Consider the following 144,179-nt stretch of genomic DNA (forward strand, 5'->3'; position numbering starts at 1 on the left):
TAGAAGAGTATATTCCCTCCAAACGGCCAAAATTATGATTAATGGAGATATGACTGAAAATCTGGATATACAAAAGGGTGTGAGACAGGGTTGCCCTTTATCCCCACTATTGTTCATAATTTCATTGGAAATATTACTAAATGAAGTCAGGAAAGATGCCGAAATAAAAGGTTTGAGAACACGGAAAGAAGAGTACAAATTGCAAGCCTTTGCTGACGACGTGGTATTCATAATGGAGCAACCGGAAATAACAGGAACCAAACTTCTAGCGAAGATAGAGGAATATGGAAGAGTCGCAGGGCTTAAAATTAACAAACAAAAAACCAAAATATTAACAAAGAATTTGACAAAAGTACAAGAGACAATACTAGAAGACAAATTAGGAATACAAATTGTAAAGAGAATAAAATATCTAGGAATCTGGTTTACTGCTAAAGCAATAACAATTAGAGAAGACAATTATAATAAATTAATGAAACAAATTAGAAAAGACCTGGAAATGTGGAACAAATTACAACTGTCATTCCTAGGGAAAATTGCATCCATAAAAATGAATATACTGCCTAGATTACTCTACCTCTTTCAAGTAACCCCAATCTGGCCAGGAAAGAACTTTTTTAAGGACCTTAATAAAATAATAACAAAATTTATTTGGAATGGGAAAAGGGCCAGAATCAAAATAAAATGTATGCAAGACATTCGGGAAAAAGGAGGTTTAGGCCTACCGGACTGGGAGTTATACTATAAAGCAGTGTCGCTGAACTGGATAAGGGACTGGATAGACCTTAAGAATAAAAGAATGCTATCACTAGAGGGCTTTGAATTACAACGCGGATGGCACGCCTTTCTGTGGGAGGGAAAGGACAAGCATCACAGATACTTTCAGCAACACATTATCAGAGAATCATTGTACAAATCATGGCAAGAGATTAGGAAACATTATACTAAGATCCCACGATGGCTATCGACAATGGAAGCACTAATATATCCCAACGCCATGGATATAGAGAAAATGAGGACTTACAAAGAATTATTGAACAGTGAAGGAGAATTACAAACAAGACAAGAATTACAAAATCAGGGTATAGACATTGATTGGTGGCCATACATGCAAATAGAATCAAGATATAAAATTGATCGGGCACAATTCGGATTCCAAAATGAACCAAATGAATTGGATAAAATATTACAAAGTACAGATGAGAAAATGATTACTAAAATTTATAAGTACCTATTAAAATACAAATTAGAAGAGGAGGTTGTTAAAGAGAATATGATAATATGGGCCAAAAATATAGGATATACTATTGAATTGGATAAGTGGGAGAATCTGTGGAAGATAAATTACAAGATGACATTGTCTATACCCTACAAGGAAAACCTTTACAAAATGTTCTACCGATGGCACCTCCCCCCGGCGCGCCTAGCCAAGATGTTCCCAAATACATCTCCGATTTGTTGGAAATGTAAATCACAGAAAGGGACATATTATCATCTCTGGTGGCTATGCCGAAGGGCAAAACAATACTGGCAACAAATTAAAACAATGATTGAAGAAATCACGAAACAAAAACTGGAAATGAGGCTGGAAACCTTTTTATTGGGAATAATCACAACACAATATACCAAAGAAATAAAATATTTGATCATCCATATCCTCACAGCAGCACGTATACTCTTTGCCCAACATTGGAAATCTGAACAGTTACCCACAGAAGACAAAATAATAGCTAAAATCACAGAATGCGCAGAATTGGATAAGCTCACAAAAGAAATACAAGAGAAAGATGATACTGATTACTATTTAGTATGGCAAAGATGGTACAGCTGGCTGGAGGCAAAAATAGGAATATAAAGACGATTTTCAAGTATTCAATAGAAATGCATAGAAGTAAATAAGGAGTCAATTATATATGTACATATACAACTAAGTAAATAGGCGACTGTAAATATTGATACAGATAGAAATATGGAAAATAACCCACCATTGTAATATCTTCTAAGAGTCAGTCATTGGACTGAATTGATGTGTGTTTGTTTTGTATGTTACTTCAATGTATTTATGTTGGTTTTGTTGTTTTCTTTTTATTATTAATAAAAATTAAAAAAAAAAAACAAACCCATGTTAGAGCTGAGGAAGAGGAAGAGGGGGGCTTGCTGCACAAAAGCCCCAAAGGCCATGCAAAGTTGCAAACCTTGGGTGAGCTTGCAAAACAAACTCAATGAACCCCGCAAGGAGGAGGAGAAAGTCGCGGTCGCCTTGCCTTCCCTCTTGCTGCTCTGAGCCCTGCCCAGCCTCAAAGCTGGCGGAGGAGAAGAGGAGGAGGAGGGCTGCTTGGTGTGATGCCTGCATTCTCCCCCCCCCTTGCATGGGCAGCATCTCGGCCTTGTAGCTGCCGTGGTCTGCCCCGCGCAAGCCACGGGCGTTGCATTGGGGCACTGGAGGTGAGCGGAGCTGCGGAGCAGTTTTGCAGAGGAGGTAGAATAGCGCAGCGGTGGCTGTCCACACCCTTTTTCTTGCCAGACAGACAGGAGAAAGGGGGGCAGAGGAGGGAGGGAGTGGGCGGCTGGGTCTTCCTGGCCTTTGCTGGGTGCTCCCCCCCCACTCCTCCCAATTGCTTCCGAAAGATGCGAGAGGCGTTTTGGGCTAAGGTAGCAGCCGCTGTGTCTCCCCAAGGTCGTGGGTGTTAGGGTTAGCTGGACACTGATCTCGGAAGGCAAGCAGGCATGGGGGATCACTGGGAATGCAGCGTGGAAGGCAGGCAAGCATGGCAGGGCTGCGGGGAAGTAAGTAAGCTGCTAGCTCCTTCCCCGCAGAACTGTCATGCTTGCCGGCCTTCCACATGGCCTTCCGCTTGCCTGCCTTCGCAAGCTGGTCACTGGGACACCGGGAAGGTAGCGTGGAAGGCAGGCAAGCATGGCAGGGCTGCGGGGAAGGGAGTAAGTTGTTGTTCTGTCCCCGTCTCACACACGCACACAAACAGACAGCCGGGGGTTAAATAAACTGGCAGACAACCAATTCTTCCGATAAGAAGCTTGGCAGCAACCCAGTAGCTGCTTGCCAAGAACTTTACTCATAAACAAAATACACACAGTCAAGAATTGTCCAGTTCGTAAAATAAATCCAAGGCCGATAATGTTGTTTCCGAAGATGCAATGTGACTCGATAGTAGTTAGTTTTGTCCGTCACAGAGTCTGAATGGCCACCTCACCCCCTTTTATACCCTGTGGGGTGTGGTCCAGTGACTCAGTTTAATCTCTGGCACACCTTTTCTTCTGTTGCGTGCGCTTATCTCTGCGACGCTGCCGAGGATCCAGCCAAGACTCCAAGAGCCTTGGTACTACAGTGGTTTAAAGCACCCTGTTATTAACACAGCTGCCTGCAATTTACTGCTGGTTCGAATCTCTCCAAGGCTCAAGGTTGACTCAGCCTTCCATCCTTTCTAAGGTAGGTTAAATGAGGACCCAGTTTGTGGGGGCAATAAGCTGACTTTGTATAAATATACAAAAGTATGAAGGCTATTGCTTAACGCACTGTAAGCCGCCCTGAGTCTCCGGAGAAGGGCGGCATATAAATCAAATTTAAAAAAAAAAAAAAAAAGACTCATTTCCCTCATCACTGTCCACCTGTGGCTGCGTGGATGGCCCTATCTCTTGCCCTTCGGCGGACACCGAAGGCATTGCCAGAGAGGAGGGTCCTGGAGAGGGAGGCCTTGCCAACTCCTCTCCTTCACTCTCAGAGTCCTCTCCTGCCGATGACACAGGCTCAGGTAACGGAGCCACAACAGCTGCTAGCTCCTTCCCTGCAGCCCTGCCATGCTTGCCTGCCTTCCATGTGGCCTTCCACTTGCCTGCCTTCGCAAGCTGGCCACCGGAATGTGTGGAAGGCAGGGAAGCATGGCAGGACTGCGGGCCGCGGACTGGCTCGGGGGCGTGGCCAGCCAGCGATTGCTACTGGTTCAGTGAACCAGCCCCAATCTCCACTACCGGTTCTCTCGAACCGGTCCAAACCGGTAGCATTTCACCCCTGGTAGTAGCTAAAGTAAGTTTTCTGTTCCTTTCCCATAGATCCTGCCAATTATTTAAGTCAATGCTATAGCCAAAATTATTGCTCCATTTTAACATGGTTTCTTTCACTTGTTCTTCAAACATAGCCTGCTCCAGTAGACATTGATATATTTTTCTAATCATCTTTTCCTCTGAACCTAATAAAATTCGGTCAAATTCGGTTGATTCTGTGTTTATGCCCCGTTCTTTTTTGTCGTTCGTAAATTTTGATTAAACTTGGAGATATGCCCACCATTCAAATTCTATTCCTTCCTCAAACAAATTTTTCCTAGATTTCAATTCTCCTCTTTCATTTAATATATCCTTATATGTGATTACTCTTCCTAATTTAATAAAATTTGGATGTGTGAACATCTCCAAAGTCGATAGCCAATTCGGGATTTCCATACAGTTACGTTGCTTAGTTTTAACCCAGACATCTAGTAGTGCTCGTCTGATAAAGTGCTTCTGGAAGTACTGGTGAGTCTTATATTTCTCTTCCCAGAGGATAGCATGCCACCCTATCTGCATGTCATGGCCTTCCAGCATTAACAGCCTCCTATTTTTTAGAAGTATCCAATCTCTCACCCATATCAGTGTTGCTGCTTGATAGTATTTTTCCCAGTCTGGAAGGCCAAATCCCCCTCTTTCCTTAGCGTCCTGTAAAAGTTTTAATTCAATTCTCGGTTTTCTACTTTGCCAAATGAATTTCAATATAATTTTATTTAAATTTCTGAAAAATTCCTTTCCTAATCTGATTGGTATACATTGAAATAAAAAGAGTATTTTAGGTAATACATTCATCTTTATTGTTGCAATTCTCCCCATAAAGGAGAGTTGCAATTTTTTCCACCTATCTAGGTCCACTTTGATTTGGTCAAATAATTTGTCATAGTTATCCCCTTTAAGTGTAACACATCTTGCCGTCATCTGAATTCCTAGATATCTCACTTTTTTTGTTGTTTGAATATTTATTCTCCTGGCCAATTTATTTTCTTGTGTCTTGGTCATATTTTTGACTAACATTTTAATTTTCTCCTTGTTTATCCTCAGGCCTGCTACATCACCATATTCACCCAGTACCTCCATTAGCCTTGCACCAGACTGTAAAGGCTCTTCTATAATAAAAACCAAGTCGTCTGCAAATGCCTGTACTTTAAAAGTTTCTTTCTTAATTTTTAAACTCTTAATTTGTTCATCTTCCCGAATTATTCTAGCCAAAACTTCTAGGGATAATACAAATAATAGAGAAACCCCCTCAGAAGAAGTAGTAGTAGCTAAGATATTAACTTGTGCTGAAATGGACAGGTTGATGTTGGAACTCAAAGGTAAGAGCGAAACAGAATACTACGAAATCTGGAATAAATTATACTATTGGTTGGAGAGGAGGAAGATTGCTGGGATAAAGGATTACTGATGAGTTGAAAGTTTAGAAATCTATACGTTAGTTTCGTGAAATAGATAGGAATGAAATTGTTATGGATGTAAGTTCTATAGACGTAAGAATTTTCATGTTTGAATTGTGAAACAAGGTATATATTTGTAGGAATTGTATTAGTTGTAAGGTAAAATGTGATGGAAATGTCTAAACTGGAAATGTCAAACCATGTCCAATGTTTTAAATTGTATTATTAATAAAAAACTTTTTTTAAAAAAAATTGATATAAAATAAAATGCTTATTATAAATTAATAAAAATAAAAATTAAATTTTATTAATAAAATTAATAAATATTAATACATTTGTGGTTTTTTTGAGTCTTGCAACAGGTTCCCAAAAACTGATATGCACTTTTTCATCTTTCTCCAGACCATGAAAAATCATTGCAAACAGCCTAGCCCGGATGTCGGCAACCCACGGCCCCAGAGCCACATGCAGCTCTTTGACCCCTCTCCTGCAGCTCCCTGCAGACCTGGTCGTGAGACTTGCTCTCCACCCCGAGAAGGTGCAAGCCTCTCTGCAGAGCCACGCAGCTGAAGCACCCCTAGCATTTTCTCCGGACTGCCCACGACCGGCTGCTTTTTGCAATTCTGCATCCTTTGTGGGCAGCTCAGAGCCAGCTGCAGTCCCCTTTGTGTCGGCTCAGGAAGGAGGGGAATGGGGAAGAGCAGCAGCCACCGTCACCGGATGCAGGGAGGGAAGAGCTCCGGCTCTCCTGTGCTGCGCAGCACAGCCAGCTACTCACCTCACTGCGCAGTGGCGGCAGCGGGAAGAGGAGTTGCCATCCCCACCGCCGTGGTCCCAGCCCAGGAGGGTATTCTGCTTGTGCATGCGCAAGAAACAAGAGAGAGAGGATGGGGAGAGAGGGAGAGAGAAATGAGAGAGCTGGAGGGAGAGAATGAGAGAGGGAAAAGAGAGGGAAACAAATGAGGGAGAGAAGGGGGAAAGAAAGGAAGAGAAAGAAATGAATGAAAGAAAAGAAAAAGAAAGAAAGAAAGAAAGAAAGAAAGAAAGAAAGAAAGAAAGCTCTCAGACCTATGAAGAAAGCAATGGCAAGCTAGATCTCTTGCCAAGAAAACTGTAGCTTGCCAGAAGGCACAAATTGGAAGCAAATCTGATTTTTTTAAAAGGAAATAACAGAGATGGCAAAAAATGCATCTGAAAATAAGATTATTTATAATTTTGGATAATGTATTATATTGTCAAACTCAAAAAAAAATCAATATATATATGCTATTGCTGTTAGTACAATCTTGTCAGGTTCTATCAACTTAGAGTTCACTTTGAAAAGATTACAGAAAAGCAATTTTCCACAATTAATAACTATATTTTGGATTTGCTATCGTATTCAATGAGAAAGAAAGAAAAAGAAAGAGGGGAGGGGAAGGGAAGGGAAGGGAAGGGAAGGGAAGGGAAGGGAAGGGAAGGGAAGGAAAGGAAAGGAAAGGAAGAAAGAAAGGAGGGAGAGGAAAAAGAGAGAAAAGCAGAAAAGGGAGGGAGAGAGAGAGGGAGAGGGAGAGAGAGAGACACCCATTTCCCACAGAAAACACCGAGAGCCATGAAACCTGGGTAGGCGTGGCTGGGGGTGTCATGTGACTGGGTGGGAGTGACGTTGAGTTGGCCACGCCCACCCAGGTTTTGTGGTTCCCAGTGTTTTATTCCCCATTGAGAAGACCACCTTCACGGGAAGAACACAGGAAGCGTCGCGGTAAGACAGTCAGGGAATTAGCGGGCTCTGATGAGCTCCACGAAAACCCGGACTGACAAAACTGCTGTCGAGCAGTCTTTGGACCAGAACCATCCTGTAGGGACGGGGAAGAAGGAGAGGCACCTCAGAGACCGAGAGGAACAGGCAAGTTCCTAGAAGGTCAGAGGATTTTCTCTCTGAATCGGCAGCGGGGGCAGCAGCCATTGCGGCTGTCATGAAGCTGGGGCAACCGGGCCAAGCAACGAGCAGGAGCGGTGAAAGGAACAGAGTTTTGAAGCTGGATGAGTGACAGCCAACCCAGATGAAGTAACAGCACTAAAAAGCTTTCAAATTTGGAAAACCCCCAGCGAGAAATTGGCAGCTAAAGGGCACAGGGGGAAGAAATAGGAGGTCAGAAGCAGAATTTAAAGGGATAAAAACCCGAAAAAAAAGATTGGCTTTTGGAAGGAAATTATTTGGAGAACATCAAAGATTAGAAGAAATAACCCTAAATATGGAAAAAGGATTGGAAAATATAAGCAGATCCTTTTTTCCTCTTTCTTGAAGATTAAGATAAACAAAAGAGAACTGAAATAAGCCCCTGTAACAGAAGTGTTTTTATAAATTGAACAAATATAAAGAAACAAAGAGAGAAAAGAAAGTATTGCTTAATTGGGACTGGACTAGACTGAGTGGATATTTTTAAAGTGAAAGATAAGAAAAGAAACTAGTAAAATTGATAATTGAAACAAAATGGATACCATGTTAAATTGCCTATAAGAATTGTGGATTGTAGACTTGACTTCCGGTGGCTCCGCGGACGACGAGGACGGTCTCCATAGACCGCCAGCCACCCGATCTGTAAAAACCGCCCTGACAGCGCTAAACAGCTGTCCGGCGGTTTGAAAAAACTCTCCTTTGGGCAAAGAAGGAGAGGAGAGTCGGAGGGGGTGGGTAGAGCTCCCCGAAAGTCACTGGATTAATTCCAGGGACTCGGAGGGTGAGAGCTCCCCAGTTCACCCCTCCCATTGCTCCGGATCGCTGGTGCCTCTGTTAATCAGAGCAAGACATCTGCGTCCAATTCTGCTGGCAAACAGTGAGTTTTAATGATTTCTAACAAGGCAGACAGAGCGGAAGCAAGAGTGCAAGCTTTCTAAAAGAAACAGAACTTAACTCCGTGAATACATTGTTGCAAACGGAGCTCTCTTGAGCTGGAGGCTGGAGAGGAAGCCTTTGTTATGGGCGGAAGGGAAAGTGAAAGTTAAAGGGAAACTGCTTGTTAAGAGCCCTCTGTCTGAAGAGTAAACTGCTGGGGATTGAGTATAGCTTGAAGAGAGGATTGTTTATTTTGGAAAAACTTTGAAATATACTTTGTAAGACTGTTTATAAGATTCTGTGGCTGTAAAAGGAAAAAACTCTTTTTAAAATAAAATGGCTGCTAAACAACTAAAGCCACCAACTTCTAAAGGGGGAGGAGGTTCCCCTGTAGTGACTCAAAAACAACAACTTCCGGCTGATACACAGTCACAAGACCTTAAAGAATTTATAATGGGTGCCCTGAACAATCAGACAGAAATGATGAAAGAATTTTCAGAGGAGCTAAAGAAACTTACAAGTGTGGTGGAGGAAAAACATGATGAAATAAGAGATGACATTGTTTATGCAGTTTCAGGACTGGCTACTCATATGTTAAAGATTGAGGAGAGAGTACGGGAAATTGATGATGCTAACTTGGAGCTTGCAACTAAAGTAGGAGAGGTTATGATACAAACAGAGAAAGTGGATGACGAAATGGTTATGTTACAATACAGATCAATGGAATTTGCCCTGAGGCTGAGAGGTTTGAAAGAAAAGAGTGGTGAAAATTTAAAAGATGTTTGCTCCAATGCTTTAGCAGAGCTGATCTCAGAAAGGCCAGAAGATGTGGCAATTCAAATGGACAAAATTTACAGGGTCAATTCCTGGCTGGCAAAACAAAAGCAGCTACCAAGAGATGTGGTGATTTATTTTACAACAAGGAGAGTTAGAAATGACATTTTGCAAGCTTCTTACAGAAACAAGACTAAAGTGGAGGGACAAGAGCTGGTGGTCCTGAAAGAGCTTCCTCCTAAAATGTTAAGAGACAGAAAGCAGTTTGGTTTTTTGGTGAATGAACTAAGAAACCAGCAGCTCCAGTACAGATGGGATGTCCCATTTGGGATAATAGTGACATACGCTGGGCAAAGACATCGTTTAAACACAGTTGGAAAGGCAAAAGATTTTTATGCCAATGTTTTAAAGGCTGGAAGGCCACCCTCACCAGGGGGTGCTAGAAAGCAATTGGAAATTACACAACAAGAGAAAGATGGAGGGCAACCACAAACTTATGCTCAAGCACTAGCTGGAGGAACCAATCTGGAAGAAGATCCACTATTGAGTGGGGATCCACCACCAACCCTTGAGTCATTAACGATGATACAGCTGCCAAAAGATCAATGATTGACAAGAGCTACTTACAAACAACATCTGGCACAACAGCCTCAAGATTCAACCCAACAAGCCCAAAAAACACAAGCAGTGGGAGGAGCTAGGCTGAAGTCTAAAATGGCGGAGGAGGTTCAGCTGATGCTCTCAAAGCTTGGAGCGCCCAGAGATGGCAAATAAATTTTTATCTTGGAATGTTAACGGTTTAAATTCTCCACAAAAAAGAGAGAAAATATTTCACTATTTGAAGCAATTTCAGAACGATGTCATTTGTTTGCAAGAAACGCATATTAAATCCTCAGATTAAAAGTACTTGATAAATTCGAAATTAGGTACACATTTTGTGGCATCAGCACCAGAAAAGAAAAATGGCCTAGTTATATACGTTAAAAGAGGCTTACTGGCCAATTTAATTGAGGCTGACACTCAAGGTAGATATATTGCAATCGAATTAACAACACAGAATGGGAAGCTGCTTGTAATTGGAGTATACGCACCTAATCAACAACAAGATAAATTTTACAAACTTTTACATACCAAAATATTACAATGGGATTATAGATCTTTACTTCTAATGGGTGATTGGAATGGGGTATTAAATACCCAGAAAGATAAAAAAAGTCTTTCCAAGATTTCCATGCGTGCTAAGTTGCCTAAATCTTTTTTTGATATCTTGGAGGATATGGAGCTCAGAGACATTTGGAGAGAAAGGAACGTATTGGAGAGTGATTTTACTTTTTTTTCAGATAGGCATCAATCTTTTTCTAGGATTGATTTTATATTATCTACAAATGATCTTTTTTCTAGGGTGAAGAGTACGAAGATATGTCCAAGAACTTTAACTGATCACAGCCCGGTTTGGGTGGAACTAGAGCAGGAAAGAGGGGAAAGGAGGTCTTGGAGGTTAAATGAGAATTTATTTAGATATGAAGATAACTTGTGTGAGCTTAAAAAACAAATGAAAGAATTTTTTATTAACAATATGAATAAAGGAACTTCGATGGAGATGGTATGGGATGCGTGTAAGGCATATATGAGAGAAACATTAATTTTTTTGAATAATAAATATAGATTAAAACAACAAAACAGACGGAAAGAGATAGAGGAGGAAATTAAAAAGAAAGAACAATTGCTTATAATTAACCCGGGAGATAAAAAGGCAAAAGATATGATTAATATTTTAAGAGAGCAATTTGATATGTTAATGGCTGGGCAAGTAGCAACCAGACATAATACATTTTGTAATGCTAATAAACCTGGGAGATGGTTGGCTTACACGATGAGGAAAAAACAGAAATCACGTGTTATAGACAAGATAGAATTTAGAGGTAAAGAGATTTATCAACAGAATTTAATAAAAAAGGCTTTTTTGGAGTTTTATACAAAGTTATATGCTAAAGATGCAATTCAAGATGTTGATATTGATAGATATTTAAAGATGGAGATTCCTGAATTAACGCTGGAACAGAGAGAGAGATTGAATCAGCCAATAACTTCCGAGGAAATTGTTGGGGCAATTAAACAATTAAAAATAGGTAAGGCTCTGGGAACAGATGGACTAACAGCTGTTTATTATAAACATTTACAATCTGAAATGTTAGAACCACTCAAAATTTTATTTAATAAAATACAAGTAGGAGGAGGAGTACCACCTTCTTGGAAAACAGCCTTTGTCTCACTAATTCCAAAGGAGGACCAAAATTCCATTAAACCTGAGAATTTCAGGCCAATTTCACTTCTGAATACTGATTATAAGATTTTTGCTAAAATATTAGCTAATAGATTAATGCCAGTTATGCAACAAATAATTCACAATGATCAATCAGGGTTTATAAAAGGGAGACAAATGAGATATAATGTTAGACAAATTGTAAACTTACTGGAATATTTGGAAAAAAATAATCAAGTCCCTGCAGCGTTTATATTTTTGGATGCAGAGAAGGCATTTGATCGTTTGAACTGGCAATTTTTGTTCAAAATAATAAAGAAAATGCACTTTGGGGAATATTTTACACAATCAATTAGAGCGATATACCAGCAGCAAACAGCACAAATTATAGTTAATGGAGGTTTAACAGAGGCTTTTAAAATTGAGAAAGGAACAAGGCAGGGGTGTCCTCTGTCCCCACTATTATTTATTTTGACTTTGGAGGTACTATTGAACAAGATACGTGATTCAGAAAAATTGAAGGGTATTGTAATTAGACAACAAGATTATAGATTAAAAGCATTTGCAGATGACTTGGTTATTACTTTATCCCAACCTATAGAGTCGGCTCCATATATATTGGATATAATTGATCAATACGGGAAAGTATCAGGATTTAAAGTTAATTCACATAAGACAAAGATGATAGTTAAAAATATGACTATACTTGAAAGAGATAAACTAGCAAGATTAACAGATTTTGAAATAGTTAAAAAGGTTAAATATCTAGGGGTATACATAGCAGCTTCAAATACAAAATTATACAAAAACAATTATGAGGTACTTTGGCAGAAGGTACAGAAGGATATGGAAAATTGGAAAAAATTACAGTTGTCTTTATTGGGAAGAATTGCAGCAATTAAAATGAATGTTTTACCTAGATTTTTATTTTTGTTCCAAATGATACCTGTGCTTAAGAAAGATGAAAATCTGAGAGAATGGCAGAAAGGTGTTAATACGTTTATTTGGGCTGGGAAAAAACCCAGAATAAAAATGAAAATTATACAAGATACACGTGAAAGAGGGGGTCTTAAAATGCCTAATTTAAGATTATATTATGAAGCAGCGGTTTTATCACAAATTAGTGATTGGTTTAATTTAACTGAGGGGAGAATTTTGAATTTAGAAGGTTATGATTTGTTATATGGATGGCATGCCTATTTGTTATATGACAAAAAAGTGGATAAAGTATTTAAGGTTCATATATTAAGAAATGCTTTGTTAAGGGTTTGGAAAAAATATCAATATAAGTTAAATTATAAGATACCTTTATGGGCAAATCCTAGACATGCAATAGAAAATATAAGTATAGAACAAAAACAGGAGGTGATTACCTATAAAGAGCTTCTTATTATGGAAAGGGGGGTAATGTATTTGAAATCTTTAGATATACTGAGAGAAGAAGGTATAATTTATACATGGTTTCAGTACGGTCAACTTCAAGCTAGATGGAAGGAAGATCAAAAAACTGGCTTTGTGCAAAATGAGGAGAATTTGGTAAAACAAATTAGAGATCAAAAACAAATGCATATTAAAAGGTTGTATAATGTTTTATTGGAAATAGATTCTGAGACGGAATTGGTTAAAGACTGTATGATTAAATGGGCACAACATTTTCAAGAGCCAGTAATGATGGAGACTTGGGAAAAGATTTGGATTAGAAATGTGAAATTTACACAAGCACAAAATCTAAGAGAAAATTTTTATAAAATGTTTTATAGATGACATTTAGATCCTAAAAAATTATCATGTATGTATTCTAATGTGCAAGCTAAATGTTGGAGATGTGACTGTGATGATGCAACTTATTATCATATATGGTGGACTTGTAGAAAAATCAAAGCATTTTGGATAAAGATTTGGTGGGTGATGCAGAATATTCTTAAAAAGAGACTGAAATTTACTCCACAGTTGTTCTTACTGGGTATAACTACGGACTGTACAGTTGCAGAGACTAAATTGATTTTGAACTTGATAACAGCAGCAAGATTGTTGGTAGCACAACACTGGAAGAAGGACTTTTTGCCTACTATTGATGACTGGATATTGAAAGTAACTAATTTAGCTGAAATGGCTAAAATTTCAGCATATCTGAAGGATCACACACAAGAAAGGTACATACAGGACTGGAGAAGATGGATTGATTATATACAAAATAAGTATCAGACCAAAAAATATCAAATAGCTTATGAATGATTTCTTTTATTTGTATAAGCGTTATATAAGTGATATTAGAAGTATTATGTTTAAGAAATAGGATTTTATATATGGGGGGTTAAGAAATTTTTTTTAGGGGTGTTAGTTTAATGATTGGTTATGCAACTTAGTTTATTGTTAAAGGTCAATAGAAATACCTTGTGTTCTGCTCTGGGAAGTCGGGGAGGGGGAGGGGGGTTGGGAGGGGGGGTTGTGGGGAAATTGTGCTTGTTTTAAAACTTTTTCAATAAAAAAAAAAAAAGAATTGTGGATTGTAGACTTCCGGTATGATGTCACATCAATAAGGAACGGGGTAAGGAACTCTCCTAGATACCCGTTCCCTTTTTAGCGTCTGGCGGCTTAATTTGGCCATTGCCGCTCATGTTTAGATCAGCAAAAGAAGAGGGGATCGCAGGGCATCCGTGGGGTGGTGTAGATCCCTAAGGAAACCCTGAAATTCCCTCGAGGTGCTGACGCTGAAAGAAGGCATCCAACATGGAGCCCCTAAGTTGTGGGTCTACCACTATCTGAAGTCTACTATCATCATACTAAAACTAATAAGGGGCTGGTGGCTGATATTGAAGATCGGACATTACTGTATTACTTCTATCTATATTGGAATGGACATTTGACTTTCTAAGCCAGTGATCAGGGAAGTGGCAGGAAGGAGGAGGCTGGAGACAAATGCAATAAATCAGCCGAGGATCGCCAAGGACTGCAGGCTCGGACGAGATTGCTGCTGGAGTGAGACAGTCTGAAGGCGAGCGTGGAGTTGTTGTTGGATTTATTGGATTTTTTACCTGTTACTCATCTATTTGAATCGTGAGCGGTGGAAGAGGAGTGTGGTGACTCAGCTATATGATTCAAGCCTCCATTGGAGCAATCGGGAGGGAAAAGGAAAGCGGAAGTTTAGAGACTGAGCATTTCTAGTGGAGTTGTAATATATAAAAGACTTGGACACCATCTTGTGGCTGATACCGGAATTGCATTGTGACCTCTTTTTCTTTTTTTTTGAGACCCTTCCCCTTCCAACCAATTCTTTCTTTTCCCTAGCACTAAAGATCGAAGCTGAATAAATTCCAGGATTATTAGCTATAAATTATTTAAATTGGTTTTTTGATAAACTGCCTAATTAATATTAAATCAAAGCTTCTAGATCCATTAAGTGTTCTATCTGTTTATCCTGTTGAACCCTTATAATTGAGATATCTATGAATTTGTATTTGTGAATGTTTATTAATTGATTGACAAATAGAACTAAAATAGCCAGTTCAGAGTACTGCAAATAAGTAAAGTTAAGCAATATACAGGATAAAGAGAATAAGACTAGGGCAAAGATATACACTGTATGCTAGAGTGGATTAACCTCTTCTGTCCAACAAAGATGGCTACAACTACAATTACTACCAAGAAGAAGACATTTACAGTACCATCAATCTCATCCCCAGTTACGACCTCTCCAATGGCACACAAACCAGCGGAAGATATGACATCAATGGCATTAACAGGCAAAACCTCAAGCACAACTGGAATACCCTCAAACCTTCATGATATTCTCAAAACACTACAAGATACAATGATGACAATGGTAAAAAACCAAGAAACAACGTCTCAAGGAATAGAGGAATTGAAATCAGATGTAACAGTGGTGAGGGATGAATTACGGCAAATGAATGTTAAAATGGAAGAGATGAATGTGACAATGGTCTCACATGGGCAGAGGATTGTGGAAATGGAGGCTAAAGTGGGGAAAGTGGAGGAGAAGGTGATGCGACTGGAAACAAGACAATCTAGGGAAAATAGGAAGTTGGAGGACGAATTAATATTTATGGAGATGGATAGGGCAGCCTTCTTCATACGGTTTCAGAATATCCCGGAGGACAAAGATGAGGACTTGGATCAAATCATGACGGATATGGTGGCAGAGATTACAGGGAAGGATAGAGAAGAAGTATACCGATACATAGATGAAACTTTTCGAGTATATACTAGTTATGCTAGATGTCATAACCTACCAAAAGAAGTTCATGTACGCTGCACCAAGAAGACATTATGTGATGAGGTACTACAAAAAGCGAGAGACCAAAAAATAACCTATAAAGGACGAGAAATAATTATATTACGTCAACTACCAAAACGGGTAAGAGAAATAAGGAAAAATTATGAATTTCTCATGAAAAGGCTTCAGAAGATGGGGATTCGATATAGATGGCTATTACCAGATGGGCTGATTATAAGCTGGCAAGACAAGCGGATACGTATAGAAGACCTAAGAGACATGCAGGAATTTTTTGACGTGCACTTTAAAGCTGATAAGCAAGAGAGCGAGGAAGAGGTGGAAAGCGAAAGTCAAGAAGAGCTACTGGAAATGGAAGCGATAAAGGAACAGAAGGCCTTAAGAGAACAAGGAGAAGACCAAATCAGTGGGGGCTCGGGATCCCAGATGGTGACGAGACAGAAAAAGTAACGGATTGAAAGAACTAAATAAATAAATTGGCAGGAGACAGACTTCGATTAATATCAATCAATATCAATGGATTAAACCTACCGAACAAAAGGAAGAAAATACAAATGAAGTTACAGCGGGGGAGATACCAAATAGGATTGCAGGAAGTACATATTAAGAAAGGTTACCAGAATTTGCTCCTATGTCCCAAATTAGGTGATCTATTTGTGTCCTTGGCTGACCAAAAAAAAAGAGGAGTAGCGATATATATACAGAAACATTCGGAACCTAAAAAAATCTTTGCTGACGAAGAGGGAAGATTCTTGTTGGTGGAAATTAAAATATGCCAAAGGAAGGTTTTATTAGGAAATATATATGCTCCCAATTGTAACCAGAAAAAATTTTATAACAAGATTTATAACAAACTAAAGGAATTGGAGTATGAACATGTTTGCTTAATGGGTGACTTTAATGCAGTTATGGATGCTACTAAAGATTATGCCAGGGGGGCGGATATGGGGAACAGGAAAGGGGTAAGGAAGACACTGCCGTTGATATGTAATGAAATCTGGGATGAACTAGGATTGGAAGATATTTGGAGAGTTGCACATCCAGGTGAGGCCCAATTTACGTATTTCTCCCCTAGACATAGGACATGGTCCAGGATAGATATGATCTGGGTTACTCCAGAAATATTAAGATTGGCTGTAGAAGTAGAAATTGGACCAAACGAATGGGCGGATCACAATCCGGTGATAGTAAATTGGAAAGAAAGAAAGTATAGAGGAAGGTGGACAATGAGGACAGATTTGGCAAGGGAGGAGGAATTTGTTACGGGATTGAAAAAAGAATTAAAGCTTTTCTACAAGGAAAATAGATGAGAGGATACCTCGCTGCAAAAAGTATGGGATACTATGAAAGCGGTTATAAGAGGATATTCGATAAAAATTTCAGCACATAAATGGAAATTAGAGAGAGAAAAAAGGGGCAAAATTCTAGAAGAATTAGAAAAGGAAGAGAAGGCATTACAAGTAGACCCAAGAAATGGGAAGATAAAAGAGAGAAAAGAGTTTCTTAAACATAAACTATCATTATTAGACCAAGAGGAATTGGCAAACAAACTTAAATGGGGGAGGCAACATTTTTTTGAACACGCTAATAAAGCAGGTAAATGGCTCTCGTATAGGTTAAGAAAAGAAATAGAAGCAAAGAGAATTGATGCCTTACAAGATGGAGAGGGAACTCTTGTGGGGAATGTGGACGGGCAAAAGAGGGTGATTATAAATTTCTTTGAGGAATTATATCAAAAAGAGGGAATACAGGAGACGCAAGTAAGGGCATACCTTGAAAACTTGAAATTAGCTAAAGTCCCACAAGATATGAAGGATATTCTTAATTCAGAGATTAGGGAAGGAGAAATCGAAACTGCTATTAAGAAGCAGAAATGTGGTAAATCACCGGGACCGGATGGACTACCAGCCGAATTATATAAAGAGATATATGATATATTATTGCCAAACATGAAAGATTTATTTAATGAGGTATTAACTAAAGGTATAGTCCCCAGGTCATGGATGGAAGCCTATATTACGTTGCTTCCCAAACCTGATTCTGATCGAACACAGATTAAAAATTATAGACCTATCTCCCTCCTTAAATCGGACTACAAAATATTCACATCAATATTAGCGGAAAGGTTGAAGATTTTTTTAAATGAATACATCCATCAAGATCAAAATGGCTTTTTGCCATATAGATACTTACGAGACAATGTTAGAACCATCATGGATACATTGGAATATTATGAAACAGATACAGACAAAGAAATGGTTCTAATGTTCCCCAACGTGCAAAAGGCGTTTGATAGGGTTAATTGGGACTTTATTTTATTACAAATTGAGGAGATGGATTTCGGATTTAGTTTTACGCAAGCGATCAGGGCACTTTATACGGCGCAATATGCAAAAGTATTAATTGAAGGTGAAACAACAGAGGAGATACAAATACGTAGGGGAACTAGGCAGGGATGCCTGCTATCCCCGCTGTTATTTATTTTGACTCTGGAACCTTTACTAAATCAAATCAGACAAAAGAAATAAATAAAAGGACTTAATGTCAGGAAGGAGGAGTTTAAAATACAAGCGTTTGCAGATGATCTCGTTTTTATATTGGAGGAGCCAATGACTTTGGGGCCAAATTTGTTGAGAAGTATTGAGGAATTCGGCACAGTAGCGGGTCTACAAATTAACAGGGACAAAACCAAATTACTTGTTAAAAATCTTAAGGGGACACGGAAATTGGAGATAAAGAATGTGATGGGAATACAAATAGCTAAAAAGGTAAAATATTTGGGCATATGGCTGACCCCAAAATGCTCCTCAATAAAAAAGAACAACTATGATAAACTCATCATGCAAATGGAACAGGATTTAGATCAGTGGAGGAAAGTACAGCTATCCCTGCTAGGAAGAGTGGCAGTGATAAAGGCACACGTGCTACCAAAATGGATATATCTTTTCCAAACGGCTCCGGCAAGATTAGAGAAAAGCTTTTTTTTAGAAAAATGGATCAGATAATCGGAAAATTCATATGGCAAGGGAAAAAGCCACGTATTAAAAGGAAAATGATGCAGGAGCATAAAACAAGGGGAGGCTTGGGGCACCCCAACTGGGAGTGGTATTATCAAGCCTCTTGCCTGGATTGGATAGTAAAAGATTGGATAATATTGAAGAGGAAGCGTATATTAAAAATTGAAGGGTATAATTTACAGCAGGGGTGGCATTATGTCACGAGTGTTTCCAGGATTGCTGTGGCTATCTGCCTACTCACAAACAGTATGGTTTTAATCAAGCCATCTACTGTTGCCAATTACCTGCAAGCCTTCCCCGCCCTAGTTAATTGCAGGTTAACTCCCTATATAAGCAAGGACCTTTTGCTTGCTACTCGGGCCTAGTCTTCTAGGCCTAAATGCACAGCTCCTGCAGGAAGCTTGGTGCAACGCCGCAGATGGGAGAAGAATGCAGATAAGGATTCCAGACGCCGCTACAGAGAGACTCCCACGGATGCTTGCCTTTTGCTGTTTTGTAGCACGCAAGCTATCATCGGGACTGCTGTTGCTGGACCTTCTTCCTCCCACAAGCTTCAAGCAATGTTTGCTGTTTGAATTGTTTTTACTTCAGGTGACTTTCAGCTGTGAAGCTCGTGCTGCTCCCATTATGATGGCCTTGATGATGTATCGACGCCGAAGCTGCTTACCTTCATGCTAGCTTTATTCTTTTGTGAACTGTTTCGGTATTGTGGAGAGGGATCTAGGGAGATAGCCTTGCTTCACATACCCAGATAAGACTTTGTTTTTAATGTGTTTTCTTAAAGACGTAGTGCTTTTTAAATGTTTTAAAGTAAATTATATTTTTACACAAGACGCCTCTGTCAGAATCATTTCAGTCTCAGTGTGTTTACTCATGAGCTGGTTCACGGTCCGGGGTACCTCTCAACCCCATTTCGTCACACATTATTTTCTTTGGCCAACCAAAGCAGGACAGCATAAATACGAATCACCATGTAAGGGGATGTCTGATTAAGGTATGGAATAAGATCAAAGGAATGATGTATAGTAAGGTTCCATATTGGTTTGTGACCCTTGAAGCGACTACATATCCACCTCTATACAACTTGAATAAACTTGTGATGTACAAGGAATTGTTGGATGGTGGGGGTAACCTTAGATCTAAAGCGGACCTACAAATACGGGGAATCAATTTGGACTGGTGGGCATACGCACAAATCCAAGCAAGATATCAAAAAGATAAAGCCAATGGGGGGATTTTTACTTCACCACAAGAGTTCGATAAGGCCCTCCTGGAAGGTGATAAAAAATGTATCACCAAGGTATATAACCTCCTCCTGTCCCGATCTGTAGCTGATGAAATAGTTAAAGACTCGATGATAGCCTGGGGGAGGAACTTCAGATATTCATTAGATTTGGAAAAATGGCAACAAATATGGAACAGAAATGCAAAAATGATGATGGCAGTGTCCTTCAAATAAAATATATTTAAAATGTTATATAGATGGCATATACCACCAGCAAGAATTGCAAAGATGTTCCCTGGAACTTCAGCAGAATGTTGGAAATGTGGGTCAGCAAGGGATACATTTTACCACCAATGGTGGACATGTCTACAAGCCCAAAACTATTGGAGCAAGATAAAAGATTGGCTCATGGAGATTACAGGAGTCAGCTTTCAATTGAGATCAGAGGTCTACTTATTAGGAATAAACCCTGGGGGCATAAGGAAAATAGACTGGTACCTTTTCATACATATTACCACTGCGGCTAGAATTGCATATGCGCAACTTTGGAAAGGGAAAGAAGTACCATCGGATCAGATGATTATTAACAAAATTTTGTGGTGTGCAGAATGTGATAGATTAACATATATTCTTAAAGATAGACAAGAATCAACTTTCAATCAAAGCTGGGATAAATGGTACCAATGGATAGAAGTAAAAATGTCATGAGATAGATGTTAGGAAAGCATGTGGCATAGATATGTAAATAGCAAACTAAATATAAATAAGGTAATATTAGATATAAGAAGATATAAGATTAACAAGTGCAAGATGCAATATGATAAACCTAATTGAATCTGTAGTATGATGATATGTAATATTTAGAAACTGTATATATATGGGGGTTGAATCAACCTCAGTTGTATGTATGTGATTTTGTCTTGTTATAGTCTGTTTTCTGTTTTCTGTTTTTTGTTTTTAATTTATAATAAAAAATATTTTTTAAAATAGGATTGTGGATTGTAGAGAGACATCTTCAGGAGGAAAAGAATGGTGCAACTTGAAACTTTTGTTTTGGAAAATTCTGAACTTTGTCTGAGATAATAGTGGTGAGAACTTTGGGGGAGGATTTTTCTGTTTCCAAATGGCTTGACTTTGGAGGAAGAAAGAAAAGGAAAAGAGATTCATAATGAGACTTTTAAAATTGGAATAAGACTAATTTGGAAAGAGTAAAATGGAGCAAAAAATCAGAGAGATGATTATAATGATGTATTCAACTTTGAAAACGGAAATAAGGGAAATGAAGACATAGCTGCATGGAAAATCGAAATCTGAGGACTTAATAACTGAGATAGAACACGTTCAACCTGACAAGCAATTAAAGACAGAGATACAAGATGCGGAGATTGAAACCAAAGAAGAAGATAAAGACAATGAGATTAATTATGTAAAATTAATTGAACATGAGGACAGTAACAATAAAAAGGAGATTTTTGGAGAGTATATTGAAATTAACAATGGGAAAAATAAAGAGGACGGGAAGAGACAAAGCTGGATAGAGAGATGGAATAGAAAAAACACAAAAAGCTTAGATGATTACACTGGGATTAACAGTGGAATGACAAGAGAGAAAAAGGTTGGAAAATACTAGGAAATATAGGGCAAAATAGAAGAGTCCAGGACTTTGATTTACAAAATGATTATAAGGAGGGTAACAATGCTAAAACAAGAGAAAGAGAAAAGAGAGGGGAAACAATGGGACAGATAGGGCAAAGTAGGGGAACTCAAGAAGTTAGAACACAAAAGAAAAAAAGGGGAAAGAAAAGGGTAAAAATTTAAAAAAAAAGGGAAGAGAGAAAGAAAGATAGAAATGAGAGAAGAATATGTTACAGATACTTAGAATTGAATTATGGATTGAAGCTAAAATATTTGAAAATTAGATTATGTAAAAAGAAAAGATATTAATGGCTATAATGAATTAATTTTTATTAAGATGTTGGATGGTACTATTTGAGAAATTGATGGGTATAATAATTGGGATATTGTTTAAATACCTATAACAATTGTAAAAATTTGAATATTCTCAACAATGCATTTATCTAAGCAAAAAAGAAAAGAAAATTGAAACGATATAGGATTATGATTTAATTAAATAAGACTTATTTAATTGGCTTTTATATAAATGGTATTGTTAAATAGAGAATTTAGGGAAATAATTGGGAATTGTATTATGTTGTATTATTTGAATTAAGAACTTTGTTTAATTGTTAAATTGGTATATTTTTAAGATCAGAGATAAGATTTAAATTTGATGAAGTAATAATTAAATAAATAATTAATGAATAGTATATGAAGTAATAATAAAATGTAGGGAAGTTTTAGAAATTGAAATAAGATTCAGAAATATAAATATGTTTGAACTGTATTGTTAATAGTGAGAATTTAGGGTAAGAATTGTGAAATGTATTATGAGGTATTATTTGAATTAAGATTTAAGGTGTATTAATAGAAGGGTAATTGTTTTAATTATGTTAATATGAGTAAGCTTACTATAAAATGGTAATAGTTGAGATATGTGAGTCAAGATTAAGAAATAAATGTTATGGCAAAAATAGAATATATAAAATTGTGTTAAAGATGGAACAAAAAGCTGAACAAATTTATGACCGGATCAATGCTCTGTTCCGAAAAGATGTATTGTATGTTTGTCTCTGTGTTTAAAAATTTTTTTAAAAAAATTGCAAAAAAAAAAAAAAAAGAGAGAAGACCACGTTCACAATGGGAGCTGTAGGATAGGGTTTAGTTCCCGTCATCCTTTGCTGCACACGTTCACGTCTGCCATTTGCTGGCGCATAGCCCTATGGACGTTGCGGTCCTTCCTCTTAATGCTATTTATCACAAAAGACGAGGAAGAAACTACATCTACCCGTCATGCATCACTCCTTCCCCAGCCAAGCTTGGAGCTGTGTGATCTATCCCGGAACTGATAGCCTCTCCCCTTTTGTCTTGAGGGGGAAGGACTACAATTCCCGGCGTGCCTCGGGCCTCCTTCCTTTGATGATTACCCCCCTCGGCCCTTAGGAAGGGGATTCTCCTCAAGATGGCGGCTTCTGCTTTAAGGGGTTCGGGGGTGGAGCCTGTACCCCCACCGGCTCCCTAGATTTTCTGGCCCAGCTGCAGAGGGGGACCGAGCCAGGGCTGGGCAAGGCCTTGTTAGCCCTCAGGACCCAGCACATCAAGGAGACGGGAGGCATTGCCCATTTCAGGACCCATGGGAGGCTGGCGCCACTTTTGGGGATCCTCTCCGGCTCCCCGTGACCGCGCCGCACTTTGGATCTGGCCCTCAGCATCCTGGGCATCTGATGCACCGAAGGGGGCAGCCGCACCCAGGTGCGCGAACTTGGGGGGATCCCGCCGCTAGGTGAGTGCCAAAAGTGTGTGTGTGTGGGCCGAATTTGGGGGGGGGTGTACGGCTAGGGAAGAACCCCTTTTCACACACACCCCGGGATTTCTGGAGGGGGTAAGGCTGTTTCAACGTCTCCCGTCAATATGTCTCTTTGTCATTTTTTCTAACCACGTATGTATTTTAGTCCAAAATCTCCTTGCTTCCACGCATGTCCACCACATATGGTAATACGATCCTGGAGTTTGATGACACTTCCAACATTTCTCCGATTTATTCTTAAACATCCTGGCTATTCTCGTTGGGGGTAGATGCCACCTGTCAAACATCTTATACAAATTCTCTTTATATGCTGTTGACATTGTCATTTTATAATTATGTGACCACAATTTTTGCCATTTCTCTAAATCAATACTATAACCAAAAATTTTTCCCCATGCTATCATTGATTCTTTAACTTGTTCTTCTTCCAGTTTTGCTTCAAGTAAATATCCATATAGCTTTTTAATTATATGGTCATCTGAACCCATTAATATCTTGTCTAAACCAGTTGAAACACTATAAATACCTTCTTGTTTAAAGTCTTCTCGATATCTGGAAAGTATTTGCATGTATGAAAACCAATCTATCTTAATTCCCTGATCTTCTAAGTTTTGTTTCAATTTAAGTTCACCCTTTTCATCCAATAATTCATGATATCTAACAATTTGTTCCCCTTCAAATACCACTGGATATGAAAAAGCTTCAATTGTAGATACCCAGACTGGAATCTTCAGATAATGGTACTTTTTGATCTTCTCCCATGTCAAAAACAAAGCTTCACGTATCTGGTGCCTTCTAAAATACCCCTGAATTTTAGTTCCTTTATACCATAAGAAAGCATGCCATCCCATCAACAAATCATGTCCCTCCAAATTTAATAATCTAGTATTTTTCAATATCACCCATTCTTTAATCCACATTAAACAAACCGCTTGATAGTATAATTCAAAATCCGGTAATCCAAAACCACCCCTCATCTTTGCATCTTGTAACAGTTTAAGTTTTATCTTTGCCTTCTTTCCCTGCCAAACATATTTCAAAACCATTTTATTTAAATCTGTAAAAAAATTCCTTACCCAGCTTTACAGGAATTGTCTGAAAAAGATACAAAATTCTAGGTAAAATATTCATCTTAATAGTTGCAATTCTACCAATCAAAGATAACTGCAAGTTTCCCCATTTCCCCAAATCCTGTCCTATCTGTTGCTTAAGCTTATTATAATTATTTTCTTTAAGAGAACTACATCTTGCTGTTAATTGAATCCCCAAGTATTTTACCTTATTTGTGACCTGCATCTTGGAGATCTCCCTCAATTCTTCTTTTTGTTTTTTTAACATATTTTTAGTCATTATCTTCGTCTTTTCTTTATTAATTTTCAAACCAGCAACCTCCCCGAATTCACCTATTTCTTCTATCAATTTATTTATTGATATTAGTGGTTCTTCAATAATAAAAACCAGGTCATCAGCAAAGGCTTGTAATTTATATTCTTCCTTTCTAATTTTCATTCCCTTTATCTCTTTTTCTTCTCTAACCTTTCTATTCAACACTTCCAATGTCAATATAAATAACAATGGGGATAAGGGACATCCTTGTCGAGTACCTTTTTCTATTTCAATAGCATCGGTCAATTCTCCATTAATCATTACCTTTGCTGTCTGTTTCGTATATATAGCTTCAATTGCCTGAATAAATTTCCTTCCAAAGCCCATCTCTTCCATTTGTAACATCATAAATCGCCAGTTCACATTATCAAATGCTTTTTGTGCATCTAAAAATACCAAAGCCATTTGTTTTTCAGGGTGCGCTTCATAATATTCTAGAGTATTCAAAATTATTCTTATATTATCTCTAATTTGTCTTTTTGGAAGAAATCCATTTTGATCTGAATGAATAAAGTTATTCAAGTATCTCTTAAGTCTTTCTGCCAGTATTGAGGCAAAGATTTTATAATCCGAATTCAGCAGGGATATAGGCCTATAGTTTTTAACTTGCTGTGAGTCTGTGTCTTCTTTATGAATCAGTGTAATATAAGCCTCAGTCCATGATTGGGGTATTGTTTTATTTGTCATTACCTCATTCATGACGTCCAAAAGTGGAAGGCATAAGGATTCTTGTAATGTCTTATAATATTCAACAGGCAATCCATCTGGTCCTGGTGTCTTTCCATTTTTTTGTTTCTTAATTGCTTCTGTTAGTTCCATCATTGTTATATGCCCGTTTAGCATTTCTTCAATGTTCTTAGGGATCACAGGTAGTTTTGCGTTCTGTAAGTATTTTTTAACTTTCCCCTCTTCAACCTGCTCTCTTTTATAAAGTTGCCTATAGTATTCTTGTATTATTTTTCCCATCTCTTTATTTCCAAATTTACTTTGTCCTTGGTCATCAATCAGTTGCGTTATTTTTTTTGATTCCCTTTCTTTTTTCAATTTATATGCTAGCCACCTTCCCAGTTTATTTGCATTTTCAAAATAGTTCTGTTTAGCATTTCTTATTTTTTGGGCTAGCTCTTCCTTCTCCAGTAAGTCCATTTTGTGTTTTAACATATCCATTTTCATTTTTACATCTTTCTTATGTGGATCTTTCTGGAGTTCCTTTTCAAATCTCTTATGCTCATTCTTTAATATTGTAAAAGTTTGTCTTTTTTTCACATTCCTTTTCTTTATATAATCTATTATTATACCTCTAGCATAGGCCTTCATTGTATCCCAACGGTTTTGTATCGATGTATCTTCTTTTTTATTGTCCTTAAAGAAAAACTCCAACTCTCTTTGCATTTTCTGTACAAATTCTTTTTCTTTTAAAATTGTATTATTCAAAGTCCATCTAGCTTTCCTTTTTTGACCTTTCCAAGTTACTATCACTGGGTTATGGTCAGCCCATAAGTTAGTGTCTGTTTCCACCTGTTCAATTTTCGGAATTAAGTCCATTGTTGTCCATATCATATCTAACCTGGACCAAGATAAGTGCCTGTTTGAATAGAAAGTGTATTGTCTATTCTTCCCATTTCTAATTCTCCATATATCTTTCAAATTTATTTCCTCTGTCATTTTAAAGAAAGAGTTTGGCAGTGTCTTTCTATTATGCTTTCCTGTTTTTGTTGTTTTATAGTCCAATTTTTCATCTGCTATTCCATTAAAGTCTCCCATCATGCATATATTATCATAGTCCATTTAGATTATTTTCATATGTAAATTTCGATAGAAGTCACTCTGATTGTTATTTGGCGCGTATATTGCAACTAGAAGTATCTTCATGTTATTATCAATTATCTCCACTATCAAAACTCTACCCTCTGAATCTGCATATATTTGTTCCGCTTTTATTGAATTTTTAATATATAGAACAATGCCTCTCTTTTTGTGTTGCGATAGTGATTAAATTTTTTTCCCGTTTGGTTTGTGCCAATAATTTTTCGTGTTGCTTTTTAATGTGAACTTCTTGCAAACAAATTATATCAAAATTTAGCTTCTCTAATTTATGAAAGACTTTTCTTCTTTTCACAGCCTAATTGAGTCCATTTATATTTATTGAAATTAATTTCGTTGTATCCATATTCATATTTTATATGTAGGATTTATTGCTCTAGTTGTTCTTACTTCCCATTGTTCTTTGGATTCCACAGTCCCGCCAACAGCGCCTTCCATTGATTCAATCATTAACATTTCCTCTTCTGTAGGTTTTGTCGACATCAGTGTAGGTTGTGTTTCTGTTTCCATTGCCACTTCCTTTTCCTTTAAAAAATCTTCATAAAAAGCTCTCGCTTTATCAATTGTATCTAGCCTGTATCTTTGCAGTTGCCATGTTAAAATCAATCCTTCTGGTATCAGCCATCTAAAATTAACACCCTTTTGAATTAGTATCTTAGTCAAAAATTTATACTCTTTTCTCGCATCTCTCACTTTCCTTGGTATTTGTTTCAAGACTACTACTTCCTTCTCCTTGAATTTCAATGTTTTTTCTCTCACCACTTGAAGAATTTGTGCTTTAATCGATTTCTTAGTAAATCTTATATGAACTTCTCTTGGTAATTTATTGCGCATAGCATATCTAGTGTGAACTCAATAAATCTCGTCCACGCCGTATGCCATCTCCTCTCTAGGTATCTCCAGAGCATCAGCAAGCATAAAAATCATGACATTCGCAAGATTTTCTCCTTTCTCTTCCTCCACATTTTGAAATCTAAGATAGAATTCTGCGCTATCCATTTCCAATTCCACTACTGCACTTCTTTCGCTTTCCACCTCTCTTAGTCTATTGTCAAAATCTTTCATTTTTTCCCCCTTTTGGTCATCCTTCTTCTCAAGCTCTTGTAGTCTTCCTTCAAATTTTGACATTGCCTGTTGTATGCTAACCACTTTTTCATCTGTCTTTATTAATTGTTGTTCCATCCGTTGAACATTCTCATCTGTCTTAAGTAATTGCTGTTCCATCCTCTGAACTGCACTCAAAATTGCTTGTAGTGACGCTTCTTTCTCTTTCTCTTTCTCTTGTTGTGTCATGGTCTGGACCGGACCTTGTCCTCCAGATGGAGATGCAAAAGATGTGGTTGCTGCTCCCACTGTTACTGGTTTTTTACTCATTTTATTATAATCCACTGGTGTAAAGACCAAAAGAGGAGATAAAAAATTAAAAGACAAAAAGCAAAAAGGAGGCCAAAAAGGGAAAAAAAAAAAAAGGACAGGCAAAAGGGCAAAAAAAAAAAAAAAAAAAGAGAAAAACAATATGGAAAAAGAAAAAGGAGAGAAAAGAAAAAAAAACCCTACAAAAAAGAAAACCCCAACTCTTCAGGTTCTTCCAAACCCTAATTCAACTAAGTTTCCCTTAAAAAGGGAAAAGGAAAGGAGAAAAAAAGGAAAGGGAAAAAAAATTCTTGTATAAGCAAAATATCAAGGAGATAGAAAAATTACAAAAATTACAAAAATATAGAGGCCCAAAATCAAAAATCCACAATAGGAAACAATATGGAGGGGAGTAAAAGAACCATAGGAAATTAAAAAAGAAGAAAAAAAAGGAAAAAGAGAAAGAAAAAAGCTTCAGGCTCTTGAATGCCTAAATCCATTTCGATTCAATCCTTAAAAGGTCTTAAAATAAAAAAGGCTCTTTCCTTATATTTTTCCGGAAAGTGTACAGAGAGTTCTCTCTCATACAAGCCTCAAAAAGAGAGAATAATAGTAGCTGCCCCAAAGAGTGATGATAATAGAGAGGAAAAATTCCCCTTCACACTTTTCCAAGGCTCCTACTTCAAAGTCACCAAGAACACCTGAATCAACAATGCAGATAGATACTGTCTCAGATGTTCTCTTCACTTATGCTAAACAAGCTGGAGCTCAGAGCCACTTTGTTATTATTTTGGCTACAATATATCTTTAATCTTTCTGCCTGGGTACATTGCAACTGAGTTTCTTCTCTTCTTTTCTTTTCCCCAGTAGATGGCAGCACTTTCACTCTCTTAGCTTTCCTACTTTAAAAGTCCAAATTCTCTTTATTGAAAGGTAAAATTGAAAGGAAAAGTTATAAAAAAAAATCAAAAGAAAGGGAAAAAAAAGGCTTCACAGTGGATCAATCACAATTCAGACAGAATTCTTTCTTTTCCTTTTTTAAACAAAACACAGTCCCAAAGATCAATGCCTTCCCTCCTCTTCTCATTCAGACCAGCCTCGGTCTTAAAAAAAACAATTAGTTTAAAGAGTTCCAATCAGCAATCGGGTTTCAAATAGTCTATTTCAAAATAAATTCACCGCTTAGCTTCCTTTTAATAATCATCCACTCACTCATCCCTTAAGGTGAACTTGTCAGTCAAAATAAAGCTCTCTCACCAGATCGGATAGCTGTCGTTCCTCTTTCTTCCTCCGAAGCTGCCCCAGCCTTGGCAGCCGCAATGGCTGCGTTCCCGCTGCCGGAAAAAGGGCTTTCCTGGATCAATCAGGGACTTTGCGATGTCCCTGAGATCTACAGGAGGTGCCCTCCACTACAACAGTCAAACCTAGACTGTGGGGTCCTAACTGGACCGTCTGGCAGCGGGGCTATCGGCGGCGATTCTGGAGCCCCAAAATCGTGCGTCCCATTTCGCTTGGGCGTCAACTTCCGGTCTCCGAATGGGGATCAGTTTTATGCCCCCTTAAATCGGATGGTGTGTAACCTTTGGATTCAAAAGGGTGATAACCTTAAAAAGGACTTAAGGATGGTGGAAGTGGGCAAGTGTAGGGAAACAATAATAAGGATAGAATATAATATACTGATGTAGGAAGGGAACACCACCAAAACAGTGCCAAGATCAGGAAAACATAGCAAAACCTCATAACACAGGATCAACTCAGGAAGGGAAAAGCCCTAGGTATAGGAAGATGACCTTCCCAAAATAGAACACATAAGCATCAGGGCCATTTAAGAATAAAAGAAGACCCCGGATAATGACACACACAAAGACACAAGACATGCCAGGAAAGAAACTATTGAAACAGCAGAATAAAACAAAAGGGACAACAGACAACAGCAATCTGATAAGAGCCAAGCCGGGAGTAAGGCTTAATTGATAACAACATGATCAGCTTAAGGCAAAAGGAAAAATAATGAAAGCAGAAGGAAACAAAAGGACGCGAAATCAAATAACTAAATCTCAAGTAGGAAAGATTCAGAATAAGAAAACACAGGGCGATCCACGAACTCACACACAAAAGACAGACACACAAAAGTAACAAAACAAACAAAGAATTTCCTTTGTACAGAAAAGTATAAAAATGTATGCTTACCTTGTAACGATGTCAGCTCACCCAGGAACGCTGGTGTCAGCGTTCCAAATTATGATCTCTTTCAGCGCTGACATGAAATCATGAAGGACACAGAAAGACGTGCTTTAATGCTGGGATGAACTTTCACCTAGTTCCTGGCTCTTCAGCAGATAGCGTTACTTGGGAAACAGAGGGGGGGGGGAAATTCCTGTGAAAAGAAAGTGCATGGGACGAAGAGATGGATCTGCATGGTGGCCAATGAGACATTGGGGTTGAAGAACGGAAAGGGAGGGGTTTGGAAGGAGGTGCCAATCTTGGCTGCAACAGAGTTCAGGCATGTTGTTTTCTATTCTTAAATAAAGAAAAAAGATACATTAGAGACTTTGCGTTTGAGAATGAAGTTTATTTAAGATAGCAACGGAACCTGACAGACAGCCAAGATTCCTCCAAAGCCAGGCTGGCTGACTCTAAATCACCCCGTTCCCTCCCAGACGTCTGGTTGGACTGGAGATTGTCTCCGGACACTATGGCTGAAGCCAAGCTCTCGGAGGAAAGCCTGCTTCAAGCAACGAGTGGAGGAGAAGCGGTCGTGATCCCAGCCAGTTTGGAAAGTACGAAGGCTCAACTCTCCCCGCCTTCCCCATCGGCAAAACTTCAAACAAAGAAGCGTGAGCCAGATAAGTACCCGGGGACTGTGCCGAAAGCCTCCGAGGCGGAATTTCCCTTTCCAAACGTGAAAGACAAAGGGAAACCTTTAAGTGAATTGGGCAGGGCATCCTGGCTATGGGAATGGGAACAATCCAGAAAACAAACTAAGCGCCAAGAAATTCTAAGGAAGCCACTCGAAAGCCCCATAGATGAGTTGAAAGAGAAATTTGACCGTACCACCCTTCAGGGGGAGGGGCCATCCTGCAGACCCAAAGAAAAGAGAGAACCAGTCTGGGCTGTTGATCCAAGAGGCCGTAGGCCAAGGCGCAGCCCTTCACCCCTCCACAGCAGGAGGAGGAGGAGCCCAATGACGCATCCATGGGTCCCCCCCCTCCCAGCAAGCAGCAAAGCCTAGATGAGGCAGCACCTCCCTACCCCAGGATGAGAGACGAGGCAGAGGACTATCAACAACAAGGCCGGCCCTACAGAGCTCAGCACAGAGAGGAGAGGGTAGAGAGAGACGAACCACCCCAGTTCAGAGGGAAGTTCGATGGTGACCCAGACAACCTCGCCCAATTCCTCGATTCAGCTGAGATATACATAGAGCGTTTTGGACACCTCTATCCTTTCCCCAGAGCCCTAGTGAATGCTATCTCAGAAGGGCTGGAGGGAGAAGCAAAGAGGTGGTCAGCATCCCTCTACAAAAACAGGGCCCCCCAGCTGCAAGTTGCGGATGGGTTCTTGCAACTATTGAGAGCCCGTTATGAGGAGGAAGAGGAGGACCCCTATGTGGAAGACGAGCTAAGAAACCTAATGCAGAAGGGGAAGCCTATCAGAGAGCATATCCGTGAATTCAGGAGAGTTATTGGGACACTGCCTCCCCTACCAGAGCGATTACTGGTGTACTTTTTTAGAACAAGTCTAGATAAGAGAATTTCCCAAGTGACTGCTTATCGAGACATCCCAAACCGACTCTCTGAATGGTTCCGGGTAGCAATAAAAGTTGACAGAGGGCTGCGAGCGAACGACATGTCGAAACCACCAGATGGAAAGGAGAGGGGCCAGCCGAGCCAGGGGCAACTCAACAGACGAGAAACCCCAACATCACAGCCCACCCAGAGGCCATCTGCCCCACGGAGCCCACTGAAATGCTACAGATGTGGGGGAAGCGGCCACATAGCAGCAAGATGTGGAACCCCTAGGCCGGGACCAGCTCCACCACCCAAAGCACGACCGGAACGAGGGCCCAAGCGCGCCACCCACGTACCACGGAAAGCTCCCCAAATCACGGAGTTTTTCGCTCACCTGACCGAAACCAGAGGAATCCCAGATGAGGGAGATCAATCCCCCGAATCCTATGACATGGAGGACGAAGGCGAGGACGACCCGATGGTGAGTGCACCCGTCCATCCTTTCCTTTTCCCCATATGCCTAACAGCCCCCAAAACAGGGGCCCAAGGGACTTTCCAAGCCCTAATAGACTCTGGTAGCACAAGGTGCCTAATTAACCTACCCACAGTTCTGAAATTGGGAATCCAAGCTAAAAAGCTCAAACAACCAATTCGCTTTGAGCAAGTTGATGGGTCCCTAGTGGGGGGAGTGTACGCCACACACTTGACTGAACCCCTGAGACTGGAACTAGCAGATCACTGGGAAACGATCCGTTTCATAATAGCCCCCAAGATGACAGACCCAGTCATATTGGGACTCTCGTGGTTGGACAAATGGGGCCCAATCATTTGGTGGCAAGAGGGGACCCGCAGACTGAGGATAGCAAAGGGCCCCCAACCCCTGCCGCCCCGACCAGAAGAATTCCCTCCCACGCTGGGACCCCAAAGCAGCCCGCCACTGCAGAAGAAAACACCACCAACACAAGGGCCCCTCCCAGAAGGTACAGCGAAGCAATTGGCAGCCTCACCCGCCAGCGCTTGTAATGCAGATCAGATCCCAGGGGAGTACCAAGACCTTGCAGAGGTATTCAGCGAGGCCGAGTGTGACATTCTGCCCCCCCACCGCGAGACCGATTGTGCCATCGAGATTATCCCGGGAGCGAAACTACCCAAACCTAAAATGTATGCCATGACGCCCCGTGAAATGCAGAAAATGTGGGACTACATAGACAAGAACTTACGAAGGGGATTTATTGAGCCAGTAAAACCAAGGGTAGCGGCGCCGGTCTTGTTTAAAGAGAAAAAGGACGGCTCTATGAGACTGGTAGTCGATTTTCAAAGTCTCAACACTGTTTGCGTACACAACTTGTACCCCCTCCCCCTCATGAAGGACATGCTAGCCCACCTAGCTAAAGGAAAAATTTTCACCAAACTAGACCTTTGAGAAGCTTCTTACCGAGTATGCATCAAGGCAGGAGATGCATGGAAAACAGCATTCAACTGTCCCCTGGGTAGTTTCCAGTTCAAGGTAATGCCCTTTGGATTGCAAGGAGCCCCGGCAGTGTTCATGCAGTTGATAAATGAAGTCCTACATGAGCACCTATACAAAAGGGTCCTCGTCTACCTGAACGATATCCTCATCTACACGGAGACCATAGACGAACACATACCCCTCGTCCGCCAAGTACTGAAAAAACTGCTGAGGGCAAACCTGTATGTCAAACTGTCAAAATGCGATTTCCATCAATCACGACTAGACTACCTAGGCTACCGAGTATCAAACGAGGGGATAGAAATGGACCCAGCCAAGGTCCAATCAGTTCTACAATGGCAGCCCCCTCGCACCCGCAGACAACTGCAAAGCTTCCTAGGCTTCGCGAACTTCTACAGACAATTCATCCCCTCGTTCGCGAAAATTGCCAAACCTTTGACGGAGCTCCTAAAGACAGGAAGCCCAGCGACGAAACCCCACCCAGGACAACCCCTGCAGTGGGACCTGACCTGCCAACAGGCATTCAAGACGCTAAAGGGAATGTTTGGGAAAGAACCTGTCTTAAAACACCCTGATCCTGAACAACCTTTTGTCATCCAAGCAGACGCAAGTGATGTGGCAGTAGGAGCCGTGTTACTCCAAAAGAACACTCAAGGTGATTTACAACCCTGCGCCTACACCTCCCGCAAACTCACCGACACAGAGAGGCGATGGGCGGCGTGGGAGAAGGAAGCGTTCGCAGTAAAATGGGCCTTGTTGACCTGGCGGCACCTACTAGAGGGAGGCCAGAAACCGTTTGAAGTCTGGACTGATCATAAAAACTTGGAGGCCCTAAAAACCCCACAGAAACTGTCACCCAGGCAAGTCCAGTGGGCTCAATACTTCAATCGTTTCAATTTTGAGCTTAAGCACATCCCAGGAGGGAGGAATTTCCTGGCTGACGCCCTCTCCCGAATGCCCCAATACAACAGTGAGCGGGAGCAAGTAGTGAATGCCATCATCCCCTCCACCCAAGCAGCGGCTCAAGTGATCACCAGACGGCAACAACGTGACCAGCAGGGCCAACTTGCAAGTGACTTAACTGCAAAATTAAAAAATGAAACACTGACAGACCCCTGGTTCCGAGACAATCAACATCTCTTGACAAAAAGAGACGACCTAGCATGGAAAGGGACAAAGCTCTATGTCCCACAGGCTTTATGCACCCTGATCCTCAAGAGGAGTCACGACGTTAAACCAGCAGGACACTTCGGATTCCTAAAGACTCTACACTTAGTACGAAGGCAGTTCTGGTGGCCCCACATGAGAAAGGACGTGGACAGTTATTTAAAAAGCTGCACCATTTGTGCCACGATGAAAACAAGACCAGGTTGCCCGCCTGGACTGTTGCAACCAGTAGCTGAGCCAACAAGACCATGGGAGGAGATTGCGATGGACTTCATAGTAGACCTACCGAGGAGCAGTGGGAATACAGTGATCTGGACTGTAATAGACTTATTCTCCAAACAGGCACACTTCATTCCTTGTAGCGGACTGCCCTCAGCCCGCCAGTTATCCAAACTGTTCTTGAAACACATCTACCACCTGCATGGAGTCCCCAGGAGAATCATCTCCGACCGAGGGGTCCAGTTCACAGCAAAGTTCTGGAGGGAGTTCCTACGATCCATAGGGTCATCCCAAGGGCTCAGCTCAGCATTTCACCCGAGCACCAATGGGGGGGCAGAAAGACTGAACGCTATGATAGAACAGTATTTAAGATGCTATGTCGACTACCAGCAGTCCAATTGGGCAGACCTCCTATCTTTTGCGGAGGTCGCATATAATAATGCTGTCCACAGCAGCACGGGGCTAACCCCATTTAAAGTAGTGAGTGGCATGGATTTTGTCCCCATGCCAGAGTACCCGAGGGAACCCCCTTCCTCAGTCAGCTTGACCGACTGGATGGCAATGTTGAGAGAAACTTGGGAGAATGTTAAGAGGGCGTTGGCCAAGGCGGCTCAATCTTATAAGAAACAAACAGACAAGCACCGAACTCCCCAAAGACCACTTCAGTTGGGAGAGAAAGTCTACCTTTCCACCAAGTACTTGAGACTTAGACTCCCGAGTAAGAAATTAGGCCCAAAATTTATAGGACCGTTCCCTATAGTAAAAATAATCAACCCCGTTACAGTACAACTGCAGTTGCCACGGCTCTTGGGGAAGATTCACCCCGTTTTCCACAGTAGCCTTCTGAAACCTGTAGTGGGGTCTACCTTAAGGCCGACGCCACGTGAGCCCCCTGGGCCCCTGGTTGTTGGGGGCCAAACTCATTACAAAGTGCAGCAGATTCTTGACTCAAGATGGCACAGGGGGCGCCTCCAATACTTAATTAAATGGAAGGGCTACCCGTTGTCAGAGGCTTCCTGGGTGAAGAGTTCAAACATCCAAGCTGATCACCTTATAGCAAAATTCCATGCAGACCACCCGGGAAAGCCGGGGGGGGGGGTTCACAGCAAGGAAGGGGATAATGATACTTAACTTGTTGTGTTTTTCCTATGGGGCAGGTTACGTTGGAGAAGTGAAGGGAGAGGGGCCGGATGTCAGCGTTCCAAATTATGATCTCTTTCAGCGCTGACATGAAATCATGAAGGACACAGAAAGACGTGCTTTAATGCTGGGATGAACTTTCACCTAGTTCCTGGCTCTTCAGCAGATAGCGTTACTTGGGAAACAGAGGGAGGGGGGGGAATTCCTGTGAAAAGAAAGTGCATGGGACGAAGAGATGGATCTGCATGGTGGCCAATGAGACATTGGGGTTGAAGAACGGAAAGGGAGGGGTTTGGAAGGAGGTGCCAATCTTGGCTGCAACAGAGTTCAGGCATGTCGTTTTCTATTCTTAAATAAAGACAAAAGATACATTAGAGACTTTGCGTTTCAGAATGAAGTTTATTTAAGATAGCAACGGAACCTGACAGCTGATTCGTGTGCTTGCCGGATCCGTCTTCCTGAAACATAATAAAGAGAATCCTGTTTTCACGCAGCTCGCTTCACTCATCAATCGACTCATCGTGCCTGGGACGATTTCCCAGCCGGGAAATTCAAACCTTTTGGGGGAAACCTCTATGGAGATTCAACAATTGGCAACCACGAAGGGACTCCCAACGAACCCAGCCGACCGGATGGGGCCTGGAGATTGAACCCAGCCGGCACGGACCATTTTGTCCAGGGAAAAAATCTACGGACCCTGCCCAGGAGGAAGAAAGTAGTAAAGGGAGATTTTTTGAGTTTAGCCCTCAACGAGCTGCTGGAAAACAGGTGAGTACCGCTTTAAATTATAATAAAATCCCTGAAATAAGGGGGAGTGTGGGAGTGCGTGAGTGAGTGTGTGCATGTGGGGTTTCACCTGAACGGCAGCCTGATCCTACCTCTTCGAGCAATCTCTAGCCACACCTCTACCTACTGCTAGCTCCACCGAGCCGTGACCGGTAGGATAGAGAAAGCAAGGGGGGAAAGCCGAACGTAGGACTTTCTGCCTAAAGGGAAAGAAAGCCGAGCGAACAGGAGCTTGTGAAAAAGAGGGGGGGAATAAATTGTGAAAGGGAAACCCGGTTTTGTCCAGCACAGACATGGAGTGAGCGTGTGTGTGAGGAGGTGCCCACACCTGACTGCAGGGGTCAGCAGGTCCTCGCGGATCCCCTTTTTTGGATCCGAAAAGTTGTGGTGATTCCCTGGAGGAAGGGGCCCATACTTCGCAAGGGAATCGAAGTCCTTCCCAGAGCTTTTTCCTCTGAAAACTGAGAGCGCGCCATTCGGTTAAGTCGAAGTGATCCTTCCGGAGAAAAGGAATGGGTCATGGGTAGCGATAGTTCGCGGGTGGCGGGAACCCCGGTAGATGAAGTGCTCGCGGCCTGGGACGCCAGGCGGGTGCCCATATTGAGGGGCATGGATAAAAGGAAATTAGGAAAATTGAGTCAGAAATGGGTGTCAGCGTTCCAAATTAGGCTCTCTTCCAGCGCTGACATGAACGAAATGAAGCAGAGAGCAGAAGCGTTGATTTATTGCTGAGATGAACTTTTACCTAGTTTTCTGCATGCAACAGATAGTGCTACCTGGGTGACGGAGGGTGGGGGGCACATTCCTGTGAAAAGAACGTGCCGGGACGTAGAGATGGATCTGCATGATGGCCAATGGGACATTGGGGTTGGAGAGCGGAAGAGGAGGGGGTTGGAAGGAGGGGCCAGTTTGGCTGCAACCAGAGTTCAGGAATGTCAGATTTTTCTATTCTTAATTAAAAGTGATTCATTAGAGACTTTGCATTTGAGAATGAAGTTTATTTAAGATAGCACCGAAGCCTGACAATGGGCTTTGCTTAGAGACGAAACCGGGAAACAAGTTTGGCCTCATAGCGGTACTTTCGATGTAAAAACCCTGAAAGCACTTAGATCAAGAATAAAGCCCAGCCATATACCCTACTGGTATTGCTGGGCTGAAGTAGCTAAAAGTAAGGAATCCTTGATAGAAGACAACTCACCTAAGATTGAGAATGATAAAGAAGCAAAAATAATGGCTCCCTTAATGAGCAGACCCATGCCAGGGACACAGAGGGGCCAACCTGAATACGTCTTAACACACACACCCTTCTCTGCCTCAGACTTGGTAATTTGGAAGAGAGAAGCCCCGACCTTCAGGGCAGACCCCCACACTGTAATCAGGACCCTCAAAGCAATTATAGATAGTCACAATCCATCATAGGGGGACATGAATCAATTACTGCACGTTTTTTTAACCAAAGACGAATTGCTAAAACTTTTTGAGAAAACGGACCAGATTGCTAAACAACCAATCATAAGGGTCCAAGGCCAGGGTGTCCGCCCCACGGTTGCCTGGCCCATTGAACGCCCAGACTGGGACTATAACGATGATAATCTTTGGGACACTTACACCAGGGCGAAACAAAACTTAATGGAAGCCTTGGAAGAGATCGGGAAAAAGCCCCTAAATTGGTCAGAATTTCAGCGAGTTACCCAGAGGGACCAAGAGAATCCCGATGCCTTCTGAGTCAGGCTTATAGAGGCAGCCACAACTTATGCCCACCTGGATGTGAACTGCCAGAAGGACCAGAGGATTTTAGCCTCGGCCTTCGTTGACCAATCCGCCCGAGATATTAAAGAACACTTTCACAAAATAGTCTCTAACTGGTCCACCTTAGATATCTCGGAATTGTGCAGGATTGCGAATTTCGTTTATGACCAAAGAGACAAACTCAAGGAAGAAGAAAGGGAGAGAAAAGAAATAGAGAAAGAGAGACGGAGGAGAACAGAAAGACATGAGGAACTGCAAGTATTTGCGGCCATACACAGCAACAACGGACAAACCAGACAACGGTTCCCTGATAATAGGCTGCGATGCAAGTGGTGCATAAATACGGGAAACCTACTATATAGATGTAATCACTGTTTCAGGTGCAGGGAAATAGGACATTCAAGTTGGGACTGTGGTATACCCACCCAGCACCGATACTCAGGGTCACTCCGGGATTTTAGACAAAGGGGTAACTCACTTAACCAAGAAATGCGGGGAAGTCACAATTACAGGGCACCACCAACAGCACCCATGCCACAAAACAATCCATTTTATCGCAACGAACTGCCCAATCCAAACAACGCTCGCTGGGAAACGGAAGGGGACAGAGACTCAAGGCTTTTATGACTAGGGACAGATGAGGGAGAGTTCGCTGCCACGTTCCAAGGACTAGCCATTCCCTTAAGGAATGGTCCGGAAGGAGAACCCATGATCTCCCTCCTCATAGGGGGAAGAGAATATGACTGCCTGGTGAACACCGGGGCTACCGCTTCTTTGATTGTGAAACCACCACACCGGGACTCAATAAAACCTGGAGCTCATGATAACATAATGGGAGTGGGGGGAAAAGTGATTCCGGTACAATTCACAAACGATGTGACCGTAGAAATAGGTCCCTTCTCATTGAAACACTCATTCACCATATGTCATCAATCTCCAGTCTCTCTCCTCGGAAGAGACCTCCTATGTAAACTAGGAGCAACCATCAGGTGTGGAAAAGAGGGACTAGCCCTAGATATTCCTAAAGGGCTAAAAACTTTCCTACTAGCCACTCAATACACGACATTACACAGGGACTTGGCCACCCTACCTTCCTCTTTATGGGGATGGGATGCAACGGAAGTAGGACTCCTTAAAGGAGCCACACCAGTCACGATTCGAGTAAAGCCAGGACCACCCCCCTGTATGCCACAGTATAAAATCCCTACTGAAGCCATTCAACCCATACGCAAATTGATCAAAGCCTACTTGGAACAGGGAGTTCTGCGTAAGTGCACATCTCCGTGTAATACCCCAATATTCCCGGTAAAAAAACCCAAGGTATACAAGGACAGCAACCCAGTTTACCGTTTTGTACACGATCTCTGCCTCATTAACAGTCACGTGATACCCCGAGCGCCGATCGTACCGAATCCTGCCACGATAATTATGGAAGTGCCGGCTTCGGCTACCCATTTTACTGTTATAGACTTGTGTTCCGCTTTTTTTAGTATTCCCGTGGATCACGCTTCCCAATACCTTTTCGCCTTCACCTGGGAAGACCAGCAGTATACCTGGACCCGCTTGCCCCAGGGCTACACAGAATCTCCCACTCTATTTTCCCAGATCCTAAAGGGAGACTTATCCTCCATCACTCTGCCAGAAGGCTCCACCTTAATCCAATACATGGACGACCTCTTGCTTGCCTCAAAGGGCGAACAGGCATGCAGAACTGACACTTTTCACCTGTTAAAATCGCTAGCAGAGAGGGGACACAAAGCCTCCCCCTCAAAACTACAATACCTAAAACAAGAAGTGACATACTTAGGATACATTATTGGTCCCGGAGTAAGGAAATTGGCTCCAAGCCGGGTAGAAACCATCTTGTCAATGAAAAGCCCCTGAACTAAAAGGCAAGTCAGAGCGCTTTTGGGAGTCCTGGGATTCTGCCGCCCCTGGATCCCATCTTTTGGGGAACTGGCGAAACCTTTAATACAATTAACAAGACAAGACATGACAGACCCCATAACATGGACAAAAACCCTAGAACAAAACTTCTTAGTAATTAAAAAGACCCTGGCATCGGCTCCCACTTTAGGTCTTCCTGATTACAATAAGCCTTTCACTTTATTCATCCACGAAAAATTAGGCATCGCATCTGGAGTCCTGACCCAGCGTTTCGGTCCAGGACATAGACCGGTGGCATATTATTCTGTTAAATTAGATCCGGTAGCCCAAGGGACACTCCCCTGCTTACGAGCAGTAGCGGCAACCATTGAAATAGTAAAGAGAACCAGGGACCTAGTCCTGGGACGACCTCTGATGTTAAAGGTGCCTCATGAGGTTTTCGCCATTCTTCTCAAATCCCAGACCCAAGCCTTCATGCAACAACGCTTAGTGCAATACGAGGCTGAATTGTTTACTTCAGACCACATAACATTTGAGAGATGTAGTACCTTAAATCCTGCTACCTTGCTACCCATGGATCAAACAGATGATCCCTTACATGACTGCCTCCACTTAATACAAGACGCAGAACTACCACACCCGGACCTAACAGACACCCCTTTGCAAAACCCTGACTTGGAAGTTTTTACTGATGGCTCCTCTTTTATCCATGAAGGAAACAGAGTCGCTGGAGCTGCAGTAGTGTCTCTTTATGAGATCATTTGGGCAGAACCACTTTCCCCTTCCCTTAGCGCCCACGCTGCCGAACCATCGCTCTAACAAAAGCTTGCAAAACAGCTAGGGATCTATCTGTTAATGTATATACCAACTCCAAATACGCATTTGGAGTCTGCCACGCTACCGGAGCCCTATGGAAACAAAGGGGATTCCTCACGTCAGCAGGGAAACGAATTGCGCATGCCACCCAAGTATCCCAATTATTACTAGCCATCCAGTTACCAAGAGCCATCGCAGTCATTCACTGTAAAGCCCATCAAACGGATGACTCCGCAGTCACAAAAGGAAACCACTATGCTGACACAACTGCCAAATGGGTAGCTACAGAACCTCTTCCTTGTAATATCGCTGCCCCAGCAATGAGGGTTGATCCTGAAATTCAGTATAGGGACTTCTTGGAACAGGAGGAAACACAGGTGTGGGAGGATAAACTAGGGGCAACATTTTCAGATGGGTTTTGGAGAGTCCCAGATGGTAGACCCATCGTCCCACGCCGCCTCATACGCTTAATCTGTCAGAGACTACATGCTAAGGGTCACTGTGGGACCCAGGCTATAGTTGATGCGGCTAGGAGGGTATGGCATGCGCCAGGTATATACGCAGAGGCAACCAGAGTAGCCAGTACCTGCAAGACATGCCAAGCCAATAATAGCACATCCAGAAAAGCCATCTATGAGGGAGGTAGACCATGGGCACAAAGGCCATTTGGGGCAATACAAATGGACTATATCCAGTTGCCCAAGGCCAATGGATACCAGTATGCCCTCGTGTGTAGAGACCAGCTGACACACTGGGTGGAGGATTTTCCATGCCGCCATGCCACGGCCATGGAAACTGCCAGACACCTCATTAAAGATGGAGTGCCAAGATTCGGTATGCCACGAATCTTAGATACAGAGGAAAACACTTCATAGCACAGGTCCTCACATACATATACCAAGCCTTGGGCATAACTCAAAACCTCCATTGTCCCTATTCGCCACGTTCGTCGTCCGGGACAGAGAGATTGAACAGGGAGGTAAAAACACTATTAGGTAAGCTCTGCCAGGAGACACACCTCTCCTGGCCACAAGTCTTGCCCATTGCCCTATTCTATATACGGACAACACCAAGAAGGGATATGGCGCCCTCCCAGTGTTGGCCGGAGCGGGGAGGGGTGTGGGGAGGGGTGTGGGGAGACAGCGGCTCATTGGAGCGTCCCCCCCACCGGAAAAGCACCCCGATATGGTTCCCAGCTGTCAGCAGCGGCCGCGACGGTTGGAGCGGCGGCTGCGGCGGCTGGGGATGAAACGACGGCCGCTGGGGCGGTGCTGGGTGGAACGGCGCTATCCTGGCTGTTTTCAGACCGACTGTAGACTTTTTTACCAGGGTCGGTTATTTACTGCGGAGGGAGGAAGGGAAGAATGCAGTCTAACTGGTTGCTGACTTCTGAAGACCCCTGAAGACCGGGGCTTAAAGGGGATTAGAAGAACCTATGGAGACTGGGGGTTTGGCAAAGTTGGGCGACTGGCCTGCCTCCCCCTGGCCTGTATCCATTTTCCCCTCCCCGCCGCGGCCTGGTTATGGGCGTGGGCGGGGCCGTGGCCATTTGATCTGGACCTTATCTGCACCGGCACTGGACTGCATTGGACTTATTGGACCCCTGACCTGACCTGACTATAATTGACCCCCGGTTTCCGGCTATATCATCAGTCCCAGTCACATTTACAATGCCTTGCTGTGAGGAGAGGCTTAAGCCTGGGTGTGGTCACCGAGGGAGTCACCTTGCTGTTATTGCCACTGAATTAGACCTGTCGTGAGAGGGTGGCTTGGTCATTGTTTTCTCAGGACATCGGCTTGAGACTCCTCTCCACTGCCGTGAGAGGACAGTGGAGCCCCGGTTCTGATCCGCGCCAAAATGGTGAACTGTCTCTCCTGGACTTTTAAATGTACCATCATTGAATCCTTAGCCTGACTCTATTTCCCCAAGCGAACTTGCAGGAATGTATTCACCGGCTGAGCTCTTTGCCTTGCGAGACTTCCCCCTCTCGCAAGCCTGGCCTTCCATGTTATCGAAGGCCTACCTCGATGAAGGGCTTTGGAACCCAGAGAGGTGGCATGTCACGAAGAGGGGGTTGAGGGGTTTTTAGATAAAGTTTTAGCAAATGTCTTAAGGGGTTCCGGGGGGGGGGAGGGTTGGATCAGAAGTAAGGCTGTGGGTATGGGGGATAACCCACTAAGGGGAGGGCCAGGTAAGGCTGTGGAGCACGGCATGGGGGGTGGGGGGCCCGGGGTCAAGAGGGGGGATAAAGTTCATCCAGATAAGGTTTTTACCATCAGTACTGTGGGTGGGAGGGGTAGATATGGCGGGAGCAGGGGGCCATATCGTGTTAGGGGAGCGTGCGCCCGCTGTCTTCGAGCGGTGGCGCGCTCCGGCCCCCAAAGCTCCACTCATTTTCCAGGTGGCGCAGATCTTCAGGGCCCTGGCCTTCGTCTGATGTTATGCAATGCCAGGTCTGTAGTAAATAAAGCCCCCCTCATTTGTGATCTTGTTCAGGAGGGGGGAGCGGACCTGGCAGGTATTACGGAAACCTGGTTGGGCCAAGAGGGGGGGGTCCCTCTTGTTGAAATGTGCCCACCAGGTTTCCGCGCATTCCATCAGCCGAGGTTGCAGGGTAGGGGCGGGGGGGGTAGCGGTTATTATTAACGAAGATCTGAGACCGAGGGAGGCCACTGTTCCTCAGACTGCCGGCTGTGAATCCCTCCTTGTGAAATGGGGCCACGGGGTTCAGATGGGTTTGCTGATCACATACCTGGCTCCCTGCCATGTGGCAGCAGCCTTGCCCGAGCTACTCAGTGTCATCGCCACGGTGGCGGTTGAGACCTCTAGGCTTATGGTCATGGGGGATTTCAACTTGCCGTCCGTTGGTGAGGCATCTGAGGTGGCTCGGGAGTTCATGGCTTCCATGACAGCCATGGACCTGACCCAGTTAATTCATGGCCCTACCCACACGGGGGGAAACACGCTGGATCTGGTTTTTGTCTCTGGACAGTGGTTGAGTGATCTCGAGATAGGGGATATAGTCACCGAGCCCTTGTCATGGTCTGATCACTCTCTCCTTCGTCTCGACCTTCGAACCTCTACACCCCGCCGCAGGGAGGCGGAGCCGGTAAGATGGTTCCGCCCCAGGCGCCTGATGGAACCGGATAGGTTCCAGATGGAGCTTGGGCCATTCCCTGAGGCTCTGGCACACGCCTCGACTGGAGACCTAGTGGCCGCCTGGGATAGGACGGCCGCTGGAGCTCTGGATCGGGTCGTGCCTTTGCGGCCTCTGACCCGGCGCCGATCTCATTTAGCTCCTTGGTTCACTGAGGAGCTGAGGGAGTTGAAGCGCCAGAAAAGATGCCTAGAGAGTAGTTGGAGGGCCAGTCTTTCTGAATCTGACCGGACACTGGTAAGAGCTCATATTAGGAATTACCTAGTGGCGATAAAAGCAGCGAAATGTAGCTATTTTGCTGCTCTTATTGCATCATCAGATAATCGCCCGGCCGCCCTGTTTAGGGTGACCCGCTCCCTGCTCCACCAGGAAGCGAGGGAGGACCCCTTGGAGGGTAGAGCCGAGGATTTTGTCCAATATCTGTATGACAAAATCGCTCAGATTCGGGAAGATCTGGACTCCGACTGGATAGTCTCAGGGGGAGGGACTGGGGCAGGTCTTGAGAATGTTATCTGGGATGAGTTTGATCCTGTGACCCCTGAGGATGTGGACAGGATTCTGGGTAGACTGAACGCGACCACTTGTTTATTGGACCCGTGTCCCTCCTGGTTAGTGCTGGCTTCTCGGGAGGTGACACGAGGCTGGTTCCAGGGGATTATAAATGCTTCGCTGGGTGAGGGTGTCTTTCCTGCCGCCTTGAAAGAGGCGGTGGTGAGGCCTCTCCTCAAGAAGCCTTCCCTGGACCCGGCAATGTTGGTAAATTATCGTCCGGTCTCCAACCTTCGTTTTGTGGCGAAGGTTGTTGAGAGTGTGGTTGCGCAACAGCTTCCCCAGCACCTGGATGAAACGACGTATCTGGATCCGTTCCAGTCGGGCTTCAGGCCCGGGTACAGCACGGAAACGGCATTGGTCGCGTTGGTTGATGATCTCTGGAGGGCTCGGGACAGGGGGTGCTCCTCTGTCCTGGTCCTGTTAGATCTCTCAGCGGCTTTTGATACCATCGACCATGGTATCATGCTGCACCGGTTGGAAGAGTTAGGGGTGGGAGGCACTGTGTTGCGGTGGTTCTCCTCCTTTCTCTCTGACCGGTCGCAGTCTGTGTTGACAGGGGGACAGAGGTCGACCCCGAGGCCCCTCATATGTGGGGTGCCGCAAGGGTCGGTCCTCTCACCTCTCCTGTTCAACATTTATGTGAAGCCGCTGGGCGAGATCATCCGTGGTTTCGGGGTGGAGTACCATCAGTATGCTGATGACACCCAGCTGTACATCTCCACCCCGGATCACCCCAACGATGCCCTTGAAGTGATGTCCCGGTGCCTGGAGGCCGTACGGATCTGGATGGGGAGGAACAGGCTCAGGCTCAACCCATCCAAGACCGAGTGGCTGTGGTTTCCGACGTCCCGATATAGCCAGTTGACGCCATCACTGACTATTGGGGGCGAATCATTGGCCCCCACGGAGAGGGCTCGCAACTTGGGCGTCCTCCTGGATTCACGGCTGTCTTTAGAAGAGCACTTGACGGCCGTGACCGGGAGGATTTTTTATCAGGTCCGCCTGATTCGCCAGTTGCATCCCTTTCTGGATCGGGACTCATTATGCACGGTCACTCATGCCCTCGTCACCTCCCGCCTGGACTATTGTAATGCTCTCTACATGGGGCTCCCCTTGAGGAGCACCCGGAGGCTCCAACTGGCACAGAGTGCGGGCCGCGCGGGTGTTAATGGGAGCGACATGGCGCTCCCATGTAACACCTCTCCTGTGCGAGCTGCACTGGCTCCCGGTGGTCTTCCGGGTGCGCTTCAAGGTTTTGGTTACCACCTTTAAAGCGCTCCATGGCTTAGGGCCTGGTTATTTACGGGACCGCCTACTACCACCAATAGCCTCCCACCGGCCAGTACGCTCTCATAGAGAGGGACTCCTCCGGGTGCCGTCAGCCAAACAGTGTCGACTGGCGGCCCCTAGGGGGAGAGCCTTCTCTGTGGGGGCACCTACCATCTGGAATGAGCTCCCCCCGGAGATACGGAGGATCCCGGATCTGCGCTCCTTCCGCCGTGCTGTGAAGACCTTTTTATTCCATCAAGCGGGCTTGGCCTGATCTCTTCCCTTTTTAAATATGTAAATTTTAATCTGTTTTTAAATTATTGGGGTATTTTAATTTGTCTGGGCCAAAAAGTTTAATTTGATTTTATCGGGTTTTTAAATTTTGTGTATTTATGTATTTTATTCTTGGCTGTTCACCGCCCTGAGTCCTTCGGGAGTAGGGCGGTATACAAATCAAATAAATAAAATAAAATAAAATAAATAAATATGGGAATCTCCCCTTTTGAGATTCTATTTGGCCGCCCACCTGACACACTACAGGGCCTTGACCCACAATCCCTCAGCCTAGACAGGGGGGATATGGTCCTTTCTTCATACCTTTCAGCCTTGCATAAGAGACTACAGGAGCTGTGGATGCAGAGTGCCCTAATGCAGACGCTGCCCCTGGAAGAAAACCTGCACCCATTCGAGCCAGGTGATTGGGTGTGGATAAATCACTTCACGAGGACTTCACCACTGCAACCCAAGTGGACAGGACCCTACCAAGTTCTGCTAACAACCCAGACAGCCATCCGAGTAGCAGAAAAGGACAGCTGGATACACTGGACACACGCCAAACCTGCAGTGATGGACAACAGCCCAGAAATCCCTCCCATCAAACTGAAGAAAAACCCAGACACAGAAGAATGGACCTTGCAAGCATTTTTTGAATACAACGAACTTGACCAGTAATAACTCTTTATTGACACCATTCGGAGTACCTGGATATACATACTTACCTTTTTTTCTCTCTTTTTTTTAAGTATTTGTTGGGGGGGGGGGTTAGATTGTACAATGAGAAACAAAAAATCTATTGTAAGCATGCTATGTAACCTTTATTGTATATTGTTAATTGTAACTCAAGTAACAGGGTTCCTAGAACCAAATCTTATCCCAGAAAAAGGGAACATCTGGGAATACCTGGCGAAAGAGATACTGAACACCACATAATTTTGTTTAGCAGGGGGAAAGTCAGTGAAAGACATTTTAAAAACATGTTTAATGGGAGTAGCAATAGGACCTCAAGCTATACTCAACCACACATGGCTAAGACATTTCCCTATTACACAACCATATTCAACCATTTATGAGTGGGGAAACATCTCCAGGTCCAAGGATCTAGACATGTACACTCTCCATGTAGCTGCTGTCTCTGCCTCATCCTGGTGTTTTGAAACCTATGAGTGCAACAAATTAGCAAATGGGAACTGCCTCAATTTAAATAATACAGAATTAAAATGCAATAATACAGAGCAGGTTCCCTTTTCTTATAGCTACCTGAGGCTGCCTCATGGCTGGTTCATATTGTGTGGACTACAAGCCTACTCCTACCTGCCAGCCAACTCAACAGGAGGACCATGCACCCTAGGGAAACTAACCATGTTAATGCCATCACTACAGAGATGACACAGGAGGGCTTTCCATTCTTTAGAAGCAGACTGTGACTCTAAAGTGAGCCTACTCACCAAAGCAGAATACGTCTCATTGGCTGTTTCTCTAGTGGGAGTGCCAGGACTAGCTGTTTGAAATTCCAGGAACTTAAATAGCTTGGCATGCACCCCAGCCAAAGGTTTAAATTCGACTTCCCATGCATTGGATGCGCTGAACAGAGAATTAAGACAAGTCAGGGAGGCCACTCTTGAGAATCGGGCAGCAATCGATTATTTACTATTAAAACACAACCATGGCTGTGAAGAATTTAAAGGGTTGTGCTGTTTTGACTTGGAACAAAACTCAAAGATCGTAGACACAGAAGTTAACCACCTAGAGGAACTGGCCCAAAACATTGGCCACAGCCAGTCATCTCTAGACTTCTCGTGGCTCTTTTCTTGGCTACCAGACTTCTCCGGGCTCAAAATCGCCCTAACTGGGTTTGTCACTATCTGTGTATTAGGAGGCCTTCTGTGTTGTCTCTGTCACTGCATTCCCCCCTGCCTCAGCTGCATAAGGGCTTGTAAGCCAGATCTTTCTCGATGAAAGGCAGAACATAATCAGGCAGCCCTCATGATGGTCCAAGTTGACCACGAATATCAAATTTACTCAGACCTAGAAACCACGCAAGAAAGGGGAGGCGGAGAGACACCTGTTTAACACATGCACACACAAGAGAAAAAGAGAGAAAAAGAAGTGGGGATTGTAGGAAGGGAACACCACCAAAACAGTGCCAAGATCAGGAAGACATAGCAAAACCTCATAACACAGGATCAACTCAGGAAGGGAAAAGCCCTAGGCATAGGAAGATGACCTTCCCAAAATAGAACACATAAGCATCAGGGCCATTTAAGAATAAAAGAAGATCCCGGAAAATGACACACACAAAGACACAAGACATGCCAGGAAAGAAACTATTGAAACAGCAGAATAAAACAAAAGGGACAACAGAGGATTAGCTGAGGAAAAGATTTAATCAATAGCCCCAGCAATCTGATAAGAGCCAAGCCGGGAGTAAGGGCTTAATTGATAACAACATGATCAGCTTAAGGCAAAAGGAAAAATCATGAAAGCAGAAGGAAACAAAAGGACGTGAAATCAAATAACTAAATCTCAAGTAGGAAAGATTCAGAATAAGAAAACACAGGGCGATCCACGAACTCACACACAAAAGACAGACACACAAAAGTAACAAAAGAAACAAAGAATTTCCTTTGTACAGAAAAGTATAAAAATGTATGCTTACCTTGTAACGATGTCAGCTCACCCAGGAACGCTGGTTCGTGTGCTTGCCGGATCCGTCTTCCTGAAACATAATAAAGAGAATCCTGTTTTCACGCAGCTCGCTTCATCGTGCCTGGGACGATTTCCCAGCCGGGAATTTCAAACCTTTTGGGGGAAACCTCTACGGAGATTCAACACTGATATACTACATTTAGTAAAAACTTGTTATTCTGTAACCATTAGGTTCCTGTAACACATATATAGCCTTTGTATTTGTATAACACACATATATTGTGCCTTTGTATTTGTATCACATATGTTATTCCTTTATATTTGTATCTCCTGTAACAAACATATTCTGTTATTAGGCCTCTGTAAAGTATCTGGTATTTGTCAAACATATGTTCCTGCCATTTGATCTGAACCCATATCAATCTTCTTCCTGTTTTTCTTGTGCCATCTAAGAGTATGGTACGTATCTCAGTTGGAACTGCAGACATCATCCAAGGGATAATTTACACCTCAGCCCTAATTTATACCTTTGATCTGTATAAGCTCCTTCCTTGCAAAACCAGGGGGCCAAATGGCCAATTGAGAGAACAAAGGAATGCTCAAGGAAGAGATAAGACTAATTGGGAAGCTTCTATTCCCTTGCAGGGCAACAAGGGATACACAAACCTAAATTAGGGGATTTAACTGGTGTTTTAAAGGTATAAAAAGGGGTCACATCTTCTCTGAAGTTGTTGGCCTTTCCATATACATGTCTCTTTGTATGTGTTTGGAATGGTTTTACCCAGCCTTTTGCTTTTGATCAAAAATTAAATGCTGATTCTTATTCAAGCCTCCGTTTAAGTCCTTCTTTTTGGCTCACTGCGGGCTTAAGTGTATAGCCAGACCTTACACAAGCATATTGCTCAGGTTTTCCCCCTTAGTCTTCGAGAGGATTTCAGCTAGAAGCAACTCTCATTTCTTAAACGTCGCATCTTAAACCATGGATTCTAAACCATGCCAATGTGAGCCTTGTGTATTGGCCCGGACTGAAGAAGATCCTTAAAACTGGGAGCATCTCAAGTTAGATTTGTGATGGTTTAATGGGCTAAAATGCTTGCCTAGATATTTTCTCTTTACATACATAGGTGCTTTGTGAACAGCGTATTGTCTGGATCAGTGGTGGGTTGCTCCGGGTTCTGTCCGGTTCTATAGAACCGGTAGTAAAACCGGCGGGATGCTCTGCCCACATGCCACGACATCATCATGGGTGATCGCATGCTCAGAAGCGTGTGCGCTCCCGCTGCGAACCGGTAGTAAAGGTAAGTAGAACCCACCCCTGCTCTGGATCAATTTGCTTATATAATAGTACTTTTCCAGTTCCTAATTTCTACCTCTATTAGTCAACCAATGATAAAACAGATCCCATGTTTGAAAATATTCTGTATCTTCTTTTTCTTTTATCTTTAATGTCAATCTGACCATTTCTGCACAGTCTAGTATTTTTCTAATTACATCATCTTCTGTAGGTGTTTCTTCATTTTTCCAGTGCTGTGCAAATACAAATGCTTGCCTAGATTCTTAAAAAAAAAATCACAGCTAAATTATGCCTAGGTTTGTAACTTGGGTCTGCAGTTCCTTTACTTGGCACACCATCTGCCTGTTAGTATGGGGGGGGGGGGATGGAAAGCTATTTATGGTTTCAAGCAACCAAAAGCAAGTTAGGTTCTATTAATATTTATCTTTTGATTTTATCAGACTCTCTTTGATGCCAAATTATGAGGCTATGCTAAGTACTTTGTGTTTAGATAACTAAATGCCTGCAATAATTGGCTAATATATGTTTTTTGAACTGGAGCTTATACCAGCGCATGCCCTAGCAATGAAAAGATCTCATAAGTGCATGTATACTCAGCATGCAAGGGACTTGCAACTTTTTCAGAAATATCTAGCATCACATAGCACTTGATGTAATATATAAAATGTAGGAAGCTGTTATTTATCTCTAAATTAGATGCATATCCTGCTTTTATTTTTTACAGCTTAAGCCAGCATACATAATGCTATTTCTTCCAATTTTGAGTAACAACCCTGTGAGATGGGTTTGGCTGAGAAAGAGAGACTGGCCAGAAGTCATCCAGCTGACTTCTTTGCCTAAGGAAAGACTAGAACTCACAATCTCCCAGTTTTTAATCTGACCACTACACTGAGGTAAATATAGCAAATAAAGAATAATGTAGATAAAAGAAACAATGTGAATAAAATAGGAATCATACAGAGTCAGATATATGGGCTCTGGGGGACCCTCTCTATTCACATTATTATAAGAGAGGAAAGTGCTTGTTGGAAATTACATTAACAAACAGTTAAACCCCATTAAGTGGTAATATATCTTCTGAGACCTAGATGTCATGGAAAGGACTGCCATATGGAAAAACATCTGAGTGACCTCACTGTGAATGACACAAAGACCTATATGTTACAAAGAGTTACTTAATCCAATAAATTTACCCAAGGACAGTAGTAAATCTCCCATTAGCAACTCCGAGCACTTAAGAAAAGTTGTGCGGCTAAGATAATTTTGTAAACTAAGATTAATGCTTTAAGTAATTAGATGAACTTATTATCCAGTGTATGTAACCATATAGGGAAAATCGGATGTATGATCTCATGATTAACCATATATGGAAAATGTATGATCTCACTGAATCCTTTGTCTTAGAAATGTATAAAAACCATTGTATCAGAGTTCTTTCTTTGTTCAACGCTTCATGTACAGAGCTTTGAACCTATTGCGCAATATACAATGTCTCTGGCTAACCCTGAAAAGTTGTGTTGGTCTTATTAAATCCACAACAACACCAAACTGGTTCTTGAAGCTGGTGTTTTTTAGAAGCTGATATTCCATAATACACAGTTGGATTGGATTGGCATCAGATAGCAAGTGCTGCCTATCCTAGAGATACCTGCCTCTTAGCAGAAAGTGATTAAAAAAGCTAAATGTATTATTGTTTGAAATGCCACAAGACTCTCCCCCCCAAAAAAACTGTCTAAGACAGCTACTTCTCTGAAAGATGTTGTGGTTTTACAGCTGGATTATCAAATTGCTACCTTTCCCAATTTTCCCTGTTTCTAGTTACTATCCTTTTTTTTAAAGCATATTTACACATACAGGCTATATTTATACAAGTATAAAAGAGATGACAAATCCCACAAAAGATAGTGTTGGAAGAAATGTCCATCTGGGTTCAGTTCCAAGTGGGGGAAAAAGACACTGGAAACATGGAGACTGCTTGGAAAGATGGTTTAATGGTGGACAAGAATCACATGGCTCGAGTTCCTGAGTAGAAAACAAAGAAAACCCCAGATACTGGGAGTGCCTTGGTTTTATGCCCTCTTTGGGCCCCACCTCTGAGTTTCTTGTTCCTGTATAAGAAATGTATCCTGATTGGTTGTCAAACTCTCAGGTGGTCTAGGGGTCTTAGCTAAATTGGTAGGTTGTCTCTCAAGCTTGCTTGAGTCTTGCCATGTGGTGAGTTTCTGTTGCTAGATGGGTCCTATTGTATTGCAGATGATGGCCCATTGAGTGAGCTTGGCTGAGGCCTTAATGGCCCATTAACAAAGGTGTGTGGAGGGGGGGAGGCAGGAAGCTGCTTTGTCTTTAAAACATGTTTCTCCATTTCTCATCCAGGGAAATATAATATTCTGCCTTTTTTAATATTTCCTAAAATATTTCATTCTTCTAGGAGAGGGGTGAGTGCTAACTTCCTACAATGGGGCGGGGGGGGGGTTACATATATGGTTGATTAATTTGTTATATTGTGGATGTTAGAATGATTCTAACTTCCTTTAAGGTTTTTTTTTGTAAAGTTTTTTTTATTTTTTAAACACACAAACAAACATACAGTACATCTTTTCTGAACAGAATATTGGCCCGGTCTTAAATTTGTACAGATTTTTGTTCATCTTTAACACAATTTTATATGTTCAATTTTTCTCATAGCATTTATTCTCTTTAATTTTAAAAAACCAATATTACCCTTCATCTTGACTTCTCATCCTATTTATAGCTCAATTTTTCTTTTCCCTCCTTAAAATTTGAACCCCTAAATTTAGATTCACATAACACAGTACTGTAGGAGGGGAACACCACCAAGACAGTGCCAGCTCTGTAAGAACATAATAAAACTTCATAGTGCAGGATCAACTCAGAGAAATAAAAGCCACAGACATAGGAAAACGACCTTCCCAAAATAAAACACATGAACATCAGGGCTATTAAGGAACAAAAGAGGACTCACGAAATAACACAAAGACCCAGGACGTGCCAGGAAAGAAACTATTGAAACAGCAGAAACTAGGAAAGCAAACAAAGGGATGATTAGCTCAGGGCAAGGAAAGAGGATCTGAGCAATAGCCCGAGCGATCTGATAAGAGTTAAGCCAGGCTTAAGGGAAACAAAATAATAATAGTGTTGTGGAATGGAAGGACCAAGCAACATTCCTAGGTCAGCCAGAGACAGTTTTATTGCGCAAGGTTCAGAGCCAGTTTTGTTCCTGAAGCTTTGAACAAGGAGAGAACCCTGATACAACGGTTTTATACATTTCTAAGACAAAGGATTCAGTGAGATCATACATTTTCCATATATGGTTAATCATGAGATCATACATTCGATTTTCCCTATATGGTTACATACATTGGATAATGTGTTCATCTAATTACTTAAACCATTAATTTTAGTTTATAAAATTATCTTAGCCACACAACTTTTCTTAAGTGCTCGGAGTTGCTAATGGGAGATTTACTACTGTCCTTGGGTAAATTTATTGGATTAAGTAACTCTTTGTAACATATAGGTCTTTGTGTCATTCACAGTGAGGTCACTCAGATGTTTTCCATATGGCGGTCCTTTCGTGACATCTAGGTCTCAGAAGATATATTACCACTTAATGAGGTTTAACTGTTTGTTAATGTAATTTCCAACAAGCACTTCCCTCTCTTATAATAATGTGAATAGAGAGGTTCTCTCAGAGTTTATTTATTTATTTATTTATTTATTTATTTATTTATTTATTTATTTGATTTGATTTCTATACCGCCCTACTCCCGAAGGACTCAGGGCGGTGCACAGCCAAACAATAAAACACATACATACAAAATTTAAAAGTAGAATAAAATCAAATTAAATAATTTTGGCCCCGACAAATTTAAAACCCCAAACTTTTTAAAACCAATTTTAAAATTGAATGTATAAAATACATTAAAAATTAAAAATCTTTTAGTTCATGTATCTAAGCACGTCTTCCCTTATAATAATGTGAATAGAGAGGGTCCCCCAGAGCCCATATATCTGACTCTGTATGATTCCTTTCTTTTATTCACATTATTTCTTTTATCTGCATTAATAGCAAAGGGAAACAAAAGGAACACACGCCCAGAGAACGCTTAAACCGAAACCCCACCCAGCATCGAGTAGAAACAGTAAACTAGAATAAGAAAGCACAGGGTGATCCACGAACGCACAAACAAAGGGAAAACACACAAAAGCACCAAAAGAAACAAAGAACTTCCATTGTACAAAAAGTATTAAAATGTACACTTACCTCATAACGATGTCAGCTTAAGGTAGAACGTAGAGTGAAATTGAATATAAGAGTGAAATAATACGGGGTCAGCCTGAATGATCTCTGAAGGGCCCTTTAACTAGTAAATATAAGAGACAAATGCTGGGTTCAAAAAGTTAAACCGCAAGGTTATGCTGTTGCAAAGTTCAAGAAGTCAAACTGCAGGCAAACAGACAGTTGCAGAGTTACTCCACATGGATAAGCATGAACCAGCTTCCTGCAATAAAGGAGGGGGCTAGCTAAAGAGGCAGATCTCAGATACTTCCTGTTTTTTATTTTTATTGAAAAGTTTTACAGAAAAAAAAAGATTTCCCCCCCACCCTTTCCCTCCCCTCATCCCACCCTCCCCCCCCCCCCCCCCCGGACTTCCTAGAGCAAAATACAAGGTATTTCAGTTAACAATCATAAGCTAAATTAACCTATCTATCCTTAGACTACTAAATCCGCCCCAAAACCTTAACTCCACTATAGATAACATAATACTTCTAATACTTAATATTCATTCATAAGCTATTTGATATTTTCTTGTCTGATACTTATTTTGAATATAATCAATCCATCTTCTCCATTCCGATATGTATCTTTCTTGTGTATAGTCCTTCAAATACGCTGAAATTTTCGCCATTTCTGCTAAATTCGTTACTTTCAGTATCCACTCTTCAATAGTAGGCAAAGAATCCTTCTTCCAATATTGCGCTACCAACAGCCTGGCTGCTGATATTAAGTTCAAGATCAATTTAATCTCTAATACTGTACAATCCGTCGTTATACCCAGTAGAAACAATTGAGGAGTAAATTTCAACCTTTTTTTCAGAATGTTCTGCATCACCCACCAAATTTTTATCCAAAATGCCTTGATTTTCTTACAAGTCCACCATATATGATAATAAGTTGCATCATCACATTCACATCTCCAACATTTAGCTTGCAAATTTGGGTACATACATGATAATTTTTTAGGATCTAAATGCCATCTATAAAACATTTTGTAAAAATTCTCTCTCAAATTTTGTGCTTGCGTAAATTTAACATTTCTAACCCAAATCTTTTCCCATGTGTCCATCATCACTGGTTCCTGAAAGTTTTGTGCCCATTTTATCATACAATCGTTAACCAATTCCGTTTCTGAATCTATTTCCAATAATGCATTATACAACCTTTTAATATGCATCTGACTTTGATCTCTAATCTGTTTTACCAAGTTTCCCTCATTTTGCATGACACCAATTTTTTGATCTTCCCTCCATCTAGCTTGAAGCTGACCATACTGAAACCAAGTATAAATTATCCCTTCTTCTTTTAATACATCTAAAGATTTCAGTTGCAGCTTACCCCTTTCCATAAAAAGAAGCTCTTTATATGTAATCACCTCTGTTTTTTGTTCTATACTTATATTTTCTATTGCATGTCTGGGATTTGCCCATATAGGTATCTTATAATTTAGCTTATATTGATACTTTTTCCAAACCCTCAGCAACACATTTCTAAGTATATGACCCTTAAACACTTTATCCACTTTTTTTTCATATAACAAATAAGCATGCCATCCATATAACAAATCATAACCTTCTATTTAACATTCTCTCTTCAGTTAAATTAAACCGATCGCTAATTTGTGATAAAACAGCTGCTTCATAATACAATCTTAAATTAGGCATTTTAAGACCTCCTCTCTCACGTATATCCTGTATAATTTTCAGTTGCACTCTTGGTTTCTTCCCGCCCCAAATAAAAGTATTAACCCCTTTCTGCCACTCCCTCAAGTTTCCATCTTTCTTAAGCACTGATATCATTTGAAACAAAAATAAGAACCTAGGTAATACATTCATTTTTATTGCTGCTATCCTTCCCAGTAGAGATAGTTGTAGCTTTTTCCAATTTTCCATTTCTTTCTGCACTTTTTGCCAAAGAACTTCATAATTGTTATTCAAGCATGCGCAAGATGGCGGTCGCACGGTGAAACGCTGCGCTCAGATGGAGGGTATTTTGGGACTCTAGGGGATACCGCAGGGGCGCTCGTTCATCAGCGACCCCTTATTTAGTCGGATGGGCTCGGGGCGAGGGTTTTGAGACCTTCCCCGCCCCTCGGTGCTTCCGGAGCTAGAAACGGCATGGAGAAACGGCAATGGAGAGCTGAGGCCGGGCCGCTTCTGACGCTGCCGAGAGCGGAGGTATGATGGCTTATCGGTGGCGGCGGCGGCGGCGAGCTCCGTTGGTGGAGCTCTGGGCGAGTTTTTGGGACTCCCCTCGCCCCTGGACATGCCTAGAGCAGGGGGCATTTGGCGGAGTGCTGTGGTTGTGCTGCCCCGACGTTTTTTGACGCTGCCAAAAATGAGGGTATGGTGGTTAGTTCGGCAGCGGCTCGTCGGATGATGAAGGAGAAGGAGAAGGTGGAGGTGTGGCAGTGAGGGGGCGAGTGGCAGGCAGTCCGCTGAACTTCCATCTGCCCCACTCAGAGACTCCCCGGCGGCCCCTTGAAACCGGGAATGGCGGTTTGGACACCAGCGGGGGTGGTGAGGCCGGCCCTGATATTAAACTGGGCCGTGGCACACCCCACTGAAGTACTGGACGCTGTTTTTTCATCTTCATTGCCGGCGGAAGGGGCTTGCTGGGGGGTGAGAACTGAGAATGGAGAGGGCATAAGCGGTCTGTTGAGTCCGGAGATGAGAGACTCCTTCCTGGAAGATACTGTGGTGGCTGCAGAGGACCTGGAGGCCCCCTATGGCATCTAATGGGGGCTGGAGCTCGGAAGCAGCTTGTTATCCCGGAAGAATCTGAGGAAGATAGGGTTGGTGGGCAATGGAGGGGTTTTTCCCCTTTGTACGCATACCAACCTCCTTCCTCCTACCCCCTCCTGGGACTTTGTTTGCCAAATAAAGGGCCTGTTATCCGCCCTGACTGAAGGAGTCCGCCCCCTTCTCCACCCCGTTTTCCCTCCTTCCCCTTCCCTTCTTTTTTCTCTTTCAACGGGACTGACTAGGATACGATCTGGAGCATAAAACTTTACCAAGGATTTCTGTCTTTGCCCCTGGCGTGACTCACGGATTGACTGACTGATAAACTATCTCCCTCTGACCATGGGTCAGTTAATTGATGCAACTGCTGAGGGGTTCTTTATCACATCAGGACTTTCGCCACTGGGAGAAGTACTTTTCGATCTATGACCCTTTGAGGGTCCCGCCGTGAGAGGGCGGACTGGATGCTGTTCCCATTGGCTGAAATTGTCAGAACCCTCCTACTGTCGTGGGAGGACAGTAGAGATACCAATGGTACATCATTGAACAATATGGCCCCATGATACATCTTGAGACCCCTGATTAAGCTCCCTTCCTCCATCGCTGCACTGGGAGATGTACACGACTGCGGATTTGCTTGCCGCTGCGAGACTCCCCCCTCTCGCAGATGTGGCCCTCATCGTTATCGAGGGCCCACCTCAATGACGGGCTTTGGTACCCAGAGAGGTGGCATGTGAAAACTAGGGGGTTGAGGGCTTTTTAATCAAATTTTTTAGTTAAATTTTTAAGGGGTCTCAGGGAGGGGGAGGGTCAAATTAGAACTCAGGTTGTGGGTTTGGGGGAAAACCCACAAGGGGGAGGGTCGGGGTCGGGTCTGGCTGCGAAGCACGGTGGGGGGGGTGGGCCCGGGATCGAGGGGGGGGGGTTAGAGCTCATCCGGATAGTGTTTTGAATATCAATACTGTGGGTGGGAGGGGTAGATATGGCGGGAGCAGGGGGCCATATCGTGTTAGGGGAGCGCGCACTCGCTGTTTACGAGCGATGGCGTGCTCCGGCCCCCAAAGCTCCACCCGTTTTCCAGGTTGCACAGACCCTCAGGGCCCAGGCCTTCGGCTGATGCTGTGCAATGCCAGGTCCGTAGTAAATAAAGCCCCCCTCATTTGTGATCTTATTCAGGAGGGGGGTGCGGACCTGGCAGGTGTTACGGAGACCTGGTTGGGCCATGAGGGGGGGGGGTTCCCCTCATTGAAATGTGCCCTCCAGGTTTCCTTGCCTTTCATCAGCCGAGGTCACAGGGGAGGGGCGGGGGGGTAGCGGTTATCATTAAGGAAGGTCTGAAACCAAGGGAGGCCACTGTCCCTCAGACGACCGGCTGTGAATCCCTCCTCGTGAAATGGGGCCACGGGGTTCAGATGGGTTTGCTGATCACGTACCTGGCTCCCTGCCACGTGGCAGCAGCCCTGCCCGAGCTACTCAACGTCATCGCCGCGGTGGCGGTTGATACCCCCAGGCTTATGGTCATGGGGGATTTCAACCTACCGTCTGTGGGCGAGGCGTCTGAGGTGGCTCGGGAGTTCATGGCTTCCATGACAGCTATGGACCTGACCCAGTTAATTCATGGCCCTACTCACACGGGGGGAAACACGCTGGATCTGGTTTTTGTCTCTGGACAGTGGTTGAGTGATCTCGAGATAGGGGATATAGTCACCGAGCCCTTGTCATGGTCTGATCACTCTCTCCTTCATCTCGACCTTCGAACCGCTACACCCCGCCGCAGGGAGGCGGAGCCGGTAAGATGGTTCCACCCCAGGCGCCTGATGGAACCTGATAGGTTCCAGATGGAGCTTGGGCCATTCCCTGAGGCTCTGGCACATGCCCCGACTGGAGACCTAGTGGCCGCCTGGGATAGGGCGGCCGCTGGAGCTCTGGACCGGGTCGTGCCTTTGCGGCCTCTGACCCGGCGCCGATTTCATTTAGCTCCTTGGTTTACCGAGGAGCTGAGGGAGTTGAAGCGCCGGAAAAGACGCCTAGAGAGTAGTTGGAGGGCCAGCCATTCTGAATCTGACCGGACACTGGTAAGATTTCATATTAGGAATTACCTAGTGGCGATAAAAGCAGCGAAATGTAGCTATTTTGCTGCTCTTATTGCATCATCAGATAATCGCCCGGCCGCCCTGTTTAGGGTGACCCGCTCCCTGCTCCACCAGGAAGCGCGGGAGGACCCCTTGGAGGGTAGAGCCGAGGATTTTGTTCAATATCTGTATGACAAAATCACTCAGATTCGGGAAGATCTGGACTCCGACTGGGTAGTCTCAGGAGGAGGGACAGGGGCAGGTCTTGAGAATGTTATCTGGGATGAGTTTGATCCTGTGACCCCTGAGGATGTGGACAGGATTCTGGGTAGACTGAACGCGACCACTTGTTTTATTGCAAAAGTTTTACAATTACATTTTCACCCCTTTTCCCCCCCCTCTACCCACCCCAAACTTCCCATCCTCCCTAACCCTCCCTAACCCTCCCCTCCCCCCGGACTTCCACACAATATACTTATATCAGGTAAAAAAAACCCCTTGATATAAAACTTATATAAAACTTGAACCCCTCCCTCCTCCTTGTAAGTTTTTCATCTTCATTACACTGAAATATTTCTATCTTAAAATATCATTTTCAATTAAAAGCTATTTGGTACTTCCTAGTTTGATATTTGTTCTGAACATAATCTATCCACTTTTTCCATTCCCATTCATAAGTCTCTTGTGAACAGTCTTTTAAAAATGCTGAGATCTTCGCCATCTCTGCAAAACTGGCCATCTTCAAAGTCCATTCCTCAATCGTGGGCAAAACTTCATTCTTCCAATATTTACCTATCAATAATCTCGCAGCTGTTATCATGTACAATATCAACTTTGTTTCACCCGTAGTAAAACCCTTAACTATACCCAATAAAAACAATTGTGGAGAAAATTGAATTTTTGTCTTCAAAACATTCTGCATGACCCACCAAACTTTTATCCAAAAAGCCTTAACTTTCCTACAAGTCCACCAAACATGATAATATGTAGCATCTAAACAATCACATCTGCAACATTTTGGCTGAACATTAGGGTATATACACGACAATTTTTTGGGGTCTAAATGCCATCTATAAAACATTTTATAGAAATTTTCCCTCAGATTCTGCGACTGTGTAAATTTAACGTTCTGAACCCAAATTTTTTCCCATGTTTCCAACATCACTGGCTCCTCAAAATTTTGTGCCCACTTAATCATACAATCTTTAACCAGTTCAGTTTCTGAATCCCTTTCCAACAAAACATTATAAAGCCTTTTGATATGCATTGGACCTTTCTCTTTTATATATCTAACCAATTCTTCCTCATGCAACATAATACCAGTTTTTTGGTCCTCTCTCCATCTCAATTGTAATTGATTATATTGTAACCAAGTTAAATTAATCCCTTCGTCCAACAGTGTCTGTAGTGTCTTCAACTGCCATTTGCCCGCATCTGTAAAAAGAACCTCTTTGTATGAAAACCCCCCGAGTGACATTATATTTGTATTCCACATAATATGACCAAGATCCAGCCATAGCGGTATTTTATAATCCCATTTAAATCGGTGCTTCTTCCAAACTCTCATCAAAGAGTCTCTAAGTATATGGCTTTTAAATACTTTATCCACTTTGTTATCATAAAATAAGTAAGCATGCCATCCAAATTCAAGATCAAAACTTTCAATATTCAATATTCCAGTCTTTTTCCTTCCAAACCAATCACTTGCTGAAGTCAAAGCTGCTGCTTCGTAATATAACTGTAGGTTTGGAAGTTTAAGACCTCCCCTTTCTGGAACATCTTGCATAATTTTCAATTTCACTCTCGGTTTTTTCTCATTCCAGACAAACTTGTTCACTCCAGTTTGCCAGACTTTCAGTTGCTTATCACTTTTGAGCACCGGAATCATTTGAAACAAAAAAAGAAATCTTGGCAAAATGTTCATCTTAACTGCTGCTATTCTTCCAAGTAAAGACAGCTGCAGTTTTTTCCAAGTCTCCATATCTTTCTGCACCTCTCGCCACAAAACCTCATAATTATTTTGAAACAATTTCATATTTGATTCTGCAACCTGAACTCCTAGATATTTTACCTTTGGTACAATCTCAAAACCTGCCCTCCTTTCAAGCTCATGTTTACGATCTTGTGTCATATTTTTAACTATCATCTTAGTTTTTTTCTGATTCAATCTAAAACCTGAAACTTTACCATAGTCTTGTATAATGTCCTTCATCTGGATTAATGATTCCATTGGCTGTGTTAGGGTAACAACCAGATCATCTGCAAATGCTTTTATTCTGTAATCCTCTTGCCTTATCGTTATACCTTTCAAGATATTAGAGTCCCGTATTGTATTTAACAAGACTTCTAGTGTTAAAATAAATAACAATGGGGATAACGGACATCCCTGTCTTGTTCCTTTTTCAATTTTAAACTCTGTTGTCAAACTTCCATTAATAATAATCTGTGCCTTTTGCTCTTGGTAAATTGCTGAGACCGCCTGTATAAATTGGTCCCCAAAGTCCATCTTTTTTAAAGTCTTCATTAGAAAATTCCAATCCACTCTGTCAAAGGCCTTTTCCGCATCCAAAAAGACCAGCACTGCAGGTATCTGTTTATTCCTCTCAAGATATTCCAATAAATCTATTACTTGCCTTACATTATCCTTCATGTATCTACCCTCGATAAATCCCGCTTGGTCATCATGGATCACCTTTTGAATTACTGGCATCAGCCTGTTGGCTAGTACTTTTGCATAAATTTTATAATCAGTATTAAGAAGAGATATTGGTCTATAATTCTCCGGTTTTTTAGGACCTGCTTGTTCTTTTGGTATCAAAGAAATATATGCTGTTGTCCATGATGGGGGTATTTTACCCCCTTGTTGAATATTACAAAACAAATCTCTAAGTTGTTCCACCATTTCTGTTTGCAAAGTTTTATAATACACTGCTGTCAAGCCATCAGTTCCAGGAGCTTTAGCTGTTTTTAATTGTTTAATTGCTGCCATTATCTCCTCCTCTGTTATAGGATAATTCATTCTTTCCTTTTGTTGATCTGTAATTTTTGTGACTCTTTTATTATCTAAATATTTTTCTATAAGTCCATTCTGCACATCATCTTTAGCATATAGTTTAGTGTAATAGTCCACAAAAGCTTCTTTAATTAATTTTTGTTGAAAAATTTCTTTCCCTCCAATGTCAATATTATCAATAGTCCGTGTACTCTGCTTTTTTCTTAAAGTGTAGGCCAACCATCTGCCCAGTTTATTGGCATTACAAAAAGTATTATGCTTCGCATATTGTAAATTTGTTGCAACTTGTTCCGCCATAAGCATTTGAAATTGGTCTTTCAGAAGTTTTATAACACCACGTATTCTTTCATCTGTTGGGTTTTTAATAAGTAGCTGTTCTTTATTCTTTATTTCTATTTCCAATTCAAATCTTCTCTTTTGTCGATTCATTTTGTGTTTAGAATTCATGTAGATAAGCACCCCTCTCATATATGCTTTGCTTGCATCCCACACAATTTCGATTGGGGTACCTTTATTCAAGTTTATTTCAAAAAATTCTTTCAAGTGCTTTTTAAATTCTATTATGTTTTTTTCATATCTGAACAAGTTTTCATTCACTCTCCAAGAGCGTCGTTCAGTCTTACCCATCTCGATTTCTATCCATACTGGGCTATGGTCGGACAAAGTTCTTGGAAAAATCTTTGTTCTTTTTGTCTTAACAAGTAAATCATCTGACAACAAAATAAAGTCAATCCTAGAGAAGGATCTATGTCTATCGGAAAAAAAAGTATAATCCAGTTCTTTTGGATTATGTATTCTCCAAATATCTTTTAATTCCAGGTCTTCTTTCATATCAAAAAAAGTCTGTGGTAGTCTAATCCTGGATTTCGCCAAACTCTTTTTATCTAATTTAGAATCGATTACTCCATTCCAATCTCCCATTATTAAAATAGATCTATAGTCCCATTGCAATATTTTGGTATGTAACATTTTATAAAAATGATCCTGTTGTTGGTTGGGAGCATAAATTCCAATCAAAAGAATTTGGCCATTCACTGTAAGCAATTCGATTGCTATAAACCTACCATCTTCATCTGCTTCTATAATTTTAGCTGTTAATCTTTTATTTACATAAATAACCACACCATTCTTTTTTTGCGAAGTTGAAGATATAAAATGTGTGCCTAGTTTGGAATTTATCAAGTATTTTTGATCTTGAGTTGTGATATGAGTTTCTTGTAAACAAATTATATCATTATTAAATTGTCTCAAATATGCAAATAACTTCTTCCTTTTCTGTACCGAGTTCAACCCATTCACATTCCAAGATAAACACTTAATCGTCATCTTTATCTTTATGGAGCAACGAGCAGAATAACCGAATATCTTCCGGAATCTTCGGTCTCGCTCCCCCCATGGCTCCAATCTCTTGTGTGGTACTCTTAGCTCCCTTTTTGTCTTGTCTTTCCTGTTGTTGTTGCTTTTCTTTAAGTTGCCTAGATTTTGCACGAGTTATGCGCTGGTCCTTAACCTCAACCATCCGAACCGGGTCCAAGATTGGAGAAGATTCCAACAGGGGCTCATCCAAGAAACCTCCTTCCGCACCCTGCGTTTCCTCTAGCTCCACCTGTTTTGACTGTTCTTGCGGTTCTTGTTGAAGTTGCTTCTTGTCACTCTCCTTAATCTTCAGAACTGTAGATGTACGTGGAGATGGTGTTCTTTCTTTAAAAATAGTAGTGTAAAAATGCTCCGCCTTCTCCACAGTATTCAAACGGTGTCTTTCTCCCTTATATTTCAAAATTATGCCAGTTGGGGCGTCCCATCGAAATGGTATCTCTTGTTTTTGCAGTTCTTTTACAAGAAAGCCAAAATCTTTTCTGGCTTTCAGCATTTTAGGTGGTAGTTCCTTGTAGATTCCAATTTGTGCACCCCCCACTTGCACAGAAGTAAGAAAAGATTTTTGCAGGATGTCATTTCTTATTGCTCTATCCGTGAAGTATATGACCACATCTCTAGGCAGTTGTCTTTGTCTGGCCACCCAAGAATTCACTCTGTAAATTTTGTCTATTTTGTAAAAAACCACATCAGGATTAATTTTTAAAATCCTTGCCAGAGCATCAGCACAAATCTGTCTCAAATCCTGTCTATCATCCTCTCTGATTCCTCGTAACCTTATGGCAAATTCCATTGCCCTGAATTGCATCATAACAATTTCGTTTTCAACTCTCTGCATTTTATCATCAACATCAGAAATTTTATAATCATTGTCTTTCATCTTAACATTGACTTCTGATTTAAATTCTTCCACTTTAGAGTCAACTTTAATAATAAATTCTCCAAGGCCAGACGCCACCTCTGATATTTTTTTAGTCACCTTGCCATAATCCTGTTTCACCATATCTTTAATTTCATTAATTTCCTGCATGATTTCCTGTTGAGATTTTTGAAGTTTATCATCTATTTCCTGTTGGGATTTTTGAAATTTATCATCCAAAGCTTTAGAAATAAATTCTTTTAAATGTTCAATATCAAAATCTTTTTTTTGAGTCTGTATCTGTTGAGCAGGGGGAAGCTGCGTTTCATGTTTATGTGTGGGGGATCCCCCCCCTGTTGCCTTTCCTTCCTGCTTCTTTGAAGCCATCCTGCCACGTAAGCTAGTTTTCCTGAAAAGGGGGATCCTTTTTCCTTTTCCACCTCCACAGAGACTTCTAAAAAAGTCCCCCAGTTTTAATCAAATAGAGACTGAAGTAAAGCAAAGTCAAATTTTTTAAAAAAGGAATTTTTCTTTAAATAGAGCAACTTTGTAGCAGCTTTGTAACTTTGTAGCAAAGCAGGATGACTTCAGTCATCCTGCGACCACTTATTTATTGGACCCGTGTCCCTCCTGGTTAGTGCTGGCTTCTCGGGAGGTGACACGAGGCTGGTTCCAGGGGATTATAAATGCTTCGTTGGGTGAGGGTGTCTTTCCTGCCGCCTTGAAAGAGGCGGTGGTGAGGCCTCTCCTCAAGAAGCCATCCCTGGACCCGGCAATGTTGGTAAATTATCGTCCGGTCTCCAACCTTCATTTTGTGGCGAAGGTTGTTGAGAGTGTGGTCGCGAAACAGCTTCCCCAGCACCTGGATGAAACAACGTATCTGGATCCATTCCAGTCGGGCTTCAGGCCTGGGTACAGCACGGAAACGGCATTGGTCGCGTTGGTTGATGATCTCTGGAGGGCTCGGGACAGGGGGTGCTCCTCTGTCCTGGTCCTGTTAGATCTCTCAGCGGCTTTTGATACCATCGACCATGGTATCATGCTGCACCGGTTGGAAGAGTTAGGGGTGGGAGGCACTGTGTTGCGGTGGTTCTCCTCCTTTCTCTCTGACCGGTCACAGTCTGTGTTGACAGGGGGACAGAGGTCGACCCCGAGGCCCCTCATATGTGGGGTGCCGCAAGGGTCGGTCCTCTCGCCTCTCCTGTTCAACATTTATGTGAAGCCGCTGGGCGAGATCATCCGTGGTTTCGGGGTGGAGTACCATCAGTACGCTGACGACACCCAGCTGTACATCTCCACCCCGGATCACCCCAACGATGCCCTTGAAGTGATGTCCCGGTGCCTGGAGGCCGTACGGATCTGGATGGGGAGGAACAGGCTCAGACTCAACCCATCCAAGACCGAGTGGCTGTGGTTTCCGACGTCCCGATATAGCCAGTTGACGCCATCACTGACTATTGGGGGCGAATCATTGGCCCCCACGGAGAGGGCTCGCAACTTGGGCGTCCTCCTGGATTCACGGCTGTCTTTAGAAGAGCACTTGACGGCCGTGACCGGGAGGATTTTCTATCAGGTTCGCCTGATTCGCCAGTTGCGTCCCTTTCTGGATCGGGATTCGTTACGCACAGTCATTCATGCCCTCGTCACCTCCCGCCTGGACTATTGTAATGCTCTCTACATGGGGCTCCCCTTGAGGAGCACCCGGAGGCTCCAACTGGCGCAGAGTGCGGCCGCGCGGGTGGTAATGGGAGCGTCATGGCACTCCCATGTGACACCTCTCCTGCGCGAGCTGCACTGGCTCCCGGTGGTCTTCCGGGTGCGCTTCAAGGTTTTGGTTACCACCTTTAAAGCGCTCCATGGCTTAGGACCTGGTTATTTATGGGACCGCCTACTACCACCAATAGCCTCCCACCGGCGAGTACGCTCTCATAGAGAGGGACTCCTCCGGGTGCCGTCAGCCAAACAATGTCGGCTGGCGACCCCTAGGGGGAGAGCCTTCTCTGTGGGGGCACCTACCGTCTGGAATGAGCTCCCCCCAGAGATACGGAGGATCCCGGATCTGCGCACCTTCCGCCGCGCTGTGAAGACTCTTTTATTCCATCAAGCAGGCTTGGCCTAATCTCCTCCCTCTTTTAATATATAAATTTTAAATCTGTTCTTAAATTATTGGGGTGTTTTAATTTGTCTGGGCCAAAATGATTTAATTTGATTTTAACTGGTTTTTTAAATTTTTGTATTTATGTATTTTATTGCTTGGCTGTTCACCGCCCTGAGTCCTTCGGGAGTAGGGCGGTATACAAATCAAATAAAACATAAACATAAAACAAACATAATTGTTTTTAAATAATTTCGTGTTTGAGGCTGCAATATATACTCCTAGATATTTAACCTTTTTAACTATTTCAAACCCGGTTATTCTCCCTAAATCTTCTCTTTGAGATATGGACATGTTTTTAGTTATCATCTTCGTCTTATGTTGATTTACTTTAAATCCAGATACCTTACCATATTGACCTATTATGTCCAATATATATGGAGCTGCTTCTGATACTTCCTGTTTTTTGTTACTATAAAGATATGTGTCTTAAGAAGGTCTTTTGTTCAGATTGTAAATAGAATGCATGTCTGAACCTTTTGGCCAAAATAAATAAAAGCTTTTTCTGATCTCGAAATTCAATTCATTCATTTATTTTTCTGCAACAAGCTCACCCAGGAACGCTGGTCCTCGCCACGGCTAGATCGGTCTTCCTGAAAAATAAAGAAACCTCGCTTTCACGCAGCTCGCTTCAATCTCAATTACTTTCGCTACGCGGATAACGCTCCGCCACGTGGCTGACCCTCTCCCAGCCGGGAAATTCGAACCCAAGGAGAAGCCTTGAAATAATCCAACAGTACAACCCCCAATTATTTCCTTAAATTCTCTTCTTCTAATCACCAATGATTCTTTTATCAACTATTCCCAATAATACAATTCAACATATTAGTAGAAACCAATTAACTATATATCTTAACCCAAATGTTCCGACTACTGCAATTTTTTAAAATAGATCTTTATTAATTATTTAATAATTTAAGTTTAATTAATTTAATTATTTAAGTATACCGCCCTGAGTCCTTCGGGAGTAGGGCGGTATACAAATTAAATAAAATGAAAAAATGAAATGAAATTTACAGATAAAAAAACATATAGTGTAATTTTTGAATAAATATAAGTTATATATGGGTATACAACACAACACATAAAGACAACCACAAAAAAGGACAAACCGGGGGTCGTATCGAACCCCCAAATACTTATTCATAGTTACATCCCGGTAAATCCTTTTGTTCAATTAGCGTTGACTATTTTAAATACTAAACGCTATCTCATTATAGTTAAGTATATATTTAATACTATGTTATTTATTCTATATTTGTCCTCTTCCTTAACCATAAATACCAGCGTTCCCAATTGCTGTAATAGATGGATTCTTTTTTGTCTCTTAGGATATACGTTAATTTGTCCAGTTCGGCACAATTCAATATCTTGTTTATTATAAATTGATCTGAGGGTGTATTTACATTTTTCCAATGTTGGGCAAGTGCCATTCTCGCAGCTGTTGTAATATGGATGAATAAATGCCAGTCTTTTTTGCTCACGTCTTTTAGTTTGATTCCAAGTAAGTAAGAATCTGGAGTTAGGGGGAAACTTGCACCTATTATCTCATTCAACCATTTTTGAATCTTTTCCCAAAATTTCCTGATCTGAGGTCAGGTCCACCACTGATGAAAGAAAGTACCCCTGGCCGAATTGTACTTCCAACATTTATCCGAGGATCCAGGGAACATTTTAGCTATCCTATCTGGTGGGAGGTACCACCTATAGATCATTTTATAAAAGTTCTCCTTAAATGCCGCTGATAATGTCAATTTTATTGATCTATTCCATATTCCCTGCCATTCTTCAAGTTGTATCGATCTTCCTAAATTTCTTCCCCAGGCAATCATCGTATCTTTTATTATGTCCTCAGCTGTATAACTTGATAACAAAAGATTATAGGTCTTGGATATAAATTTTGTTTTGACACCCAGAAGGAATCTATGTAACGGTTGTGACGTTTGGTAAATACCATACTCTTGTTTGTCTTTTTTGAATCTAGCTTGAATTTGGGCATATGACCACCAATCTATATCTATTCCTTTTACTTGGAGTTCCTTTCTTGATATTAAGTTCCCTCCTCCATTCATCAGGATGTTGTAGGTCCAATTTCTTTTTATATTATAAACCATCAGGTAGGTTGCTATCTCCAGTGGGACCACCCATTTAGGAACTTGGGTATAAGTTTGTTTCTTCACCTTTTCCCATATTTTTATTAAAATTCTTCTAATATAGTGGTTAGTAAAATATTTAGATTGTTTTCCTTGTTGTGCCCACAAAGCTGAGTGCCAGCCTTGGTGAAGATCAGATCCCTCAATCGTTAATATGCGTTTCCTCAAAAGGGATACCCAGTCTCTTATCCAAAGAAGGGACGAGGCTTGGTAATATAACTCCCAATTTGGGAGCCCCAAGCCCCCCTTTGTTTTGTGTTCCTGTAACATTTTTCTCTTAATTCGTGGTTTTTCCCCTTGCAAGATAAATTTGCTTATTGCCTGTTCCAATTTTCTAAAGAAATTTTTATCCAAATTTACAGGAGCCGTTTGAAATAGAAAAATCCACCGTGGGAGGATATGGGCTTTAATTGCAGCAACCCTGCCCAAAAGTGAAAGCTGTATATTCTTCCATTTATCTAGGTCCGTGATGGTGAACCTATGGCACGAGTGCCACAGGTGGCACGCGGAGCCATATTAGTGGGCATGCCAGCTCAGCTCTGGGGCGCATGTGCGCGCCGGCCAGCTGATTTTTGGGCCTTCTGGGCCCACCAGAATTAGGGAAACAGGCTGTTTTCTGCCTCTGGAGGCCTGGGGGCGGGGGGGGAAGGCCCATTTTTCTTTCTTACCTGGCTCCAGGTCCTCTCTATGCATCTGGGAAGGGCGAAAACAGCCTTTCCCACTCCCTTGGAGGCCCTACGGAGGCTGAAAGGGCCCATTTCCTGACTCCCGGTGGGACAGGAAGTGACGTTTTTTCCTGTCCCCAGCCTCCAGAGACTCCTAGAGAGGCTTCTAGAGACTCCTAGAGAGGCTTCTAGAGACTCCTAGAGAGGTTCTGGAGGCTGGGGACAGCAAAAAATGTCACTTCCTGTCCCACCGAGAGTTAGGAAATGGGCCCTTTCAGCCTCCGTAGGGCCTCCAAGGGAGTGGAAAAGGCTATTTTCGCCCTTCCCAGATGCATAGAGAGGATCTGGAGCCAGGTAAGAAAGAAAAACGGGCCTACCAGGCCATCATGTGCCAGGAGCGGGAGTGGGGTGGGGGGTTGCGTGCGCATGCACGTGGGCACGTGCGCGCATGACCCTCCCCCACCCCCACCTCTCCTGGCACGCGATGGCAAAAAGGTTAGCCATCACTGATCTAGGTCCTCTACTGTATCAGCCAATAGTTTGAAGCAATTGGTCTCTTTAATATTAGAGCATTTGTTTGTCATCCAAATCCCTAGATATTTTACCTTCTTAGTAAATTTAAGTCCCATAGCTTCCTGCACCTTATTTTTTTTTTTATTGAAAAAGTTTTCAAATACAAATTTTTTCCCGCATTTTTCTCCCCCCCCTCCTCCCTAACCCCCCCTCACCACCCATCCCCCCCGTGACTTCTTCACAACAAAAACCTAATTCATAACAGATTATATATTTTACCATCCCCTTACTCCCTCCTCTAAATACTGACCCTTACTTACTAATAATATTAATATTATTACTTCCCCCTTTTACCATACATTTCAAAATATCATTCTACTATAACATTGCATAATAACTTCTAATTTAGCATAATAATATTATTATAATTCTCACTTTAACAGTAATCTGCCCTTTTTCTCCTCCCCCGTACTTATATCTGTATATTAATACAACATTTCATAACAACCTTCCACTTTAAAACTATATAATAAGTCCTGCTTTAACATTTAATCTTTTGTGTATATTAATATAACATTTCAAAGCAGCCTTCCCCATAAATCCTAATTTAGCATTTATTCAGCTCCATCCATTTGCTCCACTCCCATAAATATATCACTTAAGCATCCCTTTTCTTAAACTAAACAATCAGTAAACTAACCTATCTCCACCCACTTTCCTACAAAATTGCCATACACAACAATTCTTAATATCTTTAATCTACTGCCCGCCCTACTAAAAAAAATATTCCGTTATATAGAAAAAATCAATAACTTTAAATTTATAATCCATATAATATCTTCTTTGATGTCTTTTCACTAGATTGTTGAGTACATCATCCATATTAGGGTAACATAGCATCCTAGTTGCAACAGATTGTTCAAAATCCTCAGTTATCATCTGCCCCCATCAGTAATAAATCTCCTCATATATATATAAAAAAGGAAAACAACCACCCGAGTGACATTATAATTATATTCCATATAATATCTGTAATTGTGGTTTTCTTCAGGATTATTAATTCCCATCATCATAATGGGTAACAACCAGATCTTCTGTGTGCCCCAGCGTAGCTCTCTTGCCTTATAGCTCAACATAAATATAATACATTTATCAATAAAAAGAAATCCAAAATAGATAATTCCAATCCAACCAATTTAAGGCTCTTTTCACATCCCAAAATTACGGCATTGCAGAGGTCTATCACTCTCCTCAGGATAATGTTAACCAATACTTCGCCTCAACTGTCTTTTCATATATTCATTCATATTTTTTTTTAATCTGCACCTTATTTTTTTGATCCTCTGTTAAGTTTTTGGATATCATTTTAGTTTTATCTTTGTTAATTTTTAATCCCGCAACTTCTCCATATTCTTCAATTCTCCTTAGCAGTATCGGACCTGAAGTTAGGGGGTCTTCCAAGATGAATACAAGATCATCAGCGAACGCTTGGAGCTTGTATTCTTCTCCCCTAATCCTCAGGCCTCTAATATCCTTATCTTGCCTGATTATATTGAGAAGTGGTTCCAAAGTTAAAACAAATAATAACGGTGAGCGAGGGCAACCCTGTCTAGTACCTTTGGTGATTTTAATCTCATCGGACTACTACTGCAATTTCATGTATTAAACTTCTTATTTCTGGGTCTTATTTTCAAATCTTAGACATCCCTACATTTTGTCATGTCTTCATATTTGACTTAAATAATTCATTATTACCATTATATTATTTCATCAATTATTTATATTCTTATCTCTTATTTTAAAAGTAATTCATTTATCATAATTTCACTAATTAATGAAACATATTCAATGAAAAATCAATTAAATATCAATCTTACTCCAGTACCCCTAAATTTAGACTCTTACAACATAATACAATTCCTAATTATTTTCTTAGAATCTCTTATTCCAGTCTCAAATAGTTTTTTCTTTATCAACTGTTCCAAATAGTACACTTCAACATTTTTATAAAAACCAGTTAATTATATCTAATTCATTCATAATCCAATATCATTTCAACTTTCTTTTCTTATTTAGTTAAGTTCCAAATATGCAATTGAAAATATTCCAGTTATTACAATCCTCTTCATTAATTAAAAATATTCCAATTATTACATTCATCATACATCCATATAGTTTAAAATCATTTCATTAAAAATACAATTTCATCTTTTCTCTAAGCTTCATTTCATTTACCCCATATTCCTCTTCCATTTCTCTCTCCCTTTCTATCTTTATATTTTATTTTTATTTTTCTTTCCCCTTCTTTTCTTTTGTATTTTAAAGTCCTGAACTCTCTTTTCCCTTTTTCTTATCTTTCCACTGTTAATCCCAATACAATCATTTTGTTTTTAAGAGCATACACTTTTCTATTTTGCTGTTGTTAGATCGGCGCTGGAAAGAAACGTGACTCAGCTCTGGTCCGTTCAGCTCTTTATTAGAATGGTGAAAAACAGACTGCTGGCAGTGGCTCCCGAGCCTCCTTATATTCTGCTTGGGCCAGCCAGCCAGCCAATGACAGCTGTTCAAACTTCCCACCGGTGGAAGTGACCAATCCCCCGGCGGATGTCCTTATAAGGACATAACACCCCTCCCCTCTTAGTCCTCAGTCAATCATTCCGTGGCGTAAGTGAGTCACGTAGTCACACAGGTAGGCGGGACGGACAATGGTCCTACCTGACCTGCGCGGTACAGTTCATTCTCCGGTGCTGCTCTCGATGGGTCTGGCTCCTGCTGGTACTCGTCCCCCCGGTGGGCAGTCCCGGAAATCGGCCATTGAGTGTGCGGGGCCTCGCCTAGCGCCTCCAGCTGGAGTGGCCGGCTCGCCCCGCGGCTGGTGGATTACCTCGTCGCTGCCAGGATGATGTTGGGTCGGTTCCTGTTGTTCGTCGCGGAGTCGGACTGGACAGCTGAATCCCGGTAGGACCCTTGGTTGTTTCTTTTGGTCTCTGGCTTGCTTCTGTGGGCTTCCCCGGTCGATGGTGGCGGGGTCCCCCCCTGGCTGGGGACCCCTGCTGGGGTGTTGTAGTCCTCCCCTGCAGGGCTGGCGTTGGGTCCTCTCGGTGTGGTGGCGCCAGTCGACATTGCTGGGGTGGTGGTGGTCGACTCTGCCGGGTTGGTGTGGACGCGGAGGGGTGGATGGTTGATGTCCTACCTCACTGTGCTGGTGTAGGTCTCCCTCGTCTGGCTGGCTGATGTTGACTCGGTCGGGTTGGTGTTGGTTTTCCGGGTCAGGTTGTCCCTGGTCTACCTCGCCGTGATACTGGTGATGCCATGTTTCGGAGGGTCGCTGGCCATCGTCGCCGTTGGCTTGGTGCCTCGTCCCGCTGGGTCGGCCCCGGTCTACTGGGCTCTGGCTGAGCTGCTGGCGGTCGTCCCCTTCACCGTGAGGTTGCGGACCTACCCTGTGGGGGTGGGGTAGGCCTACCTCGCAGGGGTGTTGTAGGCCGACCTCGTCTGGGTATGGCAGGCCTACCTCACTGGGGGGTGGTAGGTCTATCTCGACGGGGTGTTGTAGGTCTACCTCGTCTGGGTGTGGCAGTCCTACCTCGTCGGGGTGGTTTCCTTCGACTCCCCTCACCCTTTTGCGGAGTTGGTCGATGTGCCTTCTGCATGTCCGGCCGTCACCCAGCTCCACCTCGTATGATCTTGGGCCCGTCACTCTCCCGATCCGACCCTTGATCCACTTCGGCTGGCCCTGAAAGTTGAGCGCGAACACCAAGTCTCCGCTAGCGAAGCTTCGCGTCGGTGGTGAGTTAATTGGCTTGTCTTTCAGGTTGTACTGTGGATGGAGTCTATCTAGCGGTGAGCGGAGCCTTCTCCCCATCAGAAGCTCGGCTGGGCTTTTCTTCGTTGTGGCGTGTGGTGTGATGTGTTGTGCCAGCAGGAACTTGTCGATTTGTTCCTGCCAGTCTCCTGGGCCCATCCTGGTGAGCGTGTCCTTCGTGAGCCGTACCATTTTTTCTGCTTGTCCATTTCCAGCTGGCCTGTATGGGGCGATGAGGGCATGCCGGATGCCTTGGCTTGCCAGGAAATCCTCCATGGTCTTGGCTGTGAGTTGCGGGCCGTTGTCGGAGACCAGGATGTCCGGCAGCCCGTGTGTGGCGAATAGGCAGCGGAGTGCCCTGATGGTGGCCTCTGTCGTGGTGGATGGCATCGCGATGACCTCCAGCCATTTTGAGAATGCGTCCACGACGATGAGGAGGGACTTTCCGTTTATTGGCCCCACGAAGTCGATATGTATTCTTGACCACGGGCTGCTGGGCTGCTCCCACTCAGTTGGCTGGGCTTGAGGGGGTGCTGGTCTCATCGCTTGGCACGGGTCACACCTAGCGATCCACGCCTCTATGTCTTTGTCCAAGGCGGGCCACCAAACATAGCTCCGTGCCAGCGCCTTCATGCGAACTATGCCTGGATGGCCGCTATGGAGGGTTTCTAAGGTGCTCTTCTGTAGTGTGGGAGGGATCACGACCCAGTCACCCCAGAGGAGGCAGCCATTCATGGTGGCCAGTTCGTGCTGCCTCCGTATGAATGGGGTGAATTCTTCGCCCACTCTTCCGGTCGGCCAACCCCTCAACGTCCATGAGAGTACCTGTTTGAGGGTCTTGTCCCTCAGTGTGTGGGTCGCCACTGTTGCAGATGACACCGGGCACGTCTGATCATTGTCTATGTGGTGAAGTCCGAGGGTAGGTGCCGGGTCAACGACTGGTTCTCGCAGGGGGCATCTGCTGAGGCCGTCAGCATTGCAGATGTTCTTGCCGGGGCGATGGATGAGTCTGTAGGCGTAGCCGGAGAGGAAGATGGCCCAGCGTGTCATCCTGGGTGACATGTAGGGTGGCGTTGGCTTGTCCCCGGCGAGCAGTCCAAGTAGAGGCTTGTGATCGATGACAATTGTAAACGACCTTCCATACAAGTATTCATGGAAGCGTTTGATGCTGGCTAAGATGGCGAGGGCTTCCTTATCGAGCTGGCTGTAGTTCCGCTCCGCTGATGACATGGTTTTGGAGAAGTAAGCAATGGGGGCTTCGGTGCCACTGGGCAGCTGGTGGCTGAGGACAGTTCCGACTCCATATGGTGAGGCATCACAGGTCAGGATCAGTGGGAGCGACTCATGGTATTGGATGAGGATGCTGTCGGAGGAGAGAAGACTTTTGATTTTCCGGAATGCTGCCTCTTCTTCCTCTTCCCACTTCCAGGGTACCGCCTTCCCTAGCAGGCGGTGGAGCGGTTCAGCAACGGTGGCTTTCTGGTTCAGAAAAACACTATAAAAATTCAGCAGACCCAGAAAGGCCTGAAGCTCCATTTTTGATTTGGGGGCTGGAGCCTCGTGTATAGCCCTGACCTTGCTTTTGGTGGGGTGGATGCCCTTGCTATCGATTAGATAGCCCAGGAACTCGACCTCCTGGACCCCAACAACGCATTTGTCCCTTCTAACTCTTAGGCCCTTCGCCTGGAACCGCTGTAGGGCAAGCCTGAGCCGTTCCATCAGTTGGGCTTCCGAGTTTCCAGAGATTAATACGTCATCGAAGTAAGGTACCACCCCAGGAATGCCTTGGAGAAGACGTTCCATCATTGATTGAAACATTCCCAGGGCGGCACTGACTCCAAATTGGAGACGGTTGCACTTAAAAGCCCCCCTGTGTGTGACGATTGTTTGTGCCTCCGCAGTCCTTTCGTCTACTGGCAATTGCTGGTAAGCCTGGGCCAGGTCCAGTTTCGCGAAAATGGTCCCGCTGCCAAGCGAATGCAACAGATGTTGCACCACTGGCACGGGATATGCGCTCTGCGGCAGTGCCCGGTTGATGGTACACTTATAGTCGGCGCAGATGCGCACAGATCCATCATGCTTCATGGGAGTCACAATGGGGGTCTCCCATGCCGCATGATCAATCGGTTCCAGAATGCCCTGGGCAATTAGTTTATCTAGCTGGGCATCCACCTTAGGCCTGAGGGCAAACGGAACTCTGGGGGGCTTGAGCCGAATGGGTACAATTTTGGGGTCTAAATTGAAAGAAATGGGTTTCCCCAGAAATTTACCTAGGCTCCCATCGAAGACATCCTTGAAGTCCTCTAAGAGCTGGTCGAGTGCACTAGCCTGAATTTTGTTGATTCCGCCAATCGTGAGCCCTAGGGGCTTGAACCACTCCATGCCTAGTAGGGTTGGACGGGCTTCCTTGACGACGGCGATGGGGAGGCGTCCTTCGAAGTCCTTGAACTTCACCCAGATGTTGGTCCGTCCCAGGATGCCGATGGAGTGCCCTCCAAAATCCACCAACCTCGCTTGGAATGGCTCTAGCTGTTTCCTGGATAGCCGCGGTTGAAGTCTTTTTAGCTGGTCCCAGGCTATGATGGAGTACGGTGAGCCTGAGTCTATTTCCATGGGGCATGGGGCCCCTTCCACGTAGACGGTCACGTGGAACTTGTCGGACCCCTCTGCTGCAGCGTGTGCAATTGTTGTCTGGTGGATCCCTCTGCTCTTGGGTGGCCGTCGCCGTCTCGCCGCGGGTACTGGGACCGTTTGGATGTCCTCTGGTATTCGTGGTCCGTGGGTCTGGGAGGCTCAAAACTTGGCTCTGCCGCCCTGCAGGCTTCCGCAATGTGGCCCTTCCTCTGGCAGCGTCTGCAAGTTGCATCCCGCCAGCGACATCTGGTGCAAGGATGGTCCCCTTTGCAGCTGGCACAACGTTCCTCCCATCCACCATCTTGGAGTTTTTCCCACCGTTGGGGTCTTGTGACCTTATGGATGGCCATCTCAGAGTCAGAGTCCGACCCCGTGGAGGTCTCGTCCGATGATGGCTGTGGGTTCCTGCGGAACTTGTGGATCCCCTTGGATCTTCTCATTGCGGCTGCTGCCCTATCAGAGGACTCAGCAGCTGTGGCTTCCTCGATGACCTCTTTTAGGGACACTTTCTTTCGGCTGAGGAGCTTTTTCTGTACTGTGCTGTCCCTCATGCTGAAGACGATGCGGTCCCGCAGCTGAACGTCCACGTTTTCAAATTCGCAGTTGGCCGCGATCTTCCGGAGCGCCGAAACGAATTCCTTGACCGATTCTCCTTCTGCTTGGTTTCTCTGGTGGAAGTCGAATCGGTTGGCCAGAGGCGTGCTTACTGGGGCGTAATGGTCCTGGAGCACTTCCTGTAGCTCGGACCACGGCATCTGCTCGATATCCAGCGGTGCCACGAGGTCCATGGCCATTTCCAGGACCTCCGACCCACAGTGCACCAGGAAGAGAGCCCTCTTTCTTCTGTCATCTAGGTCTGTGAAGCCGCTTCCCACCAGGAACTGCCTGAAGTGAACCATGAAGGACTTCCATTTCTCAGTGCTTGGGTTGAATGGAGCCAATGAGATTTGTGGTCCAGACATGGTAGTGACTTAGCTTGTGCTTCAGCTCTTTGCTTAAGGTGGCAGTTGGCTTGCAGCTCTTCGTCGGTTCTTCTCTAGTCCTTCGTCGCCAGTGTTAGATCGGCGCTGGAAAGAAACGTGACTCAGCTCTGGTCCGTTCAGCTCTTTATTAGAATGGTGAAAAACAGACTGCTGGCAGTGGCTCCCGAGCCTCCTTATATTCTGCTTGGGCCAGCCAGCCAGCCAATGACAGCTGTTCAAACTTCCCACCGGTGGAAGTGACCAATCCCCCGGCGGATGTCCTTATAAGGACATAACAGCTGTAACTTTCCCATTCTTTTCCAACCCTTTTCTCTTTTTTTTATGTTCTCACTGATAATCCCAGTGTAAGCATTTATGTTTTTTATATTCTTTCTATTCCTCCCTTTTCTTTCTTTGTTTTCTATTTATTCCATTGTTAATCCCAATGTAATTTTTGAAATTCTCCTTTTTATTATTGCTACCCACATAATCATTTAATTTTCCATAATCAGTCTCCTTGTCTTTGTCTTCTTCTTTATTGTCAGTTTCTTTTCCTTGCTTCTCATTAGTTGTTTCTTTGTCAGTTTGAATGTATCCTAAGTCAGTTTTTTGGTCATCAAGTTTCAATTTTCCATGCAAGATTGTGGTCATTTCCCTTATTTCCATTTTTCATCATTTCCTTAAATTCCTGCACCATTTTGTTCTTTCTAGATTAATATTATTCCAATTGAAGTTACGTTGTAATCCTCTTTTTTTTTCCAAAGCCAAGACACTTGTGAACAAACAAAGCCTCCTTAAAAATTCTCACATGCTGTTATCCCTTTCAAGGTCCAAGGTTTTTTTTCTTTCCAAAACAAAGATTCAGTGTTGCAATAATTTTTTTTCTCCTGAAGATGGCTCTCTGCAATCCACTATTACAATCAACAAGCTGGAAAAGTATCCATTTTGTTTGCTGTCAGCTTTAAACAATTTTTACTTATTTAATTTTTCTTCTTCTTTTTCACCTTTATATGCACCAAATCAGTTTAAAATTCAGTCCAGGTTTGCATAGTCCAAATTCTACATTACATTCCAATTTAGTTTCAATTTAAAGTCATTAACCGGTCCTTTCTATTACAAGTTTTTCTTCCTTCTTTATCCTTCCTCCTTTTAAAGTTCCCAAATTAAAAAAGGGTCTTTTCGGGTTCTTAATTCTTCTGATTTTTTTTTAAAGTTCTCCAAATACTTAAATCCAAAAAAAACAATTTTCAGATCGGGTTTTATCACTTTATAATTTCCGCCTTAATCTTCTTTTTCTGTCCTTTCCCATGCCTATTAGCCGCTGTTATCACGCCAGGACATTTACAATTGTTTTAAAAATCCTCTTTTTTTCTTTCTGCCTATGAGTTAAATATCACTCACCCGGCATCAATATTCCGCTCAATTCTCCACTCCTGCACAGTGCTTGGTCTGGTTGCTCCAGCTTACTGGCGGTCGTAATGGCCGCCGCCCCTCCGCTGCAGAGTCAGAGAGAATTTCCTCTGACCTCCGAGGAACTTGCCTGTTCCTCTTGGTCTTCCGAGGCGCCTCTCTTTCTTCCCTGTCCCTACAGGACAGATCCGGTCCAAAGACCCCTCTGCAGTGGTTCGTCAGCCCGGGATTTCGCGGAGCACATCAGAGCCCGCTAATCCCCGACCGATGCTTCCGGTCGAATCAGTTTCTAGTGACTATCCTGAAGTCACTTGCTGTGGAAAGTATCCTGAATCGGACAGCACGGGCACTTGGCAACTTGGCTGTAGACTCAGATAATTGCCAGGCCATCCATGAAGCAGGTTGAAGAGGGGCTGGGCGAGGAAGAGGGTAGGATCTGTGTAAGTGTAGAACTGAGATTTGTAGCATGTATATGTATTTATACACATACACAGAAGTCCTCGTTTATCAACCACTCATTAAGTGATGTTCAAAGTTACAACAATGCTGAAAAAGGAGACTTGTGACCACTCCTCAAAGCTGTGGCTATCGCCACTTCCTTGAGGTCACATGATTGCAATTTGGGTGTTTTGACAACTGGTAAATCACCCTTTGTGACCTTCATGGCTGGCTTCTGACAAGCAAAGTCAGTGGGGAAGCCAGCAGGAAGTTGTTAAATCGGAGTCACCTGACATTGTGTTTAATCACTGCAGGTGATTTCCTTAATGACTGCGGCTGAAATTGATATGGTCACATGTCACACTTAATGACCATGCCACTTAGCAACATTGCTGATTGTGATTGGTAAGTGAGTATCTGTGACCTAGGAAAATGCCGGAAAATGTGATGCATGGAAGCGATGCTCTTTTTCCTCCCCGATTCCCCGATGCAATTTGCACAGCCGCATGCCCTCCTCCTCCTTTTCCGCAGTCTCACTTTCTCTTTCCTCCTGGCCAGATCCGTCTCCCGGGCCAGGAGCAGAAGCCAACCGCCCTTCGCCTGGGTTGTCTGGAGAAGGGGCAGGCCGGGCGGCAAGCCACCTTGCCTTATGCCTCTCGCGCAGAAGTGCCCACTTCGCAAGAGCATCGCCTCCATGCATCACATTTTGTTCCATTGCTCTGACCTGCGTGGCATTGACTGCTGCTGTGTTTCAACCCTCTCTTGCTTCATATCTTTTTCAGCTTCTCCCTGAACGCTGACACCATCACTAAGTGAAGTGGTTCATTCCAAAAATTTGCATCAATTCTGTTCCAATTTTGCTCTGCAAAGCTAGCAGACCTGGAAATCACTATTCTTTTGCTTCCATCACTAAACCAATAGCTGTTTGAGCCTGGCTCATAGCCCATAAACCTGAGCTTTCTAGCCTTTGGTTGTTCTTTTCTTCTAATTGCTTTTGTAATATGCACCCACGCCTTGCTTCCAAAAACCCTTAAATGTGTTAGAGATGGTTTTCTCCCATATAGCACTGCATATGGAGTATCATTAATGGAGGAACTCCACAGCCTATTAATTAAATAATTAGCAGTCAACATGGCTTCACCCCAATATGCTCAGACCAGAATCCTCCAACAGTGAGTCCTTTATGGTTTGTAAGACTCCATTCCACCTCAGATACACCATTCTCAGCTGCTGTGTACGGATTTGTGCGTCTGTGTTTTATTCCTAACTGTCCCAACCACTGTTGAAAATTTGCTGACATGAATTCTGAACCTCTGTCAGTTTGCAACTGACATACCTGTTGTTTATATCTCCTTTCTACGAAGCTTACCCATTGCTTAAATTTCTGTAGCACCTCTATTTTACTCTTTAGTAAATAGCAGAACCCAAACCTGCTGTATTCATCTACAATGGCCAGCGCATACTTAGCTCCTCCCAAACTGGCTTGCATTGGCCCAACCAAATCTGCATGTACCAGCTCTAGAGCTCTTGTTGTCTGCCTTGTGCTACATTTGCTTACTGGGAATGCCTTGGACTTTGATGACTTACATACTGCATAGTCCAAGTATGCCTTACATCCCTTTAAATATAATCCTTCTCCAAACTGGTCCATCTTTTGCAAAACACTGAAACTGGCATGGCCAAGCTTTCTGTGCAAGAGATGAACACATGAATCATGCTGTGCCACATTTCCAAATGTTTGGGCACATTGAACCTTTTGTCCCTGCAACACATAAAGATTATCGTTCTCAGCTTGTCGTTCGTTCAGAACTGCGATAGGAAATAATCACCAGTAACACACAGAGAATCAGGGTTTACTTTGGCAATGATAAGCTTGCAGTCAAAAGTAAAGTACAAGTCGGTGTTTTGGTTCAAAGTCAGCGCTGGGTGTAATCACACCACAGTGCTATTTAACAGAAACTCAGCCCCTTAAACATACATCCGGTGATTATCAATCAAGCACCCCCACTCCCTTAACAGTAACAGCTGCGAGCACCAGAGCAGCGAGGACAGCAGAATCGGAGAGGCCCGGCAACGTCATCAATCATCGCCCTGAATGCTGCTATCCAGGAACTGTTTGTGTGTTCGCTGCGGCTGCTTATCTCCACTCCTTCGTCTCCCACACACCCCATCGATGGCGAGCTCCGGCAGGACTCGACAATCGTCTTTTATGTTGTTTAGCGCATGTGCGAAGATGGCGGTATCCAGCTAGCTCCCGTCCGGCGATGGGACTGTTTTGGCCTTTTTTGGGGTGTAGGGGCCGTTAATACTTTTTACGGCCCCAGCCCTGGCGAGGAGAACCCCTACCCAACCTGGGGAGGGCTTTATGCCCCCCGGAACATCTCGGCTGGAGCTGGGGAGCCGGCGGTCGATGGGGCCCTGCGGAGCGCCGCTGCAGAGCACCGTGGAGATAATGGCGGCGGCGGCGGTGAGGGAGGTGACGCCTTAACTCGGCTGCAGCCACTTTCTTGGCTGCAGCTTTTGATGTCAACAGAGATGAGGGGTTCGGAGGGGGATGGCGTCTCTGGCGGCAACGCGAGTAGTCACGGGGTGATGTCCCCCCTCCCCCCTCGAAGCGGCAGAGCCGGGGCAGCAATGGCAGCAGGGGCCAGCTGGTGACGCTGGCGTTGGACCCCCCCCCGGACCCACAGACGTGGTTATCCTGGATGTTCTGAATTGAGAACGGCGGATAAGAGACCAAGATAAGCAACACGGTTTATTCACAGCAACAAGCACAAGGGTTAAAATGTAACCTAACCTCGGTCGTGCGCAGCTGCTATTTATATTGCAGCTGGGCTCGCACGGCCAATAAAACACTTTAAAACATTCACACCTCCCACCGGCCGAGCTATCAGCTCAGCCGATCAGGAAGCCTCCGTTGCTGGGCGGCCACTCATCAGATTGTAACACTCCTCCCCCTTTAGATAGTACAATAATCGTCCAGATAACCCGGGCGCCTACATATACACCCGGACTGGCGCAAATCGCCGTCCAAGCGATCAGGGGGTGACGCCGTCTCCGGTACTTCCTGAGATGTCATAGACGGAGGTAGCTGGTCTGAAGATGGTGGAATATTTGATGATCGTGCAAGAACATCTATGGGTACCTCTGGCAATGAAGGAGCTGTAATTACAACAGGTGAACGTGAAGACCCCAACGACGGAGCCTCTAGAGTACTATCGTCCACCGGATCAGCCGTCGGAAGTGCACCAAACATATCCGGCTCCTCGTTACCCTGGGTCCGAGCCGTAATGCGACTCCTTAGCTGGTCTATATGGCGACGCCAGGTCCGGCCATCCTCAAGTTCGACCCTGTAAGAACGGGGTCCCGTGACTAAAATAATACATCCAGGAAGCCACAAAGGATCACCCCCATAATTCCTGGCATAAACGCCATCACCAACCCCGAACACCCGGGGCCGGCTAGAGGAATCTATGGGTGCCTCAGGTGTATAGTCCGGATGTAGCCTATCTAACACAGTCCTTAGTCGCCGGCCCATAAGAAGTTCGGCCAGGCTACGATTGGATACCGGGCACGGGGTCGAGTGCTGCGCCAAAAGGTACCGCTCCACCTTCTCTTGCCAATCACCGGGGCCGAAACGGGCCAAAGCGTCCTTGGCCGAGCGGACGGCCCTCTCCGCCCGGCCGTTACTGGACGGATGATATGGTGCCTCTAAGGCGTGACGAATACCCAACCCCATCAAAAACATCTGAAATGCTGCCGAAACAAATTGGGGTCCATTGTCCGAGACAATTACATCGGGAAGTCCATGTGTGGCAAATATGTTATGGAGAGCCTTGCTCACAGCGTCCGATGTGGTTGATGCCATACGAACAACCTCCACCCATTTAGAATATGCATCAACCACGATTAGAAAAGTCTGGCCCTGAACCGGCCCTGCTAGATCTATATGCAGCCTGGACCATGGATTCCTGGGTATCTCCCATTCCTTAGGTGTGGCAGCCGGGGGCCCTGGCCGGGATGACTGACAAACTTGACACCTTGCTACCCAATCTATGATGGCCTGATCAAGCTTAGGCCACCAAACATAACTACGGCCTAAAGCCTTCATTCTCTCGATACCGGGATGGCTATCGTGCAGCCGTTTCAGAATAGTTGGCCGCAATACAGGGGGAACCACCACTCGGCAGCCCCACAAAAGGCACCCCCGGGAAATAGAAAGCTCGTGTTGGCAGATGGAATATGGCTTAACCTCCGTGGGTAACGGCCCACGCGGCCATCCCCTACACACCCAATCCATGACCTGTACAAGGGTAGGGTCCTTAGCGGAGTGTTTAGCTACATCCACAGCCGTCACAAGGGAAGGAACATCATCTATCAAAAGAACCAGCTGGTCCGGAATGGGATCCTCTACGGCCAAAGGAAGGGGGCAGCGGCTAAGGCCGTCCGCATTTCCCAAGGCGCTCCCGGGGTGATAAATTAACTGATAGTTATAGGCGGCTAAGAAAACAGACCACCGCGCCAAACGCGGGGAGATAATCTGAGGAGTAGGCTTATCTCCGGCCAGCAAGCCCAAAAGTGGCTTGTGGTCCGTAACTAATTGAAAGGAACAGCCGTAAATATAATCGTGGAACCACTTTACGGCGGCCACGAGTGCCAACGCTTCTTTATCCAGTTGACTATAATTCCTCTCTGTCATCGACAGAGTTCTGGAATAATAGGCAACTGGAGCTTCGGACCCATTGGGTAAAACATGATTCAGCACAGCGCCGATGCCATATGGGGAGGCATCGCAAACCATGGTGAGGGATATATGGTCACTATACTGGACCAGCACGGCATCAGAAGTAAGTAAATCTTTAACAGCCCTGAAAGCAGTAGCTTGGGCTTGCCCCCACTTCCAGGGGGCCGTTCTGTCCAATAGCCGATGGAGTGGTTCCGCCACAGACGCCTTATGCGGCAAAAATATGCTATAGAAATTAAGCAGGCCCAGAAAAGCCTGAAGCTCAGCCCTACATGATGGCGTTGGAGCATTCTTTATGGCATCGACCTTAGAAGGTGTAGGATGAATGCCAAATTTATCAACAAGGAACCCTAAAAATTCGACCTGGGGAACGCCAAACTTACACTTAGAGTTTTTAAGTTTCAGGCCCTTTTGTTGAAATCTGCGTAGCACCTGGCGAACACGTTCGACGAAGTCGTGTTTGGTGGTAGCCGAGATCAAAACATCATCGAAATAAGGAACGACGCCAGGGATTCCCTGGAGCAACCGCTCCATAAGGCTCTGAAAAATGCCGGGAGCTACGCAGACCCCAAATTGTAATCGGCGGCACTTAAAAGCGCCCCGATGCGTGACAATTGTTTGGGCAGCGGCCGTGGCATCATCAACAGGAAGCTGTTGATACGCCTGGGACATATCCAATTTAGCAAAAATAGACCCTTGACCCAAAGAATGTAAGAGGTGTTGAACTACCGGGACCGGATACGGGTGGGCCTGCAAGGCCCGATTAAGGGTACACTTAAAGTCACCACAAATACGGATGGAACCATCCGGCTTAGTGGGGATAACAATAGGGGTCTCCCATCGAGAATGATCCGTAGGCTCAAGTACACCCTGAGCCAGCAACTTATCTATCTTCACATCCACCTTAGGGCGAAGGGCAAAAGGGACCCGTCGGGGCTTAAGGCGTATAGGTGGCACCTGGGGGTCTAAATTAAGAGATATGGGGGTACTGTGGAAATTGGGATCGTAGAAACACCCAGGAGCATAGAAGAGTCCAAAGGCAGATGCATGAATAAATGTGATAAATGTATTTATTCATATAACAAAACATATTAACTATGTACAAAGGCTGTCTTAATATCCATTAGGATAGGGGGCACACAGCGTGTGTGACTACCCCTATCAAAGATCATGTCTCATGGAGAACAAACGTAAAAGAGAGCATGGTGGAAAGGTTAGAGGGGGTTTTATACTCAGTGTAAGCCCCTCCACTCCACATAGGGGTGGGGGCACTTTCTGCCTCCACTAGTGTCTGTATGATATATGTGCCAATGGCTTGCAAATACTTGACAGGTACCCTTATATTTACCTAAGGTGCCGTCGAAAACCTCAGCGAACTCTGTTGTCAAGGTTTCGAAATCATCACTAGACGTGGTATGGATGCCAGAAATGGAAAGCCCCAACGCCCCGATCCAGTCTAAACCCAAAAGGCTAGGGAGCCTGCCTTTGACTACCAAAAGTGGGAGGGGACCTGCAAACTCCCCCCACTCCACCATAAACTGGCTGCAACCCAAAGTGGGAATGCCATTTCCTTGGTAGTCGTGGAGACGAGTAGAACAGGGCTGCAAACGGTCACAAGCAAAGGACGGCACCAGCTCTTTAAGGGTCTGCCAGGCGATGATGGACTTAGATGAACCAGTATCCACTTCCATCCTGCACGGTTTTCCTTCAATACGAACAGTCAGAAAGATCTTCTTGTGACCCGAGACAGCATGGTTGCCAGGCGAGAGAAGATCACAGTGGGAAATAGCAAAACAAGAGTCCTGAGGACCATTGAACCCTTCCCGGCCTAATTTAATGGAAGATGGTACGCCCATGATGTCCGCGGAGGATCTCGAACGGCAAACCTTTGCCAGGTGGCCTTTCTTTCCACAGTGGCGGCAAACGGCATTTCGAAAACGGCAAAAAGCACGAGGATGTGACTCCCCACAACCCAAACAAAACGCTGGACCCCGTCCTTTGGAGGGTGGGCGTCGATTGAAGACCGACGCCTTGAGGTGGTCCACCTCCTCTTCGCTATCAGCAACGGTATCAGAGCGTTCGTAAGACTCCCCTAGCTGTATGGCTGCACAACGAGAGGCCAGTGGAACATGCGGGAAGTTTCGAATTTCCGGCGCAGACCAGTCAGACATCTCAAACGCAGCCGCTTCCTCAACAGCAGTCTCCAAATTGATGACAGATTTGGCCAAAAGGCGGCGCTGCAACCGCAAATCGCGCATGCCGCAAACTAGTTGCTCGAGGAGGGAGTCATCAAGGTTTTCAAACTCACAACTTATTGCCTCAGTCCGAAGGGCGGCGAGATAGTCATTAATGGACTCCCCTTCCTTTTGCACCCGTTGTCGAAACATGAAACGGCGAAAAATGCGAGAAGGTGCGGGTGCGTAATGGCCCTTCAATTTAGCCAGCAAAGTAGGCCAAGAAACGGTGGACAGCTGTTGGGGCTCTACAAGCGCCTGCGCCGTTGCAAAAATCTGCGGCCCACACGTGTTGAGAAAATGGGCTCGCTTCTGGTCATTGGAAAAGTCAGTATAGTCATTTGCCTGCAAAAAACACTCGAAACGCTCAATATAAGCGTCCCAAGTTTCTGCGCTGGGCACAAAAGGCATAAAGATAGCCAAATTACTCATTAGAAAGAGTTGCAGGCCCACAAGGAACGAGAGAGAAGAGAAAAAAAAATGTTTGCCTCACGTAGCTACCTTCCGAAATGCCAACAACAAAACAATTCTTCTTTCGTGGCCGTACTCAGTGGGAGTCATCCATCCTCGTCGCCAGTGTTCTGAATTGAGAACGGCAGATAAGAGACCAAGATAAGCAACACGGTTTATTCACAGCAACAAGCACAAGGGTTAAAATGTAACCTAACCTCGGTCGTGCACAGCCGCTATTTATATTGCAGCTGGGCTCGCACGGCCAATAAAACACTTTAAAACATTCACACCTCCCACCGGCCGAGCTATCAGCTCAGCCGATCAGGAAGCCTCCGTTGCTGGGCGGCCGCTCATCAGATCGTAACACTGGAGTATGCCAGGATCGCTAGGACTGTTGAGTTATGGGGGTGTGGTGGGGCGGTGCTGGAGCCGTTGATGGCACCTGTCGCAGGATGCTGCAACGGTGGACGTTAGCTGAGGTGTGAGGGAAGAATGAGGAGGTGAGGGTGGCCAGGACTTATAAATCGACGGAGGAGGAGATGTTTTCCACCTCTGGGGATATTATTCCCCCCCTTCCTCTCCCCACCTTACCCTCCCCCCCTCCCTTAGTGGGATGGGTTTACAAACTATTAAGCAGGACCTCTTCCCATGTTCCAACTTACGCCTCTTGCTGGAAGGAGAGACCGAGCACTACTATGGGGGAGCTGAGGGACTTTTTATACCCCAACGGAGGAGACGGAACATCATCCCTGGTGTAACCATCTCTAGGGAGACTAACCATCGTGAGAGGATGGTTTGGATATGACCCTCCGTTGGGTGAAAAAACAAAGGACATTGGACCTTCTCCCTGTCGTGAGAGGACAGTGGAGTCCAGCTCTACGATGGACATTTTGTGATCTTGTGCACGGTTATCTCTCTGGACTATGGAGGAACCCCGAACTGGCCCTCCTTTCCCATCCTTGGTTCGGATGATGCTTTTAAAAGCTGACCTTCTAGCGCTGCAAGACTCCCCCCTCTTGCAGGCCTGGCCCTCCACATTATCGAGGGCCTATCTTGATGACGGGCTTTGGAACCCCGAGAGATGGAATGCAGCGAAGAGGGGGTTGAGGGTTTTTTTAGCAAAAATTTTAATGAAAATTTTAAGGGGACCCAGGAGGAGGGGAGGGGGTTGTAAAGGTGGACCTGGGGGGTCCATATAGCCACTGAGCAGGGTGATGGGTCGATTGGACACAGCGGAGGGGTCGTGGAAGGAAATTTGACCGGGGAGCAGGGGGGTGATAGGAAGGGCAGTGCAATTGAAATAATGAGTGGGAGGGGCAGATATGACGGGCGCAGGGGGCCATATCATGTTCTGGGGGTGCGCACACGTTTACGAGTGATTGCGCACTCCGGCCCCCAATGTGCGACTCGTGTCCAGGGTTGCACAGAGCCTCAGGCCCTGGGTCCGCGGCTGATGTTATGTAATGCCAGGTCGGTTGTTAATAAAGCCCCCCTCATTTGTGATCTTATTTTGGAGGGGGGTGCGGACCTGGCAGGTATTATGGAGACCTGGTTGGGCCAGGAGGGGGTGGTCCCTCTCGTCGAAATGTGCCCACCAGATTTCCGTGCTTTTCATCAGCCAAGGGCTCGGGAGGGGTGGGGGAGTGGCGGTGATTATTAAGGAAAGTCTTTGTCCGAGGGAGACCACTGTTCCTCAGATAGCCGGATGTGAGTCCCTTTTTGTAAAGTGGGGCCGTGGGGTGCAGATGGGTTTGCTGACTACGTACCTGGCTCCCTGCCACGTGGTGGCGACCCTGCCTGAGCTGCTCGACATTATTGCCGGGGTGGCAGTTGATACCCCCAGACTTATTGTCATGGGGGATTTCAACCTACCATCCACAGGTGAGGCGTCAGAGGTGGCTCGGGAGTTCATGGCTTCCATGGCAGCCATGGACCTGACCCAGTTAGTTCACGTTCCCACTCACATAGGGGGACACACTCTGGACTTGATTTTCGTCTCTGGTCAGTGGTTGAATGATCTTGGTAGAGGGGACCTAGACATTAAACCCTTGTCATGGACAGATCATTCGCTCCTTCACTTGGACTTTCCAGCCGCTTCCCCCCACCGCAGGGAGACGGAACCAACCAGATGGTTCCGTCCTAGGCACCTGATGGACCCCGAAAGGTTCCTGATGGAGCTTGGGCCGTTTCCTGAGACTCTGGCACACGACTCGACCGAAGACCTGGTGGCCACCTGGGAGAGTGCGGCCACCGGAGCTTTGGACCGCGTCGTGCCTTTGCGGCCTCTGACCCGATGCCGATCTCAATTGGCTCCTTGGTTCTCCGAGGAGCTGAGAGAGATGAAGCATTGGAAAAGACGCCTAGAGAGCATCTGGAGGACTAGTCAATCCGATTCTGACCGGACACAGGTGAGGTCTTATATCAAGACCTACCTAGTGGCGATAAAAGCGGCGAAATGTAACCATTTTCCGCTCTTATCGCATCTGCAGAGAACCGCCCAGCCGCTCTGTTTAGGGTGACCCACTCCCTTCTTCAGGGGGGAGTGCGGGAAGATCCCTTGCAGGGTCGAGCTGAGGACTTTGTGCAATTCCTGCATGATAAAGTCGTTCGGATTCGGGAAGGCTTGGACTTCGACTGGATGAGTCCGGGGGAGGAGACGAGGGTAGGTCTTGAGAATATTATCTGGGAGGACTTTGATCCTGTGGCTCCCGAGGATGTGGACAGGGTTCTGGGTAAGATTAGTGCCGCCACGTGTTTATTGGACCCGTGTCCCTCCTGGTTGGTACTGGCCTCCCGGGAGGTTACACGAGGCTGGCTCCAGGGGATTATAAGTGCTTCCTTGAGTGAGGGTGCCTTTCCCACTGCCTTGAAAGAGGCGGTGGTGAGGCCCCTCTTCAAGAAGCCTTCCCTGGACCCGGCTGAATTAGCTAACTACCGTCTGGTCTCCAACCTTCGTTTTGTGGCGAAGGTTGTTGAGAGTGTGGTGGCACGACAGCTTCCCTGGCACCTGGATGAAGCTATCTATCTGGACCCGTACCAGTCGGGCTTCAGGCGGGGTACAGCACAGAAACGGCATTGGTCGCGTTGGTGGATGATCTCTGGAGGGCTCGGGACAGGGGTTGCTCCTCTGTCCTGGTCCTATTAGATCTCTCAGCGGCTTTTGATACCATCGACCTGTCAGCGTTCCAAATTATTATCTCTTTCAGCGCTGACATGAAATCACAGAAATACTTGCTTTAATGCTGAGATGAACTTTCACCTAGTTCCTGGCTCTTCAGCAGATAGCGTTACTTGGGCAACAGAGGGAGGGGGGAAATTCCTGTGAAAAGAAAGTGCATGGGACGAAGAGATGGATCTGGATGGTGGCCAATGAGACATTGGGGTTGAACGGAAAGGGAGGGGTTTGGAAGGAGGTGCCAATCTTGGCTGCATCAGAGTTCAGGCATGTCGTTTTTTCTATTCTTAAATAAAAGAGATTCGTTAGAGACTTTGCGTTTGAGAATGAAGTTTATTTAAGATAGCAACGAAACCTGACACGACCATGGTTTCATGCTGCAGCGATTGAGGGGGTTAGGAATAGGGGGCACCGTACTGCGGTGGTTCTCCTCCTTCCTCTCCGACCATTCGCAGTTTGTGTTGGCAGGGGGGCAGAGGTCGACCTCAAGGTGCCTCGCATGGGGAGTGCCGCAAGGGTCGGTTCTCTCGCACCTTCTGTTCAACATTTATGTGAAGCCGCTGGGTGAGATCATCCGTGGTTTGGGGGTGAGAGTCCATCAGTATGCTGATGACACTCAGCTGTACATCTCCACCCCAGACCACCCCAACGATGCCCTTGATGTGATGTCTGGCTGCCTGGAGGCCGTGCGGGTCTGGATGGGGAGAAATAGGCTCAGACTCAACCCTTCCAAGACCGAGTGGCTGTGGCTTCCAGCGTCCCGATATAGTCAGCTGGTGCCATCGCTGACTATTGGGGGTGAAACTCTGCCCCCCACAGAGAGGGCTCGCAATCTGGGCGTCGTCCTGGACGCACGGCTGTCTTTAGAAGAGCATATGACGGCCGTGGCCAGGGGGGCTTTTTATCAGGTTAATTGACTTCCGGCGGCGACCTCAGCGTGTTAGGGACAAAAGGGACGGCGCTCCATTCCTGAGTCTCTAACAATCCCACATCTGGAGCCGAAATAGGCGCTATCGATCTCGGTGGGATTGATAGTTTAAAGGGGAACATCTTAGGACCTCGGAGGAGACCGCAACTCCCTCGAAGGTACAAGACAAACCTCCTGGCTGGACTATTGTAATGCTCTCTACATGGGGCTCCCCTTGAAGAGCACTCAGAGGCTCCAGCTGGTCCAGAATGTGGCCGCGCGGGTGGTTATGGGCACAACCCGTTGTGCCCACGTGACACCCCTCCTGCGCGAGCTGCACTGGCTCCCAGTGGTCTTCCGGGTGCGATTCAAGGTGTTGGTCACCACTTTTAAAGCGCTCCATGGCATAGGACCCGGATACCTTCGAGACCGACTTCTGCCACCAACAGCCTCCCACCAGCCAGTTCGCTCCCACAGAGAGGGTCTCCTCAAGGTGCCATCAGCCAAGTTATGTCAGCTGGTGACACCCAGGGGGAGGGCCTTCTCTGTGGGAGCCCCTGCCCTGTGGAATGAACTGCCCCCAGAAATGTGTAAGATCTCCGACCTCCGTTTATTTCGCTGTGCCCTCAAGACCCTGCTATCAATGTAATGATTTTTAAATTGGGTGTTTTAAATTTTTGGGGTTTTAAATCTGAGCCGAAATTATGTAATAATTTTAATTATTTTTAACTGAAGTCTGTCTTTGTGTTTTTAATAGGCTGTACACCGCCCTGAGTCCTTCGGGAGAAGGGTGGTATAGAAATTTATTTATTTATTTATTTATTTATTTATTTATTTATTTATTTATTTATTTATTTATTTATTTTATGCCCTGTGCACATACATTCCCATTTCTCTTTATGAGACACCTTCCATTTGCAAATGTGGTCTCAAATCCTTGCTTGTCTAAGCTAGAGACACTCAGCAAATTATGCTCCATTTCAGGCACACATAATATATTGTCAAACCTCTTTTCCAGATATGGAATTTGCACACTGCCTCTTCCAATGACTTTAGCCTTCTGGCCATTTGCCAAGGCTATTGCATCTCCAGCAGTTGGATCCACCCTGTAAAACAATTTAGAATTGTTAATAATTGTTTGACTTGCCCCACTGTCTATCAACCATTTGTCTCTGCTATTACAATAGCTAACTTTTGCCACAGCAACTTGTCCATCTGCTGATTTTCTTCCTTGCAAACAGTTTCTGTCTTGCAAATAGTTTCTTCCTTGCAAATAGTTTTTCCTTTGCAAACAGTCTCTCTTTAAATGGGTCTTTTCACCAGAAAGGAAACACCTCCATTCTTGCTGTTCTTTCTGCTTAGAAAGTCTTTGCTGGGTTGTATTCTGGTCTCTTTGATTACTTTTCTCTTTGCAGACATCTTGTCTGTTGCTCTGGTCTTTGGAGACAGCCAGTTTGCTACATTTCTCTCTGCTCCTTGGGCCCCCACCTCAGGAATTTCTCCTCATGGCGTCTTCTAAAATGGCGCTTGTTCTCCTCAGCAATCAAACAAGCCTTTAAAGCCTCCAAACCAGTGGTGGATTCCTCCCGGTTTGGCCCAGTTCGCGAGAGCCGGTAGTGGTGACGATATGACGTCACCGAACCAGTTCTCTGTCTTCGGGAGCTGGGCCCTCCCGCCCGCCCCTGCGTTATTCTGACCTTATATTTCTTCTTTTTTCGCCCAGCTGAGGGGTGCAGCAGAGCGGATTGCCACACCTCAGCTGGGCAGATTCGCAACGCGCTTGCGCGAAGCGCTCGTTTGGTGTGCCTGCGAGTGAACCAAGTATGTGCGTGGTAATCCTGCGCAAAGCGCGCGACCGAAGAGGCGATCGTGCGCGAAGCACACACACAAAGACAACCGGTAGTAAAGCCGGTTAGAACCCACCCCTGCTCCAAACGTAACAAAATTTCAGCCAGACTTCCTGTGCAGTCTTTAAATCAGCTACTGTTCTGTCCCCCCACCTCACATAGGCAAACACACGAGCAAAAGCCATCTCTGAACAATTTATTTTCACAAGCCGATCTGAATCCTTTGGCAGAGGAACGTTCTGGCAGCTGCTGTCCGAATGCCTGCCAAGTTTCTTATCACTTCCAGAAACAGGAGTCAGCGTATCTGTAGTCCATTGCTGGGGCAACCAAGAGTTCACAAGGTACAAAAGAGTAGTCAGAAGTCATTCACCAAGTCCAAGCCTTAAGTCCAAGAGATATCACATCCACAGCTCATGATATGCAGTTTTTGTCCATCACAGAGCCTGCAGAGCAACCCCACCCACTTTTATCCCCTGTGGGGCGTGGCTCAGTGACTCAGCAATCTCTGGCCCTTCCACACCTCTTCCTTTGCTGCGCACGCCTCTCCCTCCGACGCTGCCTGGGATCAATCCAAGATTGAGTTTCATCACTCCCTATTAGTGGGAGCTCCGACATGCCTTCCTCCTGGCCTTCAGATGGAACCTGAGGCATTGCCAGAAAGGAGGGTCCTGGAGAGGGAGGCCTTGTCGGTTCCTCCCCATCACTTTCAGAGTCATCTTCCTCCATGAGGACAGGCTCAGGAGCCAGAGTCACAACAGCTACAGTGATAAATTGTTCATCTTCTAAATTTAATATGATATAAGCCATTGCTTTATCATGCTGCCTCTGATTTGCAGCTGCTAATGGTGCCTGGGGTGGATTAACAACAATATCCCAGAGCTCCTTAAAGTTCAGGAAACATTCCATCTTTGCAGCACAAATAATATAATTCTTCTGTCCCAAACGAGGCAGAGACCTCTCCTTAAATTCAACAGCCATCCTGCAAGCCTTCTCTGCCTGGTTTCTCACACAGGCAGTCTCTCAGCTTAATTACAATTCAGTCTTGTATTGTGTGCTCTGGGCCCATAACCTGTCAAGAGTTTGTTGCAAAATCAAATCCAGAAAGCACACACAGGTAACTGATTCAGCAGGATTCATTAACTTCTCTTTATATATAATAACACATGGAATAAATATACAATACCAATGGCAGATTCTCCAACGTGGTAGTAGTTACAAGCAAAACACAGGCAGAGCACAGCAAAGAAGAGTTTCAGTTTTAGAGTACTCAGCACAGCACTCAGAGCTACAGAGCCACGCCCAGGCTCCTTCCTGTCTCAGCTCCTATTGGCTGACCTTGTTACTAAGCCCTATTCATTGGCTGACCTTGTTACCATGTCTCTGCCAGTCATGAATTCTCTGACAAAATTCCTTAGTGGAATTCATTTAACATAGTAAAACCTTTGCAATACAGGTAGTCCTCGACTTACGACCATAATTGAGCCCAGAATTTATGTTGCTGAGTGAGACATTTGTTAAGTAACCTTTGCCCCATTTTATGACTTTTCTTGCCACATTTGTTAAATGAATCACTGCAGTTGTTAAAGTTAGTGACATGGTTGTTAAGTGAATCTGGCTTCCCCATGGACTTTGCTTGTCAGAAGGTCACCAAAGGTGATCACATGACCCCTGGACATTGCAACCATCATAAATATGAGTCCGTTGCCAAGCATCTGGGTCCATGGGGATGCTACAACAGTCATAAGTGTGAAAACTGGTCATAAGTCACTTTTTTTGTAACTTTGAACAGTCACTAAACAAACTGTTGTAAGTCAAGGACTACCTGTCATTTGAGACATCTGGAAATGGGTCTGACTCATGTTTAGACTATGTAGGATCTTGTGAACGGACTTCTCTTCCTTGCCATTTTCTCACCTCTCAAATATTTTCCCTTACAGGAGCCATGCCCCAGCTAATCCAGGTCCTTACCACCTCCGAGGACAGTGAATGTTTGCAGAGCGTGATCAGGGCCATTCGCTATCTGGCCGATACTCCTGCTCATCATCTAGTGCTGGCCCAGCAGGGGGCAGTCTGCCCCATAGTGGAGCACCTGACTTCCTCCCTGGAGGATGGGGCCCTGATTGCAGCCATGGTGCGCGTCCTTGTGGAGCTGACAAAGGGCTGCAGTCATGACTGTGCAGAGCAGCTCAGCTTGGGAGGCGGGATGGCGCCCCTCGTGGCCTTAGCCAGCCACGAGAAACGGGTGGTGCAGGAATCAACCCTCGCGGTCCTGGCCAACCTCTGTCTGCAAGGCATGCTGAAGCCAGTTATCGGCAACGCTGGGGGGGTGGAGTTGCTAGTGGGGGAGATCCAACGCCGGAGGGGAGCCGGGGCACCTGGGGCCTCCTTCCATCCACTGGTTAAAGCTTTGTGCCTCCTGTGCCGCGAGGCGGTTAATCGGAACCGGGTGCGTGAGACCGGAGGATTAGAGTTACTGCTCTCCCTCTTGCAGGACCGATGTCACAGCTATTCTCACACTCAGGTGGTGGTGGCTTTCATGGCCTTTTTCTATGACGAGGAAGCCCTGGAGATGCTGCAGGCCGGAGGACTGGTGCCCTTGCTGGTTGGCAGGCTGGCGGCCCAGAGCCAGTGGGCAGGCTGGAAACAAGAGGAGGAGGGAGAGGAAGAACATGAAGATGAGAAAGATGCGGCGTCGTTTGACTTCTCTGCTGAGGGGCAGCAAGGAGAGCAGGCCTTACTAGGAGCAGAGAGTTCCAGCTTTCAGAGGCTCAGGTAAATTTGGTTTTAGCCTGGAGGCCATCTGGGTGCAGGGACTGCTCAACAGCTTCAGATGGGTTGGACTACAAATCACTCAGATGTGTTGGGTCTGCTGCCTCATAGTCATTGGCCAAGTTGGGCTTGGGTTCCAATAAGAAGCATTGTACAGGTAGTCCTCAACTTATGACCACAACTGAGCCCAAAATTTATGTTGTTAAGTGAGATGCTTGTTAAATGATTTTTTTTGCCCCATTTTACGACCTTTCTTGCCTCTGTTGTTAAGTGAATCACTGCAGTTGTTAGTAACAGGGTTAAGTGAACCTGGCTTCCCCATTGACTTTGCTTGTTAGAAAGCAAAAAGGGGATCACATGACCCCGGGGCACTGCAACTGTCATAAATATGAATCAGTTGCCCGGCACCTGAATTTTGATCACATGACCATGGTCATAATGCTGTAATGGTCACTTTTTTCAGTGCCGTTGTAACTTTGAACGGTCACTAAACAAATTGTTGTAAGTAAAGAACCACCTGTACTCCAATGCTCTTAACTGGTATTGCAGTGGAAAAGGCAGGTTTATAAATCAGAGATGGATAGAGTTAAGCTTGAAAAGCTGCCAAACAAAGGTGCTTACATTCTTTTTTTTTTTTTAAGTTTTAACAATGATTACAACAATTTTCCCCCCTTTCACCCCCCCATCCCTCCTCTCCCTCCAACCCCCCTCCCCCCCGACACCCACCCCCCGGACTTCCCAGAGCAAAAACAGGGTATAGCATAACAAACATAAGCTAAAATAAGCTAACTTTCTGTGATCTCCAAACTCCCCCTTGCTCTTTAACTCCCCTTTCAACTAACTAAACATATTCAAAAAGGAAATATAGATTTCATTCATAAGCTATTTGAAACTTTTTAGTCCGATATTTGTTTTGAATATAGTCAATCCATCTTCTCCATTCCAATATATATCTTTCATTTGAATGGTCCTTCAAATATGCTGAAATTTTAGCCATCTCTGCTAAATTCACTACTTTTAGTGTCCATTCTTCAATAGTAGGCAAGTCTTCCTTCTTCTGTGCCACCAAGAGTCTGGCTGCTGTTATTAAATTTAAAATCAACTTAGTCTCTATAACAGTACAATCTGTAATTATGCCTAACAAAAAGAACTGTGGAGTAAATTTTATCTTCTTTTTGAGAATATTTTGAATAATCCACCATATTTTTATCCAAAATGCCTTAATTTTTTTACATGTCCACCATATATGATAATATGTGGCATCATCACATTCACATCTCCAACACTTAGGTTGCTCACTTGGATACATACAGGCTAGCTTTTTAGGATCCAGATGCCATCTATAAAACATTTTATAAAAATTCTCTCTTAAGTTTTGGGTTTGCGTAAACTTCACATTTCTAACCCATATTTTTTCCCATGTTTCCATCATTATTGGTTCTTCAATATTTTGTGCCCACTTTATCATACAGTCCTTAACTAACTCCGTTTCTGAATCTATTTCTAGCAACGCATTATACAACCTTTTTATATGCATTTGACTTTGATCTCTAATCTGTTTTACCAAGTTCTCCTCATTTTGCAAAAAACCAATTTTCTGATCTTCTCTCCATCTAGCTTGCAACTGTACATATTGAAACCATGTTCAAATTGTCCTTTCTTCTCTTAGTTGATTCAAAGATTTTAATTGTAGTATACCTCTTTCCTTGTTAAGAAGCTCTTTATATGTAATCACATCCTGCCTTTGCTCTACACTTATATTCTCTATCGCGTGTCTGGGTATTGCCCACATTGGTAACTTCTCGTTTAGTTTATACTTGTACTTTTTCCAGACACGCAATAGAGCATTCCTTAATATATGACTTTTAAAAGTCTTGTCCACTTTCTTATCATATAATAAATAAGCATGCCCCGTAAACCAAATCATATCCCTCAATATTCAAAACTCTTTCTTCTGTTAAATTCATACAATCACTCATTGCTGATAGAACAGCTGCCTCATAGTAAAGTCTTAAGTTAGGCATTTTGAGACCTCCTCTTTCACGTGTATCCTGCATTATTTTTTGTTTTATTCTCGGTCTCTTCCCTGCCCAAACAAAATTATTAATACCCTTCTGCCATATCTTCAAATTCTCATCTTTTTTAAGTATTGGTATCATTTGAAAAAGAAACAAAAACTTAGGCAAAACATTCATTTTTACTGCTGCTATTCTTCCTAACAAGGATAATTGTAATTTTTTCCAGTTTTCCATCTCTCTCTGTATTTTTTGCCACAACGGATCATAATTATACTTAAATAATTTCGCATTTGATGTCATAATATAGACCCCTAAATACTTAACTTTTTTTACAATTTCAAATCCTGTTAATCTTTCTAATTCTTCTTTTTGATTTATAGTCATATTTTTAGTTATTATCTTCATTTTCCCTGCATTTATTTTAAATCCAGATACTTGTCCATATTGATTAATTATATCCATTAGACCTACAACCAACTGTAATGGTTGGGTTAAAGTAACAACCAAGTCGTCTGCGAATGCTCCTAATCTATAGTCATACTGCCTAATCTTAATTCCACTTATTTTGTCCGACCCACGTATCTTACTTAACAAAAATTCCAAAGTCAAAATAAACAATAATGGAGACAAAGGGCATCCTTGTCTTGTTCCTTTTTCTATATTAAAAGTATCTGTTAAACTACCATTAATTATTATTTGCGCTGTTTGTTTCTGATATATTGCCTTAATAGATTTTGTGAAATGTTCCCCAAACTGCATCTTTTCTATTATTTTCAATAAAAATTGCCAATTCAATCGATCAAATGCTTTCTCTGCATCAAGAAATATCAGCACCGCAGGGATTTGGTTGTTCTTCCCCAAATACTCCAATAGGTTAACAACTTGCCTTACATTACTCTTCATTTGTCTACCATTTATAAAACCAGTTTGATCATTATGAATCATTTGTTGCATGACTGTCATTAACCTATTTGCTAATATTTTAGCAAAAACCTTGTAATCTGTATTTAAGAGTGATATGGGCCTATAATTTTTTGGCTGGGTGTGGTCTTGCTCCTCCTTTGGAATCAAAGAAATATAAGATGTCCTCCAAGATGGGAGTACATCTCCTCCAGATTGTATATTAGTAAATAATTCTTTAAGCGGTCCCACCATTTCTAACTCCAAATGTTTATAATAGCCATCCGTCCCAGGAGCTTTACCCACTTTCAACTGCTTAATTGCAGACATAATCTCCTCAGTGGTTATTGGTTGATTTAAACCCTCTCTTTGCTCTTTTGTAATTGTAGGAATATTCTCTTTCTGTAGATATCTATCTATATCTGTACCTTGAATTTTATCACCAGCATACAACCTCGTATAAAAATCTAAAAATGCTTTTTTAATCATATTTTGCTGATAAACCTCTTTACCTTTATACTCTATTTTCTCTATGGTCCGTGACTTTTGTTTTTTCCTTAACAAATATGCTAACCACCTCCCTGGTTTATTAGCATTACAAAAAGTATTATGTTTAGCATATTGCAAATTAGTTGCAACCTGATCAGCCATTAACATATTAAATTGCCCTCGCAATAAATTAATTGCCTCTTTTATTTTCTTATCTGCTGGATTCAATATCAAAGCTTGTTCTTTTTTTCTAATTTCCTCTTCTAAATCCTTCCTTTTTTTCTCCTGTTTGCGTCTATATTTATTATTCAAATATATCAAAATGCCTCTCATATATGCTTTGCTTGCATCCCAAACCATTTCCATAGATGTACCCTTATGCATATTTATAATAAAAAATTCTTTCATCAATTTTTTACATTCTTTTACATTTTCCTCATATCTAAACAGATTTTCATTTAACCTCCAAGACCTCTTAGATCCCCTTCCATACTCTAATTCCATCCAGACTGGACTATGATCCGTTAAAACTCTTGGACAAATCTTCGTCTTCTTCATTCTGGAAAAGAAATCATTTGTAATTAGTATAAAATCAATCCTTGAGCCTTGGTAGTACAGGAGCCTTGGTAGTACAGTGGTTTAATACACCCTGTAATTAACACAGCTGCCTGCAATTTCTGCAGGTTCGAATCTTACCAGGCTCAAGGTTGACTCAGCCTTCCATCCTTTCTAAGGTAGGTTAAATGAGGACCCAGTTGTGGGGGCAATAAGCTGACTTTGTATAAATATACAAAAGTATGAAGGCTATTGCTTAACGCATTGTAAGCCACCCTGAGTCTCCGGAGAAGGGCGGCATATAAATCAAATAAAAAAAAAATCATTGAGAGAGATTGATGTCTATCAGAAAAAAAGGTAAAGTCTTTTTCTTTGGGGTTTCTCTCTCGCCAAATATCTCTCAGTTCAATATCCTCCATCATTTCAAAATATGATTTTGGCAATCTGGCACGTGTTGAAATGTTCTGCAAGAGCCCCTTCTTATCTTTTTTAGTGTCCAAAACTCCATTCCAATCACCCAATAAAATACATGATTTATAGTCCCATTGTAATAACTTGGCATGTAAAAGCTTATAAAATTTTTCCTGTTGTTGATTCGGTGCATAGACTCCAATTAAAAGTATTTTTTCACCTTTTATTAACAATTCAGTTGCTATAAATCTTCCTTGATCATCTGCTTCAATTAATTTGGCAATTAAGTCTTTTTTTTAGGTATATAACTATACCATTCTTCTTCTCAGGAGCAGATGCAACAAAATGTATACCTAACCTTGCATTTATTAAGTATTTTTGATCTTTACTTCTAATATGAGTCTCTTGTAAACAAATTACATCATTTTTAAACTGTTTCAAATAATGAAATATTTTTCTCCTCTTTTGTGGTGAATTTAGGCCATTAACATTCCAGGTCAAAAATCTAGTTGCCATTCTTGGCCCCCTGAAGCACTTGGAGCATCTGCTGGAAATCTCCATGCATTTTACTTTTTGGCCTTGCTCCTCCCACTGCTTCTATTTTTGTAGTATCTTGAATCATTTGAAGTTGCTGCACTCTTAATTCTTCTTGACACTTAGCTGCCGCTCGAGTCTGTCTTTGATCCTTAGGTTCTTCTATCTCCAAAGCTTGAACAGTAGTCGAAAATTGTATTAATTCTTCTTGAATAATCAAATCACCCTTTTGGGCCTGTGCCAACAATTCTTCTTTCTCCCCCTTTCTTGCCCCCTCTATTTCCGTCTTCCTTCTAGCTTCCTGGGGCTGAGGGCATCCAGCCTTTAATACATTGGTATAGAAATCTCTTGCCTTCCACACTGAATTGAGATGGTATCTTTCTCCTGAATAATTCACCACTAGACCAGCTGGAACTTCCCATCTATACTGTATCTGACGGTTTCTCAGTTCTTCCACCAGAAAGGCATAATCCTTTCTGGCTCTCAACATTTTGGGGGGAATTTCTTTCAGTGTTAAAACCTCCTGCCCCTGCACTTGAAGTTTATTTTTAAAAGTGACTTGTAGGATTTCATTGCGTAATCTCCTTGTTGTAAAATAAACTACAATGTCTCTTGGTAGATGTTTCTGTCTGGCCACCCATGAATTGACACGATAAATTTTGTCAATTTGCCATTCAAAATTTGCTTTTTGATCTTCCATTATCTGTGCAAATGCTTCTGAAAAAATCTCTCTCAAATTCTCTTGCTTATTTTCCTTGAGGCCTCTTATTCTCAGAGCAAATTCCATGTCTCTATATTGTATCATTATCACATCCACCTCTGCTCTTTCCATCTTGTCCTGGACCTCCCCCATTTTATTTTCCAAGTTCTCATTAGACTGCTTAATTTCTTCCACTTTTTCATCTATTGCTTCAATGTGTCCTGCCAATCCTTGTACTGCCATAATAATATCTTCTCTAATTTCTTGGTTTCGTTTTTGAATAGTCTCTTTGACCTGAGCTATTTCTTCAGCAACTTCTCGAGTTTGCTCCTGAAACATTGAAGCAATTTTTTTTTCTGTAACAGAGGCTTGTGTTTTGAGGGCTTCCTGCAACATTTCAAATGTTAATATTGTTGGTTCCGTTGGAACAGAGAGAGATTGCAATCTGGACGTTTGAGCTGGCGAAGTCCCAGCACTTTTGGGGACAATAGCCTTAATTTGTTTTGAAGCCATTTTTAGTTTCCAATTTAAATTTAATCAGCTGCCAGAACAATAGATCCACCAAATCCAGAAATCAGTCTTTAAATAATATCAATCCTTTTTTTTTTAAATCACTGCTGTAATCTTTGATCTTCTCCTTTTTTTAAAAAAAACCACAAATCTCTAATTTTGAACAGGGGCTGCCAACACTAAAAGAAACTTTCCTTTTTAACTTTCGCTTTCACGCCCCATTAAAGCTCAATCGCCATCTTGGTTTCACTTTCTCCCCTTAATAAGTCAGAAGGAAGTAATACACATTTGGAGTTAAAGTTCAGTACTTGCAGATCTAATCTATCCTGAGTTTGCTCAGCCTGCTTCCGAATGATGTTTATTCCAAGCATTGTTTGCAGGGGTGGTCGCGGCATCTTCTTCTGCTTGAAGCAGAAACGTCCTGGATCTGGAGCTCTGTCGGGCTTCCAGGGAGCTCTCACCCTTCGAGCCCCAGAATTGTTCCTGGGGCTCCTTGGGGAGCTCTACCTATGCCCGTCTGCTCTCTTCCTCCCCTTTTCCTGGGGAGAAAGTTTTCAAGCCGCTAGACAGCTGATTTGCGCTGTTCTAGCAGCTTTACGAGATCGCGGGGCTGGCGTTCAAGAAAAGAGCATCCTCGGCGGTGCCACCGGAAGTCCCCAAAGGTGCTTTCATTCTGAAGCCCATTTGGGATATGGATGGTAAACATGAGCAGACAATAAAAAAAGGAAAACTCTGCATCAATCCTTGAGGTTTTTAGCACATATACAAATAAAGGACAGTTGTTTATCTTGCATATCCTAATGCGATCCTAAATTGCATTAACAGAGGGATTCAAAACAAGATCACTTGAGATCCCAATACCACTGTATAAAGCCTTAGTAAGACCACACCTAGAATACTGCATCCAGTTTTAGTCACCACACTATAAAAAAGATGTTGAGACTCTAGAAAGAGTGCAGAGAAGAGCAACCAAGATGATTAGGGGACTGGAGGATAAAACATGAAGAACGGTTGAAGGTACTCGGCATGGCTAGTCTAGTGAAGAGAAGGACCAGGGGAGACATGATAACAAGTGATCCAATACTTGAGGGGCTGCCACAGAGAGGAGAGTATCAACCTATTTTCCAAAGCACCTGAAGGCCAGACAAGGAACAATGGATGGAAACTGATCAAGGAGAGATTCAATCTAGAAATGAGAAATTTTCTGACAGTGAGAACAATCAACCAATGGAACAGCTTGCCTTCAGAAGTTGTGGGCGCTTCACCACTGGAAGCTTTCAAGAAGAGACTGGACTGCCATTTGTCAGAAATGGTGTAGAGTTTCCTGCTTGGGTGGAGGAGGGTTGGCCTAGATGACCTACAAGGTCCCTTCCAACTATGTTATTCTGTTCTGTTCTGTTATTCTGATATCTGATTCTGGGATTTCCTAAATTGGAATTTTAGGAAAGCCCTGGTAAACTGAAAAAGACAGAAATATCCAAATAAGGAACGGGTGGGCAGTAGAGGTAAGTAGAGCTGAGCAACTGACCTCTGATTGGTGCCAGCTCTGCAGAGTCACTTCTGCATTCTTCCTATAAAGTTCACCTGGTTTACAGGTCCAGCTGTTTATTTTTCTTTTAATGGAAAGTTGAATTTCTTCGAATTTGGGGCGTAATATTTGGCTTACTCCCAAAAACCCTTCAGCAGATGAAAATGCCTAGCGGACCATGTGAAGCTAAGCAGAATCAGGGCTGGTTGATACCTGGATGGGAGACCGGCAGCAAATACCAGGCCTATTCCAAGTAATTGGAAATTTTCAAAAAACATCCCAGAAGCCCTAGAGGTGTCTATGAAGTCACCAGGAGTCGAGTTCAGTTTGAAGGGGCTAGTCCTTGACTTACATGAATTCATTTAGTGACTGTTCAAAGTTGTAATGGCACTGAAAAAAGTGACTTGCAACAACTGGTCCTCACACTTATGACTGTCACAATGCCCCTGGGGTCCCATGATCAAATTTTGGACCATCTCGCATCCTGCATGTATTTACGATCGTTATAGCATCTTGGAATCATGTGATCAATATCTGCAACCTTCTCAGCTACCTTCAGGTGAGCAAAGTCAATGGAGGAAGCCAAACTTGCTTAACAACCGTATGATTCATTTAACAGTTACAATGATTTGCTTAACAACTGTGGCAAGAAGGTTGTAAAATCATGCATGACTCACTTAACAAGCACCTTCTTTAGCAACGGAAATTCTGGCTGGGGAATTCTGGGAGTTGAAGTCCACAGATCTTAAAAGTTGCCAAGATTGAGAATACAATGCATTGTAATAACGTAAAAATTCAGTGTAAGGACACAACTTTAAACCAGTGGGCTTTGTGCCCTGAATGGCTTGGCACACCTTTCATTACTTTTCCACCAGGCATGGATGGCCTGTGAAAGCATCGCTCTGCAGAAGGAGAATCTTCTGACTTGCTAATTCAGATAATTGAAAAATTTGCAGTTAAGAGAGTTCAACTGTACAATCTGTACAGAGTTTTTGTTCCAGCGCTTTTAGCCAAACGTGCTCCTCTCCCCACACCATGTTTATATTTCAAAGCTTATTCTTCAGTGTCTCTCTTCTTTGTCCCCAACGCAGATCCTGGCTTGTCTCAGAAGGTTACATTTCCAGTCTGAAGAGGTTGTAGAAAAAAATGCTTTTAAAAGCCTCTGATGATCCCAGCTGAGTTGCCTGATCATCAGAGGCTTTTAAAAGCATTTTTTTACAACCTCTTCAGCCGAAGAGGTTGTAGAAAAAATGCTTTTAAAAGTAAAAAAAAAAAAAAAAAGTTGGCCACACCCACCCAGTCACATTACCCCACACACACACCAAGCCACGCCCACAGAACTGGTAGTAACAAATTTTACATTTCACCACTGGTGTATCCCCCGAGCAAGCTGCTACAGCCATCATTGGGGAAGCCGAAGAAGAGGAGACAAGTGGTTCAGATGATCCCAGGAGATTCAAGGAACTTGGTGTGTGTGTGTGTGTGTGTGTGTGTGTGTGTGTGTGTGTGTGTGTGTGTGTTGGTGCGTGTTACATTATCCCCGTAGTTTATGACAATCTTCTCCCACCTGTGACTGATGTATGACTCCCTTCATTTTAGCCAACATGCTTCCTTGGGATTACAATTAGTCCTTGACTTAACAACCACAGTTGAGCCCAACATTTCTATTGCTAAGTGAGACAGTTGTTGAGTGACTTTTGCCCCATTTTGCAACCTTTCTTGTCAGAGTTGTTAAGTGAATCACTGCAGTTGTTAAGTTAGTGATATGGTGGACAAGTGAATCTGGCTTCCCCCTTGACTTTGCTTGTCAGAAGGTCACAAAAGGGGATCACAGTGACCCCAGGACACTGCAACCATCATAAATATGAACCAGTTGCCAAGTGCCCGAATTTTTTTTTTTTTTTTTTTAATAAAAAAGTTTTTATTTTCTGATCAAACAAGTATACAATATAAACAATCATTCATACTATCATCAGAAAAAAAGAAAAAAAAATCAATTTGGTAAACTCAATCTTCAACCCCTCCTCACCACCCCCCACCCCCGACTTCCCAGAACAAAAACAGGGCATAGATTTCACCAAACATTCGCTAAAATAAACTAGCTAACTGCAAGATTTAATAACTCCCAAGACCCCTTAACTCCCCTTTTACAATTTCATCAACCTCCCTTTATATAAACACAAAGTAACATGTAATCCAATAACTCTAAGAATTTTAAAACCATTAACAAATCTTAAACATTCAAACCTAAAAACATTTTTCCCCCTCCTACTTTTCTCAAAGTTCAGATATTTTGAAATCTCATAACAAAAAATAAACCTTAGATATTCACTAATTAAATTTCTACATTTTTATAATTAACCATTAGTACATTAACTAGAAAACCAAAAAAGATTAATCAACCATTAATACATCATATTTAAAAATCAATATTCAACTTTATACTTTTTCCCCCTCAGTAGTTATAACACCTAAAACATAATCAATTTAAACCATGAATAGAACAACTGCAAAGCCAAAAAAAAAAAATAATAATAATCTTCCATTCTTGGTTTCTTATTTTGAAATCTCATAACAAAAAATAAACCTTAGATATTCACTAATTAAATTTCTACATTTTTTAAGTTTCTAAATTTCCCCCCTTCATTATTCCTCCCTCCAATTTTTAAAATTTAAAAGATAATCAACAACATAATTAACCATTAATACATAAACTAAAAAACCAAAAAGGATTAATCAACCATTAGTACATCATATTTAAAAATCAATATTTAACTTTATACTTTTTCCCCCCTCAGTAGTTATAATACCTACAACATAATCATTTTTAACCATGAGTAGAACAACTACAAAGCCAAAAGAAAAGGTTAATCTTCCATTCTTGCTTTCTTTTTATATTTTTTCCAATCTTTCTGCATCCCTCCTACTTCTATTTTGAGGAGGTTTTTCATTTTAATTTGAGGTTGATATAACTGCAAAAATTGTCCCCTTTTTAAAAAAGTTTCCTCTAATTTAGAGCCCCCAAATCGCCTCTTCATGCTTATATAAATCAGTTCATTCCTTCGTCTGTAAAACCAAAGTTTGTCAAGAGTTTGTGAAGAAAAGTTCAATTGTTTCTTTTCTATTAAATGTATAGATGCCACTGACAAGTCTCCTTCATCTTCTGAAACTTCGAAAGTCTGGTCATTTACTACTTTTTTCCAAACCAAGTCATAATTTTGAAGGATTCTATCAATTTTTCCGAAAAGAGCAGAGAGTAAGCTCGAAAATTCTTGAGAAAATTCTTCCACCCTCTCTGCTGCAATATCTCCTGAGTTGTCATCATGCTCCGTAGTTGTTTTGATTTCCTCAGTCATTTCTGTTGTTATCCCTTTAAGAATTGCTATTTGGTTACTTATAGCTGCAGTATGATTATTCATGGCTTCTTTTATAAATTCTGTAAGTTCTGCATCAAAATCCTTACAACTCTGTAAATCAGACAACTGTTTCGTTTCTGACACCTCCAAATAGCATCCAGCACTTTCAAGATCTCCTTTCTTAGAAGCCATTTTATTTTAAAGAAATTTTCTTTCTTCCCACAACCATAAAATCATAAAGTCAGAGCCATCCTTTTGAGCAGCATTCAGCAATTTCTTTATAAACAATCTTTTCCCAAACAGCTCTTCAAAATCTATTCCAGCAACTTAAAGCCAGTCTCTGAGCACGAGTCTATTAGCAAAAACTTTTTCTAACTTTCCCTTTTAAAATCGCAACAAAGAAACGCCATCTTAACTTCCAGCTCAGAAAATCCAATTAGAAACATTGTATCCCCGGAGTTAAGTGTTATACTTGCAAAAAGCTTGTCCTCCTGCTTCTGTTCCGCCTGCTTTTTTGAAATCATTTAATCTTCTGTTTGACAGCAGAAATTGGACGCAACACCTAGCTCTGTAAAAAAAAACAGAGTCCCCCCGGATCCGGAGCTTCAGTGGGCTGAACGGGGAGCTCTCACCCTCCTAACCCCTGGAATTAATCCAGGGGTTTTCAGGGAGCTCTACCCTCACCCACCTGCTCTCCTCCCCTTCTTTTCCCGAAGGGGAGATTTTCAAGCCGTTTGACAGCTGATTAACGCTGTCAGAACGGCTCAACGGAATCACGGGGGCGGCGGTCTAAAAAGACCGTCAATGGTGCTGCGGAGCCAACCCGGAAGTCCCAAGTGCCCGAATTTTGATCACAGTAAAGTAGGACGTAAAGTGAAATTTGGATATAAGAGTGAAATGATACGGGATTGGCATGGATGATCTCTGAAGGGTCCCTTGACTTGTTATTGTAAGAGACAGTTGCTGAGTTCAAAGAGTCAAACCACAGAGTTAGCTAATTTTCTCATTCCATGTCAAAATGCAGAACTAAAAACCACATGGATCAGCATGAATCAGCTTTCCTGCCTAACCAATAAGGGGGCCTAGCAGATGAGGCGGATTTCACATATTTCCTGTTTTTGCTACTACTGAAGAGTATAAGAATGTGTGTTTTAAAGACAGAGGTTGTTCAGATGTTAGATTATTATTTTATCTGACTGAACCTTTGGTCAAAATAAAGTTTCTCTTGATTTCGAAGTCCAACTCCTTTATTTTTCTGCAACATTTCTGGCAAGCCAGCCAGGAGTTGGAGCGATATTTCGCTAAAGATGGAACGGACCAGCTGGTGCCCAGGCAGGGCCGTCTTGCCAACCTTCAGGCACCACTGAGAGTTTTTCTCTGGAAGGAAGCAGACGGCCCCTCTGGATGTTCGGTGGCTCCAACCGATCCAAGTACTAGACGAAATCAAGACAAGCTAATAAATAACGCCGGCTGAGAAAAGAAGACGCCTGCAGGCAAGTATTGTGGGAATTGTAGGCCCACTCCTTGAGAGTGGAAGAGGGGCCTGATCACCTCCCTGGGTCCGGGAATGTCCCTTCCTAATGGAACCAGCATGTCCTAATGAGACTCTAGAATTGTGTGGGTGGTTAAGGCATTGCAGTTCCTATTGGTGACCGTTGGAACATCTGGCACCGTAGGTCAGTGGCAGTGTCTTAGAAAATGGGTGGCAGAGGAGGTGTTCCCTGAACACCTCTTCAATGTATGTTGAAGAATTTTAAGAAAGGTTTCAGTGGGGATTATGGAGACCCCAAGGCCAATCCAGGTGACCTAAAGAAATTCTGTGAAAATGAGTGGCAAATAGTAGTGAAACAGAACCCTGACATGACAGCTTGTGTAGCATTGGAAATGCCAAGGGGACTGAGCCCCAGATATTCTAAAGCAGAGGAACTCCAGGCAACTGTAGGTTTGAAGGGACATGAGCTGGGAGAGTAGTATGTACTCCCAGACGGAAGAATTTTTGTGCCCGCCAATTTAGCCTGGCCAGCAGTAAAAGCCTCTCATTCAACAACCCATATGGGCAAGACTGCGTTAGCAGAAGCACTTCAGCACATAGCTTACATCGATCGCCTCCACTCACTATGTTTTTTTATTTTATTTTTTTTAATTTTGATTTATATGCCGCCCTTCTCCGGAGACTCAGGGCGGCTTACAATGCATTAAGCAATAGCCTTCATACTATTGTATATTTTATACAAAGTCAGCTTATTGCCCCCACAAACCAGGTCCTCATTTTACCTACCTTAGAAAGGATGGAAGGCTGAGTCAACCTTGAGCCTGGTGAGAATTGAACTCGCAGTAATTGCAGACAGCTGGAAGCTAAATACTACCTTTTAACAGTAGCATTAGTCTGAGTGCCACTCAGGCACTTGCATGTGCCCATGCAAGTGAGAGATGTAACACGTGTGCACAAGTTAATTCAAGGCAAGGACCTAGACTTCCACCTGGAAGTCAGCCCAAGGGATATTATCCTATAGATTCACTACAGTAAGTAGGAGCTTGTTGCCTGCCAAAACGATTCAGCAAGCCAAGCCAAGACAGCCGAGAGTCAAGAAGCCTGAAGAAGCCTGGACTCAGAGAGCTGAGTAAAGAGACAGAGCTGGAACAAAGTCACTGCCTGATGCCTGAGCTAGAGCTGAAGCTCAGAGTCAGAGAGCCAGAGAGAAAGGAGAAGAGAGCTTGCCTTTGCTGAGCTGAGCATGCAAGCCAGCATATGCCTGCAAGCTAGCATCTGTTGTTGTCTCTGAGCTGTAGTTGCTGCTGCTGCTGAAGCCACGACCAAGAGGAAGAGTTGGAGAATTTCCCTGCTAGAAGTTTCCTGCCAGAAGCTTCAAACCACGATGCTGATTGGATCAACTCTACAGGTGACTTGATTCACAGAAGCCCTCTACAGGACATTCTCACTCATCACTGCTGAGAAGCCTATGCTGCCGCTTCCCGCTGCCTCGATGATATACCAATCCTGAAACTACTTAGTGTTGTATTAGCTTTTGCCTTTCCCTTTGGAAAGGGTTAAGAGGACTGGTTTCAGTATTGCAGGAGAGGAACTTGGAGAGACGGCCTGGCTTCAGCTAATGAAGATAAGTGTTAGTTATTGATGTGTTTTAGAGACATTTGTTCTTTTTTTAATGTTTCTAGTAAAGTATATTTTTACAAGACTCCTCTGTCAGTTTCATTTCAGCCCCAGTGCGTTTGCATGTGAACAGGTTCACGGTTCGTTGGGACAAACCTCAATCCGCCGTCACAGTTGGTAGCAGAGGATGGTTTGGCGAACCTTCGTTCACATTGCAATGCGCTGAGCTGAAATGTCTACAATTAAATCAATGCGAGAGAAAAAGATTTTAACTCGGGCTGTTGTAAGAAGTATGGAGTCACAAGATAGATTATCTGGGGCTCAGGCCAAAACGGTCTTGGCTGAAAAACCCCAGATTTTAATTGAGCAAGAGAGCAGAGGAGCTATAGGTCTTGGAGCAGAAGCCTCAATTTTTGAAATGCCTGAAATAGTGAGTGAACCATCATCATCTGAAGAAATAGAGACCAGAAGAACGCCACTTCTGGCTTCGAATATGAATTCAGAAGTGGATGATGAATTTAAGAAGGCAATTTTTCGAGCCTTAGGTTTGCCAGCAACAAGTAAAAATCCGATTGCTGATCTTACCATGTTGCTGGAGGATTCCGCTATGATGACAGGATTGAAGCTCCAGAAAACACCGGATTGGTAAGAGACTTTCAATCCTTTTCCAAAACCCCTATTGTGGACTCTAAATTGAGGATGGGGGATAATAGACTGCTTGTTTTGAATGCCCCTGCTTCTGCGTTAAACCAGCATGGCAAAATTGATACAGCGCCATCTGCTGTTCAAACTATTGTAGATCAGGCTATAAAAATTCTAGCTCCTTTGATGGCAACAACGACTCCAGCTGAAAGTTCGAGAGACTCTTATGTTGAACTTAGGGTTGCGAATGCGATAGAAACGCTAACAACCATTTTAGGCGATAGTTCACAGGCGCCATCGGCTCAACATACAGTAGCTGCACGCGTTAATACACCCCCGATGTCTGCGACCAATTCAGCGCACGTCACGAGTGGGACATATCCATCCGTGACAACATTGACATCCAGGGCCATTCCGGAGACTGCTTCAACTGGGGACAGGAACCTAGGAGCACATTCAAAATTTTCTAGAGAGGAGCGGCAAAGAGGACCCTCGAACCTTCACAATCAGACTAGAATGAGTTCTGCATCTGCACAACGCGAGGTTTTGATCCCTCCCATTGGGGAGGAACAATTATCGGAATGTCAGCTGGAAGATACTGTGTTATGTGCTTCCATTCCAATGCCTTATTGCCCGTTCCAGGATGAACCACACCTTGAACATCAATTAATGTCTGTTTCTATGTTTAATAATGTACAGGTTCTCCCTCCTAATTTTAAGAATTTGTGTGTGGGTGGAGGAAATTTTAAGGAATGGGTTAAGAGTATTCAAGTCATTTTAATGAAGGAGAATGTTTTATCGTTATTGTTGAAGCCCCCACCTAAACCTTGGTCTTTGGAAGTCGATCTTTTACATCATAAGGCCTTTTGTATCCTATTGATGTCAATTGATCCCGTTTTATATCCCAGTATATCACATAACCTGACTATAACGGAAGTCTGGACAAAACTGCATCAGTTATTTTATTCTAAGAGCTCCCATGCCACAAATAGAATTTACAGAGAGTTTTATTCTGCGAGGTTGAAGGCGGGACTAGATATAAATGAACACTTATGTGAGTTAAACAGACTAAGGGAAGAGTTGATTTTGAGAGGGGAAACAGTATCTGAACAAACCCGCATTACTGTTATTATCAATTCCCTTGATCCTAGCTGGGATAATTTTATATCTCAATTGGATAATGTTAATTATAATAATTTACCTCTAGAAGTGCTATCTGGTAAATTAATAGCGGAAGATAACTTGAGAAAACATAGGGCATCTTTTCACAAGAAAGAAAAACCTGTGAGAAGACCCGGTAGTCCAGATAGAGCGCATGCTATCGGAGAATGTTTCAACTGCGGTTCAAGGGAACATTACAGAAGAGATTGCCCACAAAATGTGAATGCTAGGGCACGTCTAAGGGCACCTTCTGGTAGTAAATGTAGAAGGAGGTCATTCACTCCAGGTAGAAAACCAAGTGGAGATGTTCCTAGCCAGAGAAGGGGTAAATGGCTAAAGAGATACGACAAAAGGGACAATCTCAGGTTTAATGATGATTTTACAAACATGATTGAAACCATTGAGTCAAAACTCACGAGGGAACAGTGTGAGCAACTATGGTTAATAGATAGTGGGGCTAGCAACCATGTAGTAAATGACCGAAGATTGTTTGTTGATATGAGAAAGCATAAATCCATGGTTAAAGTCGCAAACGGTGAAAAGGTAAATGTCGTTGGCATTGGAAATGTTTTTATTCCTGGGATAGGAGAAGTCAAAGATGTATTATATGTACCTGAGATAGACCATAATTTGCTAAGCACAATGAAGATATGTGAAAACCCTAGAATAGAGATACTGTTTTCGGAAGGAACAGCTGTAATCACAAATGACAAATGTGTGGTTGGGGAAGTGTTAAAAATTGGTGGCTTACCTTACTATTCCCCCAATGCAAGTACTGAGGTATCTGGTGCTAGCAATTATACTATCTCATTTGGTAGTAATGATGAATCCCAGCTAGAACTGGGTAGTGAGCATCAAGGCTCTCAAGAGAGGAAGTCTTGTAATGATGGTTGTAGAATTAATTTTAAAGATAAAAAGTCTGTAACTTTTAATTTAAAGCAAAATGATAAGGAGTCTGAGAATGCTAATGTAATTTCTGTAGGTGAACCGTTGCACAACGAATGTGCCCATTTAATGCATCGCAGGTTGGGTCACGTGAGCTTCCCTATAGTGCAAAAGGTAACTGAATGCTCAAGTGGAACCAAGATCAATGATTGTAACACGTTTTTAGATTGTTCAATTTGCAGGAGTGCGAAATTAAAAGTGAAACCTGCACCCAAGAAGTCTCAGAGGTACTCCGAACACGCATTCCAGCTTGTCCATATGGATTTGGTAGGTCCATTGGCGCCCTCTATTGGCAAGAGACGGTACTTTCTAACGATAGTTGACGACCATAGTAGGTTTGGATTCGTCTTTCCCCTTGTATCCAAAAATCAAACATTGGCTAAGTTTAAGGAATTCCGCATCTTAGTTGAGAACCAGTATAAGGTCAGAATTAAGAAAATCTTGACCGACAGAGGGACTGAATTTAATTCAAATCAGTTCTCCAACTGGTTGAGGAGTAAGGGCATAATACATTTACGCACCACGCCCTACTCCACGTTTCAAAATGGCGTCGTAGAACGACATAACGGCATACTACAAACTATGATGCGGTGCATCCTAGAGGACGCTGAACTAAACTTTACATACTGGGCGGAAGCGGTCATGTATGCGAATTACACCTTGAACAGAGTGTGGTCTAGCATGGTGCAGAAGACCCCATACGAGGTGCTATATGGCCATAAGCCCAGGTTAGCACACCTCCATGTTTTTGGGGTGATGGCTGACGTTCATATCCCAAAGGAGCTTAGGAGAAAGGGGGACGAAATCTCAGTTAAGCTGAGATTCGTTGGTTATGAGACAGGCTCCAAGGCGTTTAGGTTTATGTATCCAAATGGGAAGTTAGTTATATCGAGGTCTGCTACCTTTTATGAAGGGGCTAATTGGAGTAAGATCCATGCCAATGAGATTCTCACTCAGGACTTCCGGCGGTGACGTCATCACGAACGGGTGAGGAAACAGAGGCTCCGTCTCTGAAACCCAAATTTCCTCATTAATTGCTCTTTAAGGGCATTCCCGAACTTGGAGGGATCGGGAAACGAAAGAGGAATTCGCGAAGCCCCCTGGTGTTGCGCTGTCATCAGGGAGGTTGAGCAATCTACCTCTTAAATTGGTGGAGAAGAAGTCGGCCTTATCGGCGGACAGGAGTGATGGCGCCCGCCTAGATCGAAGCAAAAAGTGGAAGCAAATCCGAGTGACTGTCAGATAGATCACCTACAATAGAGACGGCAAACGGGACGCGCGATCGAATCAGAGGAAGACAAGTGAGTTATAACAGCGGCGATACAAGAGGAGAAGGAAAAAAGGGGGAATAACTACAGCGCGGAAGAGAGAAACCCATAGAATGACTAAGCAAATATAAGAAAAGGAGAAATAGCGCTCGAAGCGGTCTGACTGCGGACTTTTACAGTTGATCAAAGGGAGCAGCCTGTGGACTCTGTGGATATAGACAAGCCATTTGAACTTGGGAATTATAACTGATTCAAACCCCAAACATTGGAAACCGAGTGCAGAGACTGAAATACCGGACTAAGTGGTGAATTTTACGGATACAGAAGACCTGTCTGGATTTTGAACTCTGGATTTACAAATAACTTTGGACAATAAGAACTCAAGTTTAAAAAAAAAAAAAGATTTGAAAATTGAATGCAGAGATCCGATTACTGGGAGAAGAAATTAAAAAAAAAGACTGAGACGACACAGATCGCGTTTTTTATGATTGTGAAAGAACAGACTGAGAGAGGTAAAGCAAGAAGACAATAAGGACTAAAGAAAATAAAAATTAAGTGAATTATTAATTTTGAACTGTTTAATTAGTTAATAAGTTTAATATTTGAAAGAAATATATAAGTTGACAATATTTTTATAGCTATAAATTGTATTGTGAAATTGTAGTTAGACAAGGAATTATTGTTAAAGTGAAAGACTGATTTTTATACAAAATAACAGATGAGTTGACTGTATCTCTGAGATAGACTGATTGAAAAAGGGGGTAATTGAAAAGATTGCTAATTAGAAAATTAAGAAAATTAAATTAAAACCTTGATTGATAAGTAAATAGATTTATACTGTGAATAAGAATTAATTGCTCAATTGGGATAACTGGCAATATAATATAATATAACTATATATAAGTTGTGCGGTGTATAAGTAGTATTTGGAGGGGAAAAGAGATATTAAGGAATAACTTAATAATTGATGTTAAGGTTGGAAAGCTTTACACGAATATTAAAAATGTCTACAACATCCATCATAACAAAGACAGGGAAAAAACCTACAACCAATACGTTAGTAATGACTCCTTCCTCCTCACAACAAAAAACAATAGATAGCATGATGGGGAAAGAAAAAGAAAAAGAAAAACTGGAAATGGCACCTAATGTAATACAAGATATGTTTCAAAAGATCCAGGAAACACTGTTTCAAACACAAGAAAAAATAGCTGAAAATCAGGAAGAAATGAGAACGTTCCATGCAGAGATCAGAAATGAATTAGGAGAAGTTAAGGAAGATATCAAGACCATGAAGGATAAAATTGGGGGCATTCAAAATTCTATAGCAGAAAATGAACTGAGAATTAGGAAAACAGAAACAAAAATAGATCATGTGGAATTAAAAGTAGAAGCAATGGAACAAAAAACCCTACAACTAAACAAAGAAATGTCAGATTCCTTGGCCATGCTCGAAATGGAAAAGGCCTCATACTTCTTGCGTTTTCAAAATGTTCCAGAAGAAAAAAATGAGGATTTAGAAGGAAAGATGGTGGAGATTATTGCAGGAATGATACAAAAAGAGCCAGAAGAAATAAAAGGACAATTGGAAGAAACTTACCATGTACAAACAAATTATATAAGAAGACACAGATTGGCGAGAGAAGTCCATGTTAAATTTTTAAAAAAATCAATCCGAGATGAAGCCTATAAGAAATCTAGAGAAGAAACGGTGATCTATAATGAAAAAGAAATTATAATTTTAAAACAGATACTCCGAAGAGTAAGAAATCTACGACAACAAAATCAGTTTTTAACACAACTATTGATTAAATACAAGATAATGTATAGATGGCTGCCAATAGAGGGGATCTTAATTACGTGGGAAGACAAAAAATATAAAATAGACACTCTAGAAAAGGCAAGAGAATTTCATAACACACATTTTAGACTAGAAGTAGAACAGGAAAGCAAGGAGGAAACAGATAGTAAAAGTCAAGAAGAAGAACCAATAGAAACAAATGAAGAAAAAGAAATAAGACAGAGGCAAGAAAAAGAGAGAGAACAGAGAGAAGGTGCAAAACCTAGGGAACGGATGGAAACAAGAAACACCAAAAAACAGATACAATAGGCAATGGATGAACAGATCAAACTCTTTTCGGTAAACATTAATGGCTTAAATGCCCCAAAGAAAAGGAATCAAATTTTCACAAAATTACGAAAATTAGAAGCAGATGTGATATGTCTGCAAGAAGTACACATTCAAAAAGATTATCAAAAAATCCTAGAAAACCCCAAATTAGGAAAACTATATTTATCTCTGGCCCAAAAAAAGAAAAAAGGAGTAGTGATTTACGTAAAAGAAAAAATACAATCTAAACTAGTCTATACCGATGAGCAAGGTAGAGTGGTGATGGTTGAATTAGAAATAGGAAAGAGGAAAATGTTAATTGTAGGTATTTATGCACCTAACCAAAAACTACAGGTTTTTTTTAAAGACCTACATATAAAATTAGCAGAATTAGAATATGATGATATTTGTGTAATAGGGGATTATAATGCAATAGTAAATGCAAAGAAAGACTACAAAACTGGGGAAAAAAAACAAAAGAAAAAAGAAATACTTCCAAAAGAATTCTTTACTATGGCTGAAGAACTAAACTTGGCAGACGTATGGAGGGAAACATATGAAGAAGAGGCCCAATACACCTTTTACTCCCATCCGCATAACTCCTGGTCAAGACTGGACATGGCATGGATGACCCCAAATATCAAAATAGAAGTAGAAAAAATTGAGATAGGCACAAACCAATGGGCAGACCACAATCCACTATTCATAAACTGGAAAGGGGAAAGAAGACGTAAGAGATGGACAATGAACCAAAGATTATGTAAAGAAAAAGAATTTAATTTGATGTTAGAAAAGGAAGTAAAAATATTCTTTCAGATAAATAAAATAGAGGAAACCTCTTTACAAAACACATGGGATACTTTAAAAGCATATATAAGGGGCCTAGTAATAGCATATACGAGGAAAAAGAATAAAGAGAAGAAAAAACAATTAGATAATTTAGAGAAAGACCTAAAACAAATAGAACAAAAACTCCAGGAAAAGCCCCAGAACAAAATAATAAGAGAAGAATGGGAAATGATTAAGCATAAATTGAATTTGATAAACCAAATAGAACTAGCCCAAAAAATAAAAATGGCGAAACAAAACTATTTCGAACACGCAAATAAAACGGGCAGATGGCTAGCCTATAAACTGAAAAAAGAACAGAAAAAAAGAATGATATACCAATTGAAAGATGATAAAGGAGAAATTCAACATAGTAAAGAGGCCAAAAAAGAAATTATTAAGAAATTTTATGCAAACCTATATAATCAGGGGAAAATGGAGGAAGACAAAATAAAACAGTACATAGGGAAATCAGGAATGCCAAAAATCACAGAAGAACAAAGAATTACTCTCAATAGGCCAATAACTAAATTAGAATTAGATGAAGTACTGAAAAAGCAAAAAAAACAATAAAACACCGGGACCCGACGGGCTACCGGTAGAAATATATAAAACAATGCAAGAAGTATTGGGAGACAATATGTTGCGATTATATAATGAAGCTATGGAGAAAGCCAAAATACCAAATTCATGGACAGAAGCCATAATAACAATCATTCCAAAAGAAGACACAGATCTCCAGTTAATACAAAACTATAGACCTATTTCATTATTGAATGCCGACTACAAAATATTTGCAGCAATCTTGGCAGAAAGGATTAAATTAGTATTAAATACATATATACACCCAGACCAAAATGGATTTCTGCCGGGACGCCAAATAAAGAACAACATGAGAATAATACTTAATGCTTTAGAATATTATGAATCACACCCGGAGAAGCAGGCAGCGTTGGTTTTTCTTGACGCCCAAAAGGCCTTCGATAATCAAAATTGGAAATTTATGATTGAACAACTACAAAATATGCAAATTGGGGAAAAATTTGGGAAAATTATAGCAGAAATCTATACCAAGCAATCAGCAAGGATAATTATGAATGATGACATAACAGACAAATTTAATATAACAAAAGGAGTCAGACAAGGCTGTCCACTTTCCCCCTTACTATACTATATATTCTATCATTGGAAATCCTGTTGAAAAAAATTAGAGAAGACCAAGGAATTGAAGGTTTAAGGATTAATAGAGAAGAATACAAAGTTCAAGCCTTTGCTGATGACTTAGTGTTTTTGACAGAAAATCCTATGGAATCTATACCTAATTTGTTCCAAAAAATAGAAGAATTTGGAGAAGTGGCTGGACTAAAAATCAATAAAAGTAAATCGAAGCTAATTGTTAAAAACCTTACGGAAATTCAAACAAAAGATTTGATAGATAATATACAAATTCAAACAACAAAAAAAAATAAAATATCTAGGAATCTGCTTATCTACAAGAACATCAGCAATTAAAGAAAACAATTATGACAAATTACTAGAACAAACAAAGAAAGACTTAGAAAAATGGGAAAATTTACACATTTCATTCCTAGGAAGAATTTTGGCCATCAAAATGACTATATTACCTAAATTTTTATATTTGTTCCAGGTCACCCCAATTAAAATAGATAAACCATTTTTTGAAAAGCTGAATAAAATAACATCTAAATTTATTTGGCAAGGGAAAAGGCCACGAATAAAATTTAAACTGCTTCAGGACACAAAAGATAGAGGAGGAGCTGCACTCCCTGACTGGGAGATATACTACCAAGCAGCAGTACTATCGTGGGTCAAAGATTGGATAGAATTAAAGGACTCTAGAATTTTAACAATTGAGGGACACGAACTTCAAACTGGCTGGCACTCCTTTATGTGGGATGAGAAATACAAAACACATTCATATTTTAAAACACATACAATAAGGAACTCACTATTACAAATTTGGCTTAAAATTAAAAAAAACAACATTATATGAAGATACCAAATTGGCTAGCACCGGCTGAATCAATTAGGCACCCAAATTTAACAGATAAGACAAAAATAATTAGATATAAAGATATAATTGACTATCAAGGCAAACTAAAGACGAAACAACAATTGGAGACAGATTTACACAGAGGAATAGATTGGTGGACTTACACTCAAATACAATCCAAATATAGAGAACATATAAAAACATATGAAATTTACAATCAAAAACAAGAAATAGATAAAATTATATTAGATTCAGAAAATAAATTAATTAGTAGAATTTATAAATTTCTCCTACGCTATAAATTGGAAGAAGAGACAGTCAAAGAAACGATGATCAAGTGGGCTCAAAATATTAAACATACAATACCTTTGGAAAAATGGGAAAAGTTCTGGCAGGTAAACCTAAAGTTAACAAAAGCAACGGCGTACAAGGAAAATCAACTGAAAATGTTTTATCGGTGGCATATGTCTCCAACCAGATTGGCAAAAATACAACCTAAAAATAGCCCAATTTGTTGGAAGTGCAAAAAGGCACAAGGGACTTTCTATCATTTATGGTGGACGTGCCCGGCAGCAAAGAAATTTTGGTCTAACATCAAAAAATGGTTGGAACAAATAACAAAAACACAGATTGAAAAAGAACCAGAAACATTTTTATTAGGAATATTTAACAAATCATACCCTAAGGATATCAAATATCTTACAATTCACATATTAACTGCTGCAAGAATAACCTACGCAAGAAATTGGAAACAAGAAAAAATACCAAGTGAAACAGAAGTAATAGGGAAAATTTTAGAATGCGCTGAAATGGATAGGTTAACCAAAGAATTACAAGAAAAAGAAGAATCAGACTATTATAAAATATGGAATAATTGGTATAATTGGTTAAAAATTAGAAATATACAAAAAATATAGGGGATATATTACCGATTGATACATATATATGTAATAAAAAATATTATTAGATTAAAGAGAGGTGAAGGAATATATTATAAGTAGAATTTGTAGAACGTCACTCTGAAAAAATGCTTAAGAAGAAATTACACTCTTTTTGTGTATATGTTGTATAAATATTTGTTGTGTATAAGTTACGTATGTCTTTTTTAATATTTATATTCAATAAAAACTATTAAAAAAAAAAGAGAGATTCTCACTCAGAACCCTTCCCGTAATTCGAGTAGACAGGCGGAGGATGTATCGGAGAACCTATCTGGTGATAGGGATACATCTAGTTCTGAGGAGCGTGCATCCCATGTACCCTTGAAGGGGATACTAAAACATAAGATGAGGGTGGCTTGGAAGGAAGGGCACCCAGCTTTAGAGATGCACCATGAAAATCATGAGGAAGACAATCCATCAGATGATTCTGATGTGGATGATGCACCTAGGGACAGACCAGTTAGATCTACCAGAGGTAAGAAACCTAGGAGGTATGAAGATTTTGTCACCTCAGTTAACCAAGTTCCAGCCATACCTCAGAAGTATGAGGATGTGCTAGCTTTACCTGATAGAGAGCGACAAAAATGGCTTGCCGCTATGGATACTGAGTTAGAAAGCTTGAAAAGATTAGATGTATTCATGCCAACAAGGTTACCCAAGGATAAGAAGGTGATTGGCACCAGATGGCTTTTTAAAAAGAAGCCTATTGAGAATGGAGGTTTTATTTATAAGGCGAGGCTAGTAGCGCAGGGATTCTCGCAGAGATTTCCCGACAATTACGAGGACACCTTCTCGCCCACGGTGCGCCCCGAGAGTGTGAAAACAGCTCTCACTATTGCTACCATACAGGGTGAAAATGTATATCAATTTGACATACAGACTGCTTATTTGCACGCCCAATTAGACAAGGAATTGTATGTAAAAATTCCTCAGGGTGTAAGTCATCGGGAAGACGATGTTTGGTTGTTAAACAAGAGCCTTTATGGTCTGAAACAATCTGGTAAGAGATGGTATGAGTGTCTCACTAAAAATTTAAAACAAATGGGTTTTCTACCATCATCAGCTGATGAATGCGTGTTTGTTAAAAATTATCAGGGCATTAAGGAGACAATTCTGTTGTATGTGGATGACATTCTGTATATTTGTAAGTCTGAGGACAGGTATAAGAAGTTCTCAGACAGCCTGAGCAAAAGTTTTGCATTGAAACGATTAGGCCGTATTAACAAATTTTTAGGGGTACGGTTTGTTAAAACTGAGAAGGGGTTCCAACTTTCTCAGCAAGATAAGATCTTAGAGTTGATTGAAAAGTGTAACATGGTAGAAGCTAAACCATGTGATACCCCTATGCAGACAGATTTCCTTAAGAATATGTACACTGAGAGTGCGGATTTTGAAAACAAGACGCTTTATAGATCCGTGATTGGGTCACTGCTGTACATTGCAAATTGGACAAAGCCAGACATTAGTCTGACTGTAAATGTGTTATCTAGACATTCAGAACATCCCACACAGTACCATTGGAATGGAATCAAAAGGGTCCTAAGATACTTAAAGGGTACTGTAAATTATTCATTGTTATTGGAACCAGAAATATCAGGAAAACCGAGTCTAGGTTGTTATTCGGATGCTGATTGGCCTGGGGATGTTAGATCCAGAAAGAGTACCTCGGGATACATTGTATTTCTAAACGGTAGTCCCATTTATTGGTACTCTGGAAAACAGAAGTTAATTGCAACTTCCACAGCGGAAGCTGAATATGTGAGTTTGTCAAAAGCCTCCAATAACCTAGTTTGGTTCGATGACCTTTTGGTGAGCTTATGGAGGGAACCCGTGTATCCCATAAGTATTTATGAGGACAACATGGCTGCTGTTAACATATCGGAGGCCGATGCTGTAGGTCAGAGATCGCGCCATATTGATATCAAGCACAAACATGTCAGGCAATTAGTAAGAAGAGGTTTCAACAAAACTATCTTTTGTGAAACACAGGAACAGGTAGCGGATATATTTACCAAACCGCTCCCTCGTGAACAACATCACTATCTCCTGGGTAAAATATCAGTGGCTATGTGAAATGTACCAATTGTTGATGTATGCATGTACCCAATGATTATGTATGTTAGTAATCGAATCAAATAGCCACAGAGAAGGGGATTGTCAAGAGTATTGCCAGGATTGCTGTGACTATAAGATTAGTTACAAACTGCAAAGATTCAAACAGGCCAATCTCCATCTTGCAATTAACTACAAGCCTCCCCCGCCCTAGTTAATTGCTCACTGACTCACTATATACTGTAAGTAGGAGCTTGTTGCCTGCCAAAACAATTCAGCAAGCCAAGCCAAGACAGCCGAGAGTCAAGAAGCCTGAAGAAGCCTGGACTCAGAGAGCTGAGTAAAGAGACAGAGCTGGAACAAAGTCACTGCCTGATGCCTGAGCTAGAGCTGAAGCTCAGAGCCAGAGAGCCAGAGAGAAAGGAGAAGAGAGCTTGCCTTTGCTGAGCTGAGCATGCAAGCCAGCATATGCCTGCAAGCTAGCATCTGTTGTTGTCTCTGAGCTGTAGTTGCTGCTGCTGCTGAAGCCACGACCAAGAGGAAGAGTTGGAGAATTTCCCTGCTAGAAGTTTCCTGCCAGAAGCTTCAAACCACGATGCTGATTGGATCAACTCTACAGGTGACTTGATTCACAGAAGCCCTCTACAGGACATTCTCACTCATCACTGCTGAGAAGCCTATGCTGCCGCTTCCCGCTGCCTCGATGATATACCAATCCTGAAACTACTTAGTGTTGTATTAGCTTTTGCCTTTCCCTTTGGAAAGGGTTAAGAGGACTGGTTTCAGTATTGCAGGAGAGGAACTTGGAGAGACGGCCTGGCTTCAGCTAATGAAGATAAGTGTTAGTTATTGATGTGTTTTAGAGACATTTGTTCTTTTTTTAATGTTTCTAGTAAAGTATATTTTTACAAGACTCCTCTGTCAGTTTCATTTCAGCCCCAGTGCGTTTGCATGTGAACAGGTTCACGGTTCGTTGGGACAAACCTCAATCCCCCGTAACATGTCCACTAAGGACCGTAGACTTTCCTGGCAGTCCGGTGAGAGGAATACTTGGCAAGATGTGGAGTCTATCACCACGCCTAGATGAAGAAGGCGGGTGGAGGGAACCAGATGGCTCTTTTCGAAGTTGACCGTGAAGCCATGGTCCTGAAGAGACCGTATTACGGTCTGGAGATCCTGTTCTGCTCGCGAGGCTGAGCTCGACTGGATTAAAATGTCATCCAGGTAGCACTGTAATCTTATAGGGATTGCCCTGATGTGTGCTGCCACCACTGCCAACACTTTTGTGAAGGCCCTGGGAGCTGACGACAGACCGAATGGCAGAGCCCAATACTGGAAGTGGCACCCTGTGTACGAAAACCTCAGGAACTTGCGATGGCAAGGTCGTATGGGCACATGAAGATAGGCCTCCTTGAAGTCTATTGATGTTAACATGTCGCCTTCCCTGATGCAGCCCAAGATGGATTGTAGGGACTACATCTTGAAGCGGCAGTAAACCATGTGGGCGTTGAGTTTCTTTAAATCCAGAATTCCCCTCCAGCCCCCCGAACTTTTCGTTACCAAGAAGAGGACTGAGTATAACCCTCGTCCCTCCTGGCCTTCTGGAACCGGCTCGATGGTGTTGATCTCCAACAGATGTTGGCTCTCATTTCCATCAGTTTTCTTTTCTCGATGTTTACTGGGACTGGACAATGAATAAATCAGTTTGTGGGTTGGAGAGGAATTCCAGTGCGAGGCCCAATCGCACTGTCTGCAGAACCCATGCATCGGTCATAGTACCTTCCCATTGGCCCACAAATTGTTGTAATCGGCCGCCAATGGGAGATGTGGTGCTGTAGTCATTTGCCTCAATGAAAGGAGCGACTGCCTGACCCACGAAAGGGCCGCTTGACAGGAGCTTGATGTCTCCCTCTGTCATGATAGGAAGACCTATCCGGGAACTGCCCGTGTCCCTGATAAGATGGTCACTGAAACTGCGAGATACTGGGCCCTGATTCCGCCAATCGATACGGCTGTCTGTGATAATAAGTCAAGGGTCTACGATCCACCCACCTGTGCATGTAAGGCATGGTTTTGTTTTTGTCCTTGCTTTCAATTAGGATGGGGTCCAAGGCTTCACCAAACAGGTTTGCACCCTTGTAGGGAGCTGAAGCCAACCTCCATTTTGAATGCATGTCAGCCTGCCAGTGGCGTAGCCACAGGAGGCAACGCAATGTTACAGTGGAAGCTAATGCCCTGGATGCAAATTTTGCTGCGTTCAAAGTTGCATCAGCTGAGAACTCTGTGGCCACCATAAGCTTGTTCAGGTCCTGATGCAGCCTGGTCTCATCAGGAGGCAGCCTCGCCTGCATCTGGTGTAACCAGATTAAAGAGGCTCGATTCAAGAAGGAGGCCACAGTTGCTGACCTGATGGCCCAAGCAGCTGCCTGGTGCGTTTTGCAAAGAGCTATTTCCGCCTTCTTGTCCTCTGCCTTTAAGCCTTCTGCAATGTCAGCCGGAAGGATGGCTGAAGATGTCAGCGTTGCCACTGGAGCATCTACCATTGGTAATTGGAGGAGCTCCTCCAGGTCAGAGCCAGCACAATAAAGCTTCCTGTCATTCCCACTAGGCTGCAATTGCAACAGGTTGGGCCCATTGACGCTGAATAACATCTAAGAACAGCTCAGGTGAAGGAATGACCTCCTGTTCCAGAATGGGCTCTGAAAACAAACCCTCATGTGGATCTGGAGGAGCCTGGGATTGACCAGGAAATGGTTCCACTACTCCCATGTTTGTGGTTGTCTTAGCCTTAAATAATAATGACTTCAATAAGGCAGAACGAAACAGGCCTGAGAAGGAAGGTTTATCAGGAGTCATGCCTTCATCATCAGAGAATTACTGTTCTCCCTGATCTTCCTCTCCCATCAGTGAATCTGCACTATGCATAGATTGCTGTGGAGAAGATGGATAAAACAGCGGAGGCATATTTGTTGGAAGCTGAACCTGCAGGCTGGGTGGAGGGGGCTGAGAGTGACCTCTCTGCTGCAAACCTGCAGCTATGCCTTGAGAAATTGCTTCAGCAATTAAGTTCTTTATATCAATAGTTAGCCCAGATCCCTGGGCCTCCTCTGGGTGGAGCCCCACTGCAGTAGGAGTAAAAGTAGCTTCTGGTACAGAGACCCTAGCAGAAGTAGGTCTTGAGTGCACACTAGTAGTAACTGCACCTGAGAATGGCAGAAATTCCTCCTCCTGGCCTGTTGCAAAAACAGATGGAAACTCACCAGCTCCCTCTGGTGACCACTCTCTTTGCTGCACCTCACTGAATTGAGGAGACAAATCAGGTTGCAATGATGGAGGAAATACATCTTCTGCAAAAGAAACGGTGGTCTCTCTGGGCTCCTGAACCTGTTGCTGGGCTTTGGAAAATTGCTTTTCTAGAGCCTTGTGGTGCCTTTTGGCATCTCTTTCCAAGGCTGCAGTATCCTTCTTAGATAAATGTCTTTTGGAACTTTCTGTTTGAGATGCTCCCCTAGTGGAAGCCCTTGTATGCCTGGGGCTGCAATCCCCAGCTCTATGGAGTCTGGGAGGATCAGATTGGCCCATGGTCAGGGATAAGGCTCTTTCCGCCATGCTGCCACCACCCACGCGTATACAGACCAGACCCAAAGTTCCTGCACCAGATCAGGTCTCTCTGCTGCTCCAAGGGTGGTGATGGATCCACGTGGTAGACCAGCACCCCCACAGAACTTCTGGATCCAAAGTTCACTCCTGCAGCAATGCCGCTGCTCCTAAGACCCAGCCACGCCTCTCAGCTGGGCATAAATCGGCACTAGAGTGGAAAATTTCCACTCACCAGCACTCCATAGCAAAATTCCAGCTCCAAGGCTAGCCACCTCTCTGCGCAAGCACTAAAGCGCCACCGCGCCTCATAGCTGATTAGTAAATGGTGCGAAGGCCTCTCTGTGCCACACGGCCAAATTCAAAGCTGCAAGCCCATCACAAGCAAAATAGCGCCAAGCCTGGCAATGACGCCACTCCAAGCGCTCCGCCGCACCTCAGCTGATTTAAAAATGGTGCGAGAGCAGGATTCCGGCTCTCCCAGCGCCGCGCAGATCGGGCGAACTGCAATTCCTCAGAGTATGTCCCACAAGATGGACAGTGACTCTGGAGCTGCCCTCCCAATCGGGAAAGGAGAAGGTGATGGCGATTGTGCCCACAGACCGGGAACCAGCTCACTCACCAGCAGCTTGTCGGGTAGAGAATTACAAGCCTGCACCATGGGGGATCCCCACTCACAGGCTGGCCCCGGATTAGCTGCCTACTCCTTGGCCTCTTCAGGGTGGTGGCGGTCGTGCCAGACTTGCCGGGTTAGACCAGCACACTCACCCGCAGCGTGCAGTCTCCTCCAGGGAACTAAAAGCCCCAAGGCAGCCAAAAACGCCTCTTGTATCCTTCTCCACCCTAATTGGCTTAGTTGTTGAAGAATCCAAGCAAGATCCTATTGTCTTAGACTTGAGTTACTAGAGCAAATTTTTTCACGTCTCTCTCGGCTGGACTGAGTTGAAAAACTGGAACTCAGCCAGGCAAAGGTAGGTGTGGCCACGAAAAATCTAACAACTCAGTCTCTGGCAATAGGATTGACGTTAACCCTTGCTTGGATTCTCCAAGCAGCGCACTGGAGAAAAGTGATTTATGTCTGGTTCTCCCACTTAACAACCAGCACAGCATCTTTATGGTCACATGATCAAAATTTGGGCACTTAGCAACCAGCATGTATCTGTGATGGTTGCAGGGTCATGGGGTCATGTGATCGTCATTTGGGACTTCCCAGCCGGCTTCTCACGAGCAAAGTCAATGGGGGAAACCAGATTTGCTTAATGACCATGGAGAAAAGACAGTAAAATCGGGCATGGTTCACTGAACAATTTAGCAACAGAATATCTGGTGCCAGTTGTGGTCCTAAGTCAAAAAAGGTTCCCCAAATCTTGTTATTCTGTATTTTTATTTTCTTTCTTTCTTTTTTTTTGCAACAACTGTTAAGCAAATCAGAGGATCATTAAGCAAATCCGGTTTCCCTGGCTGGGGAGGTTGCAAATGCCAATTGTGATCCTGGGATGTTCCAACCACCATTAATACATACCGGTTGCCCAAACATCTGAATTTTGTTCAGGTGACCATGCGGACACTGCAAAAGTGCAAGGGCCGGCTGTCACTTTTTTCAGTGCCATTGTACCTTCGGTCACTAAATGACCATAAGTTGGTCATTTATGACCACTAAATGGTCATAAATTGAGGACTACCTATCTTAACAACTTCCCAAATGTCTTCGTGCAGTTTTTAACCTCAGCAACTTTTAAGATGTGTGGATTTCAACTCCTAGAATTTCCTAACCAGTATGCCAGCTGGGAAATTCTGGGATGGAAGTCCATGTCAGGGCGGTGATTAATCCCATCTTTGGCTCTGGGAAAAAATCACCCTGGTTTAGAGGATGGATCGTGGCTTATTCCTTGTTGCAATATTCTGAAAAAGAAACGCGAAGAAAAGTTTCTAATAAAACTCATTTATTTGTTATAAAGAAAATAAAACACCTCACTAACTAAGAAAAGTAATTGCTACAATTTTGAAATAATTCTTGCCGGCTATTTCTCAGCCGGACCTTGCTGGCAAGAGAACAAAGGAAAGAGTGTGAAGCAAGTGAAAGAATGCGGACATGCGTAGTAAAATACTGATAACAATTCTTGGCAAGGTACGGAAAGTCTGATAGTCCAGAAATAATGAGCTCAGCTGGTAAATAAAATAACGCAGTGACAGTCCACACATCTGAAAAATCGGGAAACACTGTTCTAGGGAGTAAGAACTAATCCAGAGGGAACATATAAAGAACGGTTGCTGGAATTGGGTATGTCTAGTTTAACGAAAAGGACGACTGGGGTGACATGATAGTAGCATTCCAATATCTCAGGGGCTGCCACAAAAAAGAGGGAGTCAGGCTATTCTCCAAAGCACCTGAAGGCAGGACAAGAAGCAATGGATGAAAACTAATCAAGGAGAGAAGCAACCTAGAACTAAAGAGAAATGTCCTGACAGTTAGAATAATCAATCAATGGAATGACTTGCCTCCAAGAAGTTGTGAATGCTCCAACACTGGAAGTTTTAAAGAAGAGATTGGACAACCAGTTGTCTGAAATAGTATTGGGTTTCCTGCCTAAGCAGGGGGTTGGACTAGAAGATCTCCAAGGTCCCTTCCAACTCCGTTATTCTATATTCTATATTTTATAAAGGCTTTGGTGAGATCACATAAAACACAACATTTTGGCTATAGCAAGGGCTTATGCAAGACATAAGAGCTCAATGCACTCTCAGTGTGGACTGGTAGAGTTACACAAGACGTGCACCTATCCCAATTTTGGGCAAAGGACATGGGGTCAGAAACCAAGAAGTTAAATGACCTGGTTTGCTTCAGTGCCAAACTGACAGCTCTGTGAGAAATCAGCTGCCAGTGCTGGTGGCTGACTCCTGTGGCTTTCCATAACATAAAGCCCTACGGATACTAAACAGGAGAATTTTCTCACTTACATTAAAGCTGAAGCAGAAGCAAGGAAAAAAGTAACTAATGTAAGAATATATGCTCTCATTATCTCAATGGGGGGAAAAACTGTATCTTGGCTGTTGCCGGATGTGCCCACGAATTGCAAAAAAAGGAGGTGAATAGCCAGATGACAGCCTGCCCTTAAAAAAAGGGGGGGGGAATTTAGACCCCTTCTCCCTCCTTATTTATTTTTATTTTATTTGTTTCCATTTCTATACCGCCCTTCTCCAATAGGACTCAGGGCGGTGAACAACCAGAGTAAAAAACAGAACATACAAAATTTAAAAAACAGTTTAAAATGATTAAATATTTTTGGCCGTAATTTAAAAACAACCCAATTTAAAATCAGTTTAAAATTTAACTCAAGCCAGCCCAGCTAGTTGAAATAAATAAGTTTTCAGGGCCCGACGAAAAATCCGGAGGTCTGTTATTGTACGTATCTCTGGGGGGAGGTTGTTCCAGAGGGTGGGCGCCGCCACAGAGAAGGCTTTCCCCCTGGGGGTCGCCAGCCGACATTGTCTGGCGGACGGCACCCTGAGGAGGCCCACTCTGTGCGAGCGTACTGGCCGGTGGGAGGCTATTGGTGGCAGAAGGTGGTCTCGTAAATACCCCGGCCCTAAGCCATGGAGCGCTTTAAAGGTGGTCACCAACACCTTGAAGCGCACCCGGAAGACCACCGGGAGCCAGTGCAGCTCGCGCAGGAGAGGTGTCACATGGGAGCGCCATGCTGCTCCCGTCACTACCCGCGCTGCTGCGTTCTGGACCAGCTGGAGCCTCCGGGTGCTCCTCAAGGGGAGCCCCATGTAGAGAGCGTTGCAGTAGTCAAGGCGAGAGGTGACGAGGGCGTGAGTGACTGTGCACAAGGAATCCCGATCGAGAAAGGGCCGCAACTGGCGAATCAGGCGAACCTGACAGAAGGTCCCCCTGGTAACAGCCGTCAGATGTTCCTCCAAAGACAGCTGCCTATCCAGGAGGACTCCCAGATTGCGAGCCCTTTCAGTGGGGGCCAAAGACTCACCCCCAATAGTCAGTGATGGAGTCAACTGACTATATCGGGATGCCGGGAGCCACAGCCACTCAGTCTTGGAAGGGTTGAGCTTGAGCCTGTTCCTCCCCATCCAGATCCGCACAGCCTGCTCCAAAGCTTGCTCCAGGGACCCATCATGCCCAGCCACGCAGTCCCGAAGTCAGCAGAGTTCTCCCTCTGGCCTTGAGAAAGCCCACCTCTCCTGTGAGCTTGGGAATGGGAATTGTAGTCCCACCGACCACCCCCCAGCCCCCCCTCCAGTCAGGAAAAGCCCAAGAGAAACCCACCGTGCCCAGCCACGGAGTCCCGAAGACAGCGGCGTTCCCCAGCTGCCATAAAACCCACTTCTCCAGCGAGCCTGGGGATGGGAACTGTAGTCCCGTGTCGCCCCCCACCCCACTCTCCAGTCGGGAAAAGCCCCGGAGAAACCCATCCTTCCCGGCCGCCAGAAAGGTCACCTCCCATGACTCTGGATGATGGGACCTGTAGTGCTGCGCCATGGCAGCCTACATGAAGGTCTCCCGTGCCGCCTCCCCCCCTCCAGTCTGGAAAAGACACCGCAACCCATCACGCCCAGCCACGGAGTCCCGAAGACAGCGGCGTTCCCTGGCTGCCATAAAACCCATCTCTCTAGTGAGCCTGGGGATGGGAAGTGTTATGTAAATAGGTTTGTTTGGCGGGAAGTTCGAATTAACTGACCCTCAGCTGATTGGCTGACCACCACAGCTGCAAGGTATATAAAGGGAGCTGGCTCCCCTGGTCTGTTGCTGGAGTCTCACCATATAATAAAGAGCTGTTGTCACTAACTACTCTGGCTTGCTGCATCCTCATTCACCCCACATAACATTGGCGACGAAGGTGGGATCTTGAGGCGAGAAGCAGAGGAGAGCTGAAGCCACACTCGAGAGAAAGAGCTGAAGCCACGTTCAGAGAAGGTACCAGAGACCGCAACCGAATCCAGCCAGGCGAGCGAGCGGAGCACAGGAGAATCCCCGAAACGATGTCTGCCTACACCCCGACAGCGCCTTTCGACCCCAAGGAAGAGAAGTGGGGATCCTACATGTCTCGGTTCGAGTGCTTCATGGTGGCAAACGACATGCAAGGGCTACCGGACGTTCGGAAGAAAGCCCTGTTCCTGAGCCACTGCGGGCCAAGGGTCTTCGACACAGCCGAAGCATTGTCAGAGCCGAATTCGGTCCACAACATTTCCTGGTCGACGCTACAGACCCTGCTAAAAGACCACTATGCACCAACGCCATCGAAGTACGTTCAACGCTATGACTTCCGGCAACGGCTACAGCAGGAGGGTGAATCGATCAGCGAGTACGTCGCCGCCCTGCGTAAGGCCGCAACCCAATATGTGAGTACCGAGACCTGGATGAGATGCTCCTAGAGCAACTAATTTGAGGAGTGAGAGATAGCCGGCTCCAGAGAAGGCTGCTTGCGAGGTCAAACCTGACCCTACTCATCGCGCTAGACGAAGCCAGGGCGCAAGAGTCGTCAGTAAAGGCCGCCGAGAGATTAAAGAGCTCCCACCTAACCAAAACAACGCAGAAGACGGCGCCAGTGCATCGGGAGGCCGTAAGCACCGCGAGCGAGGGGGAGTCTGAAGAGGAGGTCTACCGCACCGAACAGTCTCGCACAGCCCGGAGGGAGCCCAGAGACGGATGCGCCAGCTGCGGAGGGTCCCACTCACGACAAAACTGTAAGTTCAGGGACGCCGTTTGCCGTTCCTGTGAGAAGAGGGGCCACATCGCGAGGGTCTGCAGATCGAAGGCACACCAGAGCTACAGACCACGTGGCCAAACTGCCCAATCTGAGATGGCGCCACACCGAAGGCCCAACAGGGATGGCGGAAACCGGAAGGGCGTGAAATTTGAAGACGCTGGGGCCTACACCATACGCATCGCACAGACCTGCACATCGCCCGGAGAAAAGACCTACACCACGGTCGAGATCTAGGGACGGGAGTGCCAGATGGAGATAGACACGGGATCACCAATATCCATCATGTCTTGGGAGAATCTGAAGAAAGTCATCCCCAGCGTACACAAACGACAGCTCCAGCCGCAGCAACGCAGACTGAAGGATTACCAAGGGAACCGCATACCCGTCGAAGGCAGAGGCGAGTTCCAAGTCCAGTACGGGGAGTTTACCGAGAAACTGCCCCTCACCATCGTCAGCGACAACCTCCCCAGCCTCCTGGGCATGGACTGGTTCAGGGCCCTAGGCATGGGATTCACCGGAGTAAGGAACGTTCGAAGCACCCTGAAGGAAGACCTGATGCAGGAGTTCCAGGACGTGTTCGACGAAAGGCTTGGCAAGTATGTGGGGACCCCGATTTCGTTTAATCTAGACCCCAATATTGCACCAATCCGGTTAAAGCCTAGGCGGGTACCATTTGCCCTGAAGCCCAAAATAGACATTGAACTGGACAAATTAATCAAACAAGGGGTGCTCGTTCCAGTCGACCACGCCAAATGGGAGACCCCAATTGTGACACCGGTCAAGCTGGACGGGTCAGTGCGCATATGCGCTGATTATAAATGCACAATTAATAAGGCCCTGCAGCAGAGCGCCTATCCAGTGCCCGTCGTTCACCACCTATTGCATTCCCTGGGCCCCGGCAAGATTTTCGCAAAACTCGATCTTGCGCAGGCATACCAGCAGCTGCCGGTAGATGGCGCTACCGCAGAAGCACAGACTATCATAACCCACAGAGGGGCCTTCAAGTGCACCCGCCTGCAATTCGGAGTAAGCGTGGCCCCCGGACTGTTCCAAAGTACCATGGAGCGGCTACTACAGGAGATCCCCGGGGTGGTGCCCTATTTCGATGACGTGCTCATTACCGCCGACAATGAGCACCAGCTAAGAGAAAGACTGAGGGAGGTATTAAGGAAATTCAGGGACGCAGGACTCAGAGTGAAACGCAACAAATGCATGATCGCAGTCCCCTCAGTCGAATTCCTAGGGTACAGGGTAGATGGCACCGGCATTCACCCCACAGAAAGCAAGATCAGGGCAATCCGAGAAGCACCCACCCCCAAAGACAAGGCAGAATTACAGGCCTTCCTGGGACTATTAAACTTTTACGCCATTTTCCTTAAAGACAAGGCAACAGTGGCAGAACCCCTACATAGACTGTTAACCAAAAAAGCCACTTGGAAATGGGGGAAGGCTGAAGACAGGGCATTCGCCGACATAAAAAAACTGCTATCAGCCGAGAGTTTTCTAATCCAGTACAACGCAACGCTTCCCCTAGTTCTAGCATGTGATGCGTCCCCGTTCGGGGTGGGAGCCGTCCTGAGCCACAGACTCCCGAATGGCCTAGAGGCGCCCATCGCATATTACTCCCGAACTCTATCAAGTGCCGAGCGAAATTATAGCCAGCTCGACAAAGAGGCCCTAGCCGCCGTTTCGGGAGTGAAGAAATTCCACGAGTACTTGTTCGGGAGGGACTTTGAGTTAATCACAGACCATCGCCCGCTCCTGGGTCTCCTCGCGGGAGATCGACCAACCCCGGCAGCACTTTCGCCCAGGATGACACGCTGGGCCATCTTCCTCGCAGCATACTCCTATCGCCTGGTACACCGACCAGGGGCGGACATGGGCAACGCGGACGCACTCAGCCGATGCCCACTACCCGACAGTTTAGAAGACCCCACACCCGGCATCCCCATCCTGCTGATAGACGTTTTGGACTCGGGGCCCATCACATCAGCCGAGGTTGCGAGAGCCTCAACCAAAGACCACGTGATCCGGACAGTCGCAAGTTGGGTTATGAGGGGGTGGCCGGAAAGGATTGGGAGCGGGGAATTTAAACCATTCGCGGGAAAACGGGACGAGTTGACAATGCAAGGGGGTTGTTTACTATGGGGCGATCGGGTTGTTATTCCCTCACGTTTAAGGGAAAAAGTTTTATCATTGTTGCATGAGGGGCACCCTGGGATTGTAAGAATGAAGGGGCTAGCCAGGAGCTACGTCTGGTGGCCCAGCATGGATGCAGACATTACCGAGTGGGTGGGGAAATGCCAGCCCTGCCAAGAGTCCAGATCAGACCCGCCAACGGCACCTGTGAGAGAGTGGGAAAGGCCCCAGGGACCCTGGTCCAGAATACATATTGACTTTGCAGGCCCATTCCATGGACAGACCTTCATGGTCGTCGTAGACGCATTCTCCAAATGGTTGGAGATCAAGCTAATGAAGGCCACTACCACCGACGCAACCATCAGAGAGCTAAGACAATTATTCGCCACACATGGGTTACCGGACATCCTAGTGTCAGATAACGGGCCACAGTTCACCGCAACACAGTTCGAGGGTTACTTAGCGGGACTTGGGATCAGACATGTCCTTTCTGCCCCGTTTCATCCGGCTAGTAACGGACAGGCTGAGAGATTTGTTAGATCAGCAAAGGAGGCCCTTTCACCCTTAAGCCCCGGGGACTGGCAGGAAAGGGTAGACAAGTTCCTGATAGCCCAGCACTCCACACCCTGTACAGCCACGGGCCGAAGTCCGGCTGAACTATTAATGGGGCGGAAACTCCGGGGAATACTAGATAGTCTCAACCCCAATTACTCACCAGAGGTATTCAAGGGGGGGGGGGAGAGGAAACTTAGAGAGTTCACCATAGGAACACCGGTACACGCTAGAAACTATGGACAGGGCCCACTCTGGGAGGCCAGAACAATCACAGAAATCACAGGCCCCAAGTCATACCGGGTAGACATGGGGGACGGGAGAGTTTGGCGCAGACACATTGACCAATTAAGAAAACGAGTAACCACAAACACCGACGATACATTCGACGACCCCATCGCCGACCACGACTACCAACCAGAGGCACAAACCACTAGCCCGAGTAGAGCGGAGGACTTAGCTGAGGATTCTGGTATCCAGCGCCGCCCCGTCGAGGTAGTCCCAGCAGCCGAAGAAGTCGCCGCCCACGAGGAGGTCCCGGAGGCCTCATTGGTGGAGCAGGGAGAAACAGAAAGTCCCTCCGACCTGCTCGACGCCGCCCCTCCGACTGAACTGCGCAGGTCAACTAGGACTCGTACACGCCCTAGTCACCTGAGAGACTATGTATGCAAATAACACCCCAAGTGACTTCTGGGAGGGGAGGAGTGTTATGTAAATAGGTTTGTTTGGCGGGAAGTTCGAATTAACTGACCCTCAGCTGATTGGCTGACCACCACAGCTGCAAGGTATATATAGGGAGCTGGCTCCCCTGGTCTGTTGCTGGAGTCTCACCATATAATAAAGAGCTGTTGTCACTAACTACTCTGGCTTGCTGCGTCCTCATTCACCCCACATAACAGGAATTGTAATCCCGCGCCACCCTCCCACTCTGGAAAAGCCCCGGAGAAACCCATCCTGCCCAGCCATGGCATCTCCCAGCAGCCAGAAAGATTTGCCAGGGACTTCAGTCCACCGTCGCGCCACTGGGGGGGACGGGACCAAAGGGTCCCAACAGGAGAGCCTGTGCCTGCTGCGTAATTACACCGTGTGATACTTTGTGGAGCCAGCTTTGCTCAAACGGGAGTGGGGGGGGGCTGGGCTTCAGCTGTCACAACCGTCTCCTGACTGTTTCTTCACGGATCAAGGGGGGAGATCTTTGCTTGCTCGGAAGGTCAATTTTCTCTGACAACGGTAAGGCAATTTGAGTTTGGGAGAGATTTCGGGCTTGGAATGAGAATCAATCAGGAATCAGGTGAACCTCCCTCCTTTCTGTGGATCTGCGTAACGTGGGATTCTTTGAACAGCCACCCCCATTTCCGCTTCTCTCCTCGCACTGCTTCACAGCTCCCGTGGATGGGCTGGCAGTTCCCCAGATAGGGCTGCGCAGAGGGTGACGAATCTGGTGCAAAAGTAGAAGAAAAAAGGCTATGCCGCACAGAGAAAATGTCAGCACGCAGACCCTGTTATCTTCTGGGGCTTCCGGTTTTTTTGCGCTTCCTGATCTCCCACGTGGGACAGGTAGAAACGGGGGTTCCCTGCACCTTTACGACCGATGGACTCCAACTCTCAGAATTCTCAGGGCTATGAAAGAATTAGGGCTGAAGCCAAACCTGGGGGGGGGGATATATAACAAGAAACATTCCGTCAGAATGTTCAAATGCACAATAATCCACTTGTAATAGCTGAATTTCTTCACTCTTTTTGTTTTTTGGCTGTTCCGCCCTGCTGCCCTCTCAAATCTCTCATTATGACTATAGGAGCCATCGGGGTAGCGCTACCAGTGGACGCAAATTCAAATCCCCCCCCCCCCGTATTAAGGTGAACGTTCTTTTGCATAGTCCCCCCCCCACCCCCCGCTGATAAAGAGCGGGGCTTGCTGGCCTTTGTTCTAATGATCGGGGGAGGATGCTAGGCTGAGCCTTCAGGAGGTCCTGGAGGGCGGATTCCAAGGAGGATGGAAGAAGTTGGGACACGCACATCCCCCTCCCCTCCCCTCCATTAGATAAAATCAGGGTTGATATGCTCCCGGTTCGGACCGGATCACTCGACCCGGTAATGATGGCAGTGGGTGGTTTGGAGAACCGGTAGCAAAAATCCCTGCACCCCCCCCCCCCCATGCCCATCTGAGCCACACGATCATCAGAGGCTTTTTTTTTTTAACTTTTAAAAGCATTTTTTCTACAACCTCTTCCGATGAAAAAATGCTTTTAAAAGTAAAAAAAAAAAAAGGCTCTGCTGATTGCGCGGCTCAGCTGGGATCATCAGAGGCTTTTCAAAGCATTTTTTTCTGCAACCTTTTGGCCGAAGAGGTGGTAAAAAAAATGCTTTGAAAAGTCTCTGACGATCCCAGCTGAGTTCCTGATCGGCAGAGAGGCTTTTCAAAGCATTAGAAAAAATGCTTTGAAAAGTTAAAAAAAAAAAAAAGGTTGGCCATGCCCACCCAGTCACATTACCAAGCCACGCCCACAGAACCAGTAGTAACAGATTTTACATTTCACCCCTGGATAAAATGTACTTTCACTCATAAACTTATCCTTCATTCCAGTGTTATCCAGATCGGAGATGTGGAGTTAGTTAAATGGGGGTGGGGTGGGGGGGTGTTCAAAGAATCCCACTTTGCGCAGATCCACAGAAAGGAGGGAGGTTCACCTGATTCCTGACTGATTCTCATTCCAAGCCCGAAATCTCTTCCAAACTCAAATTGCCTTACCGTTGCCAGAGAAAATTGACCTTCCGAGCAAGCAAAGATTCCCCCCTTGATCCATGAAGAAACAGTCAGGAGATGTTTGTGACAGCTGAACCTCTCCCCCACCCCCCAGTTTGAGCAAAGCTGCCACCACGAAGCATCGTGCACTGTCAGCGAAGGAGCATTACTCGCGCTGGGACAACCAGAGGTGAGCCCAGCCCCACTGCCCATGGCGGCTCCTTCCGCAGGTGGATTTTTTTATTTTTTGTTTTTGATGGACCGGATCTCTCCCTGCTTAAATCTACTGTATTTTCTTTGTGGAATTTAGCTACCACACATAGATATCAGTCCTGGTGGTGGCTGGTGAGGCAGCCTGCCCCTGGAGAGGGAGGCAGGAAGGGCATGCAATGGAATAGAAATAGGAGAGAATGAAATGGGAATAGGAATAGGAATAGGATGGGATGGGATGGGATGGAATAACAATAGCAATAGCAATAGGATGAAGTGGGAATGGGAATGGGATGGAATGGAAATGGAAAGGAATGGAATGGAATTGAATTCAATGAGGTATCCCAGTGCACTGCCAGGATTGAAGGGGATCCTGCAGAAGATGCCCCAGGAGAGAGAGAGAGGGAGGGAGGGAGGGAGGGAGGGAGAGAGAGAGAGGGAGAGGGAGAGAGGCTTGTTGATTGTAAGCTCCTTGGGGCTGAGAAGAATTGCTGCAAAATTGAGTATTCTGAAGTGGACCACTAAACAACTTAAAAAACGATCTAGTAAAAAGAAAAGCCAACCAAAAGAGCAACATGCAAACAAAAGCAAATAAAACACTCCCAGTTTCATGTGTGTGTATTGTTTAATGGACTGCTAAATTGGCAAAATGGACTGCTAAATTGGCAGCGCCCACCCTGTCACATGGCCACCTAGCCACGCCCACCCAGTCACATGGCCACCTACCCACGCCCACCCAGACGGTCCAGCCCCCCAACAGTCTGAGGGACTGTGAATTGGCCCCGTTTAAAAAGTTTGAGGACCCCTGTTGTATAGTTTCTATCTTGTCATTCATATTTTTGATGTCTTCCTTTACCTCTCCTATCTCATTCTTAATTTCTTTGTGATGTTCCTTCGCCTCTTCGTGGTTGTCGGCCATTTTCTCTTGTGATTTCATTAGGGTTTCCTGTATCATCTGTAGCATATTCTGCATGCTATTTACTGTCAACTCTGTTTTATCTTTTTCTTTCCCCAACATATTTTCTATTGACCTTTGATTTGACGGCGAGGCCATAGGTAGGGGATTGGTAGTAGGTTTTTTCCCTGTTTTAGCTACAGTTGCCATGGATGACATTTTTAAACTCCGGGTGAAATCTTCCCACAATATCATACAAACACAATATTCTATTTAAATTTATACTCTTTTTTTCTGTATTACTCAATTGGTGTCTCCTTCTCCTATAAGCCTCTCAATTGGTCTCTTTCTTTCTTAGGAAGTTAATTTGTATTATTCTTTTTCACTTTTCATGTACTTATTTGATATTTAAAGTAAATTATACCTTTTCAATAGAAGACTTATAATAATATCTTTTCAATAAAAACTTATAATATTCAATCTATATATTTTATCCTCTTAATCTCTATCAATAATTATTTTATTATTTATTCTATATTTGTCTTATACCAGTAATACAGATAAATTACTTTAGTTCCTTCACCTCCAATCCAGACAATCCTTCTGCAATTCGTTAGTCCTTTAGCAACTTTTTCAAATTTCCCCTTTCAATATCAATAGACTGATTAATAAATTAAGACAGCTTAACAGAGTTATTTCCCCCTTATTACACAATCAACAATTGTTTTATAATCTTTCCAAAGTTTCTTGTTTCTTTACTGTATCTTTCCTTTTAAGTCTGTATTGCATCAGTCTCCGTCTTCTCCACAATACTCTCTCTAAATCCTTCGGTTTATTCTCGTTATCTTCTATTTCTTCTGTGCCTCTTCTTTATTCTCTACTCAATACAACCTTCCTTTTGTGTCCAAGATTATAAATCCATAACTATCCGCCAAAATATCCGTAAGTTTATTTGTGTTTTCTGTCCTTATTCCACCCTTAGTCTGTCTTTTCCACAGTCACTAGTCTCTATATTAGTTCTTATAGTTCTTATAGTCTTATTTAAACTGGTGTTGTGGCTCCGTTACCGGAGCCTGTGTCATCGTCAGGAGAGGACTCCGAGAGTGAAGGGGAGGAGTTGGCAAGGCCTCCCTCTCCAGGACCCTCCTCTCTGGCAATGCCTTCGGTGTCCGCCGAAGGGCAAGAGATAGGGCCAGGGCCAAGCACGTCCACGCAGCCACAGATGGACAGTGATGAGGGTAATGAGTCTTGGCTGGACCCACGCTAGCGTCGCAGAGATAAGTGCGCGCAACAGAAGAAAGGGCATGCCTGAGATTAGGCTGAGTCACTGGACCACACCCCACAGGATATAAAAGGGAGCGTGGTGGCCAGTCAAACCTTGTGACGAACAAAGCTGAAAGCTTCCACACCATTCTGCATTGCCGGACTTTTGCTTTAAGACTGGATTATCTCTGGACTTGATTGTAATTATTGAGCTGCTTTCCTTTGATGTATCAGAAGTGGGGAGAAGTTATCTCTCCTCTTTGTAAATAATAAACTCTTGGCAGGCAGCCACTAGGTTGTTGCCAAGTTCCGTTATCATAAGGAAAAGGATTTTGCCGGCTGGTTTGGTCTTTAACTCCTGAACATCTGTTGGTGTGTGTGCGTGGGGTTGGGGACAGAACAACCGGTATTTATGAGTCTCTTGCACTATTTCCGCTGAATCCCCTTCAATATCTCCTTTCCTTTTTCTGCCCTCTCCACTTTCCTTTTTACAATAAGCCCTTCGCTCCAGTCTCAGTTTCTCTCCGTTATTTTATATCCACTTTGTGGGATCTTCTTTTCTGTTGCACTAACCTCTCCACACAATCCTCTCTCCGTCTTGCACTTTTTCCTCTCCATCGCCGCCTTTCCTTCTTCTCCGCGTCTCTCTCCTCTCATGCCTCCGCTCAACCAGATTCCACCTTTCCTTTTTCTGACTCTTTCACGATCACCACCCAATGCTGATTTCACTTTTCCGCTTCCTCACTGTACGGCTGCCATCACTCTTGGTCTGCCTTGAAGACAAACTCTTTCCCTGCCGGATTTAAGGGGTTTGGTCTTGTCCTCCAGGACAATAGCAGGTCATCCGAAGTCTTCCGACCTTCCCCTTTTGTTTTCTGATCTCTCCGGGATCAGAAATGCCCTTAAAGGGCTCCTTATCGGGGATAAATTGGGATTTTCGGGAGCAACAAATTGCACCCTCACCCACTTTGCTCTGACATCACCACCAGACGTCGTCATTTGCAACCTTTCTAGGGAGCTTCTGACCAGCAAAGTCAATGGGAGAAGCCAGATTCGTTTAACAACCACGTTTCACTTAACAAATTCAGTCATTCACTTAACAACCATGGCAAAAAGGTAGTAAAATGAACACAAACTCACTTAACAACTGTCTTGCTTAGCAACTGGACCAATATCGACTCTGATACAGGTAGTTGTCGACTTATGACCACAATTGGGCCCAAAATTTCTCTTGCCAAGTGAGACATTTGTTAAGCAGGTTTTGCCCCATTTTATGGCCTTTCTTGCTATGGTTGTTAAGTGAATCACCGCAGTTGTTCAATGAGTCACATGGTGGATAAGTGAATCTGACTTCCCCATTGACTTGGCTCGTCAGAAGGTTGCAAAAGGGGATCACGGGACATTGCAACCGTCATAAATATGAGTCAGCTGCCAAGCATATTTTGATCCCATGACGAGAGGGACACCGCAACAGTCATAAGTGTGAAAAATGGTCATAAGCCACTTTTTTCAGTGCTGTTGTAACTTTGAACGGTCACTAAATGAACTGTTGTAAGTCGAGGACTACCTGTATTGGACTCAATTGTGGTCGTAAGTCGAGAACTACTTGTAAATAGAGACAAAACCCCATTAGAGTATTCTGGACAGCCTTCCCAACCTAGGGATGTAGTCTGAACCATCCACCTCCTATACAGGAAGTCCTCAATTTACAGCCATTCATTTAGTGACTGCTCAAAGTTATAACAGCACTGAAAAAAATGACTTATGACATGACCACTGCAGCATCTGCATGGTCACGTTGTTGCAGAAAAATAAAGGAGTTGGACTTCAAAATCAAGAGAAACTTTATTTTGGCCAAAGGTTCAGTCAGATAAAATAATAATCTAACATCTGAACAACCTCTGTCTTTAAAACACACATTCTTATACTCTTCAGTAGTAGCAAAAACAGGAAATATGTGAAATCCACCTCATCTGCTAGGCCCCCTTATTGGTTAGGCAGGAAAGCTGATTCATGCTGATCCATGTGGTTTTTAGTTCTGCATTTTGACATGGAACGAGAAAATTAGCTAACTCTGTGGTTTGACTCTTTGAACTCAGCAACTGTCTCTTACAATAATAAGTCAAGGGACCCTTCAGAGATCATCCAAGCCAACCCTGTATCATTTCACTCTTATATCCAAATTTCACTTTACGTCCTACTTTACTCCCCCCTTTAAGACTCTATTTTATTTAGTTACAATTGAGTCTTACCTATTACAGAGCTTAAATCAGCAATGCAAGCATATAACATTTGGCATAACATAATCAATTCACGATAAAGATATATAGTAGTGAGAAGGAAAGAGACAAGTAATACATATGGAATGACTTTCAAATCTCATTCTCTGAAGGCACTTTCTCTAGTCACCCGGTTGAGTTTGTACATATGTTCCTGCATCAGAAACTTCATTTTCATCAAAGGGATTGGAACCAATTTTACGGTCAATAAGGCTTTCCATCAAAATCAACTCTTTCTCAACCCTTATCTCCTTCACTGCTCTCATAGCTAGCTGTCTGAACAGAGGTATTGCACAAGGAATAAAGGCCAGGCCTGCCACGGCACATAACAACAGGAATAACATCTGTTTAATCCAGCCGGACCCAGGCAACCAAGAGAACGTTTCTGTTGCTTGTAACTTCTGACCCATTCTGGATGCCCGGTCCTGCAAATCCTTGGCAATCTCTCTGACCACACCTGACTTATTCATGTAGAAACAAGTCTTCTCCCAGGAATACACACAAACCACCTTTCTCAGTGGTTAAAAGGTCTATGGCACGCCAGTTTTGTAAGACCACTGCTGCCAAAGAATCTATTTGGTCTTGGACCTTGACCAAGGTCCCTGCAATTTGGTTCAGGCTTTCTTGGAACTCCTCTGACAATTGCCTAAATTGTGTTATGGAGTGTGCCATTCCTCCTACACCTGTTCCGACAGCTGTCCCTATCCCCAGAATTACTAATAGTGGGACTAAGAGTGGCACCCTTTTTTGAACATGCCCCATGAGGGGGACAGGGATAGTGTGCTCTCCACTGACAACACCTATGTCAGCATTCTGATGCTGCCATAAAAAGATGAGGCTTGACTTTTCACCTACTTATTTTCTCTGTAGATAATATCCCCTAGGAGATGGGATGGGTGGGGGAACATTCCTGTGGGGTGAGGTCAGAAGCTGGGGAGACTGACTTGGAAGATGGCCAATGAGAAGATGAGAATTGGGGAACAGAAAGGGAAGGGTTTAGGGGTCAGAGGGTTAGTATCGGCTACGACGAAGTCGGGGCCAGATCTGTCGTACTCAATAAATGGAATATTTCAGCAAAGATTAATTGTTTGGGAGTGCAATTTATTTGAGATGACATCAAAACCTGACAACCTATTTTGGGGAAAAGATGTACCAGAGTGCATGTTCCAGTCCAGTTTGTAGGTAAACACAAATACGCATTTTTCCCACATAAGAAGAAAACTCCATTTTTCCCTACACACACACCTATGTTCATGGAAAAGGCATGGGCTCATTGGTTTTTCTCATTAGTCCAGACCCCCAAAGTCCCTGCCACTAGCATGCCAGTCAGCGGCTGCAATGGGACTTCTAGTGTAGGGTCCTTTTGCTTATCTCTGAGGATTGGGCCTTCAAAAAGATAACGGGAGCTTGCATTTCCAGGGGGAAATAGGACACATAAGCCTGTGCTGGACCTAAGGGAGAGCCAGACTGGAAATCGGGGTGGCTGAAATGGCCTCGGGCACTTTTCCAGAGACATATTCCATCCTCCCCATTTTTTACTGGAGACATATTGTGGTAATGTGTGTCACATGTAAATGCCTTATTCTCTAATATGTAAATAGTATATGAACGGGATATCAGGGGTTAATTTATTCTTCACTTCTTAATGTATTCATACTTTACCACTCCCATACCTAGCTCCACCCATTGTATATATAAGGAGCTGCAAACACTCATTCCTTGCTTCTATCTGTGAATATTCAGTGAATATAGAATGCCTAGTGTAAATAAAGAGAGATATATTTGAACTTTCAACTCTTACTAGTTTTATTGAGTCTGATCCTGAAAATATTGCAACAAGCTGGTAGCAGAGGATGGTTAATTGACTCAATAAAAAATTTAAATATGTCTAAGAGAGATAGGCCCAACACCAGGGCATACAGCAAAGAAATGGAAACGGATCAAGAAATAATCGATGAATCCACAAACGCGATTTCGAGAGAATCCGAAGAATACACCACTGAAGACGAAGAAATAATAAATGAAAACGATGACCGAGAGGAAATCAAAATAGAAAACAACGAACTCAGGTCAGAGATATTAAAACTATTAAAAAGCCAGAAGAACGATGAAAGCCTCATCGCGAACCTCCAAGATATGCTGAAAAACAGCGGAGCAGCGAGAGAGAAGCACGTCGCTACTGAAAAGCCAAAAGATTCAAAAATAGTGAGTGATACGAATACAGAAAAAAACACTATGAAGAAGAAAAACGGTGATCCCGCGCAAAATTTTGAATGGCAGCCATCTTGGTTTCAACAGACCTCCAGAATGAGCGAAGCAGAGCCAATCAGAAAACTCGATTCAAAATTTCTGGCGCGAAAGACATTACTAGATAATGAAAACGAAAAAGAAAAGTCAAACACCTCAGAAGAATCAGAATCGGAAAGTGAAGGTGATTCAACAGATAATCAGATAAAATCAGCAATGAAAACGCTTTTTGCTGCATTTGGACCGAAACTAAAAATTACCAAAAAGTCAACTAGAAAGCAAGCGAGCAAGCCAACGCCTCAAAATCTACCCGCTCCCATCCTGACGACGAGAGCACCGACGCCTGAACCCAGAGAGCCCTGCAGATACCGCCCCACGCCGCAGACCGATGCAAGCACCAACGCTCTCAAGAGAAGAAAAAGAACAACCGCCATCGTCAGGACTCCCAAGATCGAGCCAGAGACCGATTCATCTGAGGAAGAGCAGAACGAGCGAGCCGCAACGACGAGAACCTCTCACGACGACTCCAGGGACGAAATAAACAACGCGCATGCGCAAGACCACGCAGACGGCCCAGGAAGACATGAGTTGCTGAAAGGATCGTGCAGGCTCGTTGCGAGCATTCCCACGCCATTTTGTAATTTCCAGCATTTACGAGACCACGGACTACCTCTGGTTGTAAGTAATGGACCCAATAATGTCGGAAACTTGCCCAGTGACTTCCCAAAGCTGAGGATAGATGGCATTAATTTACAAGAATGGTATCAGCAGCTCCAGGTTGTCTTTATGAAAGAAAACTTACTGTTTTTTATCACTAATCCCCCAAAAAGACCTTGGACTCTAAAATTAGACTGCTTACACCATAGAGCATTTTTCTTATTAATTTCTAGTGTATCTCCTGCTATGTATCACAGCATTAAGCAAAATCTGACCGTTTCAGAAATTATTCAATGCATGTTCAATTTATTTCACAGTGACAGTGTAGCTACTACCACAAGAATGTCTAAAGAATTCTTTTCCTCTAGGATAAAACCAGGGGTTTCCATAAGTGAACATTTAATATCTTTAAACAAAATAAGAGCTGAACTGCATTTAAGGGGGGAGGTGATTTCAGATCAAATGATGAAAAGTGTTATCATCAACTCACTTGACCCATCATGGGATAATTATATGTCACATTTAGACACAATCAATCTAGGATACTTATCCATAGAAAGTCTATCCAATAAGTTAATAGCTGAAGACAATTCAAGGAGGAGTCGCTCTAACAACCACATAGAACACAAA

General features: G+C 43.7%; 1 pseudogene; it reads left to right on the forward strand.

Moving 5' to 3' along the window:
- Nucleotides 1–22,845: 22,845 nt before the first annotated feature.
- LOC139317496 (armadillo repeat-containing protein 5-like) lies at nt 22,846–95,177 on the forward strand (annotated as a pseudogene).
- Nucleotides 95,178–144,179: the final 49,002 nt, after the last annotated feature.

The sequence above is a fragment of the Pituophis catenifer genome, unplaced genomic scaffold (assembly GCF_029215685.1).
Source record: "Pituophis catenifer annectens isolate HBS135680 unplaced genomic scaffold, rPitCat1.0.hap2 SCAF_5, whole genome shotgun sequence".
In the NCBI taxonomy this organism is placed as follows: domain Eukaryota; kingdom Metazoa; phylum Chordata; class Lepidosauria; order Squamata; family Colubridae; genus Pituophis; species Pituophis catenifer.